We start from the raw sequence: 144179 nt of genomic DNA, 5'->3' as shown, positions 1-144179 counted from the left end.
TGTCATAAAAATACACACATTTATAATAAAAATTGACCACACTTTGACAGCTCATCTGTCAAGAGTTCTCACCAGACTATTTTGCGACGATGTGCTGGTGGACGAACATGAATTACATGCACTCTAGTAAAGCGGTCCAGAAGAAAACTATGTAGCCATTAAAATGATGGAAATGATTTTAACAATGATATCAACAACATGGGTGGAAAATAATCTTAAGAGAACAAAATTCCATATGTGGTATCTGTAGTAAAAATGTGTTTGAAAGAAAATATGAAAAACTTTTTTAAAAGATTTTTCAGTGCAGTGGGAAAACTGGTCTTGGCCCTGGCAGATGCCGCCAGTACATCCGTCTTCCATAGCCCTCCAATCCTGCTGTGTGCTCTGCCAACTTTCAGCTTCTGGTATCTGCACACATGTGTCTATGGAATCTGGAAAACCACCTTGCTGATGTACCCCTGTGTAAAAGTATTGACACCTCTGAGACAGTCCTTAACAGGAATCCATTAGGAGTTGATTGTATTACCAGAAGGAAAAAGAAGCCACATGAAAATTGCTTTATGACAAGTGATTCCCATCAGTGTGATAACTGATAGAGAGCCTAAAGATGTCTAATATAGGACTTCCTGACATCACTGACTCTCCTTAGCAGTGCGTGCTGACTACTTTCTTAGTAACTTAGTGTGTGTTGTTGCGGGGGCAGGGACTAAGATAAAAAGGTCCATCCTTCTACTTAAAAGGAGGAAAATAGAAAATAGAAATTGTGAAAAAGACTAAATTGTGATTTATTTTTTCGTGGGTCCACCAAAGCAACATGTTAGAGTATAGCTGTGATCATATTAACCTTGAACTGACTGAATATCTAAAGTGAAGAGGCAAGGGAAAGATGGGTTTAAGATCATCTTAATTTTTATTTGAATTTCCATGCATGAATAATTCTCAGTGTTCTAATTTCTTATGTTCATAGTCATCATTTGAGACAGACAAACCAGTCCCTTTCTCCCATAGAAAAATCATAAATAAAGGTTAATTGATTTTAGGCAACTCCTTGTGTTCTTTCAAGTCTAAATATATTAGACAATAGCACAGTTTTGATCTTATAGTGAGGATAACTGTCAAAGGATATTCTCTCAGGTGAGCTCACACCTTCATACGTATCAGGGTAATTCTGCAGACTGTCATACCAAAACGCTCCAACATGTATCCCCCAAACACACAGCAAAACAACTTGAAAATTTCTCTTGGAAAATAACTGCTAACCAGTTTTCATAATAAATCTTAGCAAACTGCATCACATTAAAAAAAAAAGTACTGAATGCTCATACACACACATGCACACATACAAAAATAAGTGTATGTTAAAACTAAGATACACACGTTGTAATTTGTTCTGAATATAAATGTGCAAACATTTAGCATTATTTGAAAATAAATAAATGTAAATTAATACAGTATTGAAATACTGCTTTTTTCCTGTCAGATACATAAAGAAAACATAATAGAAATACTTACTGTTTCTAAGAGTATATAGAACTTGTCATTCATGTATGCTTTGGTACATAAGTAGAGGAAAATCTATAACAAAATTATTTGAAATATGCACATCTATTAGCATGTTCATTTTTACATTATGTGTAATAACAATTTGGAAAGAAATTAAATATCCAACAATTGGGCTTTTGAAAATGTTTTGTTTCCCCAACAATTTGAATGTTCTTAACACCATTGAGCTCTTAAAATGGTTAAAATGGATAATTTTGATATGTATGCATATATATTTTACTATGTAAAAATGTATTAGATTGCATCCAACAACAAAATGCTTCACTTAGATAACATCATAAAGCATTTTTATTAATGGGGAAATATATCTCTATTTGTGTGTGAGCTATGTCCCCAAAATGAAAAATATTATTGTTTATTACTCATGCTATGTATATATATTACATACTGATGCATACTTATTTACATTTAAATGACATTAGAAAGGTTGCATCTTTAAAACAAACAATGGTTTTATAGGTTTCTATATTTTTTGCTTATTTTTTCAACATTTAGTTAATAAGCTTGGTCTTGCTTAAGTTAAAATTGTTCATTAATGTAAAATTATTCAGAATAATTTCAAAAATGTGTTCCTGAGGCTGTAGCCCAAAACTGAGGTTGAACAATGCTTATAACATGAGACAAATGAAACAAAACATTTTTTTCTAAAATTTTTCTTTCTGTGATAAGAGCAAATTTGAATCAAAAACTGTTTTCTTGCAAGTGAGAAGCAATTAATTTCAAATCCCTTAATTTCTTATTTTGTTCTACTCTAGGGAAACACAGGTTGATTTGTCCATTTTAATTTAAAGACTAATAGAAGACTTTAAGTGCACCACGGTTATGTCCTTTTCTTATGATAATGTTATTTAGTAATATGGTTTTCTTCTGCATGTGTTTACGTTTCATGAGAATTACCTTCTGATTAATTTATTTAATGGATTCTTCACACTGTCCAACTTCATGTCTGTTTGTACATCACAGATTCTCATTGTATTTGAGGGCTATGAATGGTAGCAAATTGACTTTTCCTTTCCCTGCATTTTTTCTTTCTTCCTTCCTTCATTTGTTTTTTGAATAACATGTAGCCTGACATGAGTTCCTCTAATGTACACCTATTCTTCCCATCCAAAATCCCTTCTTGCTCATTAGAGCTATTCTCAGGTGTTTTCCTGTGTCTTAGGGAAGACTTGTCTTCAGTGGCTAAGATATACACTCTAAAAGGATTATATGTTCATTGTGGTATGAAGCCCATGATGTTATAAGTTAGCCATTCCATTTTTGGACTGCCAAACTATTAAACTTTTATACTTAATAGTGAACTGCATTTATTTTCTCTATGAATCTAGCCATTAATTACAGTTCAACTCTTTCAAGCAACAGGCCCCTTTGTTATGGTTCCTGGATGTTCGTTTATGTTCCTGAGTGTATGTTCTCCAGTCCTGTAAGCTGGCACCACTAAGGAGGTAATAAGTCCAAGTTTTTGGTTTTATCCATTTTTTCACCAAAATTATTGTTATAGATGAGAATTGTTAATAAAAATTGAAAATTAATTTTGTTTCTCTATAGATGGTTCCTAACTTAGAATTTTTTGACATTATTCTGTGTGATAGGAAAGTGATTCTCACCCAGTAGAAACTGCACTTGTACATTCAAATTTGAATGTTTTCCCAGCTTAGTGACATTTGGTCAAATCCTCTCTTGTGACATCAGACAGCAGCAACCACAGCTCCCAGTCAACCACATGATCATGGGGGAATCCACCAATACCACCATGATGTATTAATGAACTGGGATGTTTAGGAAGTAAGGTGCATTCAATGTGTTTTTGACTTAGTAGCCTTTTCAATTTATGAGGGATTTATTGGAATATAACCTCATCATAAATCAAGAAGCATCTGCTCTAATTTTCCCCCTGCACTGTCATTCCCCAAGCATGCCTGACTCAGGGCAGAGCCAGCATGGTTCTAGGGCACAGAAAACAGAATTGTGAAAAGTGTAGATATAAGACTCAGGAATGGACCCCACAGGAGTGAGAGAACTAGGAGGTCCCACAATTCAAAAAGAATGTTTACTAAATATCATTACTTGGCAGTCAGAGAGGGTCAATGCCAAATTGAGGCACAAACTTGAAGTATAACTGAATGTTGACACAAAAATAACATTTATCTACTTCATATTGCAATTGTTTTGCAAACCGTCTTATTTACTCTTCTTAACCACTTTAAGAAGAAATTTCTTTTGTTTTCTCCATTTTGCAGTCCAAGAGTCTTGAAAAATTACACATTTGCCCAAAAGATGCTTTCAAGTTTTGGTAAAAGGACATCTTTTCTCTTCCTCACATTTTCCTGTCTCTGTCTAAGGAGCAGCTTCAGAAAACACTCCCCTCCCTGCTATTTCTTCCCTTGGACATCTCTTCCAAGAAGAGACAGAATCCCCAATGTAAGTGGGCAGAGCCTGAGAAACTGGGCAACCTTCCACTAGTCTGTGGATGTAGAGGAGGACACAATCTTCAAGCAAAGCACAATCTTCAAGTTAGCTTCCTGCCAGTGTGTCTCCTTGTCTTGCTTTTGTGCTCCTCAGCTCTAAAAGAAAAGCAAATCATAGGCCCATATGCACAGAGCACAGGTTTCAACTTCCTGACATGCTGAAACAATGGGCTTAAGTCATCTGTCCACAGACATTCGTACGAAAAATGGTCGTATACATCTAGCTGGTCCAGATTTCACGGATTGGAAAGTAGGAAGCTGTACACAGATTCCTGAACGTGACCTTGGAGCACTGTTAGGAAGAGATCTGTTCCAGGTGGTCAGTGTATTACCCAAGCTGTGGCCCAGTTACTAAGGCAAAGTATTGTTTTTTGCTTTAATTTTAATTTCTATTTGGCTATGTAGCTAGTGTCTCTGTTTTAGTGAGTTTTTATATAGCTGTGATCCAAATACTCAACAAGAACAACTTAGAGGAGGAAGTTAATTTGGGGCTCAAGGTTTCAGAGGTCTCAGGTCATGGAAGGTCAACTCTATTGCTCTGGGTCCAAGGAGAGGCAGCACATCATGAGGAAAGAGCCCATCAGAGGAAAACTGTTCAGCTCATTGCTGGATCAGAAAGCAGAGAGAACAAGAAAATGAGAGAGTGAACAATAGTGCAGACACACCCTCCAGAGCACATGTCCAGTGACCCATTTTCTCCAGATATACCTCACCTACCTACAGTTACCACTCAGTGAGTCCATTCAAACCAGGATGGGATGATTAGGTTACAGATTTCACAATTCAATCATTTTACTTCTGGATATTTCTGCATTAACAGGAGCTTTGGAGAGGTACCTCACATTCAAATAATGACAGTGTCTTTACAAATATATTTTCCTTTACACAAAATGGAAAAACAAGAGGTGAATGGTAATGTTCTTGCACCAAAACCCCTGCCTTGTGCCCTAAACATCAACCTTATGCTGTAGGCTTCTAACTCGTGGGCAGAGGCATGGGAGTAATTTGGCAGATTCTTGTAGGAAAAACAAAACAACAAAGTGAAACACTACGCAGCCTCTTGGAACACTTTTAGTTTGAATTAACTCAGGGAGAAAAATCTCCATGGATTGTGAGAGCCTTCCTTATTCTCTTTCTTAAGATGTAAGTGGGGAACTTAAGTTCTTTCCAGATGCCCCTGTGCCATACTCCACCATTGCTGTTCCTTTCTCCAACATACCAAATCCTGGCCCCACCCTGGCCCCATGTATATTGTTCTCCCAGGCTGCACAGCCCCTGTGCAATCTCTCCCTGCTGTCTTCAAGCCATGGTTCCCTCCTCCTTCACTTGGTTTAACATTGAACTTCCTATTGGGCAGAAACCAATACGGAGATTGTTTCTGAGGACTTGGGTTGAGTAGCACACCTGGGTAAAATGGAAGCAAAGACACAGGGAGTGAAGCCCTTTCAGAAACTAGGGTGTCCCTTCACAGAAGCCAGACAGCTTGTCATTCTATTTCTTTTAATCCATTTCTCTGTCTTTATGGCATTAGGCTGCAAGTTTTTTAATGACTCCTTCCTTTATTCATTCAACATATATTATTTTGAGTCTGATGCATATGTTAGGGACTGTAACTAGGTCCTCTGTTTAAAAGAAACAAACACAAAAAAAGGATAAGACACAGTCATAGTCATGGCCCTCAAGCATCTTCACAGTATGATGGAGAGCCCAGTTAAGTAAACACACACAGTATGGCAACTGTTCCAGGTGTCAGCTAGTGCATAGGAATCCCTGGAATAGATGCATTTTATCTGGCCTGGAGGAGACCCAACCTGGAGCAGATTATAAATAAAACCCTGAAAGATGAATACTAGGAGTAGGTTAGGGGTGGGGGTGGTGGAGGGTAAGGAGTAAAAACTACTCCTATGTTCCAGAAGGAGGCAGCCACAGCAGTGTAAAGTCTTCTTGAAAGCACAGGTGAACTGAGAAAATTACTGGCATTATGTGTGATGGAAAAACAGGATGCAAGGTGCGTATGTGTGAAAGAGGAGGTTGTGGGTTGGATTCCAGTTATTCATCTCCATCTTTGCTTCTACCCTAAGACCCCACAGAGCGTAGATGCTCTCATCTGCCTCTTGCTGTCTCTCTGTGCTTTCTTTTTCTAATGAACAGATAAATTAAGAATGAAGTAGATATTCCAAATGCCTCTCAGTAACATAAATATGTATGAATAATGGCTGTTGAAAGCACCAGAAAAAAAAAAAAAAAGAACATTACTGTTTAAATCTCATTATTCCTTAAGTGCCTGTGTGTGCTTTTGCTTAATTACTTTAAATGGAGGCATATTTTAGGATTACTCTGACTTCTACAGAATAAATGAACTACTCAAACCATGGACCACAAATGCCCTTTTCATCACATGAAGTTATTACTGTACAGGTTCATTTTGTCTTCCATGTAGTATGCCAGCCAGTAAAATGAAGATTTTTTTCAAGAGAGAATGTTTATTCACTAGGTGGTTGAATATGAGGAGACTAGGGAGCAAGTCTCAAGTTTACCATATCTGAAGATAGGCTTTAGGAGTACTTATGAGTTAAAGAAACACAATAATTTCAAACTTATGGATCTTCATATGAGGCAAGTTCAGAAAATGGCAGCAATTAGTGTGCTCTGAGGATGGAGTTTTTGATGCTCTGATGTCCAAAGGTCACCCACCAGACACCTTTGCAAGGCCAGGTGAAGGATTGGTGGTTACAAATGGTTTGAAAAAGACAAAAGTGTTCTCCAAGTTTCTGAAAAACAGCTCAGGTAGCCATTATCCTTGCCGCCCACACATCAGAGGTGCATGCACAGCAAAGCTAATGGGAGTACTCTGCTGAGCTACGTGATCGCTAAAGTTGGTGATAAAACCAAGGAACTAACAGAAAGTGAGCTATGAGGTTTATTCAGGTTTTCCCTCAGTCTCAAAGTTATTAATATCCATCCTTGCCTATTGATTATTTAGAGGGTTTATTTCCATTTGGAACATTTTACCACAGGTATTTTAGTCTGTGCTAAAAGTCCCAAGAAGGAGAACCTGTGCAGCCTGTCTGGTGTGGTGCCCTGATATTCTGTGCTCCCAAGTTACAGGTACATATAAGATGCTAGAAAAACTCAGGGAGGCACAAGGTGACCCTAGGAACAGGCCAGTGGGGGAGTTCAGCAGAGTGGGAAGTATAGTGGAGAAGGGGAGGAACACTTGAGTGTTCATGGCACCACGTGGTTTGGGATATCTTTTGGGTTACACCAGATTATCAAAATTAAACAAAACAATTTTAGAGGCACCTACTTTGTTTTTATTCCTCAGATAAACAAAGACATGTTTATTATAAGAAAAAGTATATATATATATATATATATATATATAAAATTTTATATATATATATAATTTTATCACAGTTTCCACTGGCATTCACCGTGAAATTTATAATCTAGTTCAAAGAAAATAATTATTTTGGGTGTATGGGCCACCACAATTGTTAATGAGAATAGTAGATCTATTGTATGTGTTTTATCAAATTGCCATTGCTCCCTTCTTTCTGTAACATCCTAATGAATCTCAGGAAAACAAAGAGATTTTAGTGGAAATGAAATTAACTGAGTTGCAGGATTATATGAAGAATTGGACTATGCTTTATTCACCCAATTGAATAACTAAAAAAGCTATGAATTTTCCGTTAGCGTTTGTATAATTCTGGGCCAGTAACTTAACACCTTATATAAGAGAATAATGCATAATTTTCATCTTAATATTAAGATTAATGAGATCATGCATGCAAAGTGGCAGGTAAATTGTAGTTATTGTTTCAACCAATGTAGCTATTATTATCATCTAATCTATTCCTTTCATTGAACCAAAGAAAACTGCCTATGAAAAGTTACATAGAAGTCAGTGGAAAGAATTTGAACCTGATCCTGTTTGCCCTGGTCCATAATCACACATACTCTTTCTTTGTGAACTCACAGAACATAGTTCTCCTTGAGAACATGAGAGACCTTATTAGGTATTTAAAAGTCTCTCTACTTCTCTGTTAGGTGAGAGAACATCATGACTGGATGCTCAGAAGCCCCCTCCCCTCACCCTGCCACTCTCTGAAACAATTTAGATGTCTGGGAAAAGTAGCCTCCCTAAAACATGTTTTCCAAGGATGACTGAAATTGAGCCACTGATAATTCAGTACTCTGGTATCAGCATTGACTTTTCCCTCTCCCTTCAGTGGTTATCTCCTGCCCTTGAGCAGAGCGTCTATCACTTTGTACACTCTCTAAGGCAAAGGTTCTTGAATTTGCTCAGGTAACTGAGCCCTTAGGAATCCTTTCATTCTTTGGGAAACATTTTGACATTTTGATAGGCTCACATTAAAGTAAGCAAATAAACCAGACACCATTTATCTTAGGTCCTCCTGTGAAAAAGAAAAGTCTCAATCAAAAGGACAAAATGAAAATGACCTCCACCACTTTTAATATTAGATCCAGTTCAGATAATCAGGATATTCATTTTATCACCCTTTCCAGGCCAGACATGAGAGGAATCCCTTATGACAACTTTGTACTAATAGTAAAGCAGGGTAGATGCGGAAACATAGTAGTAACTGTTCATTGAGAAAAATATCAATAACAAATGTGACTAAAACAACTGGGTAAGTCAGTCTTTGGGTTGAGAAAATAGACCTATTAAATTGATAAGTTTGGACTAAGTCTGTTTCTGTACTTGAGTGATACAATTTGATGCAAAATTGCATCCATATGTAGTGAAATGCAACCGAACTTAGTATGTAAACAAACTTCTAACTAACATAAGTGTGTACTCCCTGTAACAGCTGAGTGTCAGCTATTCATAGCAGCAGAGTTTCAGCCACTCACAGGCTGCAACTAATCATAGCATGTCATATAAGGCAAATGTGGACTGCAGGTTGTTTCTGTATGTTACTTCCTTTTCTTTGACTATAAATATAGCCAGGACATGTGGTTGGGTGGGGTATTCTGAATTAACTTCAGTCTGGAGTACCGCCTGGTACCAGAAACTTTTTCTTGTTCAAATAAACTTTGTTAATTTTAACTCATCTCAGGTTTTTCTTTAACAGGTCCAAATACTTATTTGTTCAAATTCTAGTATAGTGTATTTGTATAAGGCTAGAAAAATTAATTACTATATAATAATGTAAAAAATACATAGGGTCTTTGTTCCCGGTTTCTGGTGGAGAGATTATAAAATTCTTGGAATTTTCTGGGAATTAAGAATGTTATCTGTTATTCATAATCAGCCTGTTTCTATCTCACCTGAGTTTATGCTGATGGGATAAGTTAGGATGAGGCTTTAAGTAGGTTTAGAATGGGAGTGGTCACCAGAAACACTAAGTGTTTAGAAGATTGGAACTCGTAGCCCCAGCCTCTAGGAAGTCACGTGAAATAGCTCAACTTGAGCTCTGCAAAAATTTGGGGAGAATGAGATTTGGAGACATTTTGGGTTAGTAAACACATGTCCATTTGCCAGGTGCACCTAGAGAGGTGGTGGACCTCTGTACCACACCTTGTCTTATAACTTGTCCTATGCATCCCTTCCATTTGGCTGTTCTGAGTTGTATCCTTTAAAATGAACTGGTAAACAAAAATAAAGTGTTTTCCTGAGTTCTAGAAAATTACTAAAGTTGTGGAGAGGATCATGGATATCCCAAGTTAATAGACACTTGGACAGAAGTATGGGTGGTCTGGGACTGAAACTGACATCTGAAATGGGGGCAGATAAAGGGACCCAGCCTTTTAATTCTTAGGATCTGTTTCTTACTCTGGGTCTTGTCAGAATTGAATTGAATTGAATTGTCAGACACAGTTCACATTAGAGAATTGGAGAATTGATTATTGGTGTCAGAAAACACTTCACACTTGCCCCTCAGAGTTTCTCAGTTTATTTTTGAAAAGGAAACAATAGTATCTATTTTCTGAATTGTTAGGTGTAATAAATTAGATATCAAGAAGTACCTTCTAATTTTGACTTTTGTACAGTATATTGTTAGTAGATGCTAACGACTTTTTAAAGAATTTTGTACAAAATGGTTTTAATTTCTTGTCCTTTTGAAAATAGGCTCATAGATCTGCTCTCAAATTTAGGGTATCTTCACCCTTGTCAATTAACTTAGATTCTCTAAAATTTCCAGTGCTCCAGTTAAGCCAAGGCTACAGACCAACTGCAGTATTTTGTTTGTGCAATATTATTTTTAAATTGAAATAGTTCAAAAGCATTTCTAAAATAATGAGATTTCAACTTAAACAACAAGATTGTGGGCATCTTTTGAAAAACTTGAAGGCATTGAAGACTAGGTTCCATTCTGGTGAGGAAAGGATGAGCTACAAGTCTGGAATGGAGCTGCTTCTTTCAAAAAGGTGGCCCTTCAGCACTCCCTGCTCACCCATCTCTTATCTGAATATTTGGCCAATTCCTCAGCTCAACCTCAGGAACTTGATTGTCCTGAAGAGGTCTGTATTTGCTGCTATTTAAACTTTCTTGAAGACTGAATCATTGCTATTTGAAGCAGGTTTTCACCCTAATAGCCCATTTCTGTTGTTCATCCTATGTCTTAGAATTCTGTTATGTAGTCAGAGTTGGTCAGTAGGACAGAGAATCTAGTGTTCTCAATGACACTGTTACAAAAGGGAGCGAGGGGACTAGGGATGTCAGGGTTGGAAGTGACATCAGAGAGTTAAACTCCTGCTGAAGGTCGCATTCTGAGGAAAACTGAACCAAGTTGTCCTCTGCATCTCTTTCCCAGCAGATGATTTTGCATCTAATAAGAGAAACATGGGGATATGAGAAACCTGGCTGAAATCTGGTGCTTCATTACCCCAACCAGACAGAAGAACACTGATCCCTGGATACTTAATGTGAGCCATAGTGGGGAGAAAACAACAGAGAGTGGAAGAAAGTAGGGTCAGGCAGATCCAGAAAGTCATGGCCCAGAGGATCTACAATAAGGCAAGGTAGGAGCATTCAGGGTGCTGAAGCTGGAGTCCTGGGAACATACCTGTATTGCAGGTCAGGTAAAGGACTCTTCTAGACATGTCAGATGGGAGGCAGTTAGACAGCAAGCCATGAGTCAATAGAGTGTAAGCAATAATTTACTTTAAACCAGCTCATCCCAGGTCACGTGATATGGATGCATGCATTAGTTTCAGTTATATGCCACAGAGATCTGCCAGCTCTTAAGCAGAAAACCCATAATTCAAGAGTGGCTACAACAAGCATAATGATCCTCCCAGGCATTGGTTTTAACCCTGCCAACTACAATACAAAAATCCACAAATATTCAAAACCTTTATATAAAATGGTGTAGTATTTGCATATAACCTATGCACATTCTCTTAATGTACTTTAAATCATCACTAGATTGCGTATAATAATACAATGTAAGAGCTTTGTACATAGCTGTTATGCTGTATTGTTTAGGGAATCCTAAGAAGAAAAAAGTCTATCTGTGTTCAATTAGGTGCACACATCATAGGTCTAACTACATAGTACACAAATGAGACCAGAGTTGAACAATTTTCCAATGAGCTCTGCAGGGACAGTGGGTGTGTGCAGTGGCAGGAGGCTATGGCAGGATGGGCCCATAGGCCACTTCATTTGCGCAGACTCAGTGGAGTGATCAGTGTGCAGCAAATTCAAGTCTTGCTTTTCAAAACTTTCTGAAATTTTAAATAATATCTTTGATCCTTTATTTGTTGAATCTGCAGACATGAAATCTCTGATTATGATGGGCTCACTGGATTCCTGCTTTCTTTCTCACCAAATGATATCGTTTGCTATGCCAAATTCTCAGAAAGATTGATGATTCTTAGAAAGGTGACTAACTAGGGATAGTGGGTTTTAGAAATATGTATCCACTAGAGAATTTTTTGACATTCAATACCTGTGAATTAGGTGAAATATTTCGAAAGCACTCCCTGCTTTAAAAGGGATAGACATCGTAACAAATCTAGTGTCTATTGCACCATGTACCCTTAAAAAGGATATGAAAAGTCTGACATGTAAGCAATCTTGCAACCTGATGCTGTTTTAGACGATTACTGGTCACAGTATTCAAAGAGATGATTCACTGAAAAACAATGAAAATATTGCAACATCTGTTTTCAAAGAATTTTCCTAGCAAAGTATTCTTAGAGCCTCAAAATAGAATATGGGAATTTTATTGAGACAGTATGCTTCTATATGTCAGAATTTGGACTGGGACTTGATTTTATAATTTCCTGGAAGCTAGGTAATGAGAGACTGCTCATTCTCACTTGTCTCCAATTATTGAGTGGCACCAGTGAGATCCTCAAAACAAATCATTAGCCAGGAAACTAGTAGCATACTCAGCAACTCAATGGTACTGTGGAACTGCATACATAGGGAAGAACAAGGACTGAGAAGACAGAGCAAAAGTCCAGGAGAAGTCCAAGGGAATGGGTGAGTCACCAGGACCCTGGGAGTCTCCTGGTTAAGCAAAATCACTTGTTCTCTGGTGAGGCAAGTTTGTGGTTGGCCTTAGCTGCGCTGGCTATAGGGAACAGGCAACCTCCATATGGAAAGAATAGAGACATGTGGAAAGATTTAGAAGACCTAGTGCAGGGTCAGACCTAATTGACCATGTGGACTTTTATAAGACCTGAATCCACTCTGGGTCTCAGCTTCCTGATATGTAAGATAGAGTTAGAAGAGATAGTCTGGCTAGGGTAGCAGAGTGTGGTGAATATAGGAAGAAACCATCGACTTGGGACATGGCTAGAATTTCAGGTTCTTGCTGTATAACTAGGACTCCTACAAGTTATTGAACCTATTTAAACCTTAATTTTCTCATCCATGAAATGTAGGCAATGATATCTGTCCTGAAGACACTATTTTAAGTACTAAGTGAAAGGAGACATGTGAGTGCTTACTCATGGCATGACACATAAGAAGTGCTCAATGATGTTGCTCCACTCTCTTCTGCTCTTTTCTTTTAGATTCGAACATTGGATTTTTAAAAAATGAAGTCAGGTTGTGACATAGGCAATGTGATCTTGGGCCTGGTGATGCTCTTTCCTCAGCTCTGGGTTTGAGATGTCAGTAAGTGCTGGTAGTGAAGTCTGCTGGTCTTGACATGAGGTGGCTAAGGGGCTATTGAGAAAATACACATCTAACCTAAGAAACCTGGAGACTGATTTTGAGGTTGAATGCTACCTTACTGAAAGAGTAACAGACACAAATCAAGAACTAAGAAGGTCCTGTGTTTACTAGTGATGACTCAGGGTTCCAATGGAGACATCAGAATTGGAGCAAGAGGAAAATCCAGGCTGGGTGAACATAGAGACCATTCCTTCAGCACTGAGAGCTGAAAGCAGCACCAGGAAAGAGAAATCTCTGTCCCTCTGTCTCTATGAGCATCTGTGTGTAGGTAGATCTGTGATATACATTTAGTAGACTTGAAATTTATGAAATTCTGATTAAAAAGTATGTTTACTTTTATTAACATTTCTGCCTCTCAGGTATTAATTCATGACTTATTTTATGAAAATTCATTCCTTTTTGACATGTTATTTCAAAAATGATTCCTTTTTATTTAAAAACTTAAAACAGTATGAAAATACAGGGAAAATGAAAAATAAAACTATCCTAATGGAACGAAGAGAATTAGCCTCTGATAGCATTTGATAAGCATTGTACCTATGTGTGGATGCAGAGATGGAAAAGGAAGCAGACTGGTAGAAAGACAGTTAGTTACAGAGAGCTGTGTCTGAGGATTGGACTGGGGAAGAGAATTGTCCTCTGTCTCTGGACCTGTCTCTATAGACAGCTGTCCTGTCCACCAGTGAGGCTCACGGTAGCCTTCTTTAAACTCGCAAGTTCTCTGGGTTGGGATGTTCTCATTTCTGCTCCTTTTTACATTCTCTTATTTTCAAATTTACTTCCAACAGTTTCTCATCCAGGAGGGACACTGAGGACAGTAAAATGGAATGTTTTCTTCTCTGCCTGTGTTAAGACAGGGTCTTGCTTGTGGATGTTCCATGTTTTCCTTTGCACCTGTCACCTCCTCCCAGTGTTGGTATGGCTACATGAGCACCAAGTTGGCCCAGTTAAGTACTATTTGAGTTGAGTACTACCTTTCAGTCCTCCACCTTAACCCTAACCTAACCCTAACCCTGTTTGTCCCCAATATCACTAGATTTGTAAAACTCTTCAGAGCATGACATTTGGTGTGTCGGGGCCACTACTTGTTGTGAATATGGAGCTTTCTTCTTGATATTTTGCTGTCCATTCTATGGATTTCAGCAAGCTTCATAGGATCAGAACTGCAAAAGAAATGTCTTCATTCACTGCTTTTTAAGCAGAATTCCCCTGCATGGGAAGATTCTGGTGCCTAGATTTCATATAAACTAATGTCTATAAAAAGTTTGTGTCTTAGTATGTCTTTTATTTTTGAATGTGCTTTATCTTATTTCAGCACTACTTATTAAAAAAAAAAAAAAAAAAAAAAACTAAATAGGTAACAGCAGTCAGGCAAAAACATCTCAAGGCCCAAGGTGAAATATTTTAAGTATATAACAATTCAGCATTAAGTAGAAAAATGTACTTAAAATCTGTATGTTTGCAAGAGAAAGTTCCAAATGAGAGAAACAGAAAACAAAGTTAGAGATGGGAAGGAAAATGTCCTCACTTTGCCATGTTGGTCACGTCTTTTTCTGTGCTATTTTGAGGAAGCGAAGGTACCCTTTAGGAACCATGTGACCTTCCTTCCCATCAAGCTCTCTCTGCGACCCCCCAGGTGTGGGCAGCTGTTCATTCTCTTCAGCTTTTCTCCAGGAGTCCTCTATTCCTCCGCCTTGGGTATATATTTGGCGCTGCATGATAGTCCTGGAACACCAGAGCTAAGACATTTAAACCTTTTGAGTTAAATAGTGTTAGGAGATTATTTGCACAGGAGCCCTTAAAAATAGATGTATCCAATGACTATAATTCTAATTTTTCAAATGTTAGTACTTTTGACAAGTTGCAGCTCTGTTTACCCGTTCTTGTAGAATCCTCATGCTTTCCCCCAAAAGAGCAGCATGAGGCTGGAATTTTCAGTTTATCAAAGCAAACTGTGCATTTTCCAAAAGCAAATTGCAGACCAAAGACATTTGTAGATGAATAGAAAACTATGTGAAAGAGAACACTCTGCTGTGTTTGCCTACTCACAACTTCAACCCAAACTAGTTTTGAAACATTATTTGGAAATCAGAAGAATTTCAAAGGGCACCATTAGTGGGTGTGTTGAAAATAGAACCCAGTTTCCTCAGGTCCAAACACAGAGAACTTCATTCTTCAATAATTCAACCTCAAATTAGTCTTTAAGTTTCCAAAGTGTGTTCAAGTTTAAATTCATAAAGTGAAATTCAGAGACCCAAAGTGTAAGAAGGTTTACATTGTTTTTTCTCATCGCTCTAAGATTCTTATCATATGCCAAGGATCATTAGGAAATCCTGAATTTACAGTGTGTCCTGTCCTGAAGAAGGCATGGTTTATTGAAATTATCATCACATATATACAATCTCCTTTATTTACAAAAGGGAAAGTAATATATTATTAAGCAGGAGATGAGACCTTTTCAAAGGTTTATCAGGGATCACTCTCCACTGCCCATAGGCAGAAAATCCAGGGCAGATGTAGAACTTGAATTCAGTCTCAATCTATCTTTCTGCCAGAAAAGGTTTGAACTCATGTAAGTGAAACTTACATTTTCTTTTTGATGCATGATTAGATCAAGTGTCCCTCCCCATTGACTACTACGTGTTTCTCCTCCATAGTCATTCACCGGTGCTGACTGCCGAGTTCTCAGGAGGCATCTGCTAGGATCTCATGACTTCTTCTAGCCTGATGAGAAGCATCAGAAAGAAAGCATCAGCAGGTGGGCAATAGAAAGATCAGAGCAACTGTTCCTCCCTCCCTGCCTCTGTTTGAGTTCAGACCTAGCCAGGACTGTAGCAGGCACACCATGGTGACCTTATTTGACGCAGAACCGTCAGCCAAATTCCAATGGCATCATTTCATCTCTTTGTTCCAGCAGGTCTAGAAGTGGAAAGGACTTCCCACTATTGCCCATCTGACATGTGTCTGTATCCCTTGTGGGTTGCTCAGTCTTGCAAGTCCATACCTTGGCAAATATTCTAACCAATTAAAGAACTTTGAAAAATCCCAACTAAGTATCCTGTGTATTATACTGGGGTCTTATCTGTTACAAATTCAGGTGTCTAGATTCAAAAAGTGTCTTCCCTTTCTGCTCTTGTCTATAATTATAGCACAGATCCTTATAGTTAGAGATAAGCAGACTAACATGCAAATGGCACTGATGACTTAGACTTGAAAGCTGGTTCCAAAATAGGTTCAGGCGTGAGCAGGACCTTCTACCCTGAGGATGTGAGTCGACCTATCCTCACAGGCTCTTTCCTTGGCAAGAGTTGCTTCTCCTATAGGTGCTTCAGGGACCCTCCCTGCTGTGAGGTCTGTTGTGTTCTTTGGAGTTTGCTCAGTTATCACAGCTCCTACTGGGCCTTTCCAGGCAAGGTATTGTAAAACAATACAAGAAAGATGGCTGACCTGAAGACAACAGTGGTTTTGTTTCATGCTACTAACCTCTTTGTGGGGAGTTCTGGTATTCAGTAGAGGAGATAATTCTTTAGTTTTGTTTTTGGGATATGCTTAGCATTTATTAATTAACATGATGTATGATATATACTAAAAACTCAGAATTTATTTTTTAAAAGAAATACAAATTTAACTGCTTTTCTGTATACAATTTCTTTCTGCTTTCCAAACTTAAATTTTTAAATTATTTTATGTTTTTCTTGAAATGGCAAACTTTCTCCAAGATAAATGCAAAGCTCATGTCAAAATAGAGCTTTCTCTCTCTCTCTCTCATTTTATTTCTATTTGATCTATTTTCCTTCTTTAAGTTTTCCTAATACATTGTGTCAGTGACTTTGTTTTACCTTAAAAGTATTTTTTTACATTAAAAGACTATTTTGCCTTAATTATTTTCCCTTTCAGTTCATAGAATATTACAGAGAATGCATGAGAAAGAGAAGTTTTTGAAGAAAACTAGCAATCAATTGCTTTAAAGCTATTGTGGGGAGTTTTTCCATATGTAAATTACTTGTCAGTAAGGACCCCCAACTATAGGATAATCAGTTTTCGTGTAATTTATAGTTGCCTTAGATGTTTTGCCACCTATCCATTATTACATTCATTTAACAAATATTTTCCATGGCTCCTATGAATAAAGCATTTGAGGGCATATCAAAAACAAAATATATTTCTTACACTAAAAAACATTCAAAATTGACTTTGGAAGAAGACAAAGAAGTTTAAATGAAGTATGAAAGTACTTCCAAACAGAATAGATTCTTCCCTAAGGTGTAAGATCAGGCTTCTAATCTCGACCACAGGTCCACAGGTAATATCACTGACAAGAACATGAGACATGTACACCTAGATGTCTGTGTACAGTACTGGTTATTGATCTGATCCTCAAAAAAGATGTGATAAACAGGATTTAACTGAATAAAGGATTGTGTGTGTCTGCACACATGTGAGTGATAAAGTATGCTTTATGAAGACAGATTAAAAATACCATCACCCCTTATGTAAAGTAGAACCTGGGAGAAAGTACAGAAGTGGGAATACAGACCTATTCACCACTTTTAGGATTTACTCTCTGGATTGGATGGATTGATTGAGGTTCAAAGTTTAAAAGAAATACTATGTACCCAGTGAAATAAAATTCTAGTTTACTTTGATACTGCTAAATAGTTACTAAAAGGTGGTTGGTAATTCAATAGGTGGTATATTCAGGCAAGCTACAATAAATACAATTAGTTTGAAGAATTTCCTAGGGAAAAACCCCGGAAAAAGACCCAGCATGGATTAAAAAAATACAGTGTTTTCCAGTACTTCTTAACTATTTGAGACTGCTTACTGTAAAACAATAATGCCCTTCCTTAAGTTTTATGAGTCTTTAACATAATCAGTTTCTGGAAAGCTGGATCATGAAACAGATTCAGAAAAGTGGGAACTGTGAGTCTTTATGCTGCTGTGTGGCATCAGGAGAGGCTAAGGGACAAGGCTGAGACATCTGAGGAGGAGTGATGAGTGTTAGGAAAAGGGAAAATGTGGGCTATCATCGAATGGCCTTAAGCAGGGACTCTGAGAAGACTGTCACCAACTATACCCATCTCCTCCACATGAGACATCTACAGAAGAAAGACACAAGAGCCACAGGAGCCACCCCAGCTAGAATGCCCACATCGGTTAAAGGGAACTGAAGCACATGACCCCAGAGAGCTCCTGGGCCTTCTCCCACCCATTTATCCAATCACATTAATTTATGAGGAGCCCTATGCCAAACTGTCATGCCAACAATAACTCTTACCTTTGTCAATGGACAATGTTACAGTGCTTTAGTTTTAAAGATCTTTATTGGCTTTATTTTCAATTCTGGAATCAGAAACACTTCACACTAAGTTCAAAGGACTGAGCAGAAGAGGTTGGCTTTATAGACAGAGAAGAGCTGAAGAAAGTAGAAACAAAGACAAAAAAGATTGGTCCTTTCAGAGTTACTTTCCTTGCAACCAGGGCAGGGAGAGAATAATAGGAAAATAACTGGTTAGTCTGGTTTCCTCTGGTTGTTGTTTGGAAGGTAAGAATTAAGGTAGAGGGAGCTTCATTGTCATGGGTATTGAAACTGACCGGTTTGGGGAACTTTGACTGTTATCAATTTCAGGATTTCTCTACTAGAAAGTCAGTGGTAGCACTGTTTTTTTTTGTTGTTGTTGTTGTTGTTGTTTGTTTTTTTGGTGTGTGTGTATGTTTTGTTTGTTTATTTGTTTTGTTTATTTATTTATTTATTTATTTTTTTTGGTGCTAGGGATCAAACTCAGGAGCATTCTACCACTGAGTAACCTCCCCAGTCATTTTTATTTTGAACTGGTTCTTGCTAAATTGCCAAGGCTGGCCTCATACTTGTGATGTTCTTGCTTTAGCCTATGAGTCACTGCGATAGGTGCCCAGCTTCCATTATGAGTTTTAATCAGATCTTTTAGGGCCTAGTGCAGAAGCCTAGTCCAAATTAATGCCCTCCTATAATTTTAATTAACACCAGCTAAAATACAAGGAACTCAGTTAAATTCTGCTAGAAAACGACCTCTTACAAGACCCAATCAGTGAATGGACATGTGTCCCATTAGTGTGACATCCTATCTTGTTAAGGATTTGTGACAGTGGGGACAAGGAAATGTGTTATCTGCCCTTTTCCTTCCTCTGCACTGTCCTCTCCATCCACTTTTCGGCCCTCAGGGCATTTTTGTGGCCAGCCTGGGTTGTGGCCTGTGTTCAGTGAGGTCATCTATGTACTATCAGTGAAAACGCTCCTCTCCCTTGGTTTTAGTCAGCTTTTTTGCTACTGTGACTAAGGACCCAACCAGCACAATTGTAGAGGAGGAAAAGTTTTATGTGAGGGCTCATGGTTTTAGAGATCTTAGCCCACAGAAGGCTGGCTCCATTTCTCGGGGCTCCAGGTGAGGCAGGACATCATAGTAATCTGAGTGTGGCAGACAGAAGCAGCTCAAATCATGATCAGGAAGCAGAGAGAGACTCCCTTCTCAGATACAAAATATATACCCCATAGTTATACCCCCAATGAACCACTTCCTCCAGTCACACCCCACCTGCCTTCAGTTATCACTCAGCTAATCCCATCAGGGTCAATTCACTGATTAGGTTAAGACTTGCACAGTGCAATGATTTCTCCTCTGGACCTTCTTCCATTGTCTCACATATGAGATTCTGGGAGATGCCTCACATCCAAACCATAGCACCCTTCGAGCGGCAGCTTCCTTTGTCTGCTCCAGACACAGTGAGATGCTTATACACACCCATGAGAATTCCTCCTGGATGTTGCTCTCAAGTCAACCTTGCAAAGTTTCCACCTGGAAACATTTCTATTTCCACACTGGGAATTTTGCTTAGTGGTCTTATTGTAAGGGTTAGCAAAAGCACAGCCATACTCCAGCAGCTGAAATGACTTCACTAAAGATTTCACACACACACACACTCACTCTCTCCCAGACAAGGAAGTGTTGGATGTGAAAACTGATAAATATCACGCCTCTTTTAGATACATAATCAGAGCAAAAAGGGAACATTTATGGAAGGTATTTTTTTTCATGGGTTGAAGTAGGACGATCAAATCCTACTTTATTTTCTTGTCATCCAAAACATTTATTATCATTTGTCCTTTTAGACTATTTCAAGGTCATGTCCCCTTCTTACCCTACAGTAATGATTGTCCTCCAAGTCCATCCCATCTCGCTCAAGCAAACCTGTCAAATAATTACAGATCACACTCTCAGTCAAAAGCCTGACCATATGAAGAATTAATACAAGCAAGTAAGAAAAGTAAAACAGAAATAACTCTGCTAGTATTTCTATTATTCTGAAAGAGAATTGTGCTATTCGAATGGTAGCATTTAATTGTCATTATCTGGAAGAATTACTTCATTTAAACTTCTCCTTTATTTAAAATAAACACCTCAATGCTCATATTCCTGCCTGGGACATTTTTAGCAGTAACTGCTGGTTGTCAATGACAACAATCATATTTAATTGTTCATCCTGACATGCTCCAGTACTCTATTAAACACAGATTAGTCTAGATTGAATAAATGAATAGCAAAGATGCTGGTCAAGAGCTCCAAACACATCAGGGGAAATAATGAATTACATCATCTTCTCATGAAAATGCAGAAAGGGGCAGCAGAGGTCAAGAGCTTGTTAGAGTTTCAGGTTGTCCATTTCTTCCTGAATGTTCAAAACCCGTGTGCATTATGGATTATATCTTGCAAGGGAGGAGGAGACGAAGGTCAAGATTTTAGATTTGAGGTTATTTAGCTATTTTATTGTATTTCACATTTATAAATTGGGAAGAGAATGAAACATATTTTGTTCCTTATATGACTTTTTAGAAGCTAAAGTCTTCTTATTCACTGAATTGGAGTTCAATTGCACTTTCATCTGACTATTGTTAGTATTTTACACAGAAAGGTAACTAAATAGTATACTTTTCATCAGTTATCAGTGTACCATTTTAATACAAATGGAATGAGAGCAATGAATACCTGAGGAGAAAATTATAGAATGTCCTTTTCATTCACATACAGTTTAATAAACATGACTTTCCTTAGTTTCAATTCCCTCTTGATATTTTTCAAAATTCCTGGGAAGAACACATTTTTCTCATCATTTTAAGTCATTAACAGATCATAGTACACCTATGTTTTTATTTTAAATGTTGACAATGGAAAATATGGATTGTCTAAATAGGCATGTCACTGAACCCAGATTATAGGGAGTCCTTGGGTACCCTAGGAAGGACTTCATACCTGATGGGAAAGTGCAGATGTCATGCTTTGGTGTTGGCCTAAACACTAATTTCAAAATCATCATGCATAATAATTATTATTAGTGTTATTTTGGAACATGTGAGTATAAACATGAAACTCCTTTTATCAATTTAAGAATTCCATTCCTTGTGGAAAAGTGTGTTTTCTTTTCACATAGTAAATGCAATGTGGAAACTGGGCTGTAGATCAAGGTAGAATATGTGTCTGCCTAGCATGAACAAGACCCTTGGTTCCAATTTTGAGTGTCTGAAAAAATAAGTAATTAATTAAAACAAGTAAAATAAAAGATACATTAAAGGAAATTGTCCTAAGTTGGTCAGTGTTTTTTTTAAGGCTGACCTAAATTAATTAATTAATTAATATTTCCGAGGTTTAAAAAACTCCAATATGTGGGACCTTTCCCTTGTCTACTGAACAGAAAGACATTTAAAGAGACGAAACAAGTTTTAACTAATGACAATCTTAAATAGAGACTGGAGGGACCAGTGGAATTCCAATTCATAAGGTAAAGTAGGTCATCATCAACTTTTGTAAGTAATGAAATCAAACTTTCACTTATACACAGATGTTTAGGAACCTAAGGTAGTATTTAAAATGAAACGAAAGAAGATAACATATTTATGAAGCTCACTGGGCAACTACAACTTACTTTTCTGAAAATAAAACTTGGGTTTACCAGTAACTTGGAGGAAGAAGCTGAGATTTGGTTTTACCAGTAACTTAGCGAAGAATGTTGAGATTTAGACAAAGAGGAAGAATCAAGTCGATTTAAGTTTAGTTAATGGCTGATTAGAAGTATCGGGTTTCTTGATTTAATCACCCTGATTCCCTCTCCAGGTTAGCAAAAGGTACAGAAAATGGCACAACATATTCTCTGAAAATTCTTAGCAGAACTCAATTGCAGTCTTTCTCCATCTCATATGCATACACCAGAAAATTCAAAACACAGTGGAAATACCCAGGTCAATAATCATGCTATCCAGACGTAAGAAACTTGAACGTTTTGTACAATTTGCTTTGCATTTTTCAAGGCATAGCAGGGTTATAGTAGAAGTCTCTTTTGAATTACCATCTTCTCTGATTTTTCTTTCATCTCTAAAAGATGTTATTTTATTGAGCATTTGGCATTTAGGTCTAAGTCATTATTCCTATTAATGGACATTTAAAATCATCCCTAATTTTCTGTATTATAAAATGTTATAATATCAGTATCTTTACATCTTCATGCACAGGTATCAAAATTGTCCATTAAACTTGATATTCAGGAGTCCGAGTCACAGTATATGCCAACATTACAAAGTTTCATCCTGTGTCTTTATCTTTTAATTTCTCATTCTGGCCCTATTTATACTTATCGACAGTCACTAAAATGGTGATAGGTTTTGTTAGTGTACTTGCCTGGCACTGTGTGATATTTTGAAACATGAAAATCCTTCCAAGAACTGCATGGACTGTAAAGACAGTCTCATTTTAGAGAAAGGAGATGAAATTAAGACAGACAAAACACATTTCTTAGATCTCAGCAAACAAACAAGATATCTAGTTTTGGAACTCAAAACCTTGGGTTATTTTTTATAAACTCACTTTTATAAATAAAAGATGAATTTAGAAGCAAGCTGTTAGAGAATATATAAATATGTCTCTATGTTTATGTCTATGTGTGTGTAGACGATAACACAAGTGGATCAGTATTCCACCCTCTGTACATGTGTGCACATACAGGTACAGATACACAAAAACACATAGGAAAAGATACATTTAGAATAGAATAATTTCCTGACTACCTACAATATTTATTACAAATTACTACCTTTAATAAGAGTCTTTGTTATGATTTAGATATGAGGTGTCCCCCAAAAGCTCATGTGCGAGACCATGTAAGAAGATTCAAAGGGGAAATGATTAGATGATAAGACTTGTAACATGGTGAGTAGATTAATTCACTGATAGGGATTAACTAGGTAGTAACTGAAGGCAGGTAGGGTATGACTGGAGGATATAGGTCATCAAGGCCTTGACTTTGGGGCTTATATTTTGTCCCTGGTGAGTGAAACTCTGTCTCTGCTTTTTTGTTGCCACGTCCCCAGCTGCTTTTGTCCACCACACCATTCTGCCATGATGTTCTGCCTCACCTCAGGCCCAGAGGCCTTCTAAAATTGTTCTTGTCAGGTCTTTTGGTCTTTGTGAAAATGTTGACTAAAGCGGTCTTTCAGGTAGTTATGAAGGAAATCCCCAAGAAGGATCAATCTGAGGGGTATAGTTGCAATATCTTCAAACAAAATAGTTCCTTCACATATTTCCACAGTGTCTGAGGTTTTAGCATTGATACTTCATTTGTTTCCAGGCATTAGAATCTCTAGAGATCCTGTCTTCAAAATCTTAGGCCACTGAGTTTAGAATGAATGAATAGATCAAGTATTTCTAAAGCACCTATAAGCACTTCCCTATAACTGCTGATGTTATAACAGGTCCTACAGTGAATGTGTTCCAACAGGTAGCAGATAAGAAGTACAGGAGCAGGTAGGGAGTGTGGCATGACGCACAGTCTGGAAGGGCACAGTAGGAGAGTACACAGTTCCAAACAGGGATGGTGTCTCCAGAAAGAAAGGCAAAAGAAACTAGGCATGGTGGCACATGCCTGAAATCCCAATGACACAGGAGGCTGATGCAGGAGGATCATAATTTTGAGGCCAACCTGGAAAACTTGGGAAACCCTGTCTCAAAATAAAAATGGTTGTGAATGTAGCTCATAGCACATAGCTCCGTGGCACAGTGCCCCTGAACTCTACACACAGTCCAAAAAAAAAAAAAAAAAAAAAAAATGCAGATGAATGCCACTGACTATTTTAAAATTTCCCCTGGTCTGGCCTGAGAATGTAAACAATTGAGTAGGTTTGTAATTTATGCTGTCTAGTGGCAGTAGTTGCTGGGATTCCAAAGGCAGCAAGATAGGGCTTACTCCCCAGGAGGTCACAATGTTATGGAAACAATAGATAGGTGACTAACTTTAGTAGAGTTGACCCCAGGCTCTGTGGTCTATGAGACACATGCAAAAAAATTAGGATGGAATAGCTTCTGTCTAAAAAGTGTTGAAATGCAGCATAGAACTCTACAATATGTAAGAGTTGCATGGGGGCTTCGGTAGTTTGTTCAGAGAACTTCTTTATATGTCTTCTTTAAATACCACTTCCTTTCCCCAAGGCATCAGATAAATTCTCTCTATATTCTGGTCCATCTCTGCTTCTTTGTTGTCAGCCTTCTTCTTGCTCATCCTCTGTTCCACTGCTTTCAGGTACTGGGTTTCCTCCTGCCACAGGCAGCCCCTGTCACATCATCTCCTCAGACAGTTTTCTGCCTTTCCCCTGGGATTCTTTCTTCATTTGAGTGCAAGTTCTCTCAACCTTGGCATGACTGACAGTTCAATCTGCATGATGCTTGGGTGTAGTGGCTGCCTTGTGCATTATAGGATGCTGTTAGGACTCTACCCACTAGATGCCAGTAGCACCTTCCTAGCTGTGACAATCAGAGACATCTGCAGACATTGCCAAATGTCCTCTGGGGGACAAATATTTGAGAACCACCCTTCTGGGTACATTCTCCACCTCATCACCCTGGCAATTGTGATACAGATTACTAAAAGATGTTTGGAAGAGTAATGAGAAAGCATCTAGCTCGGAATAGAGAACTCAGACAGGGCTTGCTGAAGAATGTCAGAAATGTCAGCACACATGAGGTGGGAAGAGTTTTCCACTTTGGGATACACCAAGTATTAAAGCCTGTTGATACATTAGAATGGAACATCTGGGGAAATACTAAGTAGTTCAGAGGACCAGCAGGGAAGTGGAAAATATTGCCAGGAGAGGTGAGTGGGAGGGAGAGGAATCTTGTGTGCCATTATGAGGAATTCGACTTTCCCTCCTGTTGAGAGGGGGAAACTGAAGCATTTTAAGTACACAGACAGTTTCATTTTAGAAAAGAGATTCTGGTAGCTCAAAGATGAAGAAAATTAGAAGATGATTGTTTTGGTTTAGATATGAGATGTCCCTTAAAAGCTCATGTGTGAGACAATGCAAGAATTTTCAGAGGTGAAATGATTAGATGAGAGTTGTAGCCTGGTTAGTGGATTAATCCACTGACATGGATTAACTGAGCAGTGACAGTGTGACTGGAGGAAGCAGGTTACTGTGGTGTGCCTCTGGAGTTTTTATTTTGTCTCTGGTGAGTGGAGCTTTCTGCTTCCTGAGCTACTTCCCTCTGCCACTACCTTCTACCCTAATGATCTGCCTCACCCTGGGCCCAGAGCTAGGGAATTGACTGAGCAAGGAGTGAACTTCAGAAACCATGAACCAAAATAAACTTTTCTTCCTCTACATTCTTGTCAGATCATTTGGTCACAGTGATTAAAATACTCACTAAAACAACTGTTATAGAGCTTAAGTAAAATTTATGTAATGCTTGGTCATCAAGTGACAATCTTTGTTTCTTTTCCATTCTACATCAAAATTGGGTGACTACAGTTAGTAATAATGTACATTCCGAAATGGCAAAGGAAATGCATTTTAAATGTTACCACCGTAAAAGTGATAAATACGTGAGGCAATGAATGCTAATTATTTGATTTATTTTTGCACAGGGTATGCATATATCAAAACATTACATCATACCCCATCAAATATAAATATTCTATGTTAGTGAATGTTTTTCAAAAATTTAAAGATTGAGTTTTAACAATTCAGGAAAGAAACATCATTGTGAAACTTTGGAATGGAGAGAAAACATATTCATGAGCTTTTTATAATAATTTTCACTTTATTTTTTTAGAATTCAATTTTTATTTATAATTTCCTCCCTTTCTAATTTTGAAGTTCATCCAACTCCAGAATTTTCTTTCTGCTCCTGTCTCACACTCTTTGGAAGTCTCATAAAGTCTTGGAGCCATGAATTGATTCTATATTTGATGACTACAATCTACATCTTCACCATGCATTTCCATACCTAATTCTAAACTCAACAACTCTCCAGTATACCCACTTCACTATCTAATAGGTGCTTCTCACACACTGTAGCAGCAAATTTTGAAAATATTACCATTAGTATATATTTTACATATATCCAAACACACATACACAGTGGATGATCATTTAGAATTTCAAACATTATTCCTTCTTATTTTCCATCTAAAATTGGTTGTAATATGAGTTTCTGTTTTTATAATCAATCTTTACTCAGCTAACACTATCTATTGTGCTTTACTGTCAAACATTAGTTATGAGACTTACCCTATGGCTTACTATTAAGAGAATCAATGTTTTATTTGACACTCTGTGCCTCAAAGCTGCTTATTATTAATTTGTGGCAGCACTATTACTTCCCAAATGCATTGGCCTTAACCTAATCTCCAAATCCTTATAGGCATATGTCCATGGGCATGTTATTAACTGAGAGTATTTACTCATACAGCCTTAACAAATGGAATAAAACAGGAAACTCAGAGGGAAAAAAGTGATCCAATATTAATATTATTCATATTCTATTACAAATTCTACTATACCGAATAAGCAACCTTGCTCTTGTGTAATGGTGTATCATAATATGGTACATTTTCAGTTCCCAGTCTAATGCTTTATTTCTAATATTATTTGGTCAAAATTATGTATCTGAAAACTTTAGGTTCCATGTTTATTGATATTATTTGTGTTTTAACTTAAAACCGTACTATTATAATCTCTGCAGTTTGTGCATGATTACTACTTAGTTACAAATAATACACTTGCAATATCAGCTAGCCTAAAAAATAAAAATAAAAAAAAAAAAAGAAGAGAGTTTACATTAAGATATAGAATCATCTCTGGCCAAAGGTCGTGATGTTACCAAACCTCAGAAATAAACCTGGGACAAAAGTTGGATAATAACCAGTTTCTTTTGACTTTCCATGATTCTAAACCTCTGCTTCATTATCTCTTATGTCTCCTTTTATTTTCTCTTGATTCATGGGTGTGTGAGGTAAAGCTTGTCTTGTAACTAACTATTCTTGTCCTATAACTATTCTTGAGCTTATGTTTTGCTATTCCCACTATCAGGCAGAATAACTTTCAGTTGCCATGTCTAATTCCTATGAAGGGCACTTGTTATTGATGGAATATTTGTGTTCCCATCAGAATTCATGTAGCCCAGATTCCTTGTGTGATGAGATTTGGAGATAAGACCTTCGAGAGATGATGAGGAGATCATTGAGGGTAGAACCCTTACGATGGAGTTAGTGCTCTTGTAAGCAGAGACCTGAGTGAGTTTGTTTCTTTCCCTGCTCTCTGCCATGTGAGAGCACAGGAAGAAGAGGGCTGTCTATAACCCAGGAAGAAAGCTCCCATCAGATCCTGACCATGCTAATGCTCTGATCTTGGGGTTCCAACCTCTAATACTCTTAGAAATGAATTTTTGTTTAAGCCACCCATTCTATGGTATAGCAACTTGAACTGATTATAAGATCTTATTAAATATTATCAAAAAATTGAGATGCTCTGCCACTGAGGAATTCTTTTCTCCTTAATTATAGAGTGAGGTAGTTAGCAGTTTATGAAATTATCAGAAATTCTCAAATGGTCTAATAGGACATATTGAATAATTTAAATCAGATTATACTATTTTCCCTTTTGGTTCATTGAACAGATGTTAAGCAAACAAACAAAATGTTATATCCTTGATTTGCCTTAGGTTTAGGGAATAAAAAGGAAAAGGAAAAAGGGAGAAAACCCCCTTATTTCACTCCACTTTACTGGACAAACCACACTAGGTAAACTATTTTGTGACATTTAGATGACCCTCCTTGATTTGATTTTGCTCAAATTATCCATAAATTATTGAAGACATACATGCTTTCTGTTGAAGAGATCTCATTTTCCATTCTCATTGCCAAGTGTGCTCATTCCCTCAACACTAAAGTGACCTCTCCCCTGCTTGCCTGAATGTACCTTCCCCTCAATTCTTTCCAATCCTGTCTGAACAAAACTTGAACTTTTCAATACACATTGTTCTGGGTGCAAAAGTTTTAAGAGTAAAAAGTGTTAATTTCTATTTTCAAGAAATTTACAGCACTCTAATTGGGGAGACAAAATTTCAAAATAAACAATATAGTCATATATGTTAAAAATTGAAATATCTGGAGGGGATGGGAAAGATGCAGAGGAATGATTAGTTATTTTATATAATGGGTAATTAGGAGGTGGAAAGGTGGAGTTCAGGAAGAATTTAAACACCAGTCTAGGAGTACATAGGTCAGTGGTAGAGTATTTGCCTAATAAGAAGGAAGCCCAAGATTCTATCTCAGCATTGAAAAACAAATCATATGTGCAAGGATGCTTTCTTATGTTTCTATGATTACTGTGGTTGATGATCTAAAAGGTCTCTTGATTGGAAGTACATTTTCCTTTGTGTACTTTGTCTTTCTAATGAGACTCATTTTCTCCATTTGGTAGAGTGTCCTGCAAAGTCCCTATCACAACATTACTTTTTGATAATGATTTACAAATTGATTTTTCACTTTTCTAAGTTTTAATATTTTCTGAAAACTGGAGACTTAATGGCCATTCATTTTCAGCAATCACACAGAAAAAAAAAATCTTTGATGCCAGGGAAGAAAATGAATGATATCAACCAAAGTGCTCTTCCTCTAAAGCACTAGAAAATGATGTGAAAGTCAGATCAAATTCTCAAAACCATTTAAGAAGGGGAAGCATGCCATTGAATAATCAGCTTCATAATTTGTTCAAATGAACACAACTGCTTCATTTTGCTTCTCTGCATAGGTATCTGGACTTGGACTAAAGATGCAGACTTTAATCTGCTGACACTGCTTAATGACAAAGAAGGAAATTCTTAGTCAAATAATATCTTTTGTTTCAAAAGGACTTCACATGTTATAAAATTCATTATCATCTGTGTACTATTCAGCTTAGTACTACCAGTTAAACTGTTATTCAGCTTAGGCTGCCACAACAAAATACCATGGACCAAATGGCTCAAACAACAGAAATTTGTTTTCTCACAGTTCTGGAGGCTGGAAGCCTAAGACGAAGGTGCCAGAATTGTCAGGTTCTGGTGAGGACTCTTTTCCTGGTTTGTAGATGGTCACCTTCTCATAGCACCTTGCATGGCTTTTCTTCTGTGTGCATACAGGAGTAGAAGTAGGGGTAGGGAGAAAGGAGAGAGAGAGAGGGAGGGAGAGAGAGAGAGAGAAGAGGACAGGAAGAGGAAGAAGAAGAGAATGACTGAAGAGAAATTGTTTTTTGGTGTTTCTTCTTAGGCACAAAATCTATTGTATCAGGATCCCATTCTTATGACCTCATTTAACATTAATTACACTCCTACATGCTCTGCCTCCAAATACAGTCACATGAGAATTTAGGGCTTTATCATAAAACTTTTTGATAAAGGGGGAACACAAATATTCAATCTATAATAATCTGATGTTACCTGGGATTCTCAGAACAATAAGGAAGGAATGACAAAGATTCATATAATCATTTGTCAGTGAAAATGCTGAAAATTAGGGAGATTCATGGTGGTCCCAAATCACAGAAGCATGAAATTTAAAACTGTGACTAAAATTCATGTCTTAGTATGGTCTTCTCCATATTTATGTCTGTTACAGGTTTTGGTGCCCACTTTGAACTCAATGAGAATGTCATGTGGAATCAAAGAAAAAACGTTTTACTAATTTTAGCATGAACAGGTGAAACATCTCCCCTTTGATCTTGGCATTTTAAGTTGTACCTAAGGCCCTAGCAGTCAGGCAGAGGGTTATGAAAGGAAAACATGAAGTCAAATGATAATGGGACTTCAAAACTTCTGTCACTGTTGACTTGAGTGGACAACAATGAACCCAGTAGGAACCATGGCAAGATCCATTCATTTTATGAATATTTGTTATGGACTATTTAAAAAAAAACATGTTATTTTTTAACATTATTTTGGATCTGATGTTAGTTATATTCACCCTTGTAAAAACAGTTGTGTAGATTTATTTCTAGGTTTTGCATTCTGTTTTATTGTTCTATATGTCTTTCAATATGCCAGCAACATGCTGTTTGATCACTGTAGCTTTGCAATATATTTAGAATTTAGGAAGGTGGTGCATTCAATGTAGTTCTTATTCCTTAAGGTGGATTTGACTATTCGTAGTCTTTTGTGGTCCATATAATTTTAGAATTTTTTCTTTTGCTATAAATGATGCTATTGAAATTTTAACAGGGATGGAGTAGTCAATCAATACTTCACATTGTGTAGTATGGAGATTCTAACAATATGAAATTTCCATCAATGAACATAAAATGCTTTTCATTTGTTTGTGTTTCTTGTAATTTCTTCAGTATTTAGTATTTCCCAGTATTGAAACCTTTCAACTCATTAGTGAAGTTCATTTCTAGGTATTTTGTTTATTTTGATGATATTATAAATAGCATTATTTTTCTAATTTCCTTTTTTAGATAGTTTAATTTTTTATATTTAGGGCACATAAATATAAATATTTCTTATGTGTTGATTTTGTATTCTATAAATTTACTGACTTCAGTTATTAGTTCTGACAGTTTCAATTTTTTTTTTTTTTTGTGCATGGAAGTTTTGGATGGCCTATACAGAAGATAATGTCATCCACAAGTATGAAAAATTTTACTTCTTCTTTTCCTATTTGGGTACTTTTTTTTTTCCCCCTAAATTCCCTGGCTAGGAATTTCAGTACCATGTTTAATAGAAATGGCAAGAATGAGATAAAGATTTCAGTTTTTGATTATCAAATATGACATTACTTCTGGGGTTTTTGAATTTGACTTTTACTGTGTTTTGGTAACTTCTTTCTATTCCTGGTTTGTTGGAAGTCATATCAAGAAAGGGTAAGACTTTTTTTCATGTGCTTTTTATTCATCAGTTGAAAGGTTGTATATTTTTTCATTTTCATTCTATTATTGTGGTATATCACATTCATTGATTTTTCACATGTTGAACCATCATTGCATTCCAGTGATAAATATCACTTCCATGATGTGTAATCTTGTTAATGTGTTATTGGATTTGCTTCACTAGCATTTTGTAGAGTAATTTTCATCTCTATTCATAAGGGCTATTGTTTCAAAATATATCTTTATGTATTAATATCTATTAGCTGTATCTATCTATACATAATATATATATACATAATATATATATATATGTATATATACATTATATATATATGTATCTATCTATACATAATATATATATAATATATATATATAGTATAAGTATATAGTATATATATAATATACTAATATATATATAGTATATATAGAATATACTATATATATATAGTTTTATATATATATATATATATATATATATATATATAACACCAAACAATTTTTCTTTCTTTCCTTTTTAAGACTGCATTTTAAAGACACATCTCACTCTTTTTTGATCTGCAATGTTTTTGTTGAAATATCCACTTAGATTCTTAAGAGGGTTTGATTGTATGTGACAAATCATTTTTTTCTTGATCCTTTCAACATACTCCTTGTCATTGTCTTTTGATAACTTGATTATAATATGTCTCAGTGTGAATTTATTTGACTTCAACTTATTTGGTATCCTTTGGGATCCAGATGTCCATTTATTTCTACCAACCGTTAAGTTTTATTCATTATTTTTTTGAAAATATTTCTGATTCTTTTTGTCTTTTCCTTCTGGAAATTCAATCTATGTATATTGGTCAGGTTGATTTCACAATTCTCTTAAGCTTTGTTAAACTTATCTCAATATTCTTATCTTTATGCTCCTTTGAATTATGTTTGGTGATATGTCTTTGAATTTGCTTATCTTTTCTTCTGCTTTACTTAGTCTCTGGTTGAATCCTTCTAGTAAATTTTTCAGTGCATGTTCTTTAGCTCCATGATTTCTGTTTTGTAATTTAAAAATACTCTCTCTTCAACTTCTCACCTTGCTCTCTTACCTTTGGTAAGCATCTTATGAAAGTTATTTTTAATTCTGCCAAGTAAACCAAATAACTGCTTCATTAAGCTTGTTTTCTGGAGACTTAAGTTGTTCCTTTCTTTGTAACACCTTTACCTGATTTTTCTCGACTTTTTGTGATGGAATCTGCATATTAAACAAAGAAGGTACTTCTTCCAGTTGTCATGGGTTGGACTTATATAGAACATCCTGATCAACTAGTTCAGTCAGAGGTTTTGGGGGCTTCTACCCACTGTTTTCTTCCACAGGGAGAAGTAGGCAGGTGCAATGTATCTTATAGTTACAACAATTAATTTAAAATTCATAGCAACTTAACTTTGAGTATAGTACAATGTATATCTTTGTTAATAATCTCTACTTCTTCATATCTCTCATTTATTTTGTGTATTGCAAAAATTAGATATTCTTTTATTTTTCTATTAACAGTTTTATAATTATTGTTAGTTTTTATGTTTTTAACTTCTAAATTCTATACCAATATTAAAAGTGATTTATGTTCTACCATGACAGAATTTCAGGATTCTTTATTTGTTTTTTAGCCATTACCAGAGAGATGTTTACCTCCTTTTTATGCTTTCCTTTTGCTGTCTAGAATCCTTTAATTTCCACTGTGAAGGACTTTTCTCTAGAATTTCCTATAAGGTGAGTCTAGTGGTCACTTTAGTTTATCGGGAAAATTATGAATTTCTCCTTCATTTGTGAAAGAGTTATTTGCTAGATATAGTGATATAGTTTACTTGTTTGGCAGGTATTTTTTTTTTTTTTCATTACTTAGAATGTATCGTCCTTTTCTATTCCGGCACTTTAATGTACCTGCTGAGAAATTTGCTAACAATCTTGTGTGAGTTATCTTGTAGGTTACCAGTTACTTTTTCTCTTATTGTCTGTTGCTTTCAAGACTCTTTCTTTGACTTTAACTTTTGACAGTTTGACAGACAAACTGTATCAATTTTGTCTTTGAATTCACCCTAGTTGAACTCTCTTGAGTTCTTAGATTTTGATATCCATTTCCCCCAGCTTCAGATTTGGAATTTTTTTGCTATTATTTCTTCAAACAATCTCTGTTATCTGTTCTCTCTCTCATCTTCTAGAGCTTCCTCAGTGGTTTATTTAGTGATGTTCTATTATTCCTTTAGGCTTTCTTCACTTTTCTTCATTCTTTCTTTTTTCCTGTCCTTTTGTGTCAATGATTTCAAGTAAATTGGTTTTAAATTTACTGATTATTCTGCTAAATAAATACTACTGGTGAAATTCTCTAGTGAAGTTTTCAATTTTTTAATTCAGTAATTCTATTCTTAAGTCTAGAATTTCTATTTAGATTTTTCTGGTATTTTCTACCTTTTTGTTAATATTCTCATTTTGTTCCTGTGCTATTCATTTGTGTATCCTGTAGTGCATTGAAGATGATTATTTTGCATTCTTCGGCAAGAAATTCATGAATCGCTGGTTCTTTAAGGGATGATCTAAGAGATATATTCTATTCTTTTGATTGAATCATATTTCACAGTTATTTCCTATGTCATATTGTTCTTTTCTTGGGTTTTGGTCAATAGAAAAAACAGCCACCTCCCTAAAGATATAAGAATTGTCATTATACCGGGAAAGACTTTTTCAGTCATCCAAGCCAGGGCTTCTGTGTGCCTCTCAAGCCTTTTTTGGAAACACATCTTTTCTGAGCTCCTGTACATAATTTCCCAATTAGAAAAGTTAATAAGTTTTGCTGGGTATAGTGGTGCGTGCCTATAATCCCAGTGACTCAGAACACTGAGGCATCAAGATTTTAAGTTTGAGGCCAGCAGTAGCAACTAAGCAAGACCCTATGTTAAAATAAAAAATAAAGAGGGCTGAGATGTAGCTCAGTGATGATCCCTGAGTTCAATCTACTGTACTGAAAAACAAGGAGGAGGAGGAGGAGAAGAAGAAAGGTTTATAGGTTTTCTTTATCAGAATGTAATCTCTTCTTCCTTTTGGTATCTTTTTGTAGTACTGCTGGTTATTTGATGATACAACAAATCACTGATGTCTCCTTAGTTTTCAGTGACTCACAGGCATTCAAGGTAAGATGATGTTTCTTAAATGCTCTGAGATAGGTGAAACAGAAACTAGTCCCTTGGTCATGTCCTCTGAAAAACTAGAAAAACTAGTATTTTGCTGTTTTCTTTACTTCCTGAGAGATAAGCTGCAAGTTGGGCATTTTCTCCTGATGGCACCAATCTGCTGGCTTGAGAGAAGGTTGCTATAGGTAAAGTCAACACATATTTTACTCATTTCAATGCAGTCATTATTAGCTTCTGGGTACTGTGACTTCTTAATTCATTTATGGAGTGCCTATAAAGGCTTTTCAGATCAAATTGATTTTGTATTTTTGTGGAAGAATGAAGTCTGGCGCTGCTTATTCAATGTTCCTGATGTAAGTTGTTAAAACTTTAGACTTTTGAAACACTGTTTTATTGTTGAAAATAACATAGCTTCAATAAACTCATTTTATAATGCATAAGAACTCTGTAGAGAATAACTCATAATTACTTTCTGCCTTAGTGTTTTTTCTTTCAATAATTTTTCTCTGAATTTCATAAGGTTACTATCATCCTGTGTAAACAAACCTTACTTAACATTATATCTAATGTGTTCTCCATAAATGATAAACTATTCATAGAATTATTTGAATTTTCATGATATTCAACTACATGAATATTTCATAATTTATTTGAACATTTCCTAATGTTAAACCATTTTAATATTTCCTTTTTCACTAGTGTCAATGAAAGAGCAGTGAACATCTTTGATTATGTATCTTCGGTTGAACTGAGAAATGGTCTAATCTAGTGACTGAAAATGTGGGGTTTGTTTAAAATCTGTCATTAAGCAGTTGTGTGGCCTTGGACATTTTTCTTTATGTCCTGTGTCTGGCTCTCACCTATAAAATCAGGTAACAGAGGATTCAATTCATAAGGTTGTTGTGAGGAATAAATGAATTTATATACATAAAGAATTGGAACATTGCTTTAAGTTTTGAGTGCTCAGTAAAGATTGGTTGCTAGTACTACTACTGAATGTTTGGTTTACTTTATAGGTTGAATTATTGAGCATTTTTAAACCTGTGCTTTTATTGACTTTAGTTTTCTTAATTGACATTTTATGAAATCAAACTCAGAATGGGGTGGGACTTTATAAATATTTGTCCTCTAGAAAACCATTTTCTTGTTTTTCTAGGGTTCTTAGTATGCTATGTATTGAAGGTCAAAAATCTAAAGCATTTTTAAATTTTCATTTTACTTGAGTCAGCAATAGTTAACTGACAAGTTTTGAGTGGTGCCAGGAAAATATTTTTTCATTCTTCTCAATCACAGTAACTCAAATAGGAACATTTATTACTAAAGTCCTGTTTGGAAAACTGGCAAGACCATGCACTTTGGAGTGTGAAGAACATGAATCACTTCCAATATAAACATTAAGCACCCCAACTGGGCTTTTTGCTGAGAGTAAATTTACTTTTTCTTTTCTTTTTTTATAATAGAGTCAAAGATAAACTATAAAAATGATTGTCTGATATTTGAGAAATGTGGACAAGGGAGAATAAGGATAGGATCAAAGCAGAGAAAATATTCTTGTTTATAATTGAAACCTTTCTAACTTGATATTTTCTCATATAATAATCAGTTTATTTGTAATATCAAGCCTCGTCCCATTCTTCATTTTTTTCTGTCCCAGTGAAGTATACTAGGATATTGTTAGGAAGTAATGTACATAAAATAATATTAAGTCAAAGATGCAGAATAACTATGGCTATCATGAAATAACAAATTAATTCTAGGAATAAGAATTTACAATTTAATTGCAATTAAAGCAAGGGAAAAAGTATTCGTGTCACTAACAAATCTTTTTGAGGCACTGGCATGGATGTACACTAGAGCCTAAAAAAGTTGATTTGGATGCTGGGCACAAGAAACTTCCAGCATTAGAACACAAAAGAAAGTCAATGAAAACTCCAGGGAAAGCTGTTCTCCCTGCATGATTATTTATTCTGTAAGTCTGTTGGCAAGTATCTGATGAAGCTTAAAGGCTCTCTTCAAGGAAATCTTGGTCAACAGGGTTCAAGGAGCTCTTGGTCAACAGGGTTGACAGTCTAGAAGAAAAGCTAACACATTGTTGGTGGAGAGGAAAGACAAATTGTAACCCTCTGGCAACTCCCCACTTAATGAGAAAGGCCTTTGTATCCATTTTCCAAATCTCTTGTAAATTTATCCTTTGCTCAATTCTAACCCAGAAACCCACAGGGAAAAAAATGTTCTGCAATTGGCATGAGCATATCTAAGTGCATATAGTGCAATGTATTACATACCATAATGAAAAGTTAAATTAAGGTAGGTTATCATACAATATGAAAAATCATTATAGATTCCTTATTTGGAAGGTTCTTTTAAAACTTGATCCTGTCAAAACCTGGAAGAGATGAAATAGAATGCTGCTTTTACATAAGTGAATTTCTTTCAGCTGTTCTTTAAAACAAGACTCAAAATTTATGCCTTCTTTTTCTACTTCTTCTTGCCCATCCTAGTTTTGGGGAGCTTTCTTCCAGCCTGTGACCCAATATGCATTCATTCTGTGTAAGAAAATTGGTTCTGCAATATCTTTTTTTACTGGTATTAATCTTGAAATATTTCCTTACCCTAGGTCTTGCTTCTGACTTGGTTCCATTTCTAAGCTCTCTTGCCTTTCACATTGCTAGGTTTTATTTTTATTTATTTATTTATTTATTTATTTATTTATTTATTTTTCCTTTTTAAAAATATTTTCATCTGCAACTCTCACTTTGCTGTTATTTATTATGGAGTTTTTTGTTTTTTGTTTTTTTTTTTGGTCTGTAATTGGGCTTGACAATTATTCTGATTTCTCATTTTGGTAGTTTTGCATTTTTTATAACAGATCACAGTTCAAATTTAACCAGGATGTTTTTGCCCAGGCTATTCACTAATTAGACTTTCTACTTCCCTGACCAATAAAACATGGAGAAGGGCAAAACTATCTTTTCTCGCCAAATTCCTGCATGGCTTATTCTTATCTGGAGGTGATACCCTGATTCTGTTACCTATTCTGAACCAGAAAGAGTAAAGGAAACTTTATTGGCAAAGTTCTACTCTTCTGAGGGCTGCCTATAAAATTGATTTCTGATTCACCTATGAACTCAGTGGTGGAAACAGGTCATAATTCAGATTTTAATGTGGGAAAAGTAGTATCAGTGGCAGGTACTACTTACAAAAGCTCAGGGGGACTATAGAAATGTAGATTACTGAGGTAAAGATTATGGGTAGAGATATTAGGTTGGTTATGTAATTCCATGCTCAAAATGAAGCTGGGGAATTGAGTAAACCTCAGATAGTCTCAGACAAGATGATGCTCACAAGACCTAGGAAGATCTTAAGTCTCCACATTTGTCTAATCCCTAGACTCAGAGCATGCCTTAAGTGTAAGATTGCCCCAGTATAGATCCAGTCTGCAAAAACTGGGAGGTCGGGTTTTTTGTTCAAATGGTTAATTTTCAACAACAACAACAACAACAAGAACAGATACACAGAAAACAAAGGTTACAGGAAAACATGGCCAATGCAAAGTAGCAAAATAAATCTCTAGAAACCATGCCTGAATAAATATACACATCAGAATTGGTAGACACAGACTTTAAAACAACTGTCTTAAATTAATCAAGAGTGTAAAGAAAACATGTAAAGAAAACATGAAAAATGAGCCAAAGGGAATCTGGAAAAAGACAGGTGAACAAAAATAAATAAATAAATAAATAAAATAAAAAGAGAGATAGGAATTATTTAAAAAGGGACTGAACAAGAAATTCTGGAGCTAAAAATATAATAATTAAATTGAAAACATTCACTAGAGGGATTAAGAACAAACTTAGAAGAAAGAATCAATAAACTTATAGATGGGAAATTGAAATAATTAAATCTGAGGATATTCTGGAAAGAGAGGAGACAGAGAAAAAAGGAAAAAGAGATTATTTGAATACCAGTGGCCCCAAATTTCTCCAACTTGAGGAAAGACATGGATCTACAAATCCAGGAATCTTAGCAAACTCCAAATAGGTTAAACCCAAAGAAATCAATACTGACTTACGGTAGTCAAACTTTAGAAGGCAAAAATAAAGATAGAACCTTGAAAACAGAAAAAGAAAACAAGTCACATATAATGAAATTTCAAAAAGATTATCAATGGATTTTCAGCAGAAACTTGGAAGCTAGACAGATATGTGTGAATATAAATTTAATATGCTGAAGGAAAATAGCAACAGTAACACCCGTTACTTAATAATTATACATTCAAGAGTGTCCTTCAAAATTAAGAAAGAACTGGACAATGTAATCTCAGCATATTGGGAATCTGAGGCAGGAGGACTGCAAGTTCACATCCATCCTCAGCAATTTTGCAAGGCCATAAGCAACTTAGTGGGATCCTGTCTCAAAAAAATAGGGGATATAGATGAGTGGTAAAGCAAAACTGTGCTAAATCCCCAGTATCAAAGAGAGAGAGAGAGAGAGAGAGAGAGAGAGAGAGAGATGAGAGACGAGAGGTGAGAGAGAGAGAGAGAGAAAGGGAAGAGACTAAGTCATGCCCAGATTTTAAAAAGCTAAGGAATTTTATTACCACTAAATATTTCCTATGTGAAATTCTGAAAGGAGTCCTTTTAGTTGAAATGACAGATGTTAGAGAGTAATATAGAGATATAGAGAGATGTCTGGGAAAGAAAATAGATGAACAAATAGAATAGTATATTGTAACAATTTCATTTTTGATTTTCATTTTGTACAGGGTTTAAAATACCAATGATTAAAAGTAATTTAAAAGTCTATATCCTGCAATATGTACAATCAGAAAAAGGAGAAATTTCAGTTCATTTATGTATGATATATCAAAAAGTATAAATGCATTCTACTGTCATGTATGACTAACTAAAACAAATAAAAAGATTAATTAGAAAAATCTGTGTTAATTTTTACCCAAAATATAATGATACATTTATAAATTTTAATAATAGAAAGTGGTAAAACAGAGGAAAATAGAAGTAGTGTTTTACATGCAATTTATTTATTTTTTAAATTTTTTTGTGGTGCTGGGGATTGAACCCAGGGCCTTGTGCTTGCAAGGCAAGCACTCTACCAACTGAGCTATATCCCCAGCCTGTGTTTTACATGCAATTTAAATAGTTATAATTTTTTTTGAGCTGAAGGTTGAACCCAGGGTTTTGTGAATGCAAGGCAGACACTTTGCCATTGAACTACATCCTAGCCCAAATAGTTATAATTTGAACTTGTGATATGTAATTCCCATGGTAACTACAGAGGAAAAGTCTACAAAATACAAAATGATTAAAAAAGAAAACATGATACTAAAAATTTTAGTAACACAAAGGAAGGTAGAAATGAAGAAAATGAGAGATCTTTCTATCAAAACAAATATAATATATAGAAACAAAAAAATGGAAAATACAAGGTTTTCCCTACTAATTGTTAGTTAAAAATAAATGAATTAAACTTCCCAATGGAAAGCCCTAGATCTGCAGAATAGGATTTTTAAACAAATTCCTACTGTCTATTTTCTAAGAGATTTATTTTAGATCTCAGTACACACATAAATTATAAATGAAAGGATGGGAAAAGATATTTTATGCCAATAGTAATGAAAAGTAAGCAGGAGTTGCAAACTAATATCAAACATAATAGACTTTATGTCAAAGACTGTTTCAAGAGATAAAGAAGGACATTATATAATGTTATAGTTTAAATATGAGGTATCTCTCAGAAGCTCATGTGTGAGACAATGCAAGAAATGTTAGAGATGAAATGATTGGGTTAGGGGAACATTAACCTAATCAGTGCATTAAACCACTTAAATGAATCAGCTGGGTGGTAACTGTAGGCAGGTAAGTTGTGGTTGAGGTGGGTCACTGGGGGCATGACTTTGGGGTTTATATTTTGTCCCTGGTGAGCAATAGGTTTCTTTATGCTTCCTGGTGTTCATGCCTGAGCTGATTTTCTTGCCACACCCTTGTGCCATGATGTTATGCCTCATCTCAGGTCAAGAGTAATGGAGTTGACTGGCTATGGGTTCAGACTTTTCTTCCTCTAAAGTTTGTTCTTGTCAGGTCTTTTAGGTACAGTGACAAAAGAGTTGACCAAAACACACATTAAAAGGGTTAATTCACCAAGAAGATATATTAATTGTAGACATATATGTATCAACCATCAGAGGTTCAAAATATACAAAGCAAACATGAAAAAAATCAAAGGTAGAAACTGATCTACAATAGTAAGTAGAGACTTCAATGCCTCACTTTCAATAATGGAATATTCTGGTATGAGGTGAGTAATCATTAGTAAAATGCAAGTCAAAAGCCACAATGAGGTACTACTTCAAGACCCATCAAGATGGCTATTATTAAAAATCAAACCAAAAAAAAAAAAAATAAGAATTAAATGAAATGGGACTTTGGTACATTGCTTTTGGGAATATGAAAGTACACAGAACTGTCAAATGGAGAACTAAAATTTCTCAAAAAAATATTTGAAGCATAATAATATTTTCTGTAATTCTGTTCCTGAGTATGTATCCATAAGAAAGAACTGAACAGATAAATTCGTGCATGTATGTTAATGGAAGCATTATTTACAATAGCAAAAGGTAAAAGCAAATGTCAATCAATGAATTAATTAATAAAATATGGTACATGAAAACAATGGACTATTTTTCAATCTTAAAAAGGAAGGGGATTCTGATATCTGCTTCAGTGTGGAAGAACTTTGAAGACATATACTAAGCAAAATATGCCAATCACAAAAGACTAAATACCATATGACTGTTGTCCTATTCAGAGACAAAAGGTAGAATGTGGTTGTTGCTGGGAGCATGGAAGAATGTGGAGTTAATGATTGATAGATACAGAATTTTAGTTTTGTGAGAAATTTCTGTGAAGGAAGGGTGATGATGTTTGCACAAAAATGAATGTTCTTAAAGTCTCTGACTTGTACTCTTTAAATTGGTTTAAATAGTAAATTTTATGACATGTTTTTCCATGACCAGAAAAAATATAAATTAAATTTAAAAACTGGAGTACTACAGTGTACAGGGTTTTGTCATTTCTAATCAGGAAAAAGAGGAGGAGGATAAGAAGGTACAAATAAATGATACTAGTTGTGAGAAAAAGAATGTGAATTAAATTGAGAGAAACTTAAAAACAGATTGTTATAGAAAACAATTTATCACATTTGAATATCTAGATGAAATAGACTTCAGGAAAATTATTAATACTCACTAGAATCTATGGAAACTATGTATTTCATAATATTAATAAAATTGAATATATAGTAAATATTTTACCACTAAATAAAGCAAAAAGTTGGATAGGTTTGCTAATAAATTAAAAATTTAAAGCCTGGAAAGCAAATAGACTGACAAAAGTCTTTTCAGCATACAAATATGTTCTTTTAACAGAAAATGTTTATGTAAGGTAAAAACATTTTTTCCATGTATCATATTTTTCAAGTTCAGTTTACAAAAGTAATATTTTATACAAAACAATGAGCAATTGTAGTAAACAAAATATAACTGTAAAGTTGTTTAGCTAAATTAAAAAAAAAAACTAGAATGAAGGCATTAAGTGATCACATAAAGACACATCTAAATATTGTTCATGAATTCTCAGTAAAATTTAAAACTCAAAGAATAAAACTCTTGTTTTTAAAAAGTAGTACTAGAAACATTTAACAACCTCTAACTTAAGGGGTTATTTATCTAGTTCTCATTTTTAGTGGTTTAATAAGAGAAGCATTCAATTTAAAGTTAGGAATAGGAAAATGTGACTCTACTTCATGTACAACCAGAAAAATGAAAGTTGTACCTCATTTGTGTACAATGAATCAAATAATAATAATAATAAAAGAACAGAAAAAGAAAATGATTGGGAAGAAAATATGGGAAATGACATTATATGCAGATGATATAAATGTCTATTCAAACAATTTCAGGAGAAATTCATATTCTTAAAGTTAACAAGCAGTTTAAGCAAAGAAGCCAAAATGTAAGAATAAAAATACAGAAGATAACAGATAATTAAAGGCCCCAAGGATTATCAATTTGTAATGGAAGGGGTCATTTCCAATAAAGCAGAGACCATTAAACATTTAGGAAATATAGATAGGTGAGACAAATGTAGAGATGAATGGATTGATATGCAGAAAAAAATAGAAACATTTCTTTTAAAAATCCCACTGTTCTTTAAAAGAACAAAAATACTTTAAGTTTGAATTTCCCTCTAAAACACAACCAAAATGGTACCAGTACTTGTGTGCTTGGAAGTAATTAAGGTACATCATTATTGTTGTTTAAAAATTGTACATGATAAGACATTTTTTGTTTTTACTATATGTTTTTACCAAATGATCTAGTCCCCATCCCAAAGCAAGCATGAATAAACTTGGTTAAATGTAGCACGTGGCATCACTGTCTCTTAGAATTCGTTTCATCTATTTTATTTTACTGAATACTATCTGTATCTTTGACTATCCTGTTTGAAGAAAAAGGACAAATAAAACATGGCCAGAAAAAAAAATGGTACCAGTTGGGAAAACAATTTTCAAAGATTTTGGAAACACAAAGATTTCGGAAACAAAGTTTTTTTTTCGCTCAAAATTTTAAAATGATCCTTAATCGTTACCAAAAGAAACTTAATGACCTCTTCAGAAATACAGGCGATTATAGACTAAACCTTACATTTTCTCACCTTTTAGAAAATGATTTAAGACATGTTCCAGTTGATTGAGAACTGAATCCAATTAATTTCACAAAGACTCCTGAATAAACCTGTAGAGATAATTATTTCACTTTGATGGATTCTTAAATTTCTATCAAAATGTTCATGTTAACACTTAGCAATCCAAAGCCAAACGACAGTGCACTAAAAAGAAAATAAAAAACAAAAGTTAGAATGGGTTAAATAGCTAAGAGAAAAAATAGTGGATTTTAAGAGAGAATTAAGGAAATTACTCAGAATCAACAGAAAATATATAGATGATGGAATTATCAATGAATATGAATGTAAAATTCCATTCAAAACTCTGAGTACAGGGAGGGTGGAAGATGGCAAATTAGAGGAAGGATGCACTTCTTAACATTTCTTAGCACCTGGCGTACAAAGAAAGAAGACTGCTTCTCAGTAAAATGGGTAACTAAGGGAACTCACTGAAATTTGATATTAGCCTGTCAAAGAAATCATACAGAAAAAGAAAGTCATAAATTTGAACATAACAAAGGAAATAATATGTTAGAGACAAGCCAGTTTGGGACCAGTAGTGGCAGCTAAGGGGGAGGAGGGAGGTGTACAGGAAGACAAAGGAAACATTGTGGCCAGCCAATAAAGACATTTTAAAAATAAAGAAAAACTTGCTTTGGGAAACCTGTACATTAGAGAGGAAGTTTGATTTTAAGGGGCACAGAGCTGGTAGGTGAAGTGGTTCAATAAAAGCAAACCCAAAATAGCTCACCTCAGGGGTGGAAAGTGCAAGAAGCAAGTATAAACACCGCACCACAATAAACAGAGACAGGAGCTTGGGAACTTATGAAGGAAATGACCAGCAGTCACCTATTAAAATTCCCAGAGGGTGCCTGAACCAAAGACCAAAATAGGCACAAAGAAAATTAGACCTGGAGCCATTCAGACTCCAAATATTAAAGGAGACATCTTCCTTTATTGCTGGAACTCCACAAGAATCATTGAGAAGACACATCGTGACAACACAGGAGTGTCCGCACTCTAGAGCAGATGCCTAGTATTTTATAATTCTATCAGTGAAGGTGAAACTGTGGAGGTTTTGTCCCTGCACCCTAAAAGTAAATTCTATTGGAAGCCCTAGAGATTGAGACATCCTACATGAACCAGCATCTCCCTAGCAATAGACTATTTGGATCAAATCTCAAATACCCACCTGGAAAGAGTTTCAAAGTTTAGCCAAGACTAAGTCCCAAGTACTGGAACTTTCAAGTTAGAACTCTGTCCTGCCCCCCATTAAAGAAATACCCAAATTTGCATCATCCTCCAGTCTATCCCACACTCTACTGAGGGACTGAAAGCAGAGCTCTACTACCTCCTAGCCGTAAGAGCTGGCAGTTAAGTGAGGAACAACACAAGAACATTGGATTCAACAACTCCCAACCTTCAACCCAAGGGCTACAAAGCCAAAAATAAATATTAAAGATGAAAATTCATCCCTGCCAATAGTTTTGACATTCTTAGTGGAAATAAACCCTCTATTTCTCAGTAAGATTTTTTTCCCTTATCCATTTTTATTCTTTCCTCTGTATTCACTTATTTTAAACGTATATGTGTATAATATGTATATATCATATATATTATACATATTTAATCTTTCTTTTTTAAATTTTAACTTTAAATTTTTTAAAAAACCATTTTGTTGTATTTTGTTTTTTTTTTTTTACTTTTTTGCAGAAAATTTTGTGTGCATGTGTGTGTGTTTGCAGTGTGGGCTCACATGCGAGGGTGTGGGTATGTTGTTTTCTTACTGTCCAAATAGTTCTATCTATATATCTACACACACACACACACACACACACACACACCACACTTTAACTGCTTTCCTCTGCACCTGTTTATTATTTTGTCTTGGTTTGATACATGTGGGATATAATAATATGTGGGTATGAGTTGTTTTGATTTTGTACTTGCTCATTTGTTCACACCTTGGTTTTGATCCCTTTCATTGCTACTTCTCAATCTCTTCCCCCACAGGCAAATGTTCCTGTTCCCTCTTTCTTTCTTTCATTTTTTTCAAAAACTTTTAGTTAATTTTTCTTCCCTCTGTGCAGGTAACATCTGCTACCTATCTTACGCCTCTCCTATGTTCACTTTTTTAAACTAATTCAAATTTTCTCTTGTATTTCATCCCATTTTTTCTTCATATAAGGAAATGTAACCCCACTAAATAGAATTATACAGTTTATGTGAATCCTACCTCATTCACGTCATTGTGATTATTAACAGAGTGAATGATATAATAGACACTCGCTGTATAATGCCTGATCTAGATCACAGCTTTTCAATGGCATTTTGTTATTGACACTTTTGTTAAATTCTGACTCCACTAATCATTTGTAGATGAGAACTACTGTTATAGTGGTCAAAATAGATCTTAAGATTGTACATTTGTTGCTAACCTTCCTGTAAGGGGAACTGGAAGGCGATTGGACACTTCAAATTCACAGAATAAAAATCCTGCTGCAGAGCAATATCCACAACTCATCCAAGTAACAGAAAGTCTCACCATTCGCAAGATCTAGTCCTGCTTGAGCTTCAACAATACTTTATTACATAGAATTGGGGAGACAAAAGCCCCCACACCAACAATCAGGCCTCAAGGTATGAGGACATGCTCAGATCACAGTCCAGGCATCTACCCAAATTAAACCAACCAAACAAAAAACAAACAAAATGAGAGAATTCCCCAAAATAAAAACCAAAACTAAAACAAATAAACAAAACTACACACAAAATGACACACATGTAAAAGAGGAAGGGGACTCCATCTCAACTGATGCACAAGTCCAAGACCTCTGAAGACATAAGGAAACAGGCAGACAAATTTGCCCCGAAATTCACAATCCCCCAACAAAGGATTCCACAGATATGGAATAGATGAAATTACAGGAAAGATTATAACAAACTGATTATTAAAATGTTGAATAAAACAAAAATCTAAGAAATTAATTAAGAGAGTAAATACAGAAAATAAAATTTTCAATAAAATACTATCAGTGTCAGTAGAGATACTGAAATATTATCAGTCTTAGTAAAGATACTGAAAAGAAACCAACCAAAAGTGGAAATGAAAGACACAATGAATTAAATTAAAAATTTCTATGTGTATTACATTGCATAGAAAATAGAACTTGAGGCCTTGAACACAGAACTTCAGGCCTCAAAGACAGAGTATGCAGATTTGGATACTCAGTATGTAATAAAGGAAAAAATAAAAGACCATAAACAAAGTATGCAAGAATTCTGGAAAGCATCAAGAGAACAAAACTGAGGGTCATTGGAATTGAAGAGAATGTGCCTACATTAAAAATAATAGAGAGATACCAAATGAACAAGCTTATGTTCTACCTGAAGGCCTTAGAAAAGGAAGAACAAACTCATTCCAAAACCAGTAGAAGACAGGAAATAATAAATGTTAAAATTTAAATTAGTGAAATTAAGAACAACAACAAAAAAATACATAGGATCAATGCAGCAAAGTGTTGATTCTTTACAAAGATAAATAAGATTGAAAAACCCTTAGCCACACTAACCAAAAGAGAGAAAAGACCCAAATAAATAAAATTAGACATGAAAAAGGAGATATCATCATGGATACTTCTGAAATCAAGGTCATTAGAAACTAATTTGAAAATTTATACTGCAATAAAATGGAAAATCTAGAATTTATATATATAAATATGTGTGTGTGTGTGTGTGTGTGTGTGTGTGTGTATGCTACTCAAACCAGGAAATATAGAAAACTTAAAAAGATCAATGTGAAATGATAAAATTGAAACAGTGATTAAATTCTGACCAACAAAAAGAGTTCAGAACCAGATGGATTCTCAGTTGAGTTTTACCAGATTTTTGAAGAACTAACACAAGTATTTTTCAAATTATTCCATAAACTTGAACAGAAAGGAACACTGCAAAATGTACAGTATAAAGCCAGTATAATAGTGATAGCAAAACCAGACAAAATACATCAAAGAAATAAAACTCCAGACTGATATCACTGATGAACATAGATGCAAGAATCCTTAATAATATTTTAGCAAACCACATTGAAAAACACATTGAGAAGATAACACACCATGATCAAGTGAGCTTCTTCCCAGGGATTCAAGGTTTTTGCAACATATGCAGATCAATAAATGTAATTCACTACTTAGGTAGAATTAGGATCAAGAATCATATGATCAACTAAATAGATGCAGTAAATGCCTTTTATAAAATCCAGCACTCTTTAATGTTAACAAATATAAAACTGGAGAACCTATGGTAGAAGAAACTTTCCTCAACATTATGAAGGCTATATATGACAAACCCAAAGCTGACATCATACTGAATAGAGAAAAACTAAAAGCTATTCCTCTAATATCAGAAATAAGAAAAGGATTTCTGCTCTCTCCACTTCTATTCAATATAGTTTTCAAAACTCTAGGCAGAGCAATCAGGCGAGAACAGGAAATTAAAGGGATACAAATAGAAATAACAAAAAGAAGTCAAACTATCTCTTAGTGACATGATTCTAGTATAGAAAACCCAAAATATTCCACCAGAAGACTTCTAGTACTGATAAATGAATTGAGCAAAGTATCAGGATGCAAGATCAGCACTCCTAAGTCAATAACTTTCTCTGTTAGTATTGTTAGTCAATACTCTAAACAGTGATTCTGTTGAGAAAGAAATCGGGAAACCATACCTTTCACAATAACCTTAAATAAACAAAGAAAAAAGTGAGGAAAAAAAAAGGAGAAAAGGAAAAAAAAAGAAATGAACTTGGGAATTAATCCAACCAAGGAGGTGAAAGATCTGTATGATGAAAGCTGTAGGACACTGAAGAAGATCTTAGAAGATGGAAAGACCCCTCCAATGTTATTGTATAGGTAGAATTAATATTGCCAAAATGATCATACCATCAAAAGCAATATACAGACTCAATGCAATGTCCATTAAAACAACAATGGCTTTCTTTAGATAACTGGATAAAAACAGTCCTTAATTTTATTTTGAAGAAAAAGAGCCCCAGAATAGCCAAAGCAAGAAGAGTGATACTGGACACATTACAATTATATCCAATCACAAATTATACTACAGAGCTGTAGTAACAAAAGTAGTATGATACTGGGATCAAAGTAGACATCAAAACCAATAGAATAGAAAGAAAACACAGAAAAATCCACATAATTACAGCTATATGATACTTGACAAAGGGGACAAAATATACGTTGGACAAAAGATATCTTTGCAACAAATGATGCTTGGAAAACTGGATGGTCATATGTAGAAGAATGTAATTAGATCTCTGTTTTTTACCCTGGGAAAGGTCAAATCAAAATGCACCAAAGACTTATTAGGAAATAAACCAGAAAACTTGTAACTGCTAGAAGAAAACATAAGGTCACCCCTCTATCATGTAGCTGGAGGCAATGACTCCTTCAAAAAAACTCATAAAGCTCAAGAAATAAAATCAAGACACAATAAATAGAAAGGCATCAAATTAAAGAGTTTGTGCTTCTGTACACACACACACATGAACACACATACACACACAAACCAAAAAATGAAAAAACGATTAAGAGCCTGAAGAGAGAGCCTACAGAATGGGAGAAAATCTTTACCAGTTGATCCTCTGATGGGGATTAATAACTAGAATATATAAATAATTTGAAAAACTCAAAGTCAAAAAATAACCCAATTAATAAGTGGACAAAAGAATGAAACAGACATTTCTCAAAAGAAGAAACACAAAAGGCCAATAATTACATGAAAAAAAATTCAACATCTCTAGCAACAGAAAATACAAATCAAAACTACATTAAAATTTCATCTCATCCATTCAGGATGGCAATTATCAGGAACTCAATAATAATAAATGCTGGCAAGGATGTTGGGGAAAAGGTAGGCTCCTATATTGTTGATGGGACTGCAAGTTAGTACAACCACTCTGGAAAGCTATGTGGAGATTCCTCAGAAAACTAGGACTGAAATCACCCTATGACCAAACTATTCCTCTCCTTGGTATTGCTCCCAAAGAACTAAATCAGCATACTATAGCAATATGGCCATTTCAATTTTTACAGCAGCACAACTCACAATAGCCAAATTATGGAATCATACCAGATGCACATCAATAGTTGAATGGATCAAGAAAATGTGGTATATATACCCAATAGAGTTTTAGTCATTCATAAAGAAAAATGAAATAATGGCATTTGCTTGTTAATGAATGGAAATGGAGACCCTCAGGATAAGTGAAATAAGGTAGACTCAAAAAATGATTTAATGTTTTCTCTCATACATGGAAGCTAAAGCAAAATAAGGGACAGCAGGTGGAGCTGGTGGGGATTGATTATCATAAATATATAGGGAAGATCAGTACAACAGAACAAGGAGATTGAGAGGGAGGGAGGAAAGAAGGGAAAGGGAAGGAAATAAGGAATGCATTCAGCAAAATCATGTTATAAAAGTATATAAATGTACCACAAGAAATTTCACTTTTATGTATATGTAGAAACAACCAATTGGAAATAAGTAAATGAGTGAAAGGAAAACCAGTAGAGGAAGGAAATAGGAGTAGGGAGAGGAAGGAAAGTGGGAAAATGGGCTTGAAATCAAATTACTTGGATGTATGATTTTGTCAAAATGAAACTAGCTACTGTGTGATTCTGAAAACAAACTAAACAAACACCCTGAGTACAAATTACCCCTTCAGAAATTAGTTTTACTATCATGTGATCGAAGGTTGTGGAAAGTGTTCCCTTTCCTTAAAGTCATATAATGGACTACTTTTTTATTTGTACTTTCTATTAATGAAATGAGAGACCACTCTGTTTAATATGGTTAATCAGAATATGTACTAATTCCCTTTCCCAACACAGGTCTGAGAATACATAGCAAGGTCAGGAAATGATAAATAATGGAAGGGAGTTAAAAGTCAGAATGATGAACCAAAGATGAATCTAAGAGAAATTGGAAGCTGATAATGGCTTTGACACCTATGCACAAGAGGTATCTGATTGTGAGTTCCATACCCTCGAGCAGCTAAATGTGAGTTATCTTCGTATAAATAGGGGTCACAAAGTACTATTTCATCTATGAAATAAGTTCTCGAAAAACTCTACCCCACAGCACCAGGAAGTCCTAGGAATACTTTCTAACTTCCAGTGAACTGGCTAGGAAATGCATCACACACCAAATAGCAGAGGCCCAAGCCTACATCTCACCGCACTTACCAAGTTCAAGTTTATACTACCAATGTGGTGCACAAATATCAAGAGAATTAGTTTTCACATGTGTTTGCTCACCATTGCTTCTTAAATCTTACTCTTTACTCCTAAAACTAAATATTGACCTGCAAATGTGAAACAGGAAAACTGAAATATTTGAAGAAAAAACTCAAACATGCTGTAACAGGGGAATCCCTACAAACCAGGCTCCCAGGAAAACTTGACCAGGGGGAATTCACATGAACAAAACTACAAATCAAAGGAAAACATACACATATACTTCCAGGACTGTTTCAAAAGATTAAATTTAAAAAATTATACTTTGTAACTGAAATCAATGAAAGGAATTTTAAAATAAACATTGTAAAGTAGTCAATAATACAATAAAAGGAAGAGGAATTATAAAGCAGGTAAAGAACAGTATGAAAAATATTTAGCCAGAAAAGTGCAAATAAAATTATAGAAATTAAAAAAAATATAATAATTCAAATAAGAAAAAAAGCACTTTAGAAGATGGGTTATATTGCAAAGAGAAAAATTAGTAAATTTTGAGAACAGTTTGAAGAAATTACCCTGAATTAAAACAGAGATACATGCAGAGATGAAAAATATGAATGAGAATTGAAGATACTGGAGGATACATGGAAATATCCAACATGCAAAAAATAGCCCTTTTGGGAAGATAAGGCATTATCAGTAATGAGGAAATAATATTTGAAAACAAAATGCCTTTATATTTTCTGCAATTGCAGCCATATAGAAGAAACTTCTGTGTCCTGAGCAGCATAATGAAGGTGATTCCACACCTCAGCTATCAAATGCTGGAACAGAACTTCAAAAGAAATGAAAGCCCTCTTAAAAGCTTCACGAGAGAAAATATCACACATAAAAGGAAGAAGAACGTGACTGACATTTTATCAGCAGCAAACATAACAGAAGACATTGAAATACTGTCCTCAAAGTTGTGAGGAAAAAAATTACCCAAGAACGATTCTACATCTATTGAAACTATATTAAATAATGTACATAGTAAAAAGATGCTTTCAGAAATACAATCAAAGAAAGTTTGTTAATCAGAACCTTCTTAGAATAACTATTAAAGGAGAGGTTTCTGCCAGAAGTAAATGCAACTATCAAGGAAGGAATGGGATGCAAGAAAAAAGATTATGAAAACTGTTATTAACTTATGTTTCTATTGTATATTATAATCATCATTCTAATAATGATGGTGACAGTTATGGGAAGTACAGAAACAAGACAGAACTAAAATACTAAAATTAAATAACAAAGATGAGCAGGTATATTACTTCTGAGGTACTGTAAGTTCACTGTAGGAGTGCCAGGGAAGATCAAGCTTTGATTAAATTTAAATTTTGCTAATTTCATGGATTTCTCCATAAAATTGAAGGATAAGTATTAAAAAACATAGACAAAGTATTTGATTTCTGAACCAATTTATCCTACAGCAATAAATTAAATTTAGTTGGTACAATAGAAAATAGAACAGAGTGGCAAAAAAAAAAAAAAAAAAAGCAAATTAAAAGCATAGTAAATAGAGAAGAAAAATGTTTTATCCTATGCAAAGTACATCAAAATAAAGCAGGAAACATGAAAATGTAAATGGATTAGACCCCTGTTTTAAGCATCTATCTGTTTGTATAAAATTAAATAAGCATAACTTTTCCATTAAGTTTCTATAATGTATTAGGTAGTAAATGTCAGGCCCATTTAAATTTAAGGAGTATTTATTCATCAGCTATCACATATCAAGGATTATATCACACATTAAGAAAAAAGGGATTAATATACTTCTGAGTTGAGTGTCCTGAAATAAGACCACTAAAAAAGTCATAGCTAATTTTTTGATGGCTTAACTATGTGTCAGGCACTTATCATGCATTAGAATTATGCTTCCAACTTTCTTAAGATAGTTATGTTTTCATTTTATGGATGTTGAAACTGAAGCTGAGGGTAGTTAAGAAAATGCATCAGGCTCATAAGAAGAGTAACTGGGTTCCAAAATTCTAAGTAATTTATAGCTCATGCTGTTTTCCATTGTAATTCATTGTTTTTTCATGATGCTTTGTGTTTATAAGTGATTTATGGAAGCATAACTGTTTATATTTATGATGATCTTGAGAATATAAAGAAATAGATTTTCCTATTTCATAGATGTGAAAAAAATACAAGGAAAACCAGTAAAGTGTTTCACCAACATTACAATTGGCTTATGAGAAACTATTAATACAAAATTCATATTACTGGAAATTCTTTGTTTTGCACCAGGCTGGAATGGTACTTCAGAACCAAGGTCATCTTTGCGATTTCATAGATCTTTCTATCATTGTGCCTTGACTTAGTCACTTCTGGAAGCTCAGTTTGAAAGAAAACATGAAGAGATCAATCAACCAGTCACCAATGATTCTTAAGACTTGGTGTTTTACACTTGAATTTTATTGATTCATATCTTTATATAAAACAATATGGTGCTTAAATTCAGTAAGGCAATAAAAATACAAACAATGAACAAATAATGAAGCCCAGTAGTGGTGACAGGCACGTCAGGGTGACAGGCACGTCAGGGAATAGGAGAAGTTCAACTGAAGTAATGTGAAGTCATTCAATAAAGGCATCATTGAAATGGATTCTTACTAGCTCAACAAGAGAATGCCATGATACAGACTTGAGACATTCTAGGCAGAGATAAAAGCATGTGCAAAGGCTTAGAGGATTTTTGTGTGTAATACACAAATCATGTAGTATATATGGAAAACAATATGTGACTGTGGAAAATAAAGTACCAGGAGTAGGGTAATAGGAGTTGAAAAAAATGATAAATGAATTTCAGGAAGAGGATCTTCTATGCCATGCCAGAGTTTGAGATTACTCTATGCAGTATGAGAAAATATCATCAAATTAAAATGTGTTTCCTCAGAGCACACATACATACACACATGCACAGGCACAGACAAACACTACTATTAATGTCATAACTAAATAACAAGTTGTATTTGCTGTAACAGGCAACAACACCTTTCCACATACAATCTTACCTTTATTTCTTCAACTGACAATCAGAATATGTATGGAACTATTTTTCCTTGTCTAATTCCTCCATCTAGAAAGTTCAATACTATGCTGCATAGAAATGGTGAAAATGGTATCCTTGACTTGTTTCCGATTTTAGAGAAAGCTTTCAGTCTTTCACCATTTAGTATAATGTATGTGAATTTTTTCCTACATAGGTTTTACTATGTTGAGGTAGTTTCCTTTTATTCTTACTTTAAAATTTTTTTCTTGTAAAAGGTGGTTGCATTTGTCAATGCTTTTTCCTGATCAATTGAGATGATCACATTTCATTCTTCATTTTGTCAATATAGAATATGACACTGATTTATTATTACCAGTTGTACTATTCTTACACTCTGGGAATATGTCTAATTTGGTCATGGTATCGATGTATTAATGCTACTGAACTCAGCTTGATAGTATTGTGTTGAGAATTTTTCTATAAATATTCACTGAGATACTGGTCTTCCTCTCTTTCTACTCTCTCTCTCTCTCTCTCTCTTTCTTTGTAGTGCTGTTGGTGTGAGTGTGATGTTGGCTGCAAAGCACCAGTTTACAAGTGTTCACTTTTTTCCAGTTTTCTGAAAGAATTTGAAAGGACCGCTATTAGCTCTTTTGAGTGTATAATATAATTCACCCCTAAAACCACTGGGACTAGAAAATTTCTTCTTTGGGAGGTCTTTGATTATTGATTCAATTGCCCTACTATTTAGTCTATTCCAATCTTTTATTACTTCACTATTCTGTCTTTCTAGAAGTTTTTCCTATCTAGTGATTGATCTCTTTTATCTGAATAAATCAAATGTTTGAGTATGTAATTATCCCTGTTTTATTTTAGCTATTTTTATTTCTGCAGAATAAAAAATATATCACTCCCATTTTTCTGATTTTAATAATTGGAATTGTTCATCTTTTTCCTTTAGTCAATCTAGGTAAAAGTTTGTCAATTTTGTTATTCTTTTCTAAGGAGCTATTTTAGTTTTATTAATTTCCTTTATGTCCTTTTCTGTTACCTATTTTACTTCCCTCTTTTCCAATCTTTTTTAAAAGTATATATATTTTTAGTTGTAGGTGAACACAATAGTTTTATTTTATTTTTATGTGGTGCTGAGTGTAGAACCCAGAGCCTCATTGTGCTACGCGAGTGCTCTACCACCGAGCCACAACCCCAGCCCTCTCTTTTCCAATCTTTATTCTTGTTTCCTTCCTTTTGCTAACTTTGTCACTTTATCTTTAGCTTGTTCTTTATTCCTAATTCCTTAAGCATTTAAGTTGTCAACTTGAAAACTTTTTCTTTTTTAATGTATCATTTAATTTTGTTTTTAAAGTCATTATATTTTTTTTCATTCTTCTCTTTCATTTAACATGTTCTCATTTTCCTAGGTTCTCACAGAAATGGTTAGGTCATCTAATTTTATTTCTCTCATACATATTTCTTGATTATAAGTTGTATTTAAAAATATAAATTTTCTTATGTCTCCCATTCATATAGCTATTTTAAAACTTAAGTCACAGTGTTTATATGCATTTCATAAGTTACTTATTTCTGATTCTATTTTCTGCTACATAATCTGAGTTTCTTTGGGGGAAGAGGATGATGGTTTGGTCCAGTCAGTTTCATTCTGATTATACTACGTTTGAATATATTCTAAAGGAATTATCTTATGATGCATATAAAACAGACTTTAATTTCTTTTCTTTTTGGTGCTTTTGTCTTCTTTCCTGATATGTATTCTTTTGATAAAATTAAGTTGCATTTTCTTTTAGGTTTAGAAAATTTCTTACAATTATTCTAAAATTGTGCATCACATTGTATTAGTCAGGGTTCTCTAGAGGAACAGAATCAACCGAACTTATGATTATAAAAGGGGATTTATTAGATTGGCTTACACAACCAGAAGTTGGATAGTCCCCAATGACCGTCTGCAGCTGGAGAGCTGGAAGAACCAGCAGCTGAGCTGTTCAAGATTCAGAAACCCCAGAAGGAGAAAGATGAACAGTGCTACCCTCGTCCAAGACCAAGACTTCTGAAACTACCTGGAGAATCACTGGCAGAGTCTGCTGTGGAAGAATGAAGAAGTGAGAGTCCTATATCCTCAGAGGATCGAAGCAGCAATCAAGAACTCCTTGAAGAAGAGCAAGCTTGCATCTTCTCTGCCTCCTTGCTTTTATTCTGTCCTGTTGGTTGGTGCTGCCCACGCTTAGGGAGGGGCTCCAATTCACTATCCCACATCCAGTCATTCCTAGACACGCCCCCATTGACACACCAGAAGCCTCTTAATCATGGGCATCTCTTAATCCAATCAAGTTGACAATTCCAATTATCTGTTACACACATTTATCATCTTTTATGATCATAAGTTATGTTTAAGCAGTTTCATTCCTTTTAAGCAAATAATATTTAAATAACTACACCCAGCAAAACAAGCCTTTAGAATGATATTTCTTACTCCTTTCTATCATTTGCAAGGCAGAGATTGCCTATGATTTTAAATTCCAAATTGCTGCATTTTGCATCTTTTATAACATGTGTCAACAATTACGGTGATATAGTACAATTACTTAGTGATTTTACCCTATTCTGCCTTAGTTCTACAGCTCCCTTTTTCCTGAGTATATTACTTAATTTCTGTATTTTTTTTAGATCACTTCTGTGATCACTCATTTCTGAATCTGTGTATGCCCAAAAAATCTGTGTATTTTGTTGTTTTTTGCTGCTTATAATTTTTAAAAATTCAATTATTCATCTAAAATCAATGCTCACCATTTAATGATAATTGATAGATGCTTCTTTTACTCTAGATTGTTTTACAAAACTTCTTTTTGTCCTATTTCTTATTCTGCAATTTTTGGTAACTTTACCCTTTTCAATTCTAAATTATTATCATATTATCCTAAGAGTTTTTTTTTCTATGATTTTTCATTGCCTTGAATTTTAATATCACTGTTTTTATCTGACAAATTTTTGTCAATGTTAGTTTTTGTCTGTTGGTCTCCTTTACACTCTCTTCAATGTATTTTGGACATTTTACATCATGTGTTGTTCTGCTCTTCATGACCCTGACCTGTAAGTCATGTTCTCCAATGAGAGAAGCCCATTCTACATTCCTTAGCCCACAAATTTAGTCTTGTTAAATCTTTTTTCTTGGTTTATCTTAGCTCTTTAATTATTTTCTTTAGGTTCATGTTTTAAATGTACGAATTTTTAAAAATTTTCTTATGGTATTCAAACCTATTTTGCTTTTGCTTTTGCTTTTGGTTACCATATTCTTTCTGATAATATTTTTTATAATTATTTTAGAGTAGTCTTCACTGTTCTCTTTGGGCCATATTTTCCTTGTTGATTTTTACCTTTTTTTCATGTTTGTTCCCTTGAGTATTATTGAAGAAAACCAAATGCCCTGTTCATATATATATGTATATGTATATTTATAATATAATATGTATATTAATGTTTCTTCTGTGCAATTCTGATCACAGAAGACAACTGGCTCAAGAGATGGGGATGGATATGAACTCACAATCTCAAACATCCTGGATTTTTTAGGGAACCAGATCCTTTCTTGAACCTCTTGCCTTTTCCTGCTAAATGAATTTCTATTCTGCAGTCTTTCTTTCCTGCTGCTTTGAGTTTGCTTTCCCCATCAATTAACATTTCATTTGGATTCTATAAATTATTTAATTCTAGGTGTGTGTGTGTGCACAACCATGTCAAAAATTGTTGTGGATGAAACACTTTATGTATCATAATAATATTTGTATTTATTTTATAGACTTGAGATAGGAGATAATATACATACAGTTATTCTTCTTCATCATTATTTACCTTTCTTCATGAAAATAAGGAATATCAAGATGAAAGAATATAAATCATTTGTCTATCATATAGCTGGGAAGGTAATACTTCAACCAACTCTTGGAAAATAAATAAAATATCATGAAGAAACACATTGACCAAGATTACTATACAGATTTAATGCAATTTCTATTAAAATCACAATGATGTTATTCATAGAAACAGAAAAAGCAGTAATGATATTCATTTGGATAAACAAGAGGCAGGAATAGCCAAAGCATTCCTTACCAAGAAACGTGAAGCAGAAGGCATCACAATACCAGACCTAAGATTATACCTCAGAACTATAGTAACAAAAATGGCACAGTGTTGGCACCAAAATAGACACGAAGAGCAATGGTATAGAACAGAGGACACAGAGACAAACTCACATAAATACAATTATCTTATACTAGACAAAGTCTCCATAAACATATGTTGGAGAAAAGATAATCTCTTCAACAAATGGTTCCAGGAAAATTGGAAATCCATATGCAGCAAAATGAAATTAAATCCCTATCTCTCACCATGAACAAAACTTAACTCAAAGTGGATCAAGGATTTAGGCATTAGACTAGAGACCCTGTGCCTAATGGAAGAAAGGTTATGGCCCAACTCAGCATCATGTTAGCTTAGAAACTGACTTCCTCAAAAGACTTCTAAAGTGCAAGAAGTAAAACCAAGAATTAATCAATGGGAAAATATTAAACTAAAAATCATCTTCACAGGAAAGGAAACAATCAAGAGTGCGAAGAGAGAGCCTACAGAATGGTAGAAAATCTTTAACACCTGCATGTCAGATATAGCATTAATCTCCAGGATACATAAAGAACTCAAAAAAACTTAACACCAAAACCAAATAACCCAAGTAATAAATGGGCAAAAGAACTGAACAGACACTTCACAGAGGAAATACGAATGGTCAACAAACACATGAAAAAATGCTCAAAGTCTCTGGTAATTAGAGAAATACAAATTAAAAGTACACTGAGATTCCATCTCACTCAGTAAGAATGGCAATTATCAAGAATATAAATAACAATAAATGTTGGCCAGAATGTTGAGAAAAGGGTACACTCATATATTGCTGGTGGGACTGCAAATTGGTGCAACCACTCTGGAGAGAATATGGAGATTTCTCAAAAAACTTGGAATGAAACTACCATTTGACCTGGTTATACCACACCTTGGTTTATATCCAAAGGATGCTTCAGTGATGCAGCCACATCAATGTTTATAGCAGCTCAATTAACAATAGCTAAGCTATGGAACAATCTAGGTGCCCTTCAACAGATGAAAGGATAAATAAAATGTGATATATACACACAATTGAATATTACTTATCAATAAAAAAGAATTACTTTATGACTTCTGCTAATAGATGGATGAACCTGGAGACTATCATGCTATGTGAAATAGACCAATAAACCCTCAAAAAACAAAGGTTGAATGTTCTCTCATATGTAGATGCTAATACACAACAAAGGGGAGCAGAAGAGAAGAACAGAGGTTCAGTGGATTAGACAAAGGGAAGTGAAGGGAAGGGAAGGGGGATAGGAATAGGAAGGACAGTGAAATGAATCAGCTATAACTTTCCTATGTTCATATATGTATACACCACCAGTGAAACTCCACTTCATGTACAGATCCTAATTAGAATAAGTTATACTCCATGTATGTAGACTATGTCATGTATATCTAAAAAGAATAAAAAATGTTATCCAAAAAAAAAAAAAGAAAGAAAGAAAAAAAGAAAAATGTTACCTATCATAACTGGAAATCTGGACAACATCCATCCTAACCAGATGTTGGCAGATGTAGGTTACTTTGTTCAGTATCTAGAAATTCATCTAGATATTTACAAGAAAGGAATTTCAATACAGTTATTTGCACACAAAATATAAGAAGTTAGCCCATGCTAGGAAATCTGAAATGTTATTATGAAATCAGAAATTTCATAATGTTGTTACTACCTTGGATTGAAGGAGCATAAGGAAAAATGACTTTGCAAAGAACTCTTGCATTCAGGGTGAGAAGGTATCCCCAAGTGCCTTCATGAACTTCTACATGAGATTATTTTTCTTAAAATTAACAGAGTCACACCAAATAGAAGAGAATGTAGGCCCAAATCTTCATCATGTCAGTTTAGGACCAGACTTCCTTAACAAGACTCTCAAAGCATAAGAAATGAAAACAGGAATCAATAAATGGGATAAATTCAAACTAAAAGTTTTTCTCAGCGAAGGAAACAATCAACAATGTGAAGAGAGAGCCTACAGAGTGGGAGAAAATCTTTGCCACTCATACTTCAGTTAGAGCATTAATCTCCAGAATTTATAGAGAACTTAAAAATCTATACACCAAAAATACAAATAACCCAAATGGGCTAAGGAAATGAGCAGACACTTCACAGAAGATCTACAGCAATCAACAGATATATGAAAAAATGTTGAACATCTCTAGTAATAAGAGAAATGCAAATAAAAACTATCCTAAGATTTCATCTCACCCAATCAAAATGGGGAAAAACATACACTCATACATTGCTGGTGGGATTACAAATTGGTGCAGCCATTCTGGAAAGCAGTATGGGGATTATGTAGAAAACTTGGAATGGAACCACCATTTGACATAGCTATCTCACTCCTTGGACTATATCCAAAGGGCTTAAAATCATCATATTACAGTGACACAGCCACATCAATGTGTACAGCAGCTCACAGATTGAGGAACCAACCTAGATGTCCTTCAATAAATGAATGGATAAAGAAACTGGTATATATACACAATGGAATATTATTCTGTTATTAAGAAGAATAAAATTATAGCTTTTGTAGGTAAATGGATGAAGTTGGAGAATATCATGCTAAGTGAAATAAGCCAATCCCCAAAACACTGAAGGCTGAATGTTTTCTCTGATAAGTGGATGATGATACAAAACAGGGGTGGGTAAGGGAAGAATGGAGGAATGTTGGATTGTGTTGAGAGAAATGAGGGATTGAGAAGAGGTGGGGAAAGGAAAGATAACGGTATGAGACAAACTTTACCCTATGTACATGCATGGGTAAACAAACAATGTGACTCTACTTCATGTACAACCAGAAATGAAAAATTGTACACCATTTGTATACAATGAATCAAAAAAAATTAATAGAACCAGAACAAGAGATTTTCAAAGACAATCACTGACCCACACTAAAGTTATTATATTTTATGCTTTACTTTCATTATAAGAATCTTCTTTGCATTTCCAGTAGACTGGATTCATGTTTGTTTTGTATTTTATATTTTATCAGAAAGTTGGAATTCCAAATATACAAAAGAAGTGGCCAAATTAATGTGTTTATTGGTCACACAATAAAACTCAATATGAAGCAGCTTTGCAACAGAAGGAGTTAATAGTTTACTTAAAGGTATCAACATGGGAACAAAATAATAATATAGAACTCCTCATTGCAAATAGTTCAGGACTGTGTACAGGGCACTTTGGTGAGTAAATGAAAGAATTAATATTTCTGGGAAAAAATTTGAACTCCTAGTTACACCCTACACATAAATAAAAATGCAGGAAACTAAAAGAGAACTAGTTGAAGTTAATATTTGTAACTTCTGTACATTTTGTAACTGTTCAGACATTATTGATATTTCAGGATGTTTGGAGAACATTTTCTGGCTTTCAAATTAAGCTTTTGCTACATAAAGACAAGCACACAAAGGATCAGAATGGAAAAACACATGTTTTACTTTATAATGTAAACTTCCCAGACATAAGAGAAAATGAATAGGGAGCAGTATTTTCACTGAGAAAATGCCAAGCGCAGCTATATGCTAGCATGTGTGGGCAGTTCAGAGAGGAAAATTCTGTAGGGGACTCACATTCTAGAGAACTTTCTAAATTTGCTTCTTGATCCCTCTTTGAGCAGATCAACACTGGCTTGCTTGACTTTGTACCTAGAGAATCTACAATACTACCCTGCTTTTATGGAGGCAGGGAGACAATGTCAGGCAGACTCCACCCTGGAAGGTCATAGGGTGATGATACCTAGGAAGAATGGTGGTCTCTGGGCAAAGTTTCCTCTTGCAGGCCTGGGAGCTAAGTACATACAACTAAGAAAAGTAGCTTTGGGAAAGGGGCAGCCCCTCTGGTGGAGGCACCAGAAAATACCTTAAGAGGTATGAGCACAGTCAGCACAATGATATAAAATAACTGCTTAGAAAATAAGGTAGAGTATTACTGACATCAAACATCAATGAGCAACAATTAGAAGCAATCATTGAGGCATACTTGGTGAACTCATCAACTATTGCTCAATTATGCTGTTACAACTTCCTAATTGAGTGGTTTTCAAAGACTTCCGTTTCTGTTGCTTGTGTGTTTCAACTGGCATTGTCTTCCAGCTATGGGAGCTTTTAGATCTCCTTTAGGTTCCTTTACATATTCTCTGCAGTTCCAGATTCCCTGGACATAGTGTTGAAGATCACTGGGGTGTAAGATATTTTAAAGAGGGAGCACGAGAATTTCAAATCTGGAATTTGGGGTCATGACAAATTATTATTTAAAGGTGAATTGGAATTAAATCACTTACTTCAGAAAGTTTATCACAAAAAGATTTACTTTGATAGTTCTCATGAAAGTCATCCTTGAACAAGAGAAAAAAACAACATAGAAGAAAACAAAATACAAGAGGTAAATAATCTGTTCAATTTCCTGTGTATAGTATGTAAAATAAAAATTGTTTTAAGATGTGCATATTAAAATATAGGATTGTACACTTTAAGCATATGTAGTTTGTGTAAGTTAAGTGTACCTCAATAAATGTGTGACAAAGGTATGACCATAGTAATCTAAGCTAAAATCATAGATGGAGACCATGTAACACTAGGTTTGGGTGGAGAATTCAAGAAGGAGATAAGATTATAGGAATAAAGGAGACATAAATAACACAGAAATTAATGAAATTATGAAAGAAAAAAATGTTGACTTCAATTAGTAGAACAGTAAAATGAAAATGAAGCACACGTTTTAAAAAGCAGTAAAAGAAAATTCATTATGTCCGTTGGAATACAGAAAGAAAAGAAAAATAAAGTATAGTAAAGAGTAAAGAGATTAAAATAGCAAATTTAAATCACATTATTAGATATATTAAACATAAATGAAAGAGACAAAAGAGGATCCAGAAGAAAGGGCTCCAGCGAAGGAATGGTCTCTGGTCTCCCACAAACAGCTGCTGCTGGAAGTGGGTCTTGCAGTTCTCCGGGTCACAGCACTGAAAGCATGAGGCTGGCACCCCTGTCCAGGATCATCAGTGGGAAGGATCTAGCGTGCACTCTGAGTACACTGAGGGCAGGTAGCCGGCAGACACCCCAGCCCACATCCCAGCACTCTGTCCTGGAGCTCGGTGGTGTGTTCCACGGCTCTCCACATGTAGTACATCAGCACAATCATGTATCTGCTGCTGTTCCTGGGGTGAGACAGCAAGAAATGGAGGTCAAGACTTGGTCATTGTGCTTTGTTTGTTCCATGAAATCCCTAAGCATGTGATGGGCTGACAGATCTGGCTCCATGAGAATGTTATAGGCCAGACTCTAAGGGAAATGGCTAGACAGACTCCATTTTGCTCTGAGACTCAATGTTATGTAGGAAATAAGTTTCTCCCATGGGAACACCCCACCTCTGTGCCCATCTTCAGTTACTTAACTTCTCCCATGGGGGCACCCCACCTCTGTGCCCATCATCAGTTACTTAGCATGACATGTTTGGCAATACAAAATGACAATTCTTATGTAATGAAAAATTGCTCTCTTTTGATTCCTATTGCTCCTAAACAATGTACCACGTGAACGGTGATTGTGTGGATGTTAGTAACCATTCTTTAGTTTGTTCTTAGGTGAGGGTCATTTTGAGCCACTTACCCCTCTGTTGATGATCTCATGATGTTAGTTTGTAATTTTGAATCATAGCAACAGACATTTATGTTTGATGTGATTTTTGGTATAAGAACCCCTACAACCCTATGGTTGGGGGCTGTTCTCTCAGTAGCCATTTTTGGGGCATTGTGTGAGACAGTCAGCCGGCCGGTTTAATAAAGACTCTCAAATTTGGACTATTCAGTGGTGATCGGTCAGTTCTTAAGTTGTGCCCCATAACAAGCACAGAAAGACAAAGACTGTCTGATATTACTTACATGGGAAATCTTAGAGAGTTGATCTCACTAAAATTCAGAGTAGAGTAGGGGAGGGGAAAGGTGGTCCATGGGTATGATTTTATGTGTTAACTATATATATAACTATATATTTTATTCTACTGCACAGTCGGGTGACTATAGTTAATGATGACGCAGTATATATTTCAAAAAAAAAAAACTAGAAGAGGATTTTGAGAGGTCTTATTATAAAGAAATGCTAAATATTTAAGATGGTATGCTGATTACCATGATTTGATCATTACACAATGTGTACATACATGTATGTGTATGTATGTACACATATATATTAAAATAGAACATTGTACCCATAACAATGTGTGATTGTGCCAATCAAAACTTTAAAAACTTAAAAAAAATTCAAAAAGGGGAAAAAAGAGATTTCTCTTTCAGCGATATGACAAACTACAGATTCTGCATGGTCTTCTACCACTGAGAAAAATCTACACATGGTGGATGAAATGCCATCACTGTGGTTTTAAATGTATTGTTGGTTTAGAAGAAGGTATGATACATCCTTAAGGGTTAGGGGGAAAAATGTATAGACACAAAGTTGCCTCTTAGCAGAGGAGGTAGAAAGAAAGAACTGGCATCTGATAGGAGCCAAGTACACTGGAGTGATGGAAAAGGAACCTCAAGAAGACTGCTAACTCTGTCAGTGTGTAGTGGATGTCTGTGTTATGATTTGAATTTTTGTGTCCCTCAGCCTGTATGTAGAAGTTATAACCCCCAGTATAAGTGTGTTTTTACATGCAGCCTCTACATAATTAAATAAGCTTAAATGAGTTCACTAGGGTAGGGCCTGAATCCAATAGAATTAGCATCTCGAGAGGAGGGAACATCAGAGTTTACTTTCTGTCCACAAAAACACACTGAAGAAAGGCCATGTACAGACAAAAAGAAGGTGGCCATGTGCAAACCAGAAAGATAACCCTCACTAGAAACCAAATTGCCCAGAAAGCTGATCTTTGAGTTCTAAACTCCAGACTATGAGGAAATACATTTTTGTTGTTTAAGCCACAAAGTCTGTTATAGCACTCTGCACAGACTAATGTAATGGGGACCAAAGAGGGTCCCTTCTTCAGCTCTAACATAAACACAGCTCTGGAGAACAATACTTCTGAATGTTCAAGGCCTCTGAATGGATACTCTGTGTCTTCTCCCAGGGATTGGCTCATAGCCAGTGACTCACTGATAGGGAGAGTAAAAGGCCCTGCATTAACCTCTATTTGGGAGAACTCTGAATTGTCATCCCAGGTCTAGAACAGCCTCTAGACTCAGAAAAGCTTGCATTTTCTAATGTACCCACCAGGTTAGCCTCTCCCACTATGAATCTTGCCTTCTTCACTTTCCTACAGGTTTATCTCATAAGAACATTTCCCAATACATTTTCTACATTTACTTTTATGCTTTAGAATCTGTTTCCATGGAACCTGGGCAAAGGCTGAGTTCATGAGCCACTTCCTATGTTGTACTTGTATTCCAATATTCCTGTTGTATATTAATATTGTAGGCAGCTGAGGGATGTCCAAGGGCTGTCTGATGTTTAGCTAGCAGTGATATAAAGGAAAACACAGAAAACACTTGAGACTTGCAAAACTGGTGTCTCAGAAAGAACTAAGTGGGAAATGAAAGCTGGGATGGATTTATAAGATAGGATCCTGTCACAAGGCTGTCCAGGCATGACTGGCAAGTTAACATGATAAGATACAAGGAGTCTTTCAGCAATCGTGGAGGAGTACTTGGGCACCTGCAATTTGGCATAAAGGAAATTATGAACTTAAAAGCCAATGAATTATGACACATAGGGGATATCTTTGTTTATATACACATATTTGTAAAATTAGGATAATTCTTTATATGAAACTTTATGCACTGTTTCTGTTTTAAGAAATATTTTAGATTATAAAATAGTTCCCAAAAGCTTGGCTTTTTTTAAATTAATTTTTTATTTGTTCTAATTTGTTGTACATGACAGAACACATTTATGCATTTTGATAAATCATACATAAGTGGAGTGTAAGCTGTCATTTTTCTGATTATACATATTGTAGGATCACATTGGTCATGTGGTCATATATGTACTTGAGGTAATAATGTCTGTTTCACTCTAATATCCTTCCTACCCGCATCCCCCTTCCCCTCACTTCACTCCCCTCTTCCTAATAAAAGGTAACTCTATTCTTTCCTATCCCTGCACTCCCATTGTTAATTAGCATTTGCATATCAGAGAAAACATTCAACCTTTGGTTTTTTGGGTTTGACTTATTTCACTTAGCATGGTATTCTCTAATTCCATCCATTTACCAACAAATGCCATAATTCCATTTTTCTCTAAAGCTGAGTAATATCCCATTGTATATGTGTCACACTTTCTTTATCCACTCATCTGTTGAAGGGCATCTAGGTCGATCAAAGCTTGGCTTTGATGAATGTATAAATTTCCATACAAGATACACACCATAATTTATTTAACTACTACTTCTCTACTTTTGAACATTTGTATTCTTTTCTTTTTTTCATATTATATAGTACTGAGATGACTACTATACATATACATCTTAAAGTGATTTTCAGATCATGTTTTCTGTAATGTACCGGTAGAAGTAGGTTCACTGAATTGAAAGGAAGACTGATTTGAAAGTTTTTGATACACATTGCAGAACCATGATTTCCAAGTGTGTATTATGCATTTCTTCCAGTCTTTCAATCAGTGTATATTTATTGAGAAATATAATGGGAATTCTTTTGAGATGTTGGACAAATAAAGACAGTTGGAATGTTACTGTGAAGGTTCCTTTCTCATGTACATGTTCTAGTGGGAAGAGAGTAATAACTAGTAGCAAAAATTAGGTAACATCAGATAGTGATCAATTCTATAAAGAAAATGCAGGGGGCAGTGAAATGGAGAGCAAACATTGGTGGAAGATCAGAGGACTCAGAGGAAGTAATTTTGAAAGTCCTGAATGACACCTGTGAGTCAAACCTGCAAGGAGATAATTATTTATTGATTCATAGCGCTCCTACAAAACACTCATTTAAAAATGTCTGATTTTATGGGTGGAAGTGGCTTCCCATTATTATGTTTAATTTTATCCTTTTATTATTTTGGAAAGTCTTCATCTTAAAATACTGATAATTTGTATAGTTTTCCTTGGGACTGCCTTATCATACATTTTGTTAATTTACTTATCTACCAGATAATGAGTATTTTTCTTACTAATCTAAATGAAATTCTTACATATTAAATATAAAGACCCCAGAATTGTCAGTATTTACTATAGATATTTGTTTGCAAGTTTATATTTGTTTTACTCTTTCCATGGAAAATTTTTCAAATTTTCATATCATTCATATGTTCATCTTTTTGTTTGTGATTACTTGCATTTGTAGCATTGGGTTCAAAACTGAATTTTGAATGGTACTGTTGTAATTTAGAAGCCAAAGTTTTCCTACACTGATAAAAGTTGAATTATAATACTTCTAATCCCAAAGGCACCTTTTCTTTCCAATACACCACACTACTTTATAAGGGAGCCTGCAGATGTACTTGCAGCCTGGGATGTTAATTTTTTAACTAAGTCCTTTATATCCAGCTAGCTAGCTAGAGTTTTGTCAATATCCAGAACAAATAGACCACAAGAGAAAACAAACTCCACTGTAAGGTCTGGACAAGTATTCTCAGTATTCTCAGAAAGGAGAGTAACCATAAGAAAATGGAAAGTGAGAGGTCTCCAGAACTCAAATTGGAATCAAATTTCAAGTTCTATGATAAGGAGACATGCCAACTATCAGAGCAGTGAGAGACATCAGTGAAAGAGCAAGGGGTAAACCTGCAGAACATGTAGGTTGGAGTGTATTTTCACTGAGTGATGAGCTTATGATGTTGGTCAGGCTCAGGTTCTGACTGTGCTAGGGCAGAGACAACCCCCAGAGAGTGGTGGTTTGCTGAGTCCTTCACACAGTGGAACTAAATATTACAAACCATGTAACCATATAACTTTTTAAATATGTGGATGAATACATGTGTATGTGATACAAGTTTATGTGATATATATATATATGTGCGTATATATATGTATATGTATATCCTGGAAGTTCATGTATAAGTCTTAATTAGATTACTAATTGTAATGGAAATTATTTAAAGCATTTTTGTTCTCTTTTCTGGGATACCAGAAACAAAACAAATTTATTGTGAAAATAAATAATTTTCTTGGAAAGTAAGGGCAGTGTCTTTGATGCAAAGTTTTTATTTGTTTTCTGGACGTGAAAAGATATGATGCTATTGAGTTTTATTCCTTATAATTCTTTTAAAATTATTTTTTATTTTTACAGACTGCATTTTGATTCATTGAACACAAATGGGGTACATCATTTCGTTTCTATAGTTGTGCTCATTCTTCTCACACCCCCCAACCCCGCTCCCATTATATATCGTCATCCTCTTATCAGGGAAAACATTCAGCCTTTGGTTTTTTGGGATTGGTTTATTTCACTTAGCATCATATTCTCCAATTCTATCCATGTATCTGCAAATGCCATAATATTATTTTTCTTTATGGCTGAATAATATTCCATTGTGTATATATACCACAGTTTCTATATCCATTCATCTGTTGAAGGGCATTTAGGTTGGTTCCACAATCTAGCTATTGTGAATCGAGCTGCTATAAGTTGTTGATGTGGCTGGGTTACTATAATATGTTACTTTTAAGTTCCTTGGGTATAAACTGAGGAGTGGAATAACTGGGTCAAAAGGTGGGTCCATTCCAAGTTTTTAAAGTTAATTTTAATTTTATGTTCTGCAGTTAAACTTCCTACACTCCAGCATCAAATTATATTCAAATATAGCTCCAATTTCCAATCCTCACATTCCCCTCAGTATCCTTTCACAGATTCCTTTCTTGTCCTTGTATTTTATATCTATCCTCCAGGTTGTCCCCTCAAGAAAGGAGGGCATGCAGGGCAGGGCAGGGCAGCATAAGGAATTAAGCTCCTGGCAGTTCCTCCAGCTGAACACTGAGCAGCATGTATGAGACTGTTTCTCAATTGTTGTGTCCAGTTTGTCCATTTTTCTTCACCCTAGTAAAGGGCACAAAGTCATTTGCACTTTCATGTTATTATTAGCAGGAATATTATTATTCCCATCAACATTCACCTTCTAAACCATAGCTCATAATAGGATTCACATATTCTACAAAGCCTGGAGTAACATACATCTGGGACAAACATTTTAGGAGTAAAACATACTCTCTCTTGTCTAATATTTCCATGCAATAATAAAGGGAAAGGAAGCAAGAAATATACATAGAAAATCATAAAAGCGATTTCAATTTATGAGAAAATCTATTATTTGCATTGCAGGTAGAATGCAAACTGTGTAGGGTTTGCAGACTCTCAGCCCAGATTAAAAGTCTCTGTGGCACTTTGTCTGACTTCTCTGGATTTCCATTTCCTCTCATTAAAATGCACAGAGGATTTTTGTGAAATCATGCATATATCATGTCTAGAAAAATGCCTTTCCTATTGTATTTACTCATAAAAAATGCAACAATATTAGATAAACAATTTTAGACTTTCCATTCCATAAATGAACTAATAAATATAATGCCTACTTCTGTTTTTTTATTGTAATTTTTTCTCCTTGAAATAATTCGAAAAGAAATTCTTAGTGTTCCAGTATGTTCTTCTTATTTCCGTCTATGACCCTTTTGAACAGCAAAAAGAGGCCAGTCCTCCCTAGGGCGAGTCTGTTTTGACAATTGCATGGTTGCTTAACAATGTTTTCTGAAATAAATAATTAGTAATGGTTTTAGCTGCATTATATATACTACTACAATGCTATATTTGAGTTTTATTTTATTAAACACTAATTAAAGGATTAGGAAATCAGTTACAGTACAGGACTTTATCTTAATGATTTTTATCAAATCAAAAGTCAGTTTTAGCCTCTTTTTTAGAGACTATACATAGAAACCCAGATTGGGTAGCTAATTTTCCATTAAGACAAAGGGGTGGAAGACAAATTGGGTGAAGTCAGTTATCAGGCAAGGACTCAGTAGACCTAGACACAAGTTTAGGTTTAACTGGACATAGCAATAGGAAAAAATATATTAAGTTTGTTTTAGATCTCACTATGCTCAGTTGTCAAATGCAGATAATGACATTGACTTCCCTGATGCGCAGAGCTATTGTGAAGGTTACCTGGCACAAGGGTGAAAATATGCTGTAAAAAAAGCCGTCAGTGCGATGTAGCAGAATTTCTTAACAGAACTTGCTGCCACCCACAGCTCTGCTTTGTGCTGCCTCAGCCTGCAGTTTATGGTGAAGGCCCAAATACAATCCATTGAACAGAAGAACTATTTGGGAACTCTAAAATGGAGAATAACCTGATCTACAGTCACAAAAAGATGAAAGCAACCGAATAAGAATATTGTAAGAAAATAAGCAGAGAGATTCTTAAGTGCCTAAAAAAATAAACACCACTGACTATAACTGGTTTCTATGCTCCCTGGGGTGTGGGGGCTTAAAAAGTTTTTTGTTGGTGCATTATAAATATACATAATAGTGGGATTCTTTGTGACATTTTTGTACATGCACATGACATAATTTGGTCAGTTTCATTCCCCTTTGAGGGCTGGAGCTCTAAAGGGCCTGTCATGGACTGGTTTCCTTGTGCCTCCCTCTCAGCAACAGAGCTTTCCCCACACACCCAAGCTTGGCACTTATGCAGGGTGCCTGAGAGAAGGAGAATGTGCCAGGAATTTCCTCCCTTTGACCCACAGCCGAGCATATTTTAGCTTTCAGAAGGAATGTCTAGTGGTATATATAGGGAGGATATAACAAAGTAAGAAAATAAGGTCTTTACCTCTCTGTTTTGAAGTACTAGTTGGTATCCTATGGAAGGAATACCAAAGAGTAAAACACAGTGTCAACTATTGGACCTATCATTTACCAGCTGCTTTGGGAAAATAACTTAAATTTTATAAACTTCATACCTAAAAGGAAAATATGGATACTCTATTGGCCAGGATTATTCAGAGAAACTCTATGTGTATATGTTTTGTGATATGTTTTTTGATTGTGTGTGTGTGTGTGTGCATGTGTTTGATTCACACAATATATATATAGATGGCCTCTGTAATCTGTGTGTTCTGAATCTGCACATTCTCTTACCTTAGATTTAAAATATTTGGAAAAATTAATTGTTTATGTATTGAACATGTATAGACTTTGTTCTTTTGCATTATTCACAAAAACATATTAAAACAACTATTTACATAGCATTTACATTGTATTAGGTATTGTAAGCAACTTAGAGATGATATAAAATATACAGAAGGGTGTGGATAGGTTATATGAAAATACCATGCTATTTATATAAGGGTATCCATAGATTTGGTATCTGTTAAGGGTGCTTGAACAACTCTGCAGATACTTAAGGATGACTCTGTGTGTGTGTGTGTGTGTGTGTGTGAAAGAGAGAGAGAGAGAGAGAGAGAGAGAGAGAGAGAGAGAGAGAGAGAGAGAGAGACTCACAAGACTATGGAGATTGACAAATCTAAATCCATAGGGCAAGGTGGCAGGCTGGAAATTCAGGTAAGATTTAACATCACAGTTCTAACTCTGAAATTTGTAGGAAAAGTCGGAAGACTGGAAACTCAGGCCAGATGTCTGTGTTATAGAATTGAGGCAGAATTGCTTCTTCCTTGAGAAACCTCCATCTTCAACACTAACAACCTTCACCTGATGAATGAGGTCCACCTTGAAGCAAATATTGTAGAGTAATATGATTTACTTAAACTCACTGATTGTTCATCTTGAACATATCCATAAATAACCATAGCAACATCTAGTTGACCTTACAACTGCACACTGTAGCTTAGCAAGTTGACACACAAATTTAAGCATCACAGATGCCTATCTCATGGATAAATATGCTACCCACACTCAGCAAGGGGGTTGACACAATTTTCTTTGTTAGTACTTGAATTGTAGAGCTGAAGGGAGTGAGGAAAATGGAAAGGTGAACATTTTCAAACACATAAATAGAGCTTGAAACCTCTTTCAGTTGGTCTAGATAGGTCTATAAATCATTTTAATATATGTAGTATTACTTCACCTTAAGGGTATTGATGATTTTCATCACGGAAACCAGAGAAAATAGTGTTGTGTAGGGAAAAGCATTTGGAATTTGAGTATTTCAACCCTAAGCCTGAATCTAAGTTATGTCTTTATTTTTGGGTACTGGGGATTGAACTCAGGGGCACTTGACCACCCAGCCACATCCCCAGACCTATTTTGTATTTTATTTAGAGACAGAGTCTCACTGAGTTGCTTAGTGCCTTGCTTTTGTAAGGTTGGCTTTGAACTCGTGATCCTCCTGCCTCAGCCAGCAGCTGCTGGGATTACAGGTGTGTGCTGCCAGGCCTGGCTAAGTTATGTCTTCTGAGTCACTTGGGTGAGCTACACTTATATTTAGTTTTCTTATTGGCAAAAGGGATTTAATAATACCACTTCTTGGGGTTTGGGGCATATGTGAAACACATGCAATATTTTCAAGGATGATTGATTTCTTTTACAGTCAGTTTATTTTTTTCTCAATTTGCTATTTAGAAGCACATTCTCCCAACTGAGAATGACATTACAAAATTCTATAACTGTCTGGGTATTTATAGTTATTGTTCCAGTCCATGATAGTTTACAAATCCAGTTCTACCTCAAATTTAAAACTTTTGCCTCTTTTATTATTGCCTATAACTGAAGTTGGAAGGCTTGGTGTTAGAACTGGGCAGGGTTTTCTCCTTCAATTCTCCTCACCTTTGCTGTTCTGGAATTTGCACTTTCTGATTGGGGCAACTGCAAGGAGTTAGTAAGGGTTACACGCAGCTTGGGGTTGCTGCCATGATGCAGAATGGCTTCTGCCCTGCCCCTGCCTCCCTCAGTGTGTAGGCACCTGCAGATTATCAGTATGTACATGGTTTCCTTGGAGATGTTCCAGATTTCCTCAGCATGCCTTTCAATGAAGAGGCACATGCCCCTCCATTGACTGTCACTATCCAAATCCCACACCTCCATCATCTCTTCAGAGGGAGACCCTGGGGCTAGAGAGATCTTCCTTCCACACTGTCTGGAAGCCTTGAGGTTCTGGAATGGGGAGGTACAGTTTTCCTCCTGAAAAATGCTACTCTTGGAAACCTCCCATCTTCAGATATTTTGTGGCAAGAAACCAGCATTCTGTGTCATTTACACTCCCCAGGGCATAGGCACCAAGCTCCCCAAGTGCTCCTGGGGAAGCATCAACATAGCCTTGTAGAGCTCTAATGCTGGGAACATCATCGGGGGAGTCAAGTGCCAATCTCTCCTGCAGGTGTATCCCAGGTTGTGACTGATTTGCTTAAAACTCCACTGCCCACCATCCCTTGTCTTTAGGGTGATGGTGGTGGGATCGTAGGACAAGCAGAGCACAATTTCTCTTATACCATGAGTATATTCTTCCCTAAAAGACTGAAGATGTTGAAGAACTGACTTTCTTTTCCCCTCTGCCTTTCTCTCCTTGGTCATCCATTATATGTACTGGTTGACAGGTATTTAGCAGTAAGAGATTGTTCTAGAAATATTTCCCACCCTCTCTGTAAGCCCTGGGAGGCTATATATGACCCCATTTGTTGATGGCTCTCTTTTGAATATAGACCTTAATTGCCAATTACAGGGCAACTGGAAAATTTTCACTCGACATCCTATTACAGTAACTATTATTATTATCAGCAGGAACAGTAGCTCCTTTGTTCACATCAAACTGGTAGCCTTCTGTTTTCCTCCTTTATGACCATCATATAATGTGTAGTTTCTGGATGGCGACATATTGGGGCATAAATACTGTAACTTCCTCCCACATGGATTTCCAATAGGGGCTCCTTTACAATCATTTCATAGTTTTAAAAATAGCTCTATACCTTCTTCGAGATCTTGTTTTCTGTTTCAGAAAGAGTTATTGGTCTTCCTCATGCTGAGAAAAAATAGCATTCAAAGTGCAGAATACAGCTTGTTCCCCAGGGCTGGCTTTCCACAGGGTTATGGCGGGGGAGGCCAAGCACGGCATTTGAGCAGGGCCGTGTGCTTTGCTGCAACATCCAGATCAGGTCCTGTTAGACTTCACCAACCAAAACTTTCTGTCCACTTTCCACTGCAATTAATTATCCTACAGGGAAATACAGGGCCAAGAAAATCCTGTGCCAGCTGGCACAACTTCATTTTATGGTGTGCAATATCACGTAGCACTGATAAATGCCGCTCATGCTATTCTGGCTTACTTGAATATAATACGTAAGGGTCTCCAAATTGGTGCCCTGGCATTGCTGACAGAGAAGTCCTTCGGACAGGCCAGAGGTAAGCAAATCCTTGCTTGCAGTCAAACAATATTAGAATGTCCCTGGCAGAGTTCATAATCTGCCCTTCCTTTCAACCCCATACAGAACAGGAAAATGAAACAAACTAGAGTTTCAATTAATCCAAATTGGATATCTCTTTGCATCCTTATTATTCATCTAGAGGTTGTCTTCTCTTTCATGTGGATGCTCCCACATAACTTGTTGAAAACTCTGTAGGTGAGGAAGAGAGTTTGCTGGAACAACACCCCACTTTGAACTAGTGGTAGGCCATTCCCCTCAGCATCTGAATTTCTCAGTCTCCATTTTCTCTTTCCTTCATTATGCTCAGGTGTTCTTTTTCTTGACTACGTTTTGCCGACATACGTAAGGGTCTCCAAATTGGTGACCAAATTTTTTCCTCTACTCCTTCCCATAGGTGTCTCATATTCTCTTGGAGAGCACTGCACTCTGTCTCCGCTTCTTTAATTTGCTTCCATATTTATTCCTTAAAATGGTTTTTAGGAGTGGCAAATGTGTTTGCTTTTGAGGATGAAGATTTTGGTTTGTGCTCACTAGAGGAAAGATGATCAGGTTGCTAGGATTCTCCTTCCTCTGAAGGCAGTGGGTTAAAACAAATGACAACCAATTTCTTTCTGTTGCATTCTAATGTTCAAAATAAGGATCTATTGTTTCTACTCATTGTGAGAGAAAATTGTTTTATGATTTAACAGTCATTTCAGTTGTGCGCAGAAACCTATGTTAACTGGTACCATTTTTTCTAACTCATCCCCTTGCTATTTCAGTGCCCTTTGTACACTGATGCCTCAAGAAGATACCCACATGACCAGCCCATTACTATGTGTCTGGACCATCCTAACCCCTCTCTGCCACGACTGAACTCTATCAAGTCAGGTCAGCCAAATACACAGTAGTCAGAGCAAATGGAAGTGAGATTTGAGCACTACAGACATTTTTGACCAATTCAGAGGCATAATTTTTGCTCTGAACCTTGCTGTTTTACACAAAAGAACAAGGTCCTTGCTCTTTGTTCCTAGCCTTTGTTATATATGACTTCGGTCCTGAGTTTGCTCCTCAGATTTCATGAAATAGTTTAGCCTTTTGCTTTGGGCCTCAGGAGCTGCCCAAGACATTCAGTGTAGAATAATACTAAAGTTCACCAGAGCAGAAATCCGGGACTGGACTCACTCAGCCACTTGCTAGCTTTGTGATCTTGGGAGAGTCATCTGGCATTTGAGAGTCTCGGTCTTCTTGTTAATGAAATTGGGCTAGTTTCAGAAGGTTTGTTATGAGGATTAAATTAGAAAACCAGTTAAATAACTGTGGCATACTATGAGAAACATGGCAACTTTCAATATACATTATTTACAATTATAATTTCATCAGTTTTATTATTATAATTGTAATGTCTTATTATTGCCACTTCTTGTAGCTTCCTGCCATTTCTCCTCACTGAGCTCTTTCCTAGGTGTTAGCTATCCTGAATCTCTTGGAACTCTTTCAATGTGGTGATACAAACTTTGGGCAGTCACCTCCCAGAAAGTTATTCCTTGAGAGCTATCAATTAGAGTTTGCCTGCTAGAGAGATTCTGTCTAATGTCATTTTATATTACATATTAAAGTCTTTGTGATCTTACTACATGTTAGAATACATTTTATTAATACATGGAGACTACTTAATGCAAAGGTTTCTTAGTATATATCAGGTATAATAATCAATAAATAAATTTCAAGAACCTTAACTAACATATCTATAGTTATGGACTTAGTATTGAGATCTGCTTCTTATACCTACATAGACATGGAATTTTACGTTAATTAGAGGTATAATGAATGGGGATTCGTCCTACAGGTGTGGGGCAGAGGCTGCAGTATCCTGCTCTAAAGGGCCCTGGGGAGTAGTCAGGGCCCCTTAGATAAAGTGACTAAACCTCATATTCCTCTATAGAAAATGGAGAAGTTCTTAAGGAGATGTGCAATCAACTACATTTATTTATACACACAGGTATAGATGCAATTTCTAAATAAATAGCCTTTGCTTGTTCTCAGTTGGGCACATGTCTTTGATAGGAGTTGGGGTACCATAGACTAGGTGACTTAAGAAGAATCACTGTCTCACAATTCTGCAGGCATACCTCCGAAATCAAGGTGTTAGCAGAGCTGTCCCTATTAACTTTGAGGACCCATAGAAGGATCTGTTCCAGGCCTTTATCCTGGCTTCTATTTGCTGGCAGTCTTTGGTATTCCTTGGTTTATATATCCTTAACCCTAATCTTCACCTTAATATATTTTGGGTATTTTCCCTGTGTGCATGTATGTGTCCAGAGTTGTGTTGTGTAAGGGCACAGGTCATACTGGAGTAGGATGATCCCTGACTTGATCTTAAGTAATTATATCCGCAACAACTTTGTTTCCAGATAAGGTGCTTTCTGTGATACGACTTGGGGTTAGGACTTCAAGATATTGATTTTGGGAGACACGATTCAACCCATACAGGTGTTCTTTATTTACTTCATATATATGATATATTATACATATATACCACATATATTTCATTTGTATTTTATTTATGTCATACACACATGCATTCAACATCACATTGTATTCTGCTAGACAAAATTTGCTTAGGGTCATGATTCTTACTTATTCAAAAGTAATTGTATCTCTAATTTGACAGTACCTGGTGGTGTATATGGCACACAGTACCAAAGGAGTGAATGTTATTATGAATACTTCAAAAACCTGAGAGTATGGGAGACATGACCAATAGATATGGGTATAAAGATTATGGAAGAATATGTAGAGATAAATACCTGTCTAGTTTGGGCAAAATTGCAACTAAAGATAATTTTGATGCATTTGTCTGTGACTTGTAGTGTGAACCCTAGCACATATACACATAGAATAAGGAAAATATCAAGGAGTGTCCCCTGATTCACATACCCATCCCTGCCTTCTGCTATACATCAGGTCCATGTTAGACTGATCACTTCAGGAGTGTAGGTGGAATTTCAGGCAGCCTTAGGACAGCTAGGTAGTTAGGTTCAGTCCCTTTTGGAGTCAACCCGCATATGAGGTCAACTTGATGGTGTGCCTGGAGAAGGCTGGCTCTAAACCACTCACTCAACCATCTGTGCATCTGGCAACCCTCAAAGACAAAGTAACTTTGAGGGTCGACTTGATGTAGTTCTTTACTTTCATTCAATATTTGGAAATTATGCTGTTTAAGAATTCTTAATTCCCTCTGTTTACAAATTATTTTCAAGATTTTTTTTTCAGCAAGTATGACATATTTGCAATGTATAGCCAACCTACTTGGTCACTTGACATGTTCTTTCACATATATTATCTTATTTATTCATTACAACAACCATGCATATTAAATGTCATTTGTCCTCAGGTTTCACAGTGAAAACCGAACACCAAATAGCACAAATCAATTTACCATAACCATATAATTAAAAAAGTGACATAGATAGGATCAAAATCCACAACGAAAACCCATCTCAGTCTCCTTGTGTTATATAGTACACTTAGGTGCTGTATTCTGAGTCTGACTGCAGAATTGGGTAGATTTTTTTTAACCCAGTTAATAAATAATCGAAGTGATACAATTTCAGAGCACATCTTAGTAAACTACCTAAGCACCTGCACAGCTGAACTCTGGTGGACCCCTGACAACAGTCTCCTCCTAATTAAACTCAAATCAATCTGATGTCTATTGTTTATATATCTGAATTTCCATTTAGCACAGTTTTTACTGTAACAAAGTAACACAATGTTTGAAAGAATTGTCTTCGTGTCCTCAGATAGGAGAAATGATTTGATTTTTTATTAACAACCCATGCCCAAATCAAGCCTATTAATAACAAATAGCTACAGGTATAGTTTTCACAAGCAATGTACTCTGGAGCACATGTTTGTGAGAAGAGATGTGTTTGGAAAGAAAATGGGCCTTCTTAAAATTCTGATAACGATATAAATACGTGGCTCTCTCATTGAGTACTTGGATCTAATTTCTGAGAAGCATTTAGTCTTTTTGTTGTTGGTTACATAAAAGCAAATAACCTTGATTTGTGCCTGGTCTAAATAAAGAGAATGAAGCAGGCCACTGTCAAGGAGAGAAAGGTGTTGAAGTAGCTGGTATTTGGCAGTAGAGGGATGACCAGGGGAGACAGTGCCACATCCACATGAGGCCATTATAGAGAAAGAACCTGCAGCTCAGTTTAAGTAGTGTGTCTCCCATCTGTTTGAAAAACAAGCAAAAAACCAAATAAACAAATAGGATGTCACAAGGTGAGGTATGCTCTAAATCTCAAGCTTTGGGAGTACTTCAGGATAGGAAGAAAGCAAGTAAGTACAATTATACTCTCTCTGCTTATGTGCATTTGGGAAACACACCTCCTTTCTGGTTTAGAACACTGTTTCTCACCTCTGTCCTCTACCACCTTTTCTCTTGAGTTCTAGCCTTTATGATTCTGAGTTTTACATGAAGTTGTGAAAATAAGGACAGTAGAGCCAGTGTGCTGCTGCAAACTCTTGACTGTGGCAAATCCATGCTGTATGAACCTTGGTAAGACCCTTACTTCTAAGCTTTAGTTTTTACATCCTTAAGGTGGGCACAAGAATATTAACCAACTCATGGTATTAATTGACTTAGTGTATGAAAATACTTATGTGCTTCACCCATTGAAATTGTTGAATTAGAGGAATTTCTGATGACAACACAATACTTGCTTCAGTCAAATCCAAGATGAAGCTCTCAGTTGGGTGCTGTGCTGCTGGGGTAGAGTCACAAGTCATCTTGAATAGCTTTATTTTAAAACTATAATACAAGCCTAAGGTGGTACTTAATACTATTAAGGCATCTTATGTTTTTTTTTATTGTAAAAAAATGGGGTACATGTTGTTTCTCTGTTTGTACATGGAGTAAAGGCATACCATTTGTGTAATCATAAATTTACATAGGGTAATGTTGTTTGATTCATTCTGTTATTATTTCCCTTACCCCCACCCCTCCCACTCCTCTTTTCCCTCTATACAGTCCTTCCTTCCTCCATTCTTGCTGCCCTCCCTAACCCTAACCCTAAACCTAACACTAACCCTAACCCTAACACTAACCACTCCTACCCCCCATTATGTGTCATCATCCGCTTATCAGTGAGATCATTGGTCATTTGGTTTTTTGAGATTGGCTTATCTCACTTAGCATGATATTCTCCAATTTCATCCATTTGCCTGCAAATGCCATAATTTTATCATTCTTTATGGCGGACTAATATTCCATTGTATATATATGCCACAGTTTCTTTATCCATCAGTTGAAGGACATCTAGGTTGGTTCCACAATCTGGCTATGGTGAATTGAGCAGCTATGAACATTGATGTGGCTGTATCTCTGTAGTATGCTAATTTTAAGTCCTTTGGGTATAGACCAAGGAGTGGGATAGCTGGGTCAAATGGTGGTTCCCTTCCAAGCTTTCTGGGGAATCTCCATACTGCTTTCCAGAGTGGCTGCACTAATTTGCAACCCCACCAGCAATGTATGAGTGTACCTTTTCCCCCACATCCTCGCCAACACCTATTGTTGCTTGTGTTCTTGATAATCGCCAATCTAATTGGGGTGAGATGGAATCTTAGTGTAGTTTTGATTTTCATTTCTCTTATTACTAGAGATGTTGAACATTTTTTCATAAATCTGTTGATTGCTTGTAGATCTTCTTCTGTGAAGTGTCTGTTCATTTCCTTAGCCCATTTGTTGATTGGGTTATTTGTATTCTTGGTGTAGAGTTTTTTGAGTTCTTTATATACTCTGGAAATTAGTGCTCTATCTGAAGTACGAGTGGCAAAGATTTTCTCCCTCTTTGTAGGCTCTCTCTTCACATTACTGATAGTTTCCTTTGTGAGAGAAAGCTTTTTAGTTTGAATCTATCCCAGTTGTTGATGCTGGCTTTTATTTTCTTGTGCTACGGGAGTCCTGTTAAGGAAGTCTGATCCTAAGCCGACATGTTGAAGCTCTGGACCTACTTTTTCTTCTATAAGATACGGGGTCTCTGGACTGATTCCAAGGTCCTTGATCCATTTTGAGTTGAGTTTCGTGCAGGGTGAGAGATAGGGGTTTAATTTCATTCTGTTGCATATGGATTTCCAGTTTTCCCAGCACCATTTTTTGAAGAGGCTATCTTTTCTCCATTGCATATTTTTGGCCCCTTTCTCTAATATGAGAAAATTGTATTTATTTGGGTTTGTGTCCATGTCCTCTACTCTGTACCATTGATCTACCTGTCTATTTTGGTACCAATACCATGCCATTTTTGTTACTATTGCTTTGTAGTAGAGTTGAAGATCTGGTATTGCGATACCCCCTGCTTTGCTCTTTCTACTAAGGATTGCTTTAGCTATTCTGTGTTTCTTATTCTTCCAGATGAATTTCATAATTGCTTGTTCTATTTCTGTAAGGTACATCATTGGGATGTTAATTGGAATTGCGTTGAATCTGTATAGCACTTTAGGTAGTATAGCCATTTTGACAATATTAATTCTGCCTAACCAAGAACATGGGAGATCTTTCCATCTTCTAAGGTTTTCTTTAATTTCTTTCTTTAGTGTTCTGTAGTTCTCATTGTAGAGGTCTTTCACCTCTTTTGTGAGACTGATTCCCAAGTATTTTATTTTTTTCGAGGCTATTGTGAATGGGGTAGTTTTCCAAACTTCTCTTTCCAAAATCACTTATGTATAAAAATGCATTGGATTTATGAGCATTGATCTTGTAACCTGCTACTTTACTGAATTCACTTATGAGTTCTAAAAGTTTTCTGGTGGAATTTCCAGATTCCTCTAAATATATAATCATGTCATCAGCGAACAGGGATAGTTTGAGTTCTTCTTTTCCAATTCGTATCCCTTTAATTTCTTTGGTCTGTCTAATTGCTCTGGCAAGAGTCTCAAGGACGATGTTGAATAGAAGTGGTGAAAGAGGGCATCCCTGCCTTGTTCCAGTTTTTAGGGGGAATGCTTTCAGTTTTTCACCATTTAGAATGATATTGGTCATGAGCTTAGCGTAGATGGCCTTTACAATGTTAAGGAACGTTCCCACTATCCCGATTTTTTCTAGTGTTTTGAGCATGAAGGGATGCTGTATTTTATTGAATGCTTTATCTGCATCTATCGAAATAATCATGTGATTCTTAACTTTAAGTCTGTTGATATGGTGAGTGACATTTATTGATTTCTGGATGTTGAACCAACCTTGCAACCCTGGGATAAAACCCACTTGATTGTAGTGCACTATCTTTTTAATATATTTTTGTATGCGATTTGCTAAAATTTTGTTGAGAATTTTTGTGTGGATGTTCTTTAAAGATATTGGTCTGAAATTTTCTTTCCTTGATGTGTCTCTGTCTGGTTTAGGTATCAGGGTAATATTGGCTTCATAGAATGAGTTTGGGAGGGTTCCCTCCTCTTCTATTTCATGGAATACTTTGAGGAGTATTGGAATGAGCTCTTCTTTAAAGGTTTTGTAGAACTCGGCTGAGAACCCATCTGGTCCCGGACTTTTCTTTGTTGGTAGGCTTTTGATGACCTCTTCTATTTAATTGCTTGAAATTGATTTATTTAAGTTGTGTAAGTCCTCCTAGTTCAGTTTAGAAACTTGTTGATGTCTTCGAGGTTTTCTGTTTTGTTGGAATATAGATTTTCAAAATAGCTTCTAATTACTTGTGTCTGTAGTGATATTTCTTCGTTCACTCCGAATTTTAGTAATTTGAGTTTTCTCTCTCTTTCTCTTTGTTAGTGTGCCTAAGGGTTTATCCATTTTGTTTATTTTTTCAAAGAACCAACTCTTTTTTTTTTTGTTAATTTTTTCGATTGTTCCTTTTGTTTCAATTTCGTTGATTTCAGCTCTGATTTTAACTATTTCCTGTCTTCTACTATTTTTGGTGTTTGTCTGCTCTCCTTTTTCTAGGGCTTTGAGTTGTAGTGTTAAGACGTTTATTTGTTGATTTCTACTTCTTTTGTTGAATGCGCTCCATGAAATAAATCTTCCTCTAAGTACTGCTTTCATATTGTCCCAGAGATTTTGATATGATGTGTCTTTGTTCTCGTTTACTTCTAAGAATTTTCTTATTTCCCTCCTTACATCTTCTGTTATCCATTCATCATATAATAGTGTATTATTTAATCTCCAGGTATTGCAGAAGTTTCTGTTTTTTATTCTGTCATTTATTTCTAATTTCAATCCATTATGATCTGATAGAATACAAGGTAGTATCTCTATCTTCTTGTATTTGCTAACAGTAGCTTTGTGGCATAAAATATGATCTATTTTAGAGAAGGATCCATGTGCTGCTGAGAAGAAAGTGTGTTCGTTCTTTGTTGGATGGTATATTCTATATATGTCTGTTAAGTCTAAATTGTTGATTGTGTTATTGAGATCTATGGTTTCTTTATCAATTTTTGTTTGGAAGATCTATCCAGTGGTGAGAGAGGTGTGTTAAAATCGCCTAGTATTATTGTGTTGTGGTCTATTTGATTTGTGGAATTGAGAAGGATTTGTTTGACGTACGTGGATGAGCCAATGTTCGAGTCATAGATATTTATTATTGTTATGTCTTACTGATTTATGCTTCCCTTAAGCAGCATATAATGTCCTTCTTTATCCCTTCTGACTAGTTTTGGCTTGAAGTCCACATTATCTGAAATGAGGATGGATACTCCAGCTTTTTTGCTGTGTCCGTGTGCATGGTATTTTTTTCCCATCCTTTCACCTTTAGTCTATGGGTATCTCTTTCTATGAGATGAGTCTCTTGCAGGCAGCATATTGTTGGATATTTCTTTTTAATCCAATCTGCCAGTCTATGTCTTTTGATTGATGAGTTCAGGCCATTAACATTCAGAGTTATTATTGTGATATGATTTGTATTCCCAGTCATTTGACTCATTTTTGTTTTTTGACATGATTTGGTTTCTCCTTTATTTGGCTATTCCTTTAGGCTATTCCTCCCATTGCTGATTTGCATCGTTGTTTTTCATCTTTTCCTCATAGAATATTTTGCTGAGAATGTTCTGTAATGCCAGCTTTCTATTTGTAATTTCTTTTAGCTTTAGTTTATCATGGAAGGATTTTATTTCATTGTCAGATCTGAAAGTAAGTTTTACTGGGTATAAGATTCTTGGTTGGCATCCATTTTCTTTCAGGTCTTGGTAAATGTTCTTCCAGGCCCTTCTACCTTTTAGGGTCTGGATTGAAAGAACTGCTGATATGCTTATTGGTTTCCCCCTGAATGTAATTTGATTCTTTTTTTTTTGTGGCCTTTAAAATTCTGTCTTTATTTTGTATGTTAGGTATTTTCATAATAATGTGCCTTGATGTGGGTCTGTTGTAATTTTGTATATTTTGGAGTCCTATAAGCCTCTTGTACTATGTTTTCCATTTCATTCTTCAGATTTGGGAAATTTTCTGATATTATTTCATTGAATAGATTGTTCATTCCTTTGGTTTGTTTCTCTAAGCCTTCCTCAACCCCAATGTTTCTTAAATTTGTCCTTTTCATGATATCCCATAATTCTTGTAGATTCTGTTCATGATTTCTTACCATCTTCTCTGTTTGGTCTACTTTCTTTTCAAGATTAAATAATTTGTCTTCAATGTCTGAGGTTCTGTCTTCCAGGTGTTCTATCCTATTGGTTATGCTTTCTATGGAGTTTTTAACTTGGTTTATCATTTCCTTCATTTCAAGGATTTCTGTTTTTTTTTTTTTTCAGTATCTCTAAGTCTTTATTCAAATGATCTTTTGCTTCCCATATTTGGTCTTTTAACTGTTGATTGGTGCGATCATTTATTTAATGCCTGCATTTGCTCTTTCATCTCCTCCTTCAATGCCTGCATTTGCTCTTTCATCTCCTCATTTGCTTCCCTGATTGTTTTAATTTTGTACATTCTGAACTCCCTTTCTGACATTTCTTCTGCTGTGCTGTCATTGGGTTTTATTGATATAGTATCTAGGTTTGTTTTAGACATTTTCTTCCCTTGTTTTCTCATATTGGTCAGATATCAGTGGGACTCTGAGATATTGCAGATTTCCTCTTTGGCTTATAGTGTCCCTGTAGATTTCCAGTATATCACCTCGCAGCCTTCAGTAGCCTGAAGTCTTGGAGGAACTTGATAATGCAGTGCTTCTGAAGAAAGCTGCTGCTAGACCGCTACTGGGTCCAGGACTGGGGGCTGCTTCTGTGTGGAAATCCTCTCACTGGGCTGTCCTGCTCTTAGAAGCTGTCTACAGACAAGGCCTGTCCCTACCTGAGGGAGCCAGGCTGCTCGTTGAAATCCTCTCCCTGTCCTGCCTTGGTCCCAGAAGCCACCTGCTGGCCGGGGCCCGCCACTGGGTTCAGGGCTTGGGGTTGGCTCTGTGCGGAAAAGCTCTCACTGAGCGGGCCTGCTCTGAGAACTTGGCTGTGGACCGGGCCTGCCACTGGAGGGAGCAGGGCTGCTTGGGGAAGTCTCTTGCTGCCCTGCCCTGCTCTGAAAAGCTGCCCCTGTCCAGGCCTGCCGCCCTGGCTGAGCTTCACCTGGTGGGAGAGACTCACCCCACAGCTCTGTGTGGGTCCAAGTCTCTCAATACCTCTCCTTCTTGAATCCTGAGTTCTGGAGCGATGGGAGATATAGTCACCCTCTAGTCCGCCATCTTGGATCTCCCATCTTATATGTTTTATGTAAGCATCGTTTTTCACTCCAAAGAGTAAATGTTGTGCAATGACTGACTTCACAAAACCATTGTATCATTCCTTTTAGCTCCACTCTGAATTGTGACATTGCTCAAGTGAAATACAGAGCCAAAGAAATCAATACCTACTCTCATTATGCTGTTACCAACCAATTGCTTCACTTCTCCTTAACTTTATTTTATTTTTTTTCCATACCAGAAAGTGAACCCAGGGGTCCTTAGCCACTGGGCAACACTCCTTTCTCTCTTTTTTTTTTTTTTTTTTTTGAGACAGGGTCTTGTTAAATTGTTCAGGCCTTGCTAAGTTGCTGAGGCTGACTTAGAAATTGGGATCCTCCTGCCTCAGCCTCCCCAGCTGCTGGGATTACAGGTGTGCACAACTGTGCCCAGCTCTCCTTAGCCTTACTTTTAAAATTCCTATTACAAAGTTAGAATTGTCTCCTACCCTATTAGTAATTCCAGTTCAGTTATCCCAGAGACTGTGTGTCTCATCTCTTCTTATTCTACCTGTTTATTCTCTTTCTCCTGAACCAGAAGGCATCCATATTTCTGTTGGTTAGTTTCCATTAACATAAATGCATGCTCTAATACCATCTATATGTAAAATGAAAAAAAAGAAGCAAATATTTTTCCTTTATTTCCATTTGGCAACTGCCATATTCCTCTTCTTTAAATGCAAAGAAATAGTTTCAAAAGATATTTAACTCCATGCTCTCTACTTCCTTCTTAATCTACTCCAGTAGTCTCTTTTCCACATCATCTGGAACTGAAGGAAAACCTGGAGTGTGATGAATAAGTGGGGGATAGACAGAGGCTGGGTATGGAAAGTAAGCACCAGGTCACTACAGGCCAGCTGACTCTTGTCCATGGCTTGGATTTCATGCCTAGGATGAAGATGAGAAGCTATATATCAGATAATAACATGCTTATTCCACCAAGACTGAAGGATGGCAGTTCAGATCCTAGACTGCTATGGGGGCATTAGAGCAAAGTTTATGTTTTCAAGTTGTGTTTAGGAATTATGCTCAAGGTACTTAGTAATGCAAATGGCCTCAATTTAGGATGATTATATTTGTGGGATTTTCGACTTTATGATGGTGTAAAAGCAACACAACATTCAGTAGAAGCCATAATTTAGGCTTTGAATTTGGATCTTTTCCTGGCCTAATGATCAGTAGTAGGATACGCTCTTATGATGCTGGATGGTGGCAGTGAGTCCAGCTTCCAGTCAGTCCTACAATAATGACGAAAAACAACTAATACTCTACAGTGTATGTTGCTAAGCTACAGTGCATAGTCTATGTTACTAGGCTATGATACTTTATAGGTTAGGTGTACCAAATGCGTTTATGGTTTCAATGTGTTTATCAGAATAAAATCCCATCATAAATGGAGGAGCATCTGTAATGTGGATGTGAAGAATAAAGTTAAGGAATAAGTCAAAAATAGTTAATACTTCTTTTGCTTAAGAAATGGTGTTTTTAGTTAGGCTTACTACTATAGTGGGTGAAGGTTAAACTATATTTGGTTGAGATTTCATTTCTGTATACAACTATAGAAACTAAATGATGGACTCATTACTGTCCAGTTTTTTGCATGTTTGAAAATTCTATAAATCATTAAAAAATACTTTGCATAAAATTATCATGAGAACTTTTTTCTTTCCTTTTATTTGCATTTATTTTATGCTGAATTTATTCCTGTGCCATAAGTTTTTGTTTCTTTAGTTTCTTCTGGGATATCTTTTCCTTCTGTGCAATCTCCTTTTCTGGTTTAGGAACCACCTGTTCCTTTTCAGTGAGGATCATCTTGATGTGGCAGGGGGAACTCATGTATGGGTTAATCTGACCATGAGTTCTGTAAGTACCGTGGTGCATCTTGGGTGCTTTGTTCACCTGGATGTGTTCAGTGACCAGAGAATCTACATCCAAACTCTTAACTTCAGCATTACTCTCTGCATTTTTAAGCATGTACAGCAAAAAATTCAGCCCTCTTTTTGGGCCACCGTCCCTGTGTCCAGCTCCACTGTTTGGCCTGGGCGCATCTACCAACTCCACCATTGTAACACTGGAATGGCACACATTACTTCTTTAAAGTGACATCCTCCAGGTACTTGGTAGCTTTTCAGACATGCATACCCTTGATGGCCTGCGCGGTTTCACAGGTGTTTTTAAAGTGAACACGAATATTCGAATCTCTTGATTTGCATGATTTTGTGGGTTTTTCCAGGTCAGGAGAGTAGCAGACCATTTTCACAGATCACCTGAGGCCACTTACAGGAAGAGCCATGAGAACTTTGATATGACCTTGAAGTATCGAAACGTCTCACAGATGCAGCATGTGTGAATCAAGAGCGCAGTATTATATCATTCTGATACTATAAAGTGATTCTTCCATTGATAACTTATATATAATGGAATAATTGTGATTACTGCTATGCTTCAAATATGGATAGTGTCCCCCAAATTTGTGTGTGTTAAAGGCTTTGTCCCCAGGGTGGTACCATTGGGAGGTGCTATGGACTTTTAGGTGGTGTAGCCCTATGAGAAATTCTTAGGTCATTGGAGGCACATCCTAAAAAAGAATTGTGGGAATTCCTAAGTTTTTTTTTTTTTTTTTTTTCTCTAATTCGTGGGTCATCATGTGAATGGTTTGCTCTGACACCATTGAAAACTACCATTGCCATATGGTGCTCTCACAGAAGCCAAAAGCAATGAGACCACCTAATCTTGGATGGGATTCTCCAGAACTGTGATCTAAATTAATATTTTTCTCTTTATAAGTTAATTGCTCCAAGTAGTCCATTATAGTAATGTGAAGTTGAGTAATACAATCACTTAGGGAGAGTTTGTGGGGAGAAAGTAAAAGCACAACAGAACTGAATTCTGAGGCACAAAGTTTGTAGATATTCTGCAAAGAAGGATCCTCTCGGGAAGGAGACCTGGTGAGATAGGAGGAAACATGCATGTGTGTGGTTATGAAGGAAGACAAAAGAAGAAAGTGCTTTATGAAGGGAGTAAACGTTAATTGTGTTGATTTAAGCAATATGGTTATGATAAGGCTAGAAAATAGCCAATGGATTTGTCATTATCACACTCTTGGGGACTCTATGTAAATAATTATTTTAGTTGGGGTATTAACACTTTCTTTCCCTGGTTAAAAGTTAAACCACTGTTCCTTTACTGCTCCAATTGTTTGTATTTGCAGATGAATTTGTGAGCATATCATAATTATTTCACAATGAGAAAATATCAACCTAGTTGCCCTATTCTATATCTACATAAAATATCTCTATCTTGAACTTGAAAATTAAGATATGTTATCAGCATCTACAAATATGCAACAATGAAGCCCATTATTCTATATAATCAATATGCACAAATTAAAAAAAAAATTATTAGGTTCATCTGGATAAGCCTGAAGAAGCTTGTTTGAAAACACAGAAGCTCTCATGGCAAGTGACATTCCTGGGTTGGACTCCATGGTTTTGTTGATGATAAGAACAATTCTGAGTCCAATAGAGGAAATTCCATTCAAGCAGTCCTTCAGTAAGTGATTCTAGCACAGATCCTAGCACAGTGTCTGGCTCACAGAAAATGTGCAAAAGACAATAGCAATTAATATTTATTAGTAATTAATGCTCAGTCCTAGCTAACTGAGCACCCTAAAGAACTCTCAACCAAAGGAGACTGTTTTGTAACTGAAATCTATCATCTTGGAATGGTGAAAACTAAAATCCTCCCTACTATTTAATTATTATTGGATTTTGTAAAACTCGGGAATTGTGGCATGCCAGACTGTGAGTTTCAATATTATTTATTGAGTTCCAGCTGTATTTCATTACATTTATTGATGGTAGTAGGTATTTGTAGTTATAATTCCACAATTAAAACTCACTACAATTGCAAGAACTATTTACTGCTCTTATTTGTTTGTTTATGGAAAAGGTGGCTCTGAGAGGTTAATAATATATCCAACATCTCATAGCCACTCACAGATTACATACTTTAAATAAGCTATTCCACCTTCCAGGTATTAAGGAGCTGCTGGAATTAGTCTTAAAATTATAGTGTTTAGTAGTTTTGCAATTTCAGGTCTTACATTTAGGTTTTTGATTCATTTTCAGTTGATTTTGGATATGGTGAGAGGTAGGGGTCTAGTTTCTTTATTATGAACATGGATTTCCAGTCTTCTCAGCACCCATTTATTGAAGAAATAGAGAATAGAACAGTGGTAACTAGAGACTAGGATGGGTAGGGGTATGGGAGGCTAAAATAAGTTGGACAACAGGTACTGAAAGCAATTCAATCAGAGGAATTAGTTTTAGTATTCTATAACATATTAGGGTGACTATAATAATTAACAACCACTTATAACATATTTTAAAATAACCAGAAAGAGTCCAACAGTTCCTGACAAATAGAAACAATAAATGTCTAAGAACATAGAAATGCTAATTACCCTGATTTAATCATCATTGTTTACATATTCCATAAATATGTTCAAACATTGTGTCAATTAAAAGTAAAAGAGTTAATAAAATAAGTATGGTGTTCTTTAAGTTTCACAGATGTATTGTTTTTTTCAGGTTTGATTGAGGTCTGCTTTTCTTTTCTCCTCACCTCCTCTTGAGTCTTGCTTCAGAAGCTGAGTCGTATTGGAGAATTCACATGGAAGCCCAGAATATCTCCTTGAGTTTTCTGATTACTTCATACTCTTTTGAAGGGAGAGAAGGAGATGAAGTAATACGATAAGATAATTTAGTAATTTATGGGTAATTCTGAGAAATTGAAACCATAAGATGTGTGCTCAGAGCAAAATACAATAGATGGACCATGAGTCAAATGTTTTATGACAACCTAATGCCAAATGTCATTTGAAAACTCAAATTGTACCAAACCAAACATTTACATCATGAAAGCCAGTAAGTAGAAATCTTAAATTGTTTTCGCCCTTCGTGCTGCAGGCTATACTAGGTGGAGACTATTAACCCATGACTTGAGATGGCAATCTAAAAATTCCTTTTAAAAATACTTTAAAATTATTAATCCTTTACATATTTAGCAATATCGTTCTCCAAAGATCGAAAAGTAGTACCCTATTATTTTGTGCCTGACATTGAGGAAAACAGGTGTTGCTTTATCTTCGGATGGGGGAGATTGGGGGTGTTCATGTAGCAGGAGCATGTGCTTCTCTTATAAAGTGAGACCCATGAGGAGAGGCAGGTGAGGGTTTGTCTGGTGAAGTACTGTCAACATGAAAACAAGAGTCATAAGGCCAACCTATTATGTTATCTGTTGTAATGATAACATAACATCACTGTAAAAGGAAGTCGGGCTGGGAAGATTTCACACAAACAGTTAAATGAAGGAAATACATCTAAATCAAACTGATTTGGAATATATTTGGAAATCATCATTTACTTGTTATTAGAACCCATTCTCTGCATTAGCCAAAGTTCTCTGGTAGTCCATTATCAACAACCTGGGGACGTTTGTACAAGATGTGGTATTTGTCCTGGAATCCAGGAAAATCCAAGTTCCTCCACATACTAGCATATAAACTGAAGCCAGAGAAGAGGACTGGGAAGCTCAGAGCATCAGATTCCCTAACCCCTGTTTTTATTTTCTGTCATAACTTACTACAACAAAATTCATAGCTAAAAAACAGGGATTTATTCCCTCTTGTTTTTTGACACTTGAAGTCTAAACTCAAGGTGCTGGTGGGGCCACACTTCCTCTGAAAGTTCTAGGGAGAATCCCCACTTTCCCCTTTCCACTTCAAGTGGATGCTGGCTTTCCTCAGCTTGTGGCAGTGTAACAACAGTCTCTACCTGCTCTTCTCTGTGTCTGTGTATCCTCTCTTCTTCTCATAAGGGCAACATTCATTGGAGTAAGGGACCCCCTAAGTCCAGAATGTTTTCATTTCAAGAAATTTAATTAATTATGTTTGCAAAGACCCTATTTCTGAATAAGGTCATATTTTCAGGTCCTGCCTGGACAGGAAGTTTTGAGGGGCATGATTCAACCCACTGCACCCATAAATTGAGTTGGCAATTCTTAACTTGTAAGATCATTACCATGATTGAAAACCTGCCACATAAAGTGATTCATTGTAGGTGATCAATAAATTCTTTGTTTTTAGTGATACTGCTATAATTATCTCTATTCTTTACCAAAATGGGTCTGGATATTGAAATATAGGTTCAATTCTTACTCTGTTTTAGGCATTGATTATGTAAGTAGCTTGCAATATACAAATGGGCATGATTGCTATCTTATTTAGTAGGTTGTTGTTATAAATGATCCCCAGAAGCGTAGGCATTGTGCTATGGAATTACAAAGAAGGAATGGTAACTTCTGGAAGGATGTGACTGGCAACTTCCCAGTAAGTGTTTGCAAGAAATAGTCATATGTTTAAGTAATAAATGGCAAACTGAACCAAGAGGCAGAACTGGGATATAACTAATTGGCTCCCAAGTTAGGGCTGTAAGCTATTTTGCTGTTCTGCCTCTCAAATTAAAAGTGGTAATGGAAAACTAATTTATTCTTTGAAATGAGCACAGGTTAAGTAAAATAAGAACTTTGTGAAAAAGCGATATGACAAATTAGAGAATTTTATCTTGTTAATGACAAGAGTGAATATGACTACTTGTTTGAAATATGTGTGACAATATGAACTCAAGAGTTATATAGAGAGGCGTACATTTTGACCTGGAAATTCCTTATTTGAGGATCTAACTCTGGAAATCATATTTCATTTTTAAATTCTTTTACACAAACATATTCATTCATTCTGGTCATATTTTTAACATCAAACATTAAATTCTAACATCCCCCTCAAAACAGACTAGAAAAAGACCTAGATTAAGAGTTGTGATGTTTTAGTAGGGATCCCTTCAGTTGGCATGCACAGAATGTTGAAGACTGGCAACACATTCTACATCATATCATATCGAAACAAGTGTTGCCTTTCACATTCTGATAAAAGGAGGCTGGCAATGTAGCTCACTGATTGAGAGATTGCATAGCATGTACAAGTCCTGGGTTTGATTCCCAGCACTGCCAAATTCTGATATTCTTTGGTGAGGCTTAAAAGAACATGATCTTTCTTGTTTCAGCAACCTTAAATATAAACACATTTATATATGAATGTATTTTATAAATAATCATAACAATGGTGATCATTGCTGTGAGAAAGGTTATTCATGAAGCCCTTACTATCAGATAATAACTATTATTATCTCTGCCCAGTGTGGTACTGCTAAGATATAGAGGGGTGCCATTCAAAGTTAGGCAAACTGGTTTTAGAAAAGGTACTTTTAACTACTAAGTCGTGCTATAGAATCCTATTATAAAGTAGGTAATGAGAATTTCTACAAATTACAAAGATAAAAAAGCAATGGTAGTATCAATGAACTGCATATATAATGAAATAGTAAAGGAATATAATGTGCTACAGAAGATTGTGCTTGTGTAGTAGGGTTATAGAGATGTTGCTTCCCCCTCTTTTTTGGATACATTTAATTTGAAGATCACATGTTTGTATATGAAAAAATATTTTACATTTTATGTTAAAATATATATATGTGTATATATATATAGTAGAAAAACTTTTTATTAAATATTGATGAATTATAACTATATTTATGAGGTACAAAGTGATGTAATGGCAGATATGTAATAGATGATATGATATATACATACAGAGAGGTTACATAGTTATATATATACACACAGGCATATATATATATATATATATATATATATATATACACACACATATATATATATAGATTCTATTCATTTATAGTAGAATGATTGTATCAAGCTAATTACCATATCCTTTACCTCAAACACTATTAAATGGTGATGGAAAAAAGTGAAAATAAGCTTTGAAAATCTGAGAACTGAATCCTGATGCTTCAGTTGAGAAACTGTCCCATTGGTGAGACTTTGTCAATTGCCAGAAGACAAAGAAGACAAGAGAGCTATTAAACTCTGTGTGCTGTGCTCTTTGAGGGCATCTGTCTTTACAGGAAAGATTGATTCTGGCTCACAGGTAGTCATTATCACACTGTCTAACATCAAAAAGCACTTCCTCCCCGCTCTGCCCCCAGCATCCATCGATTCTGGACATCCCTGGGTGGTCTTGGACTCTTCCCAGCATCTGCTCAGCCCTTGAGCCCTTCCAAACCCCACTTTGCCTCCACTGGCCACATTAAGTTCAAATTAAAGAATTCCTCTAGGCAGAACTTTTTCAAATAGTGGAAGCCAAAACAAAAGTTAATGAATTCTAGCCAAGGCAAAAGACCTCTGGATAGATGTTTTGGCCTTTTTATTCTTTGAGCTCATGCAGTTTTTATTTTCTCAATTTTCTTTTTGTAAAACTCTCGGTTTCACCAATATTTCCAAAATTAATTTTGACCTTCTGGCAACATTTTAATTTCATATGCCCCAGTAGATTCTCTTTGTTCAACAATTTACTCCATATATTCATGTTTCTTTTAGAAAATAGCATTATCTTGCTCAACATAAGTATTCATTATATGCCTAATTACACTAAGAACTGCACACAGAGGCGAGAGTCCGGTGCAAGGGAAGCAGCCTTGGTCCCAAGCTAGCAGACCCAGGTTCAGGAATGATCCTGTCATTATTATTATCATTAATTATAATTAATGTTGTCATTATATATTTTTAGCTGGGTGACTCCAGCATGGGGTCTAGCAAGGCTACAATTCTATCTTCACTGTAATCTGGAGATGGGAGTCATCCAGCCCATCCAAGTCTCAATTCCATGCATCCATAAAATAAGGCATTCGGCTCCACAGTGTCATGATCTTTTTACTCTGTAGTACTCATCCATATTTGAGATCCTTTTTCATGTGTTTCTTGATTTTCTTTTCTTCCTTCCGTCTAGTATTAAAGTTGTACAAAGGCAGTGATCTTGCTTGTCTTCATTTCCACTGTATCTGCAATTTCTAGAAAGGAATGTGTGGCCTGGTAATGCTCAGTTAGTGTTAAATGGATGAGGGTTATATAATGAATGGATGAATGAGTGACAATTACTCTGGTTTAAATAAAGGAACAAATTTTTCCCCTACAGAAATAATTAAAAGGATGACTTCCATAAGCAATAGTGTTTGATATTGATTTAAATGAATAGATAGAAAATTGAATGTGAAAAGGTAGAAGACAGGGGCTTGGGGATGGGGAGAAGAGTATGGACTGAGATATAGAAATGGAAGCTGTTGAGGACCAGGGACCTTCCCCACATGACTGTCTAATAGATTTCACAATATAAAGGTACACCAAACTGCACCCCTTCAACCACTCACTCCTTTCTCACCAGACCCATGCCCTTATTCTCAGGCCAAAGTCCATAGTCACCCTAAACTGTTCCCTTTTGCCTATAGCCCACATCCACTCCATCAGGAAGGCCAGTTGGCTCTACCTCAAAGTTCTTCAGACACTAACTGTTCCTAACCACATTTCCTGCAGCCACCCCAGTCACCATTCACTCTTAAACAGCTTCCTTCTCACAAGTCTTCTGCCCTTTCTCATTCCCTGATTACAATCTAGTTTCAGCAGGACAGCAGGATTGAACCTTCTAAAATAAAAATTGTGTCACTTCTTCCATGGCCCACATCCACCTCTGGTTTCCACTCCATGTGCTCAGAGTAGAAACCACATCCATAAGCCCTTCTTGTCCCAGCTGCAGCTATCTCTCTGTCTTCCTTGCCCGTCCTCTCTCTGCTGCACTCTGCTCCTCCACAATGGCCCTGCCATATCTCACACACATCAGGGATGCATCCACCTGAGACCTATGATTTGGCTCTTTTCTCAACCTGGAACCATCAAAACCTGCTTGGAGACCCCTTACCACTAATGTCTTTGTTCCAACTGCATCTTCTCAAGGAGGCACTATTTATTTGTAATTCTATCAGCTGCCCCCTGTCAGACCTAATATCCATAGTCCTGCTCCCACATCTTCATTTTTTTTCTTGGCACACAAAGAACCTCTTAAGACACTGTGTGCTTGCTTATTGTCTATGTTTATTGGTGACTACTTACCATCCATTGCTAAAATATCAGCTCCATGAGTCCAGGGATGACTGTCTAGTAGCTACTGTTGCAAATGTCTGTGATGGTACCTGGCACATAGTAGGTCTTCCAGCTTTATGTGTTGAATGGATAAATGAATGGGTGACACTTGGTTTCATTTGGCCCACAAATAAGGAACAGTTGTGGACAAATTCAGCCAGAAAAGGAGCCTGGAGTCAACCACAAGAAAGCCTGCAAATTTGAGACGAGTGGTTATATACTTTATTTTGTGTACACCAGGGAGTGATTAAAATTTTACCAGAAGAAGTTTGCATTGCTCATGGCCTTCTTTAAGATTAATGGAAACTCTGGTTGCTTTAAGGGGCCCTAAGAAGGACCATGCCATTTGAAACTGTTCCGGGTTACATAATTTTAAGAAGACCCGTTTTCATGTATAATGAATTGCTAATGTTTTAAGACCCTGAGAAGAAAATGCAAATATGGAGAATTCAGTGACAAATCGTCTACCTTTTATCGATCACATGTATGAATGAACCTCAGGTATTTATTTTATGATTTCTACAATATACCTTCATTAGCACATAATCAGCTCTAAATATATATTTGATGTTCTCTCTGTGTCAGGCTCTGGCTAAGTGCTAACATACAGTACAAAAGGCAAAACATGAAGCAATGGCTCTTTCAGTTATTGTTGATTAGTCCGTAACTGTGCTAGGGCTCATGTGTTGCTCTCTGTTCCATCCTGCATGGGAAAGTTGCTTTTGGTAAAGAGATAGGACATTTTATAACATCGATGGGCTCTTATGGTCACTCCTTTGGAACCATTCCAGTCCTTTTAACCTCTTCCCTGTTGGGATAGCCTGTGTTCCACTACAACTGCTAAAAATGCTTATTAATCCCTTCCACAGCCTTTTTGCAGCTAGACCCTGGCACATAACCCAATTCAATCCATTGAGTATCCAGGGTAGACTTCTTATTGAGGTACTGAGAAAAAATATTGAAGTTCAGCTGTACCTTGTGATTCTGAACAAATGATGGATAAAGAATTCCCCACCCTATGTGCCTTGGAAAAAAGGCTTACTGCACAGACCTGCCCATAATACTTAGATGACTCATGATACCTTTTTGACCTATAATCAGGTCATACCAGATTTATTTAATTCTGGTTCTCTGCTTCATTGAAAGTTTAGCTGAACTGCTGGTACCCACTGACTAATCTTGGACATAATACTTGCTGCCTAGATTTGGATTAACTGTAGTTAAGCTTGTCTCTTTCCACCAGACCCCTGAACTTTGGTCCAGTTCCAGCCTAAGCCTGCACAGAACACCTCTGAAAACAGGGTGCCTCAGGGTGAAGCATTTCTGTCTGCTAATTCACCACCCTGCATCCCACTTCCCCACACCTGGTCAGACTCCTTCCATCTATTTACTCTTCCCCATAAAGAAAAGACCCTTTTCTGCCTATTTTTTAAAGATGCTTGCAGCTCTCAGGATATGATCATCTTCCCCCCTGTAATAACTTCTCTGTGATTAGTGCTATAAACATTTCTAATAAATCCTTTGCTTATCTAGGTAATGATTTTTTTATTTGACAACTCCTTTAAAAAAAAAAAAGCAGGTGAATTAAGGGAAATGCCTCTCTCATTTTTAACTGGATGTTATCCTTCTTCAGGGGAACCTAGAAGGGTTTTGGCTATCTCCACACATGAAGAAACCCAGGAAATGAATTTCCTCTGGACTAATTGTTTGTTAGGTAATGACCTTCTTAGGGCTTAAGCCAAATAGGGCTGACACTTTGTTCCTAGCAAAGGAAACCACCCTTACTAGTACCTGCACTGAAGGGGTTGGGGCTAGATGAGCTGTGTTTACAGTAATTAAATGAGGGGAATTCAGAAGACATGGTCTTGTTTTTGGATTTGTTAAAAAGATGCTGCAGGAATGAGGACAGAAAATGGAGTGTAATGGTTTGTTGAATATGTAAAGTGAAAGATGCAGGGAGAAGCAAGATTGTTTTATGGAATTAAACCCATTCTGTAACAGAATAAAATTTTTTCAAATCTCATATTTTTTCTTCTCCAGTCTTGTGACCTTTGACAAGTAGTTGCAGTGCCTATTGATGAGTATTCGCCATGAGTCTGTGGGGGTTTCCTGGCAGGATATCTGGTTATAGGGTGCAGCAGCAACCCAGACCTAGTCCTTCCTGCCAAGAAGCTCACGGTGTAGTAGGGGGATTAGAATTCCCAGACAAGTAATAGTAAATCAATATGGAAACTATGTTAATAAATGTGCACAATTTATTGAGGAGAAGATTAACTCTGCAGGGTTTCATAGAAAAAACCTTGGAATAATGAACACATCTAAAATGACCAGCAGTTTGTCAGACAAATGAAGATGAGACAGACATTCCAAAAGGAGAAAAAGTGTATATAAATGCACAGGTGCTCATGTGAGAAGACTGGGCTGGGCAGACCATATGGGGATTGGGCCTCTCTCACTGTCTGCACTGAAGCCAGTAGAGGTGAGGATGTTGAACTGGGAGCCTGGGAACTCAGAGCTTCTGTGACTGTCACAGGCACCATTCTGAGAGGCCTGGCACTTGCAGTACTAGTGGAGGGAGGTGGTGAGCAGTCAAAATCCAGGCCTCCCATTGTGCTCAATGGGTGACATCAGACACATATCCAAATCTCACTGTGTCTCAGTTTCCACATGTGTATAATTAGGGAAATAATAGTAAGAATATCAATGGGTTCTTGTGGAAATAAATCATGTAAATATATGTAACATCCTTGAAACACAGCCTGGCATAGCAAATGCCATCTAAGTGTTAACTAAATTGATACAAAGATCAGGCTTTAACCAGAAGTATTCCTCTTTATCTTGTTTGATAAATTCAGCTTTCACTTAAGGGATTTTTGAAGCAGTGTTTGCTCAAAATACTTTTAAAAGTTCAAGCATATCTCCTATGGATCCATTTTCTAAATAAATATGCAAAGACTGACTATTCTGTCCCAGCCCCATGCTCAAGACAGAATAGCAGCAAAGATTTCAAATACGGCTGCCCCCATGAGCTTTCTTTTGAATGTGAAAACATAAATGTTAAAAAATATTTATACAGTCAGGCCTCTATAACTATAGATTTTGCACACACAGATTCAAAGAACTGCAATAAAAAATATCCAGAAAAAAATTGCATCTGTACTAAACCTGTAGATTTTTTCTTGAAATTGTTTTCCTAAATAATGCAGTGTAACAATTATTTACACAGCATCAGTGCACTAGGTATTATAAGTAATCTAGGGATGATTTAAAGTATACAAGAGGATGTGTGTAGGTTGAAGTGAAGGCTGCACCATTTGATATAAGGAACTTGAGAGCATCCTTGGATTTTGGTATTCTTGAGAGGTGCTGGAATCAGTAACCTGTATGTATGTGTATTTGTGTGTGTGTGTAAAACATGTTATTTTGTGTTAAATTACCTGTTCAAAATAACAAAGCAAAATGACAGAGAAAGGATGCTGTGAGTGGGTGCGAGTTCCCACTCACAGGGTGGACAGGCCAGACTTCCATCAGGAGATGGTATCTGGGACAAGTCATCAAGCAGACGAGAGAGTGAGTGAGCAGGTTGCTGGTGAGAGTGGAGTAGGCCCTGTGGGTTTGAAGAACTGCAAGGAGGCCAAGGGAGGCAAGTTGGAAACCAGCTAGAAGAGAAAGGGTCTGAGAGGGACCTGTCACTGAGGGTGAGGGCTGGACACACTGGGGTGATGTTGGCAAGTTGAAGGACTTTGGTATTAGAGGACCAGAAATCATAGGACTGTTTGGAACAGAAATCTGGCATGATGTGATTTCCGTCTCATGGTATTGCTAGGTTGGAGCATGGTGGTATCACAAGGGAGGTGAGGGATAGTAAGAAACAAGGGAATTCTTGGTAAATATCTTGAAAGTTTACACAGAGACACAGACTATGTTAGGGTTCATTCACTAAGATCATTTTTGATGAATGCTTTTGGAACTCCTGTTTCTGAGAAGGTATTTAGTGGATTCCTGAGAAGCTGGCGTAGGTATAGGAGCACAGGCAGGGTGGAATTCTTGTTCTAAGAAAGTGGATTCTGGAGGATTTCCTGTGCTCAGATTACAATGCTTGGTAATTCCCTAACTTCACTGGTTTTCTTATCTCTATCACAGAACAGAATCTGACCCTGAGTAATGTGACTTAGAGAGGGCAGTTTCACTCTGCATACAAGGAACTATTAATGTGTATTTATTTTCTATTTAGTCTTAGCCATTATGCACACATTATGTTTGAAAGGATATTGTACAGATAAGTTATATGCTACAACAGGTATGACTGGAAAAATACATAGAAGGCACATAAAACACTGGATAGAGAGCAGAATTCATCAACTTCCCACTATGGCAGAGAGATATAAGGCTTGTTTGGACTTGGAAGTCAATCCATGTGCAACCACGTGATTACAGGCAGCTTACATCAGGATGGGATGCTGGAGTGTGGGCCTGAGGGGGTCTCCACAATTCATCCAGCTTCAAGGTGCCCTTGGGCCCCAAGCTTCACTAGAGAGGAAATTATGGAGCAGCAGTTGGAATTATATCAGCATCAGGGAGGCCATGGAGGGAATGAACCACATTTCCCATGATTAAAGCATATGAGCTGTAGGTTTAGCTCCTCTCCATTAAATTCCTGTTAAACTTGAGATCTCCCATAGGTATTACCTTATTAATAGGCAGGCCAGTCATTGAGATGTGATGGAAGGAAGGAGGAAATGACTGTAGAAGTCCTGAAAATTCAAAAGATTTTGCCTCATGCACAATTGAAAAAGAAACTAAGATTCAACACTTCTTATCAGGGATTTGCATGCATTATTTCATTCATTTTTCATATCAAACCTGCTCTTTATAGGTAAAGGAATAGAAGCTGAAAGCCCTTAGTAATTTCCTCTAAAGTGATGCTATTTTCAAAATTAAGCACACAAATATTGAGTCCCATGTTATTTCCACATTACTCGTCCTTTGAGGACTGAACTGTGTTGTCTGTCATCGTATGATATTTCAGTGACAGAAACCATCCTGTACAAAGGTCTCTGTTTTTATCTATAACTTTATTCCAGGTCTTCAGATACTAATCCTCAGAGTCAATGCCCTGGGAGTTCTTATGTGGAGGTAGATAACTAGTATACACAGAGCTCTCTTTAGGTGAGTAGTGCAGGAGCAGGAGAGACCAAGCAGCCACCTATTCTACTTTTTTTCATTTACTGTTTTTTGGTGCAAACCTCAAGCACTGGAAGTGGTTGCTCATTTTCCACTGACTATGGCAAAACTTTTGTTTCTTTTTCCAGGTCAAGTCGTTCCCATTAAATCACTATGGTCCCTCACATAATGTCCTTCAGGGATGGCCTTAGGCAAAGCTGTGAAATCCACTGGCTCCCAGAACTTCTCCTTGCTTGTCCTCTCTCTCACTCTGTGGAACTCTTACCCACTTCTATTGCTTGTGAAATCTCCCTTCTACAAGCTGGAAAAAAGATCCAAGTGATTATATGCGTGAAAACATGCCCCTGTTTTGCAATTCAAAGGGCAAGCCAACTGTGATTATATATTTTATATGTTACAAATGCAATGCAGATTTTTTAATAAAAGATCCAAACTGAGGTTTAACCGGTTCTGAAGTCAATGGAGAATGGTTTGTGGGACATAAAAATTGGTCCTCCCTTTGTCATTGTTTCCTTTGATGTTATTCATTAAAGTCTTAAGTCTCAAGTTACCATATTTGTTTTAACATTCTAAAAAGATGCTCCATAAGATCTATGACTGAAATAATTTTAAAAGCCCTTTGATTGGGCACTACTTTCTGGACCCAATGACAGTAATATTAAATAGCTATGAATCTAGTAAGAATGCCTCTAGGAAGACCAGTGAGAACAAAAGAACAAAGGAACAAAACCTGAGCTCCAGGCTCAAAGCAGCTTTGGAAGGTTAAATAATGGCATCTACATGTCTGAATATAAGGAACCTGTTAAATATGTCACCTAACATGGCAAGAGGCTGTGGGGTGTGATTAGGTTAAGGATTCTGAGACAGGAGGTAATTCTGGATTATTTGGGCAGGCTCTATATAATTATCAGGGTGTTCATGAAGGGGAGTCTTAAGGGTCCAGCTCTGAGGGAAGAAGATATGATGACAAAAACAGAAATAAGAGTCAGAGAGAGATTTTAAGATGGTACACTGGTTACTGGCTTTGCAATTGGAGGAAGGAATCCCTAAGTCAAGAAATATGGGTAGTCCTATGATAGATTGAGAAGTGAAGGATATGCATTTCCCCTAGAGCCTCCAGAAAGGTGCAACTCTGCTGAGAACTTAATGTTAGAACCTCTGACCTCCAGAATGGTAAGAGAATACATTTGTATTGCTTTAAGTGACCAAGTTTGTGGTCATTTGTTACAGGAAACTAATTCATCTTCTCTAGGGCAATTCATTTTTGATAGGATAAGCTGTTACAGGGCAACATTGTAAGATGATGCTAGAAAATAGTTCAGGAGAATGAGGTGGAAATGCAGGTGGTATGTAAGGCTGGCTTCAAAGCCTTTGGAAACCAATGGCAGTAGTAAACAAACTGCATTTCTTGGAGTAAATATTAGTGTTTTCTTAAGTGTCCTAAGTTAAGATTATAAATTGCTGTATGATGCTATAGGTGCTCTTTTCTCTCCTTCTGAAAGTTTGTTTAACAGAATATAAAACTGTGAAGCTTGAAGCTAAACATTAACTTGATCTGCCTTGAGGTGAGCAGTGATTTCTTTCAGGTGTCAATTTTCAGCTCTTGCAAGAGAAACATGGACCTGGGGCAAAATGAAAAGAATTGGTGTAAAAGAAAAGAATTCTCCTTTTCTGAAGAGTCTAACATTCTTTCTCCCATATGTCAAATTCCATTAGGCCTATGATGAGTGAAACATTCTAGTTATGCACTGAAAATAATACAACTATTGTTTACAGGGTAAAAGTTGTCTTTGATTGGCTTGTGCCCTTGATCACAACTTCCTTGTTTTCCTTTCCATCACCAGGAGGTTGAGAGAGACTATTGCAATTTCTTTCATCTGTAGGAGTTGCTGGTCTTTGGACCTATAGTGGGTGCAACCCACATTTGAATCCACTACGATACGAACATCTCTAGATAAAATATTCTGTGTTCTACAGAGCAACATTTTGAAAAAGAAACTGAGTCATGGATGAGTAATAGAAAATGCTCTATTTCAAAGAAGACTATAGTCAAATGATTTTGAGAGTTATATCCCTTGTCTTGGGTGCTTTTAATGAAGATTCTGCTGCAGGTGATGTGTAGGTTATTGTCCTAGGTCCCCAGGTCAAATTCTTTGTACCCACTCCTCTGCTTCGCCCATACACACACTGCATTAGGAGTCTTGCCATCCCCACATTCCCTTAAGGTGATAGAGCAAGAGGGAAACACAGGATTTCAAAAGTCCCAGGAAGTCGCTGCCCACGGCAACAATCCCACGAATATTTGTTACCGCCTGCAGCAACACTTGCGCGGGTATTTATCAGAGGTGGACTGGAAATTAACTACTTCTATTCCTGTGCTGCTTCCTTGGTTGCTTGCTTATTCTCTAGCTTATAGAGGAAGAAAAGCTTGCTTGATTTTAGAGAAAGAAAAGCTTTGAAAGAAAGATAGGCTTCTATGCTTATCAGAGATCTGTTTCTTCTTAGAGTTCTGCTGCTTCTTCTTAGAGGTGTGTCCTGCATCCTGTGAACTAAAGGTGCATACTAGAGGTATGTGCTAAAGGTGCTGCCTGAGGTGCTTCTTAGTGATGCATCCTGCATACTGCGATCTGTGATCTGTAACCTAGAGGTGTGTTCTTAGTCCTCTGCTCTGCGATCTGCCATCTGCCTTCTGCCTACTGCTTACTGCTGCTGCTGATTCTGCTTGCTGCTGCTTGCTGCTTCTCTCTGCTAGCTGCTTCTTTTTACCTTCTATCTACTACCCACTTATATTCCCTTCAGGAGGTGGAGGGCGGGGCCATGCCAGTTGAGATCAGGCGAGGAGCCAGCTGCCCTATCATGGCAAAGGTCAAAACGAGCAGACAGGAGCAAAAGCACTCGGGAACACATGTGCACGTGTTGTGTGTGTGGATTCACTTGAATACGGCCAAAGATAAAGCACCTGAGTGTCTATGCTAACTGACTTCCTCACCACCGATGTGATCAAAACAACTTCTGACTGGCTGCCAGGTGCCATCTTTGCGTAGTCCGCATGGCATAGCCCCCAACACCGGGACACATTGTGCTCTGTGCAATTCCATCTCACTTGTCCAATTACTCTCCCAACTCCAGTTTAATTCCTTGGTGGGCCTAAATACCTAATTTAAACATAGACGTAAAAAGTTGGATGAAGCACTAGTCCAAACAAATATTTGGGTTAGTTTTATTAAGTTGCTCACTGGATTGGGGAAGATGTTAAGGCAGAGCCTCATATCTCTTTGGATCAACTTACTTTTCAAGATGGGAGAAGGTAGAGAGGAGAAGAAGTTAACGTTCATTCATTTTTCTCCTATTTTATAATTTCATGGAGTTCAACATGAACTCAAATACTCCTGAACTTTCCTTGTGTATGCCTGTCATGCACATCCTTTCCAGCTAGGCATACTACCTGAGTTATAGAGAAGGATGTGATGTGATCATCATTGCCTATGAGAAACCTGCCTTCCTGCCTCTTGCTACTTTTTAAAATTTTGTTCTTTTTAGATATACTTGACATTAGAGTGGATTTTGACATATTATACATACATGGAGTATACCTTTTTCCTACTTAGAATCCCATTTTTGTGGCTGTATATGATATGGAGATTCCCTGGGCATGTATTCATACATGAACATAGTAAAGTTATGTCAGATTCATTCTACTGTCTTTCCTATTCTCATTCCCCTTTTCCTTCATTCCCCTTTGTCTAATCCAATGAACTTCTATACTTCCTCTTCTCATCCTTCCTTGTTGTGGGTTAGCATCCACATATCAGAGAGAACATTAGTCTTTTGTTATTTTGGAATTGGCCTATTTCTTTTATCATGATATTCTCCAGTTCCATCCATTTACCTGCAAGTGCCATAATTTCATTCTTCTTTATGGTTGAGTAACATTCCACTGTCCGTATGTACCACATTTTCTTTATCCATTCATCTGTTGAAAGGCACCTAGATTGGTTCCATATCTTAGCTATTGTGAATTGAGCTGCTATAAACATTGATGTGACTGTGTCACTGTAGCGTACTGATTTTAAGTACTTTGGATATATACAGAGGAGTGGGATAGCCGGGTGAAATGGTGGTTCCTGCTGATTTTGCTGCACATCACTGAAGTGTTGCCAATTAGACAAGACCCATAGGAATAAAAATCATTTGACCAATTGCAGTTTATAGGAGCAGCCCTTACATGTATAAGCCATAATCTGAAGAGATGCATATCATGGTGGAGGAAAAGGGACCTTTGGGATGACTGTGTTACATCACTTACTTTACAACTGGGGAAGTGAGGAAGCAGGTCAAAAAGAGAAAGAATTTTGCATCGCAGGCATCCAAGGTAATTCAGAGAGATAATAATGAGTGATTTCTCCAGAGCATGTATTCAAGTTATCTGTGCCCCAGAAAATCTTGAAGTCAAGCAAGATAAAATTGAACTCCCATAGATGATGATCCACCCCTGCCCCACACACATTAGGGTCATTTTTTCTGTAAAACTTTGCAAAAACTATCAGGACTGTTCTTGGTTAAATACAAAGAACAAGATGGTTTCTTTCATTGTTTTTCTGACTTCTATTAGTAACACTGAATAAATACCACTTCCCCTGCTCCAACACTATTATCAAGTTAAAGGAGGATCCAGGGAGTTGAGAATTATTGTGTTACACATACTATTATTATGACCATCATTTCCACTGTGGCTAGTGAAAAGTTCTTTCTATAAATTACATCATTTAATTCTCTCAACAACTCTACAAGATCGGTATTGTTTTCCCCAGTAACCCCAAAAAGCAAGCCAAGAAACAAAGCTTAAATGATTTGTTGGAGTTGGTAAGTGAAGAGCTGGCTATTGTGATGTTGGAGTTTGATTCCCAAGATACTTATTTCCAGAGCTAATTATTTTCCCACAGTGAGCATCTGAAATAACCTCAATTCAGGTCTTTCTCTTCTCCACCATTCTCCTTCTTATTTCATAGAATGCAAGTCCATCTTTGAAAATACAGAAACCTAGTTTTCATCAACATTTTGCTTACTGCAGATGATTCAACACATATTTGTAGTTACAAATGAGTTGAATATAATTCCTTTTAAAAGAATGGAGTGGAAAGAACACAAGGATGGGAGTCGGGTGACTTACTTTCCCCTCTCAGCCTTCTTACTATCTCAGATCACTAGTGACACAAAGGGGTTGTTGTACAGTACCATGATCTGGAATGCTCTGTGGTCTCATTTGAGTGTTCCTGGAAGCAGAATTGGGCACAGGAATGAGAATCACCAGGGGATGCTTTCCCAGAATATTACATCTTCATTAACCCCCAGCAATGACAGAATGTCACAGGAGGTGCTGTGGTAGCTGACATGCACATTTTTAAACCAGTCTCTAAGGGATTCTAATTTACACTCCTGTCCCCTGGAAAAGATCATCCACAAGATTCATAATATCTAGATTAAGTTACTTAAGAACATTCCAAGCTCTAAGGAAGAGGATGAAGGAAAACATGGACAAATGAGACTTTTAACAAACTCATTTTTATCAAATTAACATTCACTTTACCAAGTCACCCTTTGGATATTTAGGACCATCCATCACACATTTGTGCACCAGATCCTTTCTGGCTGGCTGTCATCTGTGCCAGGTGCCAGCGATACTTCCCTGAACTCAAAAGTTATATTTGGAGACTCAGAAGTGCTGGATGAAATTCTGAAATACTCTCAAGGCACCTGTAAAACCTTTTCTTTTTCCTCAAAGCAAAAGTTCTTGGAAAATGTCATTCAGCTGTTTTCTTGTAGAGGCGGTATGCTTCAATCCATGCCAGTTCCCTGGGAAATAAATGTCTTCCCTGTTATTTTGGGGAAGACAAGAAATAGAGGCACAGGTCAAGGTATGTCTTGAATTAAAGCTTTAAACTTAAAGTTAAAATGTACACTTACAAAATGCCAAATTTTGAGGGGAGGGGAATATAAATATAAAAATATGAATATAAAATAAAATATAAATATAAAAATATAAATATAAAAATATAAATATAAATATATAAAAAATAATAATAAAAATAAAGAACAATGCAGATTCTCATTCAAAATCCATAACATACTTTATGATGAGGAAAAATTAGACACAATGGGAATGCCAAACAGAAGAAAGGAAAACTGTGGTAAATTCACTAATAGAACATTATATATCTATAACATTATATTTATTACATCTTTATAAAAGTGTACAAAAGTCTCACAACACCATAGAAAGCAAAAAAAAAGCAGTAGATAAAATTTCTTTACTCTTTGAATAAAATTATCTTTAAAATATATCTGAAAAAAATCAGTTATGGCAAATTACCAGTTTACTAAATATAAACCTTATACCTTGAACTATCTTACATACGCCTTCTCATTTAAACCTGAAAACTTTTAAATAAGTATTATTGCTTTAATGTTACAATGATAAAGCTCAGTTGTTTAAAATTAGCTATTTATTTTCATGCTCGTGATGGTTAATTTTACTTCAGCTTGACTGGGTCATGGTACATAGATTCTTTAACAACACTCTTCTAGATTTTTCTGTGGAGTAATTTTTGGGGAGAGATTGACATTTCAATCATTAGACATTGAGTAAAGCCAATTGCTCTTCATAATGTTGATGGATCTCATACAATACATCGAAGACCTTTATGTATAAGAGAAAAAAGGACTCACACTTCAAGAAGAAGAGGGGATTATGCCAACAGACTGCCTTTGAACTAAAACTGCAGCCCTTCCCTGGTCATGCAGTCTGTGGTCCTGCAGAGTTTGCCCATGTTGACCTCCACCACCGTATGAGCTAATTCCTTAAAAAGAAATCTCTCACTCTCTCTCCCCTTCTCTCTCTCTCTCTCTCTCTCTCTCTCTCTCTCTCTCTCTCTCTCCCTGTCTCTTTTCATATATACATACATGTTCCTCAACGTACATTGGAATTATACCCTCATAAACCCATTACAACTTGAAAATATCATGAGCTGAATATCCATATGATATACCTGTTGTAGTGAATATCATAGTTCAGACTAGCCTACTATAAACATGCTCAGAATACTTAGGGTAGCTTACAATTGTGCAATATCATCTAACCCCCAAACTGTTTTATAACAAAGTGTTGAATATTTCATGCAATTTATTGAAAACTATACTAAAGAGAATGGTTGCTTTCATGCTTTGTAAGTGGAGACATGGACAGTTGGGTTGTGTGCCTGTGCTGGCACTGTGTTGCCTCTGAAGAATTCTGACTGTTACAGATTTTGGTTCAGAGAATGGTTCTAGAGGAAGAGAATATCAACACAGAGTGTTCTGAATTAGTTCTGAGATCTAACCTAATTAGATTTAAAGGCACTAATGACTATTTTCAGTAGTAAAGACAACTGATACTTCGAAGTGTGAGTTGACCATGAAGATAAGCAAAATGTCACCATTGAATGCTCATAATCAAATGCTTATCAGAGCAAGGCTCTGGATGACCATAGATTTGATATTTTAAAATATTTTTGTCAAGCTAACAAGTATAATGAAATAGGTTGATTGCTTCTAATTTTGTTAGACTAAGTAGAGAAAGGGAAAAAAAAATGAGATTCATAGTTTAAATTCCCTACGAAAGTGCTATATAAATGCCCTGAAAATTTCAGTGACTTCCAATGAGTAGAACTCTATCTCCTATAGCTGCTAAGCTGAGATTGTTAAAAAAATCAAATCCAGGATTTCACTCTTTGTGTGACTGAATTTCAATGCAAATTAAATTGCCAACCACACTACATGTTAATTATTTCAGTGAAGGCACTGATAGGGAAGGAATGGGAGTACTGAACCTGGAAAGGAAACGTTTGGGAAGGATATAAAGTTGGGCACACTAGTTCCTAACTTCTAATGAGTCATCTTTGCCAGTGAAAGCAGCCATCACACTCCCAGCTTCAGAGATGACCGCAGCTTTGTGAAGGAAATGTCAATAGCCCCCTTGAGGCAATGGCTGAGCAAGATGCTGTGGATACTGAGGAGGATCCCCATCTATCATGAGTTGTTGCTTCTAGACTGATCTCTAGACTCAAGTGTTAACAGGTGTCCAAAGATGAGACAAAAAATATAATGTGTGAAAGTATGCCATACTACAAAATAAGTGCTTGATTTTTCTAAGTTATACAGATAGATTTGAATTACATGTGTAGGAATGGATATTAAAAAATGTGGAGCAATGGCAAATGGAACATAAATTTGAATCAAGCTGAATTTCTGTGCTTGTTCTCACTGAATGGAAATTCTGGCTTCAGTGGTTCATTTTGGTGAGTTAGAAAGGGCTCTAACAGTTGGTTCAGCTCATGGGCCAAATCATGGACCAAGAGGTGGTCCATAGTAAATAAACATGAAATGCTGGCCCTGCATTGGCATGCTGTAGAGGAAGGAACTCAAAGACCTGGGGAAATTGACATGTTAGAGTGGATTTATTGCTTAAGACCTGCTTATCCACACTAGGACATACCTTTTATCAACACTCTGAGAAATGCGTTTGTTTATAGAGCCATGGTATCCTTAAAGAGCTCTGTGGTAGCTCTTCTCTGTGGGAAAGATTTGATAGCGGTAATTGCTACTACTAAACTGGGAAACCTAATTGTGAGGAGAGTAATTGAATCAAGGGGTGGCAGGGGTCAAGTGACAGCATTCAATCAACAAAAGCAAGGTGGGCACAGTTACTGTAATGGGCAGCAGGGAGACATTTTCCAGCCTTAGGTCATAATTTCGTTAGGTGAGATTTTGATCACCTCTGTCTTCCCCAAGACAGCACAGTGATGATTACATCATTACATGGATGATTGTTGCAGTTTATATCTGGAATGTTCCACAAAGGATATTGTTAGAGACTTGGGTCACAGTCCATGTCATTGTTTGAATGTAGTGGAGTATTTAGAAGGTAGGACCTAATGGGAGAAGGTTAAGTCATTGAGAATTTGTCCTTGGAGGGGATATTGGAACTTTAACCCCTTCCCATCTCTATCTTTGCTTCTCAGTTGCCATGAAATGAGCAGGCTTCCTCTGTCATGTCCTCCCATCATGATGTACTGTGCTGCTACAGGCCCAAAGCAAATGGAGAAAATGACCATGGACTAAAGCTTCTGAATTATGCTCCAAAATACTTTTATCCTTATTAAGCTGATTATTTCAGGTATTTTGATATAGTAACAGAAAGCTGACTAAAACAATGGCATATTGATGGGAACTAGTGAGCAAGAAGTTGTAAGTCTAGTTGTATTCTAGACTTATTGATAAGATATTTGAATGTCAGAGGATTGGAAATAAATCTGAAAAAAAATTACAGGTTTTCTAACTCAGTAAATTTTCTAGGATTCCAGAGATGTGGGGCATGTCATGATACTCTTTCTAATGTAAAGGGTAAGATGTTATATTTGGTCTCTTCTACAACAAAAATACTTTGTATTTTTGAACTGACATATCATGTGGGTACATTACTCCAGATCATTTGCAGAGTGACCTGAAAATGTGCTAGTTTTGAATGGGGTCCACAACAAGAGAAGGCTATACAATAGACCCAGGCTACCATGAAAGCTGCTCTGCTACCTGGGACATCTATCAGACAGATCCAATGCTGTCTGAAGTGTCAGTATTAGGTAGGGTCACATTTTAATGCATTTTGCAGGCCCTCAATAGCTGAATTTTGTCCTCCCAGCCCATGAGATCAACTATTTTCCATTTAAGTAAAAGGTTTTGGTCTGCTAGTCTTGAGTGGAAAGTGGATTCTTTACTATGGGCTGCCAACTTACTGTGGTATTAGAGTTTCCCATCATGAAGCACATGAAATGGGAATTAGAGGACCCAGTGAGCCTTGAAGTTGGGCATGCACTCCATCTTCTAATAGAAGATGATGGTATGTTCCAGACAAAGCTAAGACAGGCTTTGAAGGTATAAGTAAGTTACATGGTCCCACAACTGCTGTACAGCCTGCTCTCTCTCAGTTTGCAGCTGTGGCATGATGGGGTATGTAGTACAATTAGGTGACAGAGGAAGTGAAAACTCAGACCTCGTTTACAGATGCTTTTGCATAATACACAGGCACCCTCCAAAAGTGGGCAGTCACAGCACTACTGTCTTTTTCTAAGACATCCCTAAAATACAGTGGTGAAGGAAAATCCTTCCAGTGAATAGAACTTCCTGGTTGCTCATTTTGCTTAGAAGGAGAAATGCCAGATATATGATTAAATATCAACTCATGAACTGTGACTAATCCTTTGGTTACATGGTCAGGGAGTTGGAACAAATATGATTGGAAATTTGGAGCTAGGAAGTCTGTGGAAGAGGTATGTGGATGGACCTCTTTGGTGATAAACCTGAATATATTTGTGTCTCGTGTGAATGTTCACCAAAGGATAGCCTCTGCAGAGGGATTTTAATAAGTACGTTGATAGGGTGACTACCAGTCATCTTCTTTCCCCACCCAGTCCTTTCATCACTCAGTGGTTCATAAATCTAGTGGTCACTGTGGCAAGGATGGAGGTCATGCATGGGCTCAGTGACATGGACTCTCACTTACCATGGCTGACTGCTACTACAGCTCCTGCTTAGTGCACAATCTGCCAGCAGCAAAACTAACACTACTTACCTAATATGGCACCATTTCCTGGGGTGACCAGCCAGTTACCTTGTGGCTGTATGATTAGATTGGGTCATCTCCACAAATGGAAAGGGCAGTTTTGTGTTTTTAATGGAATACTTTCTGTGCCTACAAATTTCCCTTTCTTGCTTTCAGTGCATGTTCACAGCAACCTGGTGGTTACCATTATTAACTTCATTCTCCAAATAAGAATTGTAAGGTACAGAGGATAGATGAGCTCTCCTTTGCTACCTGGATACTTATAGCAATGTTTTCATCTTTCCAGTATTTCTCATTAATCTGTGCACGAATATCCTTATTTCATTATCCTTATTTTTCAGAATTTTTCAAGCCATTCTTTTAAGGACCTTTAAGGATGCTGAAAGGATATTGAAAACAAATGTTACTTCAAAACCAAATTGGCAATTTTGTTGCAGAAGTGTGGAATTTGTATGTTACAGCAAATTAAAGTGTTTTTTTTCTTTAAACACTGTAACATTATTTTTTGAAGTCATCATGTGCCTATGAATCCTCAGTACCATTTTTGATATAGATCTCATTTCAATATATAATTTATTTCAATATAGATTATATAGAGTGTTTATGTCCAGTTCCTCACTATTGGTCATGGCAAATGTGGTCTTTGTCTTCATTATTTCTTCTAACCAGGTAAGAACAAAGTTATTCATTTGTTACATTAAATTCATAGCAATTATCCTGTTTTCTTTATCATTTGAATGAATTTGCTCAGTTGAATTTGCTAAGTGTTTCATATATAAAGCCACATTCTACAAATATTTATTTTTCTAATCTTCATATTCCTTTCCATACATTTGCTTGTAACCGCAGAACCAGGTGAAATAATAGGCATGATAATGGAAAGCCATGTCTTCTTCCTGATTCAAATGGGAAGACTTTTAATTCCTCCTCATTAAAGTCTGAGGAGGGCTATTAAATTTGACATATTAAGTGTGTTTATATACTCATGTGCACATGTGGATAAAGCATGGGCAGTGATACCTACATCATGGGGTGTTGTGAGAGTTAAAAGGCATAATGTATGAAAAGTACTCAGAACCATGCCTGGTTTATAATAAATTCTTTGCAATGAAAAATTTATATTTTCACGTGCAGGAGGTATCCAGCTGTTTACTCCTCTGTAAAATTGCAGCCATAAATGGTTGAGTTATATACACAAAGCACTTGGAATGGTGCTTGGAATATAATAAGAGTTCAATAAGTGTAAGCCATTAATATAGAGCATTATTAAGACATTTTTCTCTAAGAAGAGCTGCTGATTTTTGTCAAAACGTTTGCTGAGTTTTTAAAAAATTGACTCAAATTTACATTGCATAATGCTCAAATCACATTAAACATATCTATCTCCTCAAACACTGATAATTTGTGTTGAGAACATTCAAAATTCTTTCTTCTACCTTTTTCTTTTTTTAATACAAAGTACTTTACAGTTATCTGTAGTCACTCTACTGAAAAATAGAATATCAGAACTTATTTCTCCTATTTAATTGTAACTTTTCCCTAGATCCACCTTTCTCCATCCCTCCTTCTTACCTTGGCTCCTCAGCCTCTGGGAAACACTGTTCTACTCTCAACTTCTATGGGATTTTTAAGATTTCATATGTGCACGACATCATATGATATTTGTCTTTCTATGCCTGGATTTTTTCACTTAACATGATGATTTTTTAAAACAAGTGACAGAATTTCTTCTTTTTATGACTGAATAGTATTTCATTTTGTGTGTGTGTGTGTGTGTGCACACATGCATGTAGCACCTTTTACTATTCATCACTTGATAGATATTTCCAATTTCATTTTTCCAGTTATTGGCTATTATAAATAATGTTGCAATAAACAAAGGAGTTTTGGAGACTTTTCACTTTTGATTTATAAATCAAATTAGGATGGCATACTTTCTAGTATTAACTTATCACTTTCATGGAAATAGTTCACTTTCATTAAGTGGGCTTCCAGAGCATGTAATTATTTTCTCTAAGGATTTTTAAAGCAGATATTAGGTAAGAAATTAACCTTGGGTTTTTTTTAGCGTCATCTTAGCTGAGTTTTGGTAGGAATATTTTGTCAACTTCACAAAAATAATTAGACTCTTTTCCTAAAAAAGAACAGCTAGATGTTATGGAAGAGTATATAAATTGGAGGGTTTTCATAGTTTTTTATTTGAGGAGAGTTCTTGAGGATTTAGGAAATCTAAATCTTTCTTAAAGTTCAGTAAAGATCTCCTGCAAAACACTCTGACTTATTTTTTTGTTTCTCTTAGTTTGCTTTTTGTTAAGACTATCTTGACTGCCTTCTCTATATCTTAATTGCTTTTAGATACTTTAATTATTTTGATGGACAGGTTTGGTTTTCTTTCTCTTTAGGTCCCCTGACTCTTTTGGAGGATGTTTTGTGAATCCTATATTTTCTTCTATACTCTAAATTTGTGTCATTCATAAATTTGTGCCATTTTAATTCTTTTTTATTGGTCTTTGTAGATATGACAGTAGAGTGTATTTGACATATTATACATACATGGAGTATAACATTCTAATTAGGATCCCATTATTGAGTTTGTACAGGATATACAGGGGGGAGTAAGGGCAAAATAGAAGTAAATTTTATTTCTTTTCTTTTAATAAATATTTTCCTTTACCTTTGGTCCAATTAAATAATGATTCTTTTCCCCAGATTTTGTATATTTCTCCATTCTTTATTTCTTGCTTTTTCATTAATTTCTTATTTATCTCCATTATCTCCATCATAAATGATACATTTTGTGTTGATTTTCCTAACGTTATTCACACTCTTTTCCATTGAATGAGTATTTAGGACTTGCACCATCTGAATATTCTTTCAGTTGGCCTATTGACATAGATGCATTCTGTTTTATACTCATTGTTTTCCATAGTTTTGGTTTTGATTTTCTCTTGAAGCATGTGTTGCTTAGGAAAGACTTGGCTAGTTTGATCTCCAGATTATAGTGAGGCTGGTTTTGTATTATTTTCTTTTTCTTACCTTATATATCTTTTATTTCATTTGTTTTATCTTTCTCTGTGCTGTCTGTGATGACTTTGCTGGAGTTGTATGCTTATGTTTCTTCGTATATTTTTGAACTAATTGCTAACTTTATAACAATGAGTTTATACTTATCACAGTTTTCTCTTTTTCCCTAAACATTGTTCAATATTTTCTTTCCCTGTATAGTGGAAAAACATATTTTCACAATGACTTCTCTACCATTCAACTTTTTCATCTCTAAAGTTTAGATGATTATATTTTGTTTGTGTTTAGGTCAATGACTTTACTCTCAATTATTTTATATCCGATAAGTAAGCATTGTTTTTTCACTCTGGCAGCAAAAATATGAGACCATCTCATACCTTCTTTTCCTTGTGTAACTCCTGTTATGCAATTTTTATATCAATATTTTTAATTTTCACACTTTATATTAAAGTCACAGTACCACACTTGTTTAAGCTTTGCTCTGGAGTTAAATGTAGTTAATGCTTAGTGCTAACCCTTCTTAATGGTTTCTCAACCCATCTCTTTTTTGGCTTACTTCCTTCATGCTTTATTTAAGACTGCATTTGGAAATGTATTTATTTATTCTGTGATGTATGTGTGTCGCCTTCATTTTTAAACCCTCTTATGCCTGGTATAAAGTTCTTGGCACAGTTTTGTTTATTTAGGGATTTAGGCACTGCTCTACTATTTTTCAGCAGTGCTACAAATGCTAGCTTAAAAGATTCTTTATTTAATTTGATGTTCAGTAACTTTGTTAGGATATGTTTCAGGGTTAGTGGTTATGTCAGTTCTTCCCAGTACTCAATGTGCTCTTTAATATCAAAAATCAAGTTTTCTATCTGGGAAAAATATTGAATTGCACTTTAATTTTCTTGCTTCTTTTATTCTCTTCAGAAGCAATGATTTTTCTTCAGAAACAACTCTTCCAAGAATGTGTCTCCCACAGTTATTGTTATAATTTCAGTAACTGATACTATTTTCTTTTCAGTTATTTTAAACTGTTTCCCTTTCTCTTAACACTGTGTTCCATCATAGTGTCCTCCATTTTTCTATATCATTCTCTCTCACACTGTTTTCAAAATTATCTTTTTTGCCCTGCCTTTATTTTTTTTATTCTCCTTTTTATTTTTAGTTCTCCTATTTGTGCTTTATATCCTTGTTTTAGTTTGCTTTTTTGCTCCTTCCATGCATCTGGTTGGTTTTGAGCTCTTTTTTTCCGCTAGGTGATTCCTTCACAGCAGCTTTTTCTTTTTCTTTTTTCATTTATGGTAATTGTAAGATTTTTTTCCTCTTTTTTTTTTTTATCTACTTGATGACTGCATTTTCCTCTGGGAAGTGTGTGTGTGTGTGTGTGTGTGTGTGTGTGTGTGTGTGTGGTGTAAATTGCAACAACAGTTTTTATAGACCCAGTGCTTATGTTGAATTGGCTAAGAAAGATTTCACCATGTTACAGGAGGTACCTGTGAAAGAAACTCCAAGGCCATGGTCCAGCTTAACAGATGTTAGCTGTCTGCACGTCGGTGAGTCCTGGCCTAACTCAGAACAACTGGAGGGCTCTTCTCATCCACCTGCTTCTCACTCCCCCACCCCTGAGGCAAAGGCTGCCTCCTGTTAGTACAGCTTAGGCACATCCACCCCAAGTGTCTCTGCCACCTGCATTTATTCTTGGTGCCAAATAACTTCTGTGAATGCTTTCATCTTCATTCCCATTTCTCAGCATGGGCTTCTGTGTGACTTCTTAGTGTGGTCCATCATCATCACAGACAGGTCTTCTCCAGACTTATAATACCTGGGTAGCCAGCACTGCCCTCTTCATTGTGCCTTGAACTGGACTCCATATCTTGTGTTTAAAAAAAAATGCAACTTTCTACTATTGCTTTTCTTCTCCTTCATATCTGTGAAGAGAATTCGAGAAAGCTGATTTGGTATTATTTTATTTTCATTTTGATACAATCATTCATTCAAAATTTGACATCCCCCAAATGCAAATTAAGCAAACATAGTTTCATAAGTTTTATGATGTTAAAAGTTGCTGGAAGTTTGGAGTAGTGATTAAAACTAATAATTTAAGAACTTATGTTGTGCATTGCCACTCCTAGAAACTTTTATGAGTGGAACCAAGAGTAGACATTAAGGAAGGAAATAAAATGCCAAGAAGCTGTCAAATAGCCATCCATGTTGTGTTGCAAATAAGTTTAATAGAGAGATGAGGTTATTGTATGTTGGATGTGTTGTTCTGTGTTTGGGGTGTCATCAAAGAGTGGATAGTGAAGATGGACATTAAATGCTGAGAAACAAGTAATTATGGTAAGTTCCGGGGACAGGACTTTTCAGAAATAGTGGATAGAAAGTGCTTAATTCTATCATTGGAAAGTGTGACAAACACAATGGTGAAGAGGTAGACAGGAAGGGAGAACAGAGCAGCAGGATCCAGATGGAGTCAAGTTTGGGAGGCCAGCATTAAAGGCTTGGGTTTCAAATATACTGTGAAGGATTTTTGAATTAAAGAAAAATGCTTACAATAAAATATGATATCTTTGATTGACATTCAACATTTTAATGATGTGCATGAAAATATAGAGTCTCTTGATTCACCAGATAACTATTAAAATGATTGCTTCACACACAGTTTTGTGAGTTTGAACTTCCACTGAAAACTTATGGATGTCCCAACCTCAAACACTCTTCCCTCTAGAAGATCTGAATTATAAGGACGTGTTCTAAAATTGATGAAGACCTATGCACACCACCCTCAAAGAAGTATAGGTACATTGTCAAGGGTAGTCACTCTAGCCCACTGGAGAGCTTCTTGGAGGCATGTTCTTCCAAACAATGTCTGCTTCAATTTTCACAACAACCCATACGAAGTAGATATCGATTGCTTCTATTTTACAGTTACAGAAACACATGTTCAAAGGTTTAAGGGCTTTATCCAAGTTATTCAGCTAGTAAGTGGTAGAGTCCAACAAAAGAACACAGGTCTGTTCATTAATCATTAGTAGGCTTGGGATCCCCCTGTGCCTGCCACCCACAGACTTGAGGCCCAGAGAATTGGGGCAAAAAGTACATTTTTGGCCTTTGCAAATCACAACTGATTGGTAATCCTCTCTGCAAACTATGCAGGAGGCCTCAAGGGTGAAGCCATTTATTTATCTCTATCAGAGAGCAGGCTCTCTTTTCCCATAACTGTGGAGCCTCGGCAGTCAGAATTGATAACAGCTGCTGGACACCTGAGCTGTTTCACTTTTGCCAGGAGATAACAGAGTGAATGACTTGTAGCAGCTTTGGAACCCTGATGAGTTCAAGGCCCAGAGTAGAGATTGCAAAGGGTAATTCCCTGATAATTCAAGGGGAAGGAGAAGCTAGACAAATCCCTATTTCACTCTTTGAAATTGTACTGTGAGAAATGAATTGAGAAGTCCAAGAAGAAAAATTGTCTCCTGCAGAGTGCTTCAAATAATTTTTTTTATCTTCTTTTCCTTTACTCTTTGGGGATTGAACTCCGACCCAGCTCATTTTTGGAATTGGGATTTCGTCTTCCAATTGGAGTCAGATTTAATGTAAGATAAAATTTGATACTTCCCTCAAAAAGATCAAATATCTTAGATGCAGGCCAGGAAAACTATTGCCAGCTACCCATGTGCTATGATCTCATTCTTGCTTTTTCTATTTTGGTAAATTAGTGCTGGTGGTACAGAGGTTTCTATTCAAATGTGGTGTTTTTCTTTCCTTCCAAATACTGAACATTTTTGGTAATTTTGCAGGAGAGAGATAGTGCATGTCTCAGTTTAGGCAGGAACCTTACTTTAAAAAATTTAATTCATTATGAATTGAATATTTACCATATGCCATATCTGGAATTCAAAGATGAAGCTGGGTAGGATCATGCATACCTGTAATCCCAGCAGCTTGGGAGGCTGAAACAGGAGGATCACGAGTTCAAAGTCGACTCAGAAAAATCAAGGTGCTAAGTAACTCAGTGAGATCCTGTGTCTAAATAAAATACAAAATTAGACTGGGGATGTGACTCAGTGATTGAATGCCCCTGAGTTCAATACCAGGTATCACTCACACCCTACCACCAAAAAAAAAAAAAAAAAAAAGATAAATAGGATGCTGGCCCTGCCCTCACAAGGCTTATCATCATCCTGGAGAAAGAAAAGTGCAACCACTCCTGCGTGCAGTAGGCGAGGCTCCACACACTTGAATACTCAGGAGTCCCCTGTACATTTCATCATTCATTCATCTTCATAAGAAAGAGCTATAAATCCTAATGCTTCCACTCCATGTCACTGGTGTACAGCTTGTGTCTAACTTCACTGGGAGATGAGAAGCAACGAAGGGAAGAAGACAACCTTTGTAACTGGTTGCTGGTATTCTCTAGTGTACGGCTATCTGGAGCAGGTTTGGCCCTCCTAAAACATTCTGACTTCCTCAGTGACCTAACACTGGGAAATTGAGTGGTGGTACTGTGATTTGAAATCTGTCCCTACAGGGTCATAAAATGATTTTGGATCCCAGTTCTTACCTTATTTTCTGAAGTGGTCCCAACGTGCTCCCTCACCTAGCAGGTGGTCCTGTCAAGAAATTCCATCTAGGGTGCATCCAGGCTGGATCTCTATGGTAAAGTAAATTTGGATGTTGTCTCTCTGTCTTGCCATCTACTGTCAGAATTTATGGTGCTATGGTGCTTGGGATTTCTTATCCAGCTCACTGGATAAGAAAAGCAGATATTGCCCTATACAAAAACTGAATTCAAAATGGATCAAATAGTTAAGCATAAGACCTGAAACATTGAAATTGCTAGCAGAAAATATAAAGGAAATACTTTAAAATAAAGGCACAGGCAACTCCTTCCTGAATCAGACTCCTATAGCTCAGGAAGTAGTAGCAAAGATTGATGAATAGGATGGCATCAAGTTAAAAATTTCTTCACAGAAAAGGAAGTGACAGAGTGAAGGAACAACCTGCAGAATTTGAGAAAATCCTTATCAGCTACTCTTCCAACAGAGGATTAATATAGAGAATATACAAAGAATTCAAAAAACTTAACACCCTCCAAAAAAAAAAAAGCCCAATCAATAAATTGTCAAATAAACTGAACAGACATTTTACAAAAGAAGAAGTACAAATTAGCCAGTAATTATATGAAAAGGTTCAACTTCTTTAACCTTCAGGGAAATGCACATCATTTCAACCAGAATGACAATTATTAAAAATACAAACAACAAATAAATGCTGGTTAGGATGGATGGAAAAAAGTATCACTCATACACTGTTGGTGATAATGTATGTTACTATAGTCACTGTGGAAATCAGTATGGTGGTTCCTCAAAAAACTAAAAATAGAACTACCATATGATTCAGTTATACAGCTCCTTGGTACATATCCAAAAGAATTAAAGACAGCATACTTACAGATACTTGCACAATTCTCAATTGTCCATCAAGAGATGAATGAATAAAGAAAATGTGACTCACACACACACACACAAATAGAATTTTATTTAGTGACAAAGAAGGATGAAATCATGTCATTTGAAAGAAACTGGAGGTCATTATGTTAAGAGAAATAAACCAGACTTGGAAAGACAAGTATTACAGGTTTTCTCTCATATGTGGAATCTAGGAGAAAAAAAAAAAGCATGAATGTAGGAGATAGATTATTAGTGAAAAGGGAGGAGACAGGAGAGGTTATGAATGGTTGTTGAGGGGATGGAAATGACCAAAATATGTTACATGCATGTACAGATATGATACAATGAAATCTGCAATAAAAGTTAAAAGCTGTAAAAGAACACACGCGAGCTGTAAAGGACTCAAGTCATATTAAATATGAGCAAGTCTATAGAATCAAACAACAAAGCAAAAACAATGGCAAACATGGAAACTCTGAAACGGCACCAACCATGGGGTTCAGGAGGGAGGGAACACACACACACAATGTGGGAATGATCACCAAGAAACTGTTCAGTGATAAATAATTTTTTTGAGATGGTTTTGACTCCACAGGATATTTGTCTATGTCTGGAAGTATTTTTGGTTGCGACACTGGGGTGGGGGTGTGTGTCCTGGTATCTAGTGGCCAAAGGCAAGTGATGTTGCTAAATACCCTGTAACAGACAGGACGAACTCCCACCAACCACACACACCAAAGGGTCTCCCTGACAGTAATGCCAACAGTGCCAAAGGGAGAACCCTGGTTCAGAAGAACTTAAAAAGGAACCTGGGCAAATAAAACAGAAAACAATAACAAAGGAGCAAAACCAGAGAGTGAAGGAATGAAAAGCTGAGGAAGCATACCGGGGGTCCTTGAAACAGCTGTTGTCATCAGAATGGAAAATGAAACAAGCAAAATCAGAGAGATGGAAACATTGAAAGAGATCTGGTAATATGAAGGACAAAATAGGTGTGACTACTCTCCCTGAACTGACATTTTTAATAATGGAGCAAAGCTGATTTCAAAGGCATAAAATGATAAAATCTTTTTTTCTTCTTTGGAAGGAAGACCCAATCTGTTCATCAAAGAGCAGATATGGTTCATACCAGGCTCCCTGGGGACATGAGAAGAGACTAAAGGACTAATTCTAACCCACACCAGTACAGGCATCTTCCAAATGACGGTTTATTTTATTAACAGTAAACTTCCCCCATGAATGACCGAATAAAAAGTTTTTTAAAATCACTTTTAAAAACCTGAAAATAAATGAAGATCCTCCTAGAAAATTCAGGTGAGAACATTAACCAAGGGCATTATTCGTGGTATTTGAAAAGGATGTGGTGTAAGAGTAACAACTTTATTAATTAATTTTATTATGATTATTGTTTGTGGTGCTGAGGATCAAACCCAAGGCCCCCAGAGTACTAAGTGTGCGCTCTGCCACGGAGCTGCATCTCAAGCTCTCTGTGTTTGGGGGGCTGAGATGTGACGGGGCCTGACTGCACACTGATGTGCCTTCCTGTACCACTACCACACACCTGGTAGCACAGGTCTGGTCATCTCCCCAGGTCCCTGTTCTGTAAATTTCTAGAGAGGTCTTGGGGACTAGTATGGAAGCCCCCAAACTACTCTGATTTTCTAACAAGTCAAGGAAGCAAAATCAGAATGTATTAAGGATGAAGTAATTTTTAACTTTCCTTGGTCTGGTGGCTGTTGGGGTTTTATCAGTAGGAGACACAAATTGTAGATGAATCACATTAGGTATCTGCAACAAATACTTGATTGGAAATAAACTAGAATGGTGGATGGAAAAGTCAACTCTTGTCTTATCACCCAGTTTATTTCTGACTAGAAAACCCTTTCTCTTCCACCATGGCAGTAAGTTCTTTTTGTTTGTAAGACTTTTTTTCCTTTTATTTTTTGAGAGACAACTTACATTAAAGATGTGGAAAGTTCCTGGAATATAGCATGTTCCAATCAAAGATTTTTACTTTTTCATCTTGAATGGGTGTACCATGCAGTATGTCATTAATTAGGAAAGACTCATGTTCTGTGCGTATCTTGACAGAATTAACAAACTTTTCCCAAAAGTCCACTCAGTTCCTCAGTCTGTAATATGAATAGATCTCTTAAAAGAAGACGAACAGCCAAAAGGCATGTGTGTGGTTAATCATTTGGGAAGATGAGGGAGGGAGAAAATGGAATAGACATGTAAAGCCAAACCCTCTTCAGATTCCTTCCCTTTTCCCACAAGAATGCTAACGTGCTGCTTTTACTATGGTCACACTTAATTTATATTGTATCACTAATAGGGTGACAATATGTTAATTGAATTTGTTCAATTTGCTGTTCTTGTACTTTGATGATCAAAATAAATATAATCGGTGGGGTCAAACTATGATTGTTCATTCAGGGCACATAAGGGGAAACAAACAGACAATTAGAGAATTGTTTGATAAAGAGAAATTAAACTTAAGATGAGAATGTGGTCAGAGTACTAACAAATTATCCTGCACAGAACCTATAAAATTTCCCAGAGAAATATAAATAGTAAGGGAGACCCAAAGGATCAATAAAAAAGGTCAGAAGGCAAAGGAGGAAAGCCCACCCAGACAGGATTAGCTTATGCAAAACTTGGAAGAAAGTGAGAGCATGTTGCTGACTTCTGGTGTTTCCTTAGGCAAATACAAAGATACGCTTCTACTCCCTTGCTTATTCCAAAGGTAAAAACAGTCACACTTCTCAGCCTTGTGTCTTCAATTAGCCATCTTCTGCAAATCTTCCCATATAGGTATATTAATTTCCACCTGCTTAGGATTTCAATGAATGAGTACAGAAGAATTTAACAAGCCCTGGTTGATGGCCTCTTGGGTGATTTGATGCTATTGCAAAAACCATGCTCTGAACAAAATTGAAATATTTTCTCAGTTCCTCATTTGTCTTTCCATGTGTTTTTGGAACTAAAAGCCTCTTATTTAGATGTAGTCTAAAACACTTTCTTTTGTGGCTTGAAATTCCTCACGTTCTACACAAAATTTCTTATATTTGGGTTTATGTTAGACCTTTCCATTTCTTTGTTTTGACTTTCTATTCATTTTTCCAGTACTGTATGCTAGGATTGTTGAATCTTGATAATACATTTAATGTCTCTCAAGGTTCCTTATTACCTTTTTACTTTCAGTGTCATTAGAGCATATAATTCATTGTTTATGTAAGGTTTAGAATTTTAGCTTATCTAATTCTGAAATAAACCCTGATGTCTCGATGTTAATTTATAAATAACTTACAATGGACATCTTTAGGAGATTTGTCATTCTATTAAAATCATGCTATATATAAACATATTTCTATTGGGTCAAATCTGCTTTTGAGTTCTTAAGGATTTTCCTAAGTTTTTGCATGCGGTTGTTTTATGTATATATCTTGTTATATGTATACCAGCCTTGTTTTTTCTTGTTAGAAAAGTGAAGTCTTCCTTTCCATTATATCTCTTTTGTTCCTTTTAGTTGTTTTTCACTTGTTTGTTTTCAGTTCCCTTTATTATTAATTTTTTTTTAAATTTACTTTTAACTGATGCATAAAACATAACATTATACATATCCAGGAGATAACATGATGTTTTGAGTCAAAAATACATTGTGTAAAGTTTATCACAATTTAACCATATTTATTTCCTCAAAAATGTATTATTTCTTAGGTTAAAATTTTTGAAAATCCTTTCTTTTAGCTTTTTGAAATACCCAACACATAATTGTTATCTATGGTCATCCTATTGGGTAACAGTATACCAAAACTTCTTACTTTTATCTAACTGTAACTTAGTATCTTAATCAACCTTTCCCCATTCCCACCCCAACTTAACCACCTCTCAACTTCTATCAGAAAATTTTTTTAGTTTCCACATTTGAGTTATACATGCAGTCCTTTTCTTTCTATGCCTAGATAATTTCATTTACTGTAAAGATATTTAGTTCCATCCCTATTGCCATATGTGACAAAATTATGTTTTTGTGGCTGAAGAGTGTTCCATTTTGTAAATATGGCACATTTTGTTTATCCATGTATCAGTTTATGGACACTTAGATTGTTTCCACTTCTTGGCTATGTGACTACTGCTGCGGTGAACATAAACTCACAGATGTCTCTTCAACACACTGACTTCACTTCCTTTGAATATATATTCACTAGTGAAATTGCCCCATCATATGGTAGTTGGTTCTTATATGAAAACCCCATCTCATTTTATGGTGTTTTGTCCTTCTTCCAGAAACTGAGAATCTTCTTTTTACACAATTATATCATTCACAAAATAGTGTGTTTTATACCCCTTTGCAACTTTTAATCTGAGATCTTCTGTTTTGATGTATTAATGCCTCCAATAAGAAAGTTAAAAAACATAGAAGTTGGGGGAAGGTGAAAATCTTTGTCTTGCTACTGTCTGAAAGAAGAGGCAGTGTTTACCAGGATCTGCCTACCCTCTAATCTAGATCTGGGGTGTATGTATGTGTTTGTGTGTATTCACATGACCATATATAAATAAGTAACCACCAGCTTCTATTATATTGTATTTGTTGTTGTTTTACCAAGAATGCAGATGAATATTGTTAAATCTCATTTTTGTGGTGTAGCACATATAAGATCTATAATTAAATAAAATAACATACTTGTATAAATCTATTTCTTAAGAGTGAACCATCCTTGAATTCCTAGCATAAGGGTTTGTTAAAAAAAAAAAAAAAGTCCAACATTTTTTGTTTTGTGAATTTTTATTTTTGGATCAATATTACGTTTTCTGCATTAAAATAATTTTAAAAAGGCCCTTTGCCCCTACATTCTGAAACATTTCAAATGGTAATGGAATTTTGCAACTTGGGTGCAATTCTCCTATGAAGCCTTTTGTTTCTGATGTTCTTTGTACTCTTGTCAAGGTTTTCTGCTGTGTAGAAATCACTCTATTCAATTTCTGTGCTTAAGAAGGCAGCTTTGGTAAAAAATATTTAGTTACAATATTATCTATTTCATTCAATTTTCTGTTTTTTTTTGTTGTTGTTGTTTTGAGTTTGAAAGAAAAAATCTTACAGTTTATTCTCTTATTTTTGTTTCAGTGATTATTTTCCACTTATAAACACATTGTGTTTCTTTTATAGATTTTTTTTTCTTTTTTTCCTCAGGTAAATTAGTGTTGTTTTTTTTTTTTTTTTTCAAATTAAAAACACTCATTTATTGGTATTTTTTGTTGTTGGAGGTGGTGGTGGTGATTTATTTTCCAAAACATGAATTTGTGTTTTATCTTTAAGAATTACTTCTATTTCTGTAAATGTGGTTATTTTTCAACTTTTTGTTCTAACATTCAGTAAGATGCTTAATTTGTGTATACTCATTATTTCTTCTATATTTTATGAGTATTTATAATGATGCTTTTTTCTGAGCAAATCTTTTGCAGCATCTTGACTCTAAATGTATTGTTTTCATTATCATTATTTTCTAGAAGTTTGCAATTTGGATTTGTACTTATCTTTTAACTTCAGAGTTGTTTATTAAAGACTGAAATTTTTCATGATGTTCAAACATTAGGTTTATGTGTATAATACAAATGTTAGGATATTGTGTGTGTGTGTGTTACTGGTAATTGAACCCAGGGGTCCTCTGACACTGAACCACATTCCCGTCCCCTTTTACTTTTTATTTTGAGACTGTTTTGCTAAGTTGCTGAGGTTGGCCTCAAACTTGTGATCGTAGTGCCTCAGTCTCTCAAATTTGGATTAAAAGCATGTGTCATCTAAACACATAAGAATTTTAGTCACATGAGAATGCTTACCCAGCACAGCAGAGAGTGGGTGATAAAGGGAACAAACTGTAGAGTATCTCTATATTTGAAGAGTGCTACTATTCAAAGATAAATTACAGGTTGTCTGCCTTTGAGCGGTCATGTATGTGGTATGTGAAACAAGTAGATGGATTTGAGATACGTAAATGGAGTGTGATTAAATTTCCCAGTGATTCATTAAAAGTACTGCTTGAGGCTGAGAAGAGTTAAGGCTGCTGACCAGGGCTAAGTCTTGAGCAACTGTATGGGAGGCAGAGCCATTCACTGAGGCAGTAACTGATGGATGAAGAACAGGCTTGGAGAGAAAGACAAGAAGAGATGTGGAGATTGGATTCTAGGTACCTGAGAGGAACACTAGAGTGATGTTCACAAGATAGTTGGGTATTCAAAAAGTGTCAATAGTTTAATATTACAATGAGTTAGTAATTGAACATACGGAAATGGCTGAGAGTAGAACTTCAAAATAATAAGAAAGAAAGGAGTGGGGAAGGGAGGAATCTTCAGTGCTTCAGGCATGATGGGCCAGGCAGAGGAACAGTACCACATGGTGAAGGCTGAGAAAAAGAATCCAGCCCTTGTTCCACTGAACTGTGAGTGCCTTGAGGAGGACCCAGAATTTGAATCACGGGACATCACTGGGAGAGCATTAATTAAATATGCACATAAATGGACTCGTGGGAAGAGCAATTTTCAAAAACCAAGACACATTATTGAAATTATTATGCTTATTTAATCAGAGAAAACTGAATCATAAAATAAATGTTGCTTACGCTGGCACTTTCAGGACTGGACTGGCCTCGGTGTGCTACCTCTGGTTCCATTGCAATCCTTGCCCAGTGGCAGAACACAGTCTCTGTCAGTCCCTCTCACTGCGCTTTAACATCCGCCGGCACCATCCTTCTGACAGCCAGTTATTTAACTAAGTTATCAGCAAGCAGGTAATAGCCCCTTGGTTCAGTCAAAACAGTCAAATTAGTTGTACATGTAGATGTGACTTTCCTTCACTAAGATTTATGACATGGAAAGGGATGAATTAGAAAATAGAACAATAGCTGCCTGTATGTGACAGATGTGGCATCTGTCTAAAGAGAAAACACATAGTATTTATTGTCACCGAAGCTTGGAATAGCTTTAAAAGAAAACGAAAATATGCTAACTGCATTCCAGTGATTGAAATGTACAATTTTGGAAGCTTTTATGGAAAGAAGGAGGAAAAACGAAGACAGCAGTTGAAGTCCTAAATGGAGTAATGTGTGAGTCAGCCCTTATCAACCACAATTATAATTTTTACAATTTGTGATGTTTTGATCCAGGAAAATTTCTTCAATGGCATTTCCAAGGAAAAAAAGAATCTTAAAAAAAGAATGTTGGGAAAAAACTATCTGGTTGAAATTGGACATAATTGTATTTTCAATGCAATCAAAATACATATTTAAAAAATCTAATATAATATACTTGACCCTGTGTGCTTACTTAGGAATGTGTGCTCTTCCCTTCTCTCGTTCAAAACAAACACACAGTAATAACAACACCCTACCTATTGGGCAAGACTGCCTGACAACTTCCTATTTGATGGACAGTTACCCTTCAGAAATAACAAGTAAGCCTCAGGCCTCTATCATTTTGTGACAGTTTATCATATTTTGACTAACGAGATTTTTAATATTGCACCATGGTTTGTGCCTTGCTTTGTGATGTTGTTTTGCTGTTGTTTTGCATTAATGTTTAATTTCTTCCAAACCTGAGTGAGCACAAACTATTCTGTCCATTGGGTAGACCTACTTATTTGTTGGATAAATAAATGTTGCATTCTTCCTCTCCTCCCTGTCTCTCTTCCTTCCCACCCTTCTTTTTCCATGCTTTGTTCTACACAAACGCGTCATCGGATCTCAGCCGGCCCCTCTACATTGGTGACTTCTGCTGGGAGTGACTGTTCAGCACCTTGATCTCCCCACCTATTTACCTGTGTTCCATTCTTTTCCTTTTGTGCCATCCAGAGCTGACATCAGTCAGGTTTGGGTCAGGAGTCTGCTGAACTGCTTAGTTCGCTGACATGGGAAATCCAATCTGGAAGTACCATTTCAGTTTTAATGGCTAATATAAGTGATTTAAAAAATTTCCAGTGAATGCCTAATTAGAGCAAATGTTTTTCTTACTAACAAGTAATTATAGCATTCCAGACACGTTTGCTCTAATTAAACAAAACTGTTTGGTTAATTACAATGGTGAGGCAGGACACAGTGAATACTGTCTTTAACGTGCTTTTGCAGACATGCTTTTCTGGGTAAGAGCACATCAAAGTTTCCTTCTGTGAACTCTCAGGGCAGATTCTGGTGGTATGCCATGCACAAAGGCAAGTTGTTTAACTGGAGGCTCAATGCATCCTCATATGATAGAGATGTCTCCATGGGGTTCTTTCTCTCTCTCTCTTTCTCTCTCTGTCTCTCTCTATCTCTCTCTCTCTCTCTCTCTCTCACTGAAGAACAAATTACTCCAGAGTACATGTGGTGGTTGCCTGAAACAGATGCTGGAATCAAAGGTCTTAATCAAGACCCAAGTTAAATTTTAAAATTATAAGCATTTTGTATTATGTACTATAAGAAGTCTGTTTTGGTTTTAATTAAAAAAAGTTTCCTATAACTGTTGATCTTCCAAAAAATAACTGTGTTCAACTGGAGCTTCCTGGTTTCTAGCACAGTGCAATATACCTCTGTGGTTATGGTTAAAGGGCAGGAACTATGTTTTTGAATGCAAAATCCATCCTCTGAAAGCTGTGAAATGTGCTTATGGTGTATGCTTATGGGTGTTGATCTCATCTGATGAACATAGAGGCTATAAGTCACTTTCCTCTTTTAGATCATATATATTGAATTACTGTTGAAATTTGAAATTAGATCCTACAAGGGTACTCTTGGGTTATGTACACAGTATTCAGAAGTGTTCCCACAAATAAAGGTAATTAGATATTTGTTCCCATTCATCTCCTTGAACCAAGTTGTCATAACAGTGTAATAGGAAGCCCCTGAAACAAAGTTTAGACATAACCATTCAAGAAGGACAATCATGCTCCCTGAATCAGGTGAGTTACAAAAACTTACATGGGAAGATCCATCTGCATGTGGTTGTGTAACATAAATATTTTATCCTAGAGAGATGTGACTGAGGAAAGATAATCATGAAAACCAGTTGTAAGAGAAGACTGCTGGAGAAAATGGGTCTCACTTAAGCCCTGAGGGCAGGTTCATAATTTAGTAAGAAAGAGTATTCACACACAAGAATTGACCTGGAAGAAGTCAAGGAATAGAATGGGCCAAGGTGAATGAGCAAAAAGAATAGAATAGGGAAGATTAAAATTGAAGATAAAAACAGTGGAAATATATGACAGAAGCTTGATAGAGACCAGGACTAAGATTTAGCTTTGTATAAAATCATGCCTGTGTGTTTCTTGGTGTCATTTAACAAGTGCTCACTGTGTAGGAGGGTTGTTTCACCCTTTCCAGGTGTAGGAACCATGACTGTCCACCAAATAGTGTGTGTGAGGGAAGCCAAGTTCTATGCCGAGTTCCCTTTGAGAAGCCCACTTTTAAGTTTTTATTAATATTCTCACAGAAAAATTTATACTCATGTTAAAGTATTAATGAGTGCCAACCTTTTTCTTCTATTATGATGATGATTATTAAAATTATCATAAAGATACATCTATTAACAGTACTTGGACTTTTGCAAATAATTACAATTTTAACTAGAGTCAGTGGCCCTGTTTGATACTTGAAGTACCTTGTAAAGTTCAAAGGGAATCAGGTATTTGATGCCTTAAATCCATGTACACCTTGTTCACTTAAAATACCCACTAATCCTTTTCCTAGATCCTAACTCAGAAGAAGCATCTTAATGTTCATTAAAACTTCAGCCTCTGTTTAGGCGGCCTATTAGCTGTGTTGCCTTGTAACGATTTTATTCTCTAAGCTCTCAAGTTAGACCATTAATCTAATGTAATCAAGATTTGAAAGACGGGCTTATCAAAGGTAAACACAAAGACATTTTTCTTCTAAGGAATACTTCGTTTCCTGATATGCCATTTGCAGTCTAAATGTAGTTCCCTGCATGATGGAATGAATTAGAATGCAATTCTAATTCATTAGAATTATGAGGACAAATAACAGAGTAAATAAACGTGGATTTCTAGGCGTGGATTTCAGGTAGCAGAGAACTCAGATAAGTTTGAACTGCTTCCTGCATTATAACTAAGAACACAAAACATGAAATCTACTTTTGCATTATTTTTTTAGGGTGTAAAATTGAGCTCAAGAAAGCCCTGATGTCCTAAAGTTTACCAAGTGTCTGAAGAGAACTAATTACCAGAATGAGTCTGAATAAGTTACTTTCTTCTCATCAGGCCTCAGTTTTCCTTTGTAAAATGAAAGTTCAAATTTTTAAGGGCCATTTTGATTCCTTGCACTGGTGATTCCAAGTGAGGTTTGCTTCAGCTAGTAGGCCACTAAGAGTTAAACTTTTATTTGTTTTGTGGTTTCCCTCTTTTTAGTTACTAGAAAGAGTCCATGAATCATTTTTTCTCTATTTCTTTGATATTGGAAAATTATGGATGGTTGGAAGTTTAGAATTTAAATCATATTCATTTGTCCTTTCTTCTTCTTTTTTTCTCCACCAGGCATGTGCACTTGTGAAACATTTTTCTTCTTCCATCTCTGTTCTGGTGACTCCTTGGGACTATCAGAAGTGATCTGCTGCTTTCCCTCTGTTAGTAATGGAGGAAATAACTTACATAGAAGAGACTGTATCTTCAAAGGATTCTCATGTGTAGTACTTGATGTTTATTTTTGAAATTGTATTATGATGTAGGAAGCATCACTGCCCATTTCACACATGAACAAATCCATTGCAGCACGGGAACTTGAACTACTCTATAAAATGCATTGGTGCCATGAGTTGTAAATCTTTTCCACAGTCACCCTATAAAAAGAAAATCTGTTGATTTCCTGCACACTCACAACACCTAAGATAGTAAGTGTGAATCCTCTCCATGCCGAGTAATTTTCCATTTATCTCTGGACGCCAACTGTGTTCCTAGCAATTTAACTAAATTCTTGTAGAAGTTCCCTGGAGTTAGTGCAAATTCACAGTTCAAGGGCTCAGACCCATAAGACTGTCTGCCCACTGCAGATGCCAATCCCAAGTCCTATGTTGTCACCTGTACAGAAAATTAGGCTCTAAATCTGGGGTCCCTATAATCTTCTCCTCCAACTTGATAATTCCTATAAGGTTTACAAAACCCTGGGATATGGGATTTTTTTAATAGTTCATTATAAGCATCATTACAAAGGATACCAAAGAGCAGGCAAATGGAAAAAAGGTATAGGATAGGGTGTGCGGTATGAAGCAGAGCTTCCAGGCCCTCGGGGGTGTGCCACCCATTCAGGACCTCCAGGTGTTCAGCAACCTGGAAACTTTAGAAATATTTTTGTTTAAGATTTTTATAGATGTTCTATTATGCAGTATGATTGACTAAATCATTGGCTTTTGCTTATTAGTTCACTCTCCATCCCTTCTCCCCTCCCAGGAGGTGAGGGTGTGGGGTTCAAATTTTCAACCCTCTAATCCCATCCTTAGCAACCAGCTCCATCCTCCCAGTCCCATCCTTAAAGGGTTAACTTATTAGCATAAACTCAAGTGTGGTTGAAAAGCGTTTATTATGAATAACAGCACGTGTTCTTCTCACTCCTTTCATTTAAGGCATCTCAAGTGTTTCAGGAGCTCCTTATCAGAAACTGGGTGACAGAAACCAAGTACATACTTCTCATTTTGTCTTTCCCATCACCCGTGCTCACAGACACACACAACTCACAAGTACCTAAGGACAGAAATGCCCAGCAGTAAGGTCTCTAGGCCTGTCATAAGATGTAAGATCATTGTGAAGACTAAAATATAACAGAGAGCAGAAACACAGTAAAAACTCAGATGTAATCACAATTGTTACTTGAGGCTTCTCAGGTAGGCTATGATGGATCCTACCTGGATATGGTTGTAAGAACTACAAATATCAGAGTATCTAAGACTTGATGCCCAGTGGCTTCTTAGGTAATGGGAGCTTTCTTCCTTTAAGCAGTTCTGTCTCTTGGATTGTTAGCAACTCTGAATAACTCTTCCATCAGATTGACAAGTCACTGATACACCATTAATTGGTTGGCTTAGTTAATTAATCAGATTGTGCTTTAATTATTAAAAAAATACAAATAAAAAACACCTACATTTCAATGGCTTCAAACAGTAAAGGTTTATTTCTTGCCCTTGGTTCATGTCATCTTTGAGTTTAGCTGAGATTCCATATCTCCTGAATCCTAGAATGTGGTGGTAAAGAAGACCCCATGTAGGACATACTGGTCTCAGAGCACAGAGAAGAAACACAGATGATGGAATTACACAGCTGTTTTTAGCAGTTCTGCTCAGAAACAGGTAAGACTACTTGCAATCCATTTAATTGGTTGAACAAGTCAGATGGTCCAGACTTCTGTCAAGATGCTGTGAAGTATAATTGTCATACAGGCAGAGATACTCAATATTTAGATTTAGAAATCAACTATAAGTTATGGAGTTTCTAAAAATATTTTTGTTGTTTCACTCTAAGTGAATAATGACAAACTTTAATTCCACATTTATGTGTTTATTTATCTATATATTAGTTGCCAGGTGTACCTTGAAGAACTTCCGTATTCAACACGTTGTGTTACATATTGTAGGTGATAGAGAAAAATAAAGAAAATACAATCTATATGTAAGCTACAAAATATTTGATTGGGAGAAACAGAAAAAAAAAAAAAAAAAAAAAAAAAAAACCAGCTTACTGTATTAGAAGAATGCCTCTCTGGGTGTGTGCTTGTGGGTGTGTTTAGAAAATAGTCATGGTATCAAACCCACACAGGTACACACACACACACACACACACACACACACACACACACATGCACACTTCCACAAATAATGAGAATTCATGCTAAGTCTTTTCAAAGCCATAAAAGGAAGAGAGAAAATAAGTGAGCCAAGAAACATTGACTTAGCATGTATTCGATGTCTAGGAAATATAAATCATAAAAGTAGGGTTAACACCTTCTTCTGTTCACTTCTCTGTAGGAACTCAGTGACTATTCTTTGGGAAAGAGAAAAGAAAGTCTCTGAACACATGGATTCAGAGTGGTGCATGTATAGCAATGCACACTGAGGAATTGTGTAGCAAAATCTTCCCTAATGGCGACAGCACTGTTTGCTCAGAGTCTCAGACCATCAGAGTCTATGTGTTCAGCAAGAAGTCATTGGAGAGAGACTGGCAGGCTGGGGCCCACTCTTCTGAGAGTGCAGTTCTTACCCACTTACAGAGAGCCAACTGGAGCTTTCTGTGGAGATGGAGCTGTTTAGGTTCCAGGTCCTAGTCACTGAAGGACTAGAGGAAACTTCCTGGAGCATAAGAGGTACCATGTTCTTGCTGGGCTCACATGAGACAAACCATGTTTGATAAGGAAGTCCATGGTGACTCAAAGTCTAGGACTTACCAGGAATTACTTGTCTCAATATCTTGGCTACTCATTTATATGTAACATGAATTTTTTTGATATGTTTTTCCCATAAATTTAACTTTTTGGTAAAACTTTGTTCTAGAATATATGTAAGAAGTGATATGCCAGGAAAAACAATTGATTGGTAGAAGAAATTCAGTATTCCTGGATGGACTGTATACTGTAACATAGTGCCAAACCATCCACAAGATTCGAAGACCTTGGAAAGAAAGCCTGTATTTATGTTGCCAGAAATGGGCTGAGCAACCTCCATGTGTCAGGTAACTGGGAAATGGGTGGGAAATGGTGGCTTCCTTGCTTTCCATCAATGGAGTTCACGAGATGTCTTTTTATTCTTCCAAACCCACAAACGTTGGCATAGTGCCAGTGGGATGAATCACTAGATACTAAAAAGCCTTCTAGAGCATACTGAAACACATTTCTGTTTGGCAAACTCAATTCGATTCTGTTTCCTTAATTGTCTAACAAGCATGTGTTGAACTGCCTGCCAGCATTAGGTGCTGTGTGGTGTTCTGCAATTTCAGTGGTGAGGAACACTTCCACCATACTTTTCAAGATCTCGTTAGCAATAGAAGAAACAGGTCATCTAATTTTAAAGTGACAGGGTAGTTGGTACTTTAGTAATGGTACATGTGCAGAGCCGAGAGAGGTGCAATTCTCTCTGGAAAGTTCAGATAAAAACTCAGGAATGTGCTATTGACCAAACTCCATTTGGGAAGTGAAAGTAACCAGGTCGTGAAAGCTGGGTGTGGATATACTTTTGAGGTGCTAACAAGAATTGAGTCTCTCTTGTCATGAAAAGCAATGATCAGGAACAAATATATGGCCAGAACTGGAGAAAATACAGGAAATTATACAGAATTTACATTTTTCCATGGAGAATGTCTTTTCCTTAATGAATCAACAATAAAGAATTTAATGCTGGGGAGTGATATTGGCCAAAAGATATTGCTATATTATATACATTTACAAATATGGAACAACAAATCCCATCATTATGTACAACTGTAATGTACCAATAAAAATGTAGGAAAAAAGAATTCGATATTATAATTTTATTGTGTGCCTTTAAGAGCTAACAGGACTGAATTCTATAACATTGTGGTTTTGAAACCAAACCATAAATTTACATAACTGCAATGTAAACAGTTTCAAATTGTAACTCTAAACTATCAAAGAACAACTACTATCAATTATTTTGTTATTGACTAGCTCTATAGTTGTAATGCAGATTGCATGTACTTCTTGTTCACATTTTTATTATATTATTTCTCAATTACATTTTTACTGCAAATTTGGAGGATTTACTTGATATAATCATTGAGTACAAGCAGAGTGCTAAGTATTTAAATGAGAATGCTATCAAATGAGTCTAATTTTTCTTGTACTATTGCAACCAGATTATTTTAATATGTAAGATTTATTAAAACATATTTCAATTATGCTGAACATTTAAATTAAGCAAGCATTCCGCACATAATACTGCCTCCCAATAAGGTTGACATTTACAAGATGGCGAGTAACATTTTGTATGCTTATTTCTTAAGTACTTTTGATTTTGTCAATACAAGATAAATTAGTCAAGATCAGCAAACTATGTTTAGGTATTTGGATTAATCGGGTGCTCCATCTTGTCTGCAATATTGATGGGAATGTTTAGCAACTGTACCAAGTAGACTGAGTGGCAAAAATGAATACAGATTTTGTTGTAAATTGCAAATAAGCACAAAATTAATCTGGTTGACTTAATCAGGAATACAGAATAACATTAGCATTTCGAATAATTTTATTTTGATTTGCAGAATTCATTGGCAATGTAAAATAGCAATTTTACAAATTCACAGGAAAAAATGGCAAAGAGAATGTCTTTTGCAAATTAATAAAGTTTATGTTGTGGAGATTCATTTTTGACACTGAGCATCTGATGGTATAGTTTAGGAAAAGACCAAGCATTCTAACGAAAAATAATGGTCTATTCATTGCACGAATGGTTTAAGACGTCCTTTCTAATTGAAACTCTGCTATAGATTCAAACACTGGGTGGTGAATTAAGAGCTATTGGCACAACCTCTTCTTCATGTTGACCAAAGTTCTTTGAACTTTACTCCACAAACCCTCTTCTCCTGTGGCATCCATGGGAATGGTTCCAGGAATCCTGTACATCCACAGATGCTCAAGTCCCTTATAGAAGCCCCTTATGTACATTGGCATAGTGTTTGAGTCTTGTGTACTTTAAGTCATCTCCAGATTACTTATAATACCTGATACTAAGTAAATATTATGTCAATAGTTATTATACTGTACAGTTTAGAGAATAAGGATAAGGCAATCTTATAGATGTACAATAAAAATATATTTTCTTTTTTTTATTGTAAACAAATGGGATACATGTTGTTTCTCTGTTTGTACATGGAGTAAAGGCCTACCATTTGTGTAATCATAAATCTACATAGGGTAATGTTGTTTGATTCATTCTGTTATTTTTTTCCCTTCCCTCTACCCCTCCCACCCCTCTTTTCCCTCTATACAGTCCTTCCTTCCTCCATTCTTGCCCCCCTCCCTAACCCTAACTCTAACCCTAACACTAACCCCTCCCACCCCCCATTATGTGTCATCATCCACTTATCAGTGAGATCATTCATCCTTTAGTTTTTTGAGATTGGCATTTTCTAAAATATCTTCTTTTTTAAACTTGAAAAAATATTGAATTGATGCTTAAAATGGTACATAATTATGGGGTACCATGGCATATTTTAATAAAGGTATGCATTATATAATGTTCAAATGTGAGTAAGCATATCTATCTCCTCAAACATTAAAAATTTCTTTGTGATGAGAACATTCAAAATATTGTCTATTATTTTTGAAATATAAATTACATTATTCTTAACTACCAAGTATTATACCTGAATTTATGTTTTTAAATTATAATTTGATACCCTTTGATCAACATTTCCCTATCTCTCTCCTCCCTGTTTCACATAGCCTTTGGTAATCACTACTCTAATCTCAACTTTTAGGAGATAAGCGCTTCCAGAATCCATGTATAAGTGAGGTCATGCAATAATTTTTCAAATATTTTTGATCTGTGATTGTCTGAGGCCATGAATGAAGAGCCATGAATAAAGAGTTGGGATTTCATTTTGAGCCAGGATTCTCCATAGTCAACATCAGTAGCTGCAGTAAACAACTTTTGAAGGAAGCATAGCCAGCATTAGCACCCAACAATTTCATTCCCTTTTCTTTTAATCAAACTTTGTAAATAAACATGTCTTGCATAAATATTCAGTTTTCATTCACTCCTGTTTTCTCAATTATTCTTCTAATTAGCTCATGATTATTATCAAGCTGATTTAGAATTAATCAGTTTTTCTGAACACATTTGTAAAAAGGGACAAATTTAATCATTTTTTCCACTTTTAATTTCAAAATTATCTAAGGAACACAGTTGCCTTTGGGATAGAACCATATCTAGTTTCAGTACCATTAACTTGAGGGTGTACTCATGTAGGTAAATTGTCTTTGAAAGAAAAATTAACCTTGAGAAAATAACCCAATATATAGTGTACGCAGGATACTTGGGATAACACAATCCCTTCTGTACCAAGACCTGACCCATGGAGAGAAACCTGTGAGACCTCTAAGGAAAAGACCATTTTCTAATATCTCTGCATCCTTAGGACAGGATAAGGTGTGATCTGCAAACATTTGATCTAATCACTTAGCAACATTTATTGATTAACAACTATGAAAAAGGCTTTGTTCTAAGAAATTGCCTCCTTTCCTGTTATTTATGCTAGTTGAGAAACAGAAAAGTAAAACAGATTAACAAGTACATATGTAATGTTTCAGATAGTGATAATTGTGGAAAAAATAAGTCCAGGGTGGGAAATGTCTTGAACTCTGGGTGGTTGTGGTTTGATTTTTTATATAGGGTAGTAAAGAAAGACCTTATTTCTTCGGTGACATTTGACCAGAGGTAAGCAAGACTATGTGAGAGAAGAAAATGTAGTGTAAAAGAATAACAAGGGAAGGACTGGGGTTGTAGCTCAGAGGTAGAGCGCTTGCCTAGCACGTGTGAGGCACTGGGTTAAATCCTTGGCACCACATATAAAAAATAAATAAAATAAGGCTATTATGTCCATCTACAACTAAAAAAGTATTTTTTTAAAAAAGAATAATGAACACAAAAGATTGTGCCTGCATGGTTGAGAGAAAAAGAGATCAGGGCAGAAAGGGAAAACACAAGAATGACCTGGAGCACCGAGGACCTCCTAGACCATGACAGGGGATTTGAATGTACTTCTCAGTGAGAAGGGAAGCCAAGGGAAGATAATAAGGAAAGATGCCACGTGTTCTCATGTTCTCAGGACACAGAAGTACTACACTCAATGGTCTTCTATGGTGAACCAAACTAGAGAGAGTGTCAGACAGATTTTTCAATTTCTGGGATATTTTGTAGGGCTAAATACTTGACTGTGTTGATGATGGGCTGGGAGAAACTGAGAGAAAGCAAGGAATTTCAAAGGAATATTGTCTCTAGAAACCAGGAATTAAAAGTTTATCATTTACTAAGAGAGGGAGGAGGTTGGGATGCAGATCAGATCCAAAGCTGGGTTTTGGATTTGCTAAATTTCAGTTGATTACTGGCATCCAAAGAGTGATAAGGCCATTCAGGTAACTCCAGACGCAGGATACAGGACATTTCGACAGACTGGAGAGCAGAAAGCCTGAAGAGTCACAGCATCTTTTCTTAGGGAATAATTTTAGTCTGTGTGGGCTAAAGCTAATTAGTAATTTAAGAATGAAATGAGAAGGAGTGAAATGAGTTTCCCCAGCATCTGGCTCCCTAAAGGTTGTGCTGGCATCTCCAGGGTACTCTGGCCTGTGGCTGAAGATGTGTTTGGACTGGTTTGACTCCTGCTCCTATTCTCTTTCATCGATGTGTCAGTGCGCATTTGAATAGAAAAGATGTTAAACATAATCCACTTGAGGGAACAACATCTGCAAACTGATCATGTATTTGTGAAATTTGTGAACACAAAAATCATATTTAATAATCATATGTCATTTCCAACTATTTGAAGTACTTCCACATGAATTATGAACCAGTAGGTTACCATTCACTGAAGGCGCATTTGGCACATGTCATTGTAAAGTAAAGATAAAAAAAGTTGGGGTCTGAAGATGTAGCAACTCAGTGGGAAAGTATTTTCCTAGCCTATTTGAGGTTCTGGGTTCCATCCCTAGTCCACAACAAATAAACACACACACACGCACACAAAATTTCAGTATGAATAGATATACATAATGCACACTGACCAGGGAGGAAGGGTCCCAAGGGAGAGGGATTTTGGCCAGAAATGAGGAACAATAGGACAACAGAGGGTAGGGGTTATTTACCAGTCACCATAGTTATATTCTCAAACTCTCATGCTGGAAAAGCCCTTAGCTTCTTAACTGAAGAATCTCATTCCATTCTCCAAACGTTCAAAAGAATTGTGTTTTTCTGGCAGATGACTTTAAGGTCCAGAAAAGTTGTCACTTTCTTAAGATCAACAGTTTGCTATTAGCGATTCTGAACTTACACTAGGATGAACTGGAATAGAATAGAGGATGCATTGTTTTGGAATTCCTAAGAGTTATGAATCTTCAAATCTTTGTTCTCAGTTTGGTTGTATAATATCTGATATCACCACCTTAAGCTTCTTAAACAATATTTACCACCCCAAAGCCTAAATATCAAACTTTATTTTATTTTACACAATTGTATTTTATGTTATATAATTTTACTTATTTTATATGAAATAAAATGACCTGAGTGAAACTATATTCCAAAAACAGTATCCAATGCATTAACCCTTTTTGTAATTGTCAAGATGAAATTTTAATTTAGTCGTAGGTTTTCTGCATTTGAATTATTGGACTTGACCTGTGATGATATTTTTGGGAAAGAAACAGAAAGATGTGTAATTGTGCTGATATTACAATCTGGAGAAGTGAAAAATTAACTCTGTAGGAAATCGACATGATGTAGGATAAATGTGATCACTAAATAGATGAGAGTTGCCAAGGCAACTTTTCAGATGCTTCAAGCATTGTGGTGGCTTGTTTTCCTGTCCATGCATATGATACATGATTTTGGCTGAAATCCAATTCAATTAAATGAGTATTTACTGCATCCTTACTACATATCCAGCACATTTAAAATTTTTTTCCATGGCATCATTCATATATCTGTTCAAAGGCAAAGACTCATATGAAACAAACTGGTTTCGACTTTATCTACTTCTACTACCAGCAAATTGGCTGTTTTTTTTTTTTTTTTTAAATGACCAGTCTCATCTGCCAGAATCTATGCAAAATTCCTGAGCCAAAGATTTGTTGGAAAATATTTTGACACTAGCCTTTGCTTGATTTGTAGAATAAAGCAAGAGCCTCTAAATTATCCACAGTTCTTTGTGCCTTTGCTATCACATATACAGTTTGCTATCAGAAACCTTAGAACTAACTGTATGTCAAGGGCAGATGGTGAAGATGAGTGCAGGCACCTCAACTCAACTTTTGGTATAGCTTGACTTTTATTTTAGTTGAAGTACCTGTACTAAATCAACTGAATTTGAACTGCTTTTGGTTGTTACTACCTATGGTTCCTCCAACATAGTGAATTAAATCTCTAGTCCATTAACTCATGCCAACTTTGTATCATTTTTTTTTAACTTCCTAAGTATGCAGGAAGTCACAATGGTCCTTTGAAAATCTGAGTCAGGTCATCCTGTTTCTCTGATCTAAAGACTGTGGTGGTCTTCTCCATGTGGAAAAAGACATATTTCCTTCACTATTTCCACTGTGCCATGTAACCTGCCTCCTGGCCTCACCTCCGTTTTTCCTCCTGATCTTCCTTACTGTGCTCATTCAATAGTTCTGCCTCACTGACCTCCCTGCCATTCAAATGTCCATTCACACTCATCTACCTGGCCACCCTGTTCCTTCGCCTAAATCACTCTTGCTGCTAACATCCACACAGCTCATTCTCACCTCCTTCAGTTCATACACAAATAGTGCTTTCTCAATGAGATTATCCTGCTTACCAGATTCCTACTGCAGCCTCTCACCACCCAGCATGTCCAGTGCCTTTCATTCTGCTTTATAATTTTTTATCACATAATCTCTTCAGACTACATAGTTTGCTTACTTAGTAGCTCACTTCATGTCTCCTAGTGGAATATGCATTCAAAGAGGATAAAGATCATTTCCCTTTTGTTTTGATTTCTTTTCCCCTAGTGTACCTCAAGCATCTAGAACGGTGACTGGTATGTTGTAGTTATCCATTTTGTTCTTGAGTGAATGAATGGGCATTAATCCTGAACCACATATTTTGCCCAACTATTAGTTCAACTAACTTATGGAAGGAGGTTTTTACAAATAAAAACTAAAGAATTATAAGAGAAGTCTATGCCATTCCAGAAAATCTCTGCTGTGCTTTTTGAACTCATTTAGTCAGCTAAGAGGGAAGAAGGTGAGCTGTGGTGTTTAGAGACAGAAGTTGCTATTGGAAGTAAATAGAGACCATGCTATATAAAACCTCCTGCTTTGGCATGAGGGAGCCCAAAGCAAAGACAAGTCTTTTAAAGTCAGTTAAGGGACCACCTACAAACAAATCACCAACCAGAAACAAGGTGTTCCAAAGAGCCCATGCAGATACCCACTATTACGCAAAGCAGAGAAACAGAATGGATCAGAACATCTGAGTGTGAGATATGGAGAGTGGTACTCCCTCAAAACCCAGGGTGGGCAGGGATATTGCTCAGTTGTTAGAATGCTTGCCTCACATGCACAAGGTCCAGGATTCAATCCCCAGCACCACACACACACACACACACACACACACACACAAATAACCCAGGGTGCTCTGGTTCTCAGCTTTGCCCTAAGAGCTCTTACCCATGTGGATGCACCAAGCGTTCAACTGAATGGGCAAGAGAAGGTACAGCATTAGATGATCAAGGAAGAGGGCAGGTGGGCTTAGATCTATTAGATCTAGAAAAAGCAGAGAAATGGCATGAGATGAAGCACTTGACCCATGCCCTGACTGAGCAGGGATTGGGCACTTCTTTCCATTGAGTTCCAAACAGCCAACTTAGAAAGACCGGTCTAGAAATTCTCCTGAGTGTATGATTGCTAATTCACCAATTGATTGGAATATTATTAATTTATTTAATATCAACATTAACTACTCAGGCAATAATAAGTAAGGCGGTGACTCCACAAATGAAGGGTCTTAAGGTTGGTTTGAATATAAAAGCATTGTTAACAAAGGCGTTTTCAAAGTTCTTTTATTACGAACACTTTTAACATAAAAAATGTGGAGAGACTGTTGTAGTAAATCCCTGCATTTGTTTCTCATGTGTAATGCTCTTCCTTCCCTGCCCAATTTTCTTTCTTCTCTGGCTAACCTGGCCCTGGATTGTCCTCCACTGCTCACTGGGGTTAGTTTGAAGGTATTTAAATTTTATATACACAGATGGAGGGGGAATGGTATCAAAGGCCAAAAGTGAAACAAACTATAAATAAATGACACTAGTAATTGATTAAATCTGATGACTATGATCCCCATGTACCGTGTGGAAAATAACAGTGAGAATATTATTAGAGAGGAAAACTAAATATTAACTTAGAACTTCCTTTTCTATGTTCAAGACATTAGGCTAAGGGCTTTTCAAGCTTTTATTTTTTTAACTTTTACAACTCAATGCATTATTTGCTTCATCTTGCTAATAGAGAAATGGGGATTTATGGAGAATAAGTAATCTGCTGTGGACTGCAGAAGAAGTAGATAATAGAACTGGAATCAGATTTCCCATCTGTCTGAGCCCACAGCTAGAGTTCTAATCACCCTTCTGTACTAGTGAAATGCAGGAACAGAAATGAAATGCTGTAGACAATTGATACAAGCTTTCTGTGTAGTGAAAATTTGTTTATTAGAATTTTTAAAGATCAGACTTCCTGCCAATTTTCCAGTGGGATAATTTTTCTGTTAAGACTATTTTGTAAAATATCAGTTGTCTTACAATCTTTCAGGGACAGTATTTTTGAAGAGCAAAGCATTGAACACTCTGGATTAAAGTGTAAGCCCCTTTCTCTTCTCATTGTCATCCCCCTTGGGACCTGTAATGGCCTTCTTACTCAGTCAGTATCATGATAAGACTGTTGTGTAAAAAGTCTTATCTTCAAAATGACCTCTGGTTCACTTCCAATGCCTTTTCAACCAGATTCTGTTCAATTTTTCTTAATGGAAGTTATATACAACTAAGTTTCAAAATACTTGGATTCTCCATGCTAACCTATTTTGGTTAGTTATCCAGACATGTAACTTTCTGTATCTTAGATGTCTTACCAGTAAAATAGGTTTGGAGCTCTAAATAGATTATTTCTAAATTAACTTTAACTCTAAAAACTCAATGAAATAGTCCATTTAGGGGAAAATCTTTCACTTTTGTAGATTAATTAAAGATTAAAATACTAATAAGTAACCTTCTTGCATTTGCTATGGTCAGATAGTTTGTCTTTTTTAAAAAAGATTGTAATTCTCTATTGCTAATAGACACTACTCTTGGAAATTTTCCAGTTCTTTTTAAGTAAAATACTGTGTGCATGAGTTGTCTTTGCATCTGTTTCATGTTTATAGATGGTCTCTATTCAAAAAGGGCTTCCCTCCCCTTCTTATTCCCATCTGATTTCTGAGCAATTATAGCTACTCTCTATTGAACTAGATAGAATAATTGTTCTCTTTATGTTCTTGCCTAAGAGTGCACACAGTCATACCACTCTTGACACTTGAAAGAAGGTAATTATGTTTAACCAAAAAGGGACACTTGCTTAACAAGGACAGCTAAACATGTTAGCTTCAGGCAAGGCTCAGCTGCCTGGTTGGGTATTTGGACATTCCCAATCTTTCCTCACTGCTGCACAGATGTCAGGGGCCTTGAAGTTGAATCCCAGCATGTCTGCACCCAGGGAGTGGTATCATGAGCTGGTGCTGAGCTATTGAGGTGGCATATGGCTCTACTCCTCCATTTGACAACTTTATTATTTTCTATCTATAGTTCAAATTTATAGCTCTGCAGATCTCAGGGCTGCTATTCACCATAATCACATTACTTTTTTCCTATCCCTTCAAACTTATTTGTCTAATTGACTGGTTGGGAAAGTTTTGCAATGGTTTGAGCAGTTACTAATAAAGGTAGAGAAGGTCTGGTTACTGGTGGTAAAGTATAAAGATAGATGTTCCTATTGTTGTTATGACTTTGGTTAGCATCTTAAATAGACATCAAAATATAAGAAGTGTCCAAGGGCTTTGGATAATGTACATGTAAAGGACAAGAATGCCAGGGACCCAATGATTGCTATACAGAATTTTGCCGCTGTGTGAATCTCTTAATACAAGGCACTTTTGTATGTTGCAAATATTTAGTTGAGAAAAACGTGTGTGTGCGTGTGTGTGTGTGTGTGTGTGTGTGTGTGTGTGTGTGTGACAGACTCACAATGGAGGTTTTTTTTTTTGGCAGGGGGGTATCTGGGATTGAACTCAGGGGCACTGTTAGCTTACAATGTATATTGGGAAGTAATGAGAAGAAAATTTGAGAATTAGAAAGTTGTAACTTAGAAACAGTTTACTCTTAGACAACTCATATGCCCATTTACTGTTGTATTTTACATAGATGGAGTAATTTCTACTAATTTCAGTGCTGCTAACAAGCAAAATTCTACAGTTATAGTTGGTCTACTAGCAATCTAGATAAAGTTAGTTTCATCTCTACAGGAATAGGTGCCCTTGGCCCACTGTGGGCAGCACATAAAGAAGACAATGGCATTTAGGCCTGGGGAAAGGAAACTGAACATGGGAAGAAAGGGAAATGAACAGAGACTGGGTGACACAGTGAGCAAGAAGTTAAATTATATTTCTGCAGGTGGGGGAACTGGCCACAGATAAGCAAGGTATGGATGGTTCTGAGTATTCTGTCACAATTTCAGAAACAGACATTTGCAGAATGCCATTTAATGACACGAGGCCCACCACAGTCACATGAATACTCCAGAGTCTCACTTAGGTCAGAACTAGAAAGGACTGTGGAAAGAATTCAAGGACTCTGTCACACCATACCACAGGTCACAAGAGCCCTCCTTCCTCCCAGCAGTCAGATGCATCATTACAAGACCGAGGAAATACCTACTGGAAGACATTATCTAAAGAGATCATTAAAAATACTGATTTGGACAAAGTTTTGAAGGAGATTAGATAAATTTTCTTTTTATTAATCATATAAAGGGGGATCTCCAACCCCGTGCCACACAGGCACATGCACTGCCCACGCCCAGGAGGATCTCCAGCACCGTGCCTCAGCTCCCCATCTACCAACACTGAAGGGCACTTCTGCCCATCATCATGGTTTATTTCTGACCTGGAGGTCACCATCCTTAGTTGGAGTAGCTCCCAAACTGGGACACAGAATTATCAAGTACTTTTCATGCATCAGGCTACTGAAGACTTGGAGGTTTGAATAGTCCATTACAG

The 144179-nt window shown here is 36.3% G+C and overlaps 1 long non-coding RNA gene and 1 pseudogene across 2 annotated transcripts; one reads left to right on the top strand and one right to left on the bottom strand.

The window, feature by feature from the left end:
• The first annotated feature begins 78219 nt into the window (after nucleotides 1–78219).
• On the top strand, nucleotides 78220–131268 carry LOC124978953 (uncharacterized). Of its 2 annotated transcripts, none has more exons than XR_007107593.1 (3): nucleotides 78220–78397; nucleotides 78506–78617; nucleotides 129688–131268. It is a non-coding gene; the product is annotated as an uncharacterized LOC124978953 (long non-coding RNA). The 2 variants fall into 2 exon arrangements; XR_007107594.1 differs by lacking the exon at nucleotides 129688–131268 and adding an exon at nucleotides 89354–91024.
• On the bottom strand, nucleotides 86460–87015 carry LOC124978952 (60S ribosomal protein L17-like; annotated as a pseudogene).
• Nucleotides 131269–144179: the final 12911 nt, after the last annotated feature.

The sequence above is a fragment of the Sciurus carolinensis genome, chromosome 3, assembly GCF_902686445.1.
Source record: "Sciurus carolinensis chromosome 3, mSciCar1.2, whole genome shotgun sequence".
In the NCBI taxonomy this organism is placed as follows: domain Eukaryota; kingdom Metazoa; phylum Chordata; class Mammalia; order Rodentia; family Sciuridae; genus Sciurus; species Sciurus carolinensis.
Note: the sequence above shows the minus strand (reverse complement) of the source record. Positions and strands in the feature narration are given on the sequence as shown.